This window comes from Coturnix japonica, chromosome 11, assembly GCF_054131305.1.
Source record: "Coturnix japonica strain WE chromosome 11, WE-NBRP24, whole genome shotgun sequence".
NCBI lineage: Eukaryota > Metazoa > Chordata > Aves > Galliformes > Phasianidae > Coturnix > Coturnix japonica.
In genome coordinates this window covers 26806543-26947199 of record NC_140673.1, presented here as the reverse complement: position 1 = coordinate 26947199, position 140657 = coordinate 26806543, and the positions used below count along the sequence as shown (strand labels likewise).

The 140657-nt window shown below is 45.0% G+C and overlaps 5 protein-coding genes across 35 annotated transcripts in view; 2 read left to right on the top strand and 3 right to left on the bottom strand.

The window, feature by feature from the left end:
* ATG4C (autophagy related 4C cysteine peptidase) overlaps nucleotides 1-14729 on the bottom strand; it is a 20451-nt gene extending 5722 nt beyond the window's left edge. For 2 of the 6 annotated variants that reach the window (XM_085511681.1, XM_085511682.1), the window contains exons 1-10: nucleotides 14621-14729; nucleotides 14217-14319; nucleotides 12877-13007; nucleotides 12300-12383; nucleotides 11417-11650; nucleotides 8385-8715; nucleotides 6735-6805; nucleotides 5804-5940; nucleotides 2984-3062; nucleotides 2246-2322 (exon numbers count right to left, since the gene is read on the bottom strand). In XM_085511681.1, the coding sequence (XP_085367807.1) occupies nucleotides 2246-2322; nucleotides 2984-3062; nucleotides 5804-5940; nucleotides 6735-6805; nucleotides 8385-8715; nucleotides 11417-11650; nucleotides 12300-12383; nucleotides 12877-12952 (1089 nt within the window). In that variant the 5' untranslated portion in view covers nucleotides 12953-13007; nucleotides 14217-14319; nucleotides 14621-14729. The remainder of the gene's footprint in view (nucleotides 1-2245; nucleotides 2323-2983; nucleotides 3063-5803; nucleotides 5941-6734; nucleotides 6806-8384; nucleotides 8716-11416; nucleotides 11651-12299; nucleotides 12384-12876; nucleotides 13008-14216; nucleotides 14320-14620) is intronic. The other 4 variants (XM_085511679.1, XM_015870699.3, XM_085511680.1 and 1 more) reach the window with 2 other exon arrangements.
* Nucleotides 14730-20953: 6224 nt separating this feature from the next.
* DOCK7 (dedicator of cytokinesis 7) lies at nucleotides 20954-102695 on the top strand. Of its 18 annotated transcripts, XR_014933055.1 has the most exons (52): nucleotides 20955-21117; nucleotides 26270-26375; nucleotides 37551-37726; nucleotides 37880-37948; nucleotides 40408-40537; nucleotides 40644-40856; nucleotides 41263-41348; nucleotides 42978-43044; nucleotides 44224-44373; nucleotides 46295-46375; nucleotides 47356-47521; nucleotides 48182-48324; nucleotides 50198-50291; nucleotides 51482-51644; nucleotides 64112-64229; nucleotides 64749-64819; nucleotides 65640-65778; nucleotides 65974-66075; nucleotides 66537-66623; nucleotides 67379-67610; nucleotides 68746-68910; nucleotides 69285-69454; nucleotides 73555-73647; nucleotides 74844-74933; nucleotides 75934-76029; nucleotides 76157-76297; nucleotides 76464-76577; nucleotides 76934-77104; nucleotides 78149-78288; nucleotides 81417-81586; nucleotides 82604-82758; nucleotides 83328-83510; nucleotides 83979-84114; nucleotides 84824-84920; nucleotides 85346-85363; nucleotides 87009-87105; nucleotides 87750-87884; nucleotides 88575-88727; nucleotides 89154-89312; nucleotides 89549-89649; nucleotides 90160-90352; nucleotides 90862-91005; nucleotides 91663-91794; nucleotides 92797-92811; nucleotides 94318-94337; nucleotides 96976-97110; nucleotides 98035-98124; nucleotides 98828-99064; nucleotides 99473-99616; nucleotides 100472-100578; nucleotides 101531-101698; nucleotides 102173-102695. XR_014933055.1 is itself a non-coding variant. In XM_015870682.3 (51 exons), the coding sequence occupies exons 1-51, from the start codon at nucleotides 21080-21082 to the stop codon at nucleotides 102213-102215; spliced, it is 6423 nt and encodes a 2140-aa protein (XP_015726168.1). In that variant the 5' UTR covers nucleotides 20954-21079; the 3' UTR covers nucleotides 102216-102695. The 18 variants fall into 18 exon arrangements, 16 of the variants coding, with proteins under 16 accessions (XP_015726168.1, XP_015726169.1, XP_085368498.1 ...); XM_015870682.3 differs by lacking the exon at nucleotides 94318-94337 and having other exon boundaries at nucleotides 20954-21117; XR_014933056.1 differs by lacking the exon at nucleotides 94318-94337 and having other exon boundaries at nucleotides 92797-94312.
* ANGPTL3 (angiopoietin like 3) lies at nucleotides 52171-59532 on the bottom strand. The gene is made up of 7 exons (XM_015870698.3): nucleotides 58967-59532; nucleotides 57900-58010; nucleotides 57012-57132; nucleotides 56583-56696; nucleotides 55654-55749; nucleotides 54653-54925; nucleotides 52171-53913 (listed from the first exon to the last, which is right to left on the bottom strand). The coding sequence occupies exons 1-7, from the start codon at nucleotides 59462-59464 to the stop codon at nucleotides 53732-53734; spliced, it is 1395 nt and encodes a 464-aa protein (XP_015726184.1). The 5' UTR covers nucleotides 59465-59532; the 3' UTR covers nucleotides 52171-53731.
* Nucleotides 102696-104584: 1889 nt separating the features above from the next.
* On the bottom strand, nucleotides 104585-115560 carry USP1 (ubiquitin specific peptidase 1). 2 transcript variants are annotated; one of them, XM_015870697.3, is made up of 9 exons: nucleotides 115456-115560; nucleotides 114983-115180; nucleotides 114010-114133; nucleotides 113558-113665; nucleotides 112939-113099; nucleotides 111700-112418; nucleotides 110823-110993; nucleotides 109536-109737; nucleotides 104585-106191 (listed from the first exon to the last, which is right to left on the bottom strand). In XM_015870697.3, the coding sequence occupies exons 2-9, from the start codon at nucleotides 115150-115152 to the stop codon at nucleotides 105459-105461; spliced, it is 2388 nt and encodes a 795-aa protein (XP_015726183.1). In that variant the 5' UTR covers nucleotides 115153-115180; nucleotides 115456-115560; the 3' UTR covers nucleotides 104585-105458. The 2 variants fall into 2 exon arrangements, with proteins under 2 accessions (XP_015726183.1, XP_085368501.1); XM_085512375.1 differs by lacking the exons at nucleotides 104585-106191; nucleotides 109536-109737 and adding an exon at nucleotides 110246-110546.
* Nucleotides 115561-121560: 6000 nt separating this feature from the next.
* On the top strand, nucleotides 121561-139396 carry KANK4 (KN motif and ankyrin repeat domains 4). Of its 8 annotated transcripts, none has more exons than XM_015870727.2 (10): nucleotides 121561-121614; nucleotides 129084-129166; nucleotides 129859-131763; nucleotides 132776-132887; nucleotides 134104-134334; nucleotides 134903-134990; nucleotides 135753-135972; nucleotides 137431-137573; nucleotides 138178-138378; nucleotides 138535-139396. In XM_015870727.2, the coding sequence occupies exons 2-10, from the start codon at nucleotides 129151-129153 to the stop codon at nucleotides 138625-138627; spliced, it is 3009 nt and encodes a 1002-aa protein (XP_015726213.1). In that variant the 5' UTR covers nucleotides 121561-121614; nucleotides 129084-129150; the 3' UTR covers nucleotides 138628-139396. The 8 variants fall into 8 exon arrangements, with proteins under 8 accessions (XP_015726213.1, XP_015726210.1, XP_015726211.1 ...); XM_015870724.2 differs by having other exon boundaries at nucleotides 129856-131763; XM_015870725.3 differs by lacking the exon at nucleotides 121561-121614 and adding an exon at nucleotides 124925-124945 and having other exon boundaries at nucleotides 129856-131763.
* Nucleotides 139397-140657: the final 1261 nt, after the last annotated feature.

The window sequence follows — 140657 nt, the reverse complement described above, 5'->3', positions numbered from 1 at the left end:
CAATTTTGAAAATACTCCCCACAGATAAATCTAACAAGCAACTATCCACGCTAAGAAAGCAATTTCTGTTTACTTTTGACATTTCTGGACAAAGATATAATACTATTAAATGCACTAAGCATTAAATTGCAATATATTTTCCGTCTGCAGAAAGGCATTACAGCGCGATCAAGCCAAGCTGGCAGCCTGCGTGCCTTCCAAATGCACTTTAAAACCTTATTCTTATTTGGGAGTTCAGATTAATGCCAGCCTGCAGCATAACGTGCAGAATTAGTCACGGCAACGGCAGACAAAAAGAGCTGTATTTTTTGTAGCTTGGCCACCGAGCTGCGGTGCGACCTTAAGGAAGTCCCTTCAGCTCCACATTCCTGTGCTCTCCCCACCTTTTGTCTGCCTCACCCAATTAAACTGTAAAATCTTCAGAGAAGGCGCTGTATTTTACGGCAGTTATTAGCATTAAGGGGCAAAGATCTTGGTTATAATCGCTGGCTGCTGCCACAAAGCAGCAGCAAAATAGGTGGAGAGGCAGGACTCAGCAACTCTCCTTTCAAATATCTCAGCAGGGAAAAGCCAAAGATATCGTAGGCAGAAACTTCCATTATTCTTAGAGAGATTTTCTGATACATTTGGCCAAAACTAAAATAGCAGCTCCGCTCCCTTCCTGCATTCAGAACCTTCCTAGAGGCCTTACAGTTCCACGTGGTGAGTGGTGACAGTTACAGCATCTCGCTAAGCACCGATAATGAAAAATATGCTTGCTTGAAGTCAGCCCAAGGATTTAACATTAGCCCTGTGTAAGACCTTTGATACACGTAATCTCTTTCCCTAAATCCTTTTTCATGGTGTTTTGATTAAGGTATTGTGATCAACTCCTGCATATTACCTCCTTGGAACCGGTATGTTAACAGGTATTTCTTTTCATGATAGTAATTGAACACTGACACTCACCCCATTGTTCAGTTGAAGTTAACTCTTAGCTGCTATACAAACCAGAAGCCGTGAATATACATAACTTCATTACACACCATTTGACTTGCATTCTCAGCGTAACACACCAATTTAAGACACCTATCCTGGTATTGAGCTGTGAGTTCAAGAGCCGCTTAAGACACACTTCCACTTTTTACAGGACCTTACTGCAAACCTTCAAGAATCCAATGTGAAGTGACGGCATTTCGGGGGCTGGCAGGAATTCATATGTACCCTTTTTCCCTACTTAAATGCACTTTGTTTTTGTTTAAAGCTGCATTTCCACTTTAGGAGCACTTCAGTGCAGATCACAGCGGTGTGAGGAATTAGCACTGATAACCAACTCTGTTCCAGAAACCCGGATGCTGCTCTATGCAGTGTGTGCACCCAGCGTGCATGTCCAACTTGATAAGAGCTGCTTTGAGGAGCCTGGGAGTTCATGAGGAAGTTGGACAGACCAGGATCAAGGAGAGGTTGTACAGATGGCACTGACTGCTTTCACTGTGAGTACTGTGGCTATTGAACTTCTGCAGCTGATAATGTTTTCCCATGGCGCTTGTAAATGGAGTCCTTTAATAACCTCCTTGAAGCTCTATCTATTTTCAATGCAAGTTATTTGGAAAGAAGTTAAAGAAAAGGGAAAACAGTACTATCAAATAAAGAGCGTGCTTTGTAACACCTAGGCACAGACACACTGCACCTTGATGCACCAAGAAAATCATGGCCTAAAAGGGGCTGGGAGGGAAAGAAAGAACAACCCCAGTACCAACACCTTCAACAGCTTGATTAAAAATAACAGCTCATTAAGAAGACACTCTGGTTCCAAACTGACTATGGGCACCTACTACTGAGAACTCCGGCCGTTCTCTCAATGATGTGCATTGCAGCTTGAATTTAAAACACGATAAAATTATGAAAACACAACCGAAAATGAACGAGCCCAATTTATATCCAAGTTAATTGGGTTTAAGATTTCCAAATACCGTTCCTTTTCTCTGATGGAAAAATACATAAGTAAAGCAGCCATCGAGTTTTGAGGTTTTCCAATCATTACTAATAAAAAGATGTAAGTTAACGATGCAAAAATTAAACCCTCATATGGCATTTTTAACCTCTGGTCATTTTTGTTGATTACAGGCCTATAAAGAAGGGCAGAACTTTGACAAATAACTGATAACTGTAAAACCATAAAGATGCAGCAAGCCAGAACATCTCTAAATAATTAGTGTTTGATTCATATGGGAAGAAAACAGTGCCAGGTCTATATCCATAGTACCTCAAGAGGGAAATCCTTTATGCTGACATCTACAAAAGATTGGCAGTAATGAGGATCCATGTAAATCAAACTGTCATCTACAAGGACAAAACAGAAGACAAGTAATTCAAAAAACACCTTATTATTACACTGCTTACAATCCAATTTCTATGCAGAACAGCTGAAAAAAACACCAGCAAGTAACTGCTTGCCAGGCTGATATTCATTGACTGAAGCATAGGTTTTTGCAGGACAGATTAACTTTTGCATAATCAAACATGCTTGTATAAGCAGAATTTTTATAAAGTGATGAGACTGTCATTTAATTTTTGGTGATAAAATTACTTTTACAAACATACAATTATATTCTGGAGTTTGCATATGAAAAATGTATTGCGCTGCTTCATCCTGACAGGAAGAATATATTGCTTGTCATCTGAGCATCAACTACCACCACTTAAAGGAGCCAAAAGTAAATACGTAAATAAGAACTGCCAGATGGGAAAGCAAAGGCTCCTGAAGTTTGGTGAAACAGATAAATTATGCCTTGTTTATGCAACAAGGGAAATTAAATGTACATTTTACAGAATCCAATTACTATATGAGGTAAAAGACAAATGAATGGACTACGGTAGATATGATGAATTAATAAGGCACTCATTTTGCTATTTTAATCATGCTATTTCCCACCGGCCCTATATTAACTTCCTAACTCTTAAAGAAAAATATTGAAGAGACAGAACATATTAAAATACTAACCTTGAAATCCAGCAAAGTAATACGACTGCTTGGGTTTGCCACCAATGATACCAACACAGTACTCAAGGCTCAAAATACCCTACAAGCAGAACATTTAATAATTAGGACAGCGCTAAACAGAAAAAGGATCAAACAGAATCCAAATCTTTTCCTTTACTGCTTTTAGGCACATCACTTCTTTTCCTCTTCTTTACCCACAAGCTGCCCCCACTGGAGGCAGAACTGAAACCTCCCAGGCACTTGCCATTAGGAATTACTAACACCTGGCAGCTCCCAGTCCAATGTGGTTTATTAAGATAAGTACCTATAAAGGAAAATAAGTCAGCATGGAGGTCGTTTCTGCTTCTCTCCAATATATTTCCACTTTCCTCACTTACACAAGGTTCTGTTTCTTTGTGGGGCTCATTAGGATATTGTGTGCATCCTGCCTTGGCTGAACACAGCTCTCCATCCGCTCCCCATCAGCTCCAGTAGGAGCCGCGTTCTGCCAACACTGCACGCTCAGGAAATGGAGCCCAACTGTTCTAATACAGTCGAAGCCCAAGACCAGTAAATACTCTGAGAAGTGAGTGGCCTTTAAACATCAGTAAATCATGATGGTTTTCTGGTGGCACTGCACAAACCTTGGGTTCACCACTTGGACGCTGGCCCAAAGTGGGACAGCAATCCAGAAGACAATCATCTGAGCTAAAAGGAAATCTCCATTAGCTGGCAATCATACCCATATCCTCTCCTCTAGCACATCACCCATTAAAATTATAACCATTACATTATCAATGTCCAAGCAGGGAGAATTTCCCTTAACAAAGTGATTGATATTTCCTGTTCTATTAAGGCCAAGGCTTCTTGTTGAGATAAATTCTTCCTTACTCCGACAATGATAAAGTAATGGAACATGACAAAAATTGTTGTGTGCCTGACTTGAGACACTAACAAAGTCAGCTTCAATGTGGTTTATCCAGGCTAAGAGAAAACACTCATTTAAAATATAAGCCAGAGGGCTATTTAAGAAACTGCTCCTGATACCTTAATGTTACAGTAGGTTTAGGCAGAGGGGAGGCAAAGGCTGCAACAGCCAACGAGGACACATCCTCTGCCAGTGAAACAGGAGGAGAGCAAAGCTATTTAGAGTAATGAATAACTGTTTAATCTATGGACATTTTCTTGTGAAACTGAATTATAAAATATTTATCAATTTTCATCCATAAATATAAAATCCTTTGTAAAAATTACCTCTTGTACTACATTCTAAAATCTGCATTTTTAACTGTAATCCAGACCCCAAGAAATTCAGTCACTGTTCAGCGAGCAGTCAAGACACAGACTGGGGTGACTGATATGTGCAATTGAAAGCCCTCTTATCACCGTCCCCATTATCAGCAACTGCGAAAGGCAGCGCCGCTCCTGGTAAGTGAGCAGCAGAACTCTCCTCTTTAAGGCTGGTGCTGCTAAGAAAACCTCAATGTGCCTGTGCTTGGAAAGTCAGTGCCAAGCAAACATATTTCATTCTGGCAAAAAAGCGCTTTTGATAGCTAAACTGAGACAGCCTCTGCAGGGTAGGACTGGCTACAGACACCCATCAATCATACAAGCCAACATAAAAGAACTGGAGACACTTTCCTTTAGCTGAAGAAACCTTAAGGAAGTCGCAAAAGCAACTGTTTGTTAGCTGACAAAGGAAAACCGTGTGCATTTCCCTGGACATGACTGATCCAAAGGCTCTTTTGCAGTTAATGCTGGAAGTTAAGTAGGGCTGTTGTACATCATCACTTGTACAGCTTAAATGTGTCAGAACTAAGCACAAATGAACTGAAACTTTTCCCAAACCACTTGGAAAGAAAAGGAATTGGGAAAGAAAGGCTATTTAGTAAAAACCATCACTGAAATGAAAGGCTGCACCTCTTTGCCTCTGTGCCACATTGTCCTGTTGTAGGAATGTGGGTCAGAACACACGGATGATGCAGCAGCAAAGACCTCTCAGATTTTGTAAATAAACTGAGAGCGTGCAACTTAAATTCCTCTTCTAATACTTAGAAGGCAGTACTTCCTACAGACAGCTACATCATGCAGAAAGATAAAGCAGAAGGGCAAAGAGAAGAATCTCTTCACTAAAGATGAGTGTGCTTGAGCTCAGTGGGGACCATCCATTGCATTACCATCCATCTTCAAGTGTTAACACTGTAAGTGGAGCCTCCACTAAAAAAACAGGCTGGCAGAGACTTTCTTCTCCTCCCTGCTTTCTCCTTTAGTTTTCCTTCTCTTCCAGTTCATTTTAATTTGTGGTATCTGACTTCTACGTCTGTATCACTGTGCTTAGAAGCATTCATCCCACTGGGCAGACAGTGAAGCAGTAGTTGAAGTAATGTCTAAAGTTGTCAAAAAATTCTGTCCCCTCTCTTAAGGTGGAGAAAGTGAAAAAGGAAAGGACAGGAAACAACCTTAAGGCATTTGGCAATTAAGGAGATAAGAAACAGGATAAGGTATTTGCTATATTTATATTTTAAAATGCTGGCTGATACTTATTATAGCACAACTTTGGCAGCATATGTAACTAAATTACCATTTATAATTTGAGCCACTGCGTTAATGTCCTTTCAGATGGCTGCTGCAGGAGCAGAGCAGTTTTCACTGCTTCACAAGGGACATCATGTGCTCTGCAATTACGTCTCATCTTGTAATAGGGAAATTTAAAATCTGTAAAGTCAAACTTTACAACCTTCAACTGTAAAATCACCACCACACATTTAATAGGTAGAAGATTGCCATCGTGAAGTCTCCTAGTGCTCCGATTTGAAAAATGATTGAACTCTCATTTCATACCTTTACAAACTCTAAGTAGTCCATGTTTGTTCTTTCTCCACCGAGTCTCACCGGAACCAATATAATTACAGCTTTTGTGTCTGCTTCTCCAGAATCCATAAAAGAACACTGTCTGTCAATAACATCTGAGCTGTAGACTGAAAGGAGACACAAAAATGTTGGTGTGTAAGACACAGCTTTCCGAACAACTGCATTCATTAATGTAACACTGCACCATGTTCAGGTTTTTTTGGTCATCATTTTCTGCTCCTGAACATGCAGAGCCATGAGCTCCCCTGCCCGCTGTTGGTGATTCCAAGTGCTGCAGCACAAGGAAGGTTACCACGGGCTGTACCACTGACTGGCTCTCTATCCTCCTCGCATCTCTGAACCCAAAGCTAAAAGATCTCATCCTGTTCTAAGAGGCTGGTTCAGCATTTTTTTTCCACTAGGAAAACGGATAAAAAAGAAACCCTTGATGCAAAAGAAAAGAGAACGCAAATAGCAAATAGCAAAGCTACTCTAATTGAAATGAAATATTTTTATCTTGCTTGCTTGGTTTAGGAGAGTAGATGTCAGTAAGATATGGAAACTGTTACTGGCCTACTATTCAAATGACACTGAAGCAGAATACAAAAAAGATTAACTAAGATAAGTGCTCAGGCTCCACAAATATAAGGGTGTTGGAGGCAGACAGACTGTGCCTGGGTTCTGAATTTCACTGTCTTAGTAAGAAACCAAACAAGCAACGTTTGAGGCTTTCAAGTTGTGATGTCTGAATCTCAAGAGAGCAAACATCTGCCCGTATCAAGAACTTCTTTGTCTACATAATCTCAGTTGTACGCATCTATGGTTGTTTTTTTTTTTCCTTTAGGGCTTCATTGTTGAGAGCTTATGAAAGGCACAAAGAGCATCTACAATGTTAGCAGGGATCTACAGTCACAGCATTTACCTGTACAGTCCTGAGCAACATAGACTGTCACTCCCTGCAGCTCAGGGTCTCTCGCTTCTTCAACAGCTTTTCTAAGTACAAACACAAAACTATCAGCTCAGGTGAGAAAAAAAATAACATTAAATAAACACAGACCGTTTGATTTTTAGAAACGCGTTGGGGGTTTTCAAAAGCCACGGGTGCTTTTTTCTTTTTATTCTTAAATTCAAGATCCTTCTGTTTCTGGTCAGTACGGATGCCCCTCCCCTCATGAAATAAAGGCCAGCTCATAGAAAGCTATAGGGTTTTGCTAAAACTTTCTAAAAGACCATTGCAGCATTAGGCTGCTCTTGGAGGGATGAGAGTAATGCAGCTAAAAACTAAACAGCAAATATATGTCAGTGGTCTGAAGCATGTTTATTTGTCAAGGACAACATTTGTAAAGGAATTAAACTCTTCAAAACACAAGATTAGCCCTTGGCTTCCAATACATGCTTGCATTAAATGGTCACCGTCCCTTTATTCCACAATTTATTCTGAAGAATTGTTTAATACGGTCGTTCCCAAGTAATGGGAGCGCTGCACATTGTAAGCACTGCTGGGGGAGCAGCGAGATCTGGGAAAGGAATCCTGGGCAGTGTTTCAGATCACACTGAGTTTATGTTAAATGGATGCTGGAACAGATGGTTTTTTTTCCCCATGTATAAGGAAAGAGGTCGCTGCAGTTTAAAGCAAGCAAAAAGAATTCTGACAGTTTCTATTGCCAAGAAAAAAAATTTGAGAAAACACATAAATAACAGGAACCTTTCACAGCACTGTATGTATGTGCATGAATGCACACACACAGCAGAGCAGTTCTGGGTAGGTTTCACCTGAGATGAGTCTGCTTCTACACTAAAGAGCAAAACTGTTCCATCGACATATAGAGAAACATACAGACTTGGACATCTGCTGGAATGGCTTATAAGGGATTTGGTTTATCGATGAACAGATATCTAATAACATAAATTATTAAAAAACAATCTGTGATATTCAAAGAAATGGTACGGAAAGGCACCGTAGCATGGAGAAATTTGACTTTCCACTTTTCTTTTAAGCCACACTGAATGTCACAGACCCTTTACTTTTACTGTGATATAATTATAATATTAATAGTCCCATACATTTACAGTTTCACAAGAATTTGATATGTGCAAAGAAATGCTGAAAACATCAATTTCAGCTCTGACATTTCATTACACTATCAGTACATTACAGCCCCCAGGTTACAGTATAAAAAAAAAATCTATAATGTTATGCATGTTCCAAGGTTGAAAGAGTGGTTAGTTTTTAGAACATTTCAGTCAATGAAGCTCTGCTTAAAATGAAGCTCTACTTAAAAGCAGGTTTGGGAGAGACCTCAGGACTGCTGCCCAATGGACAGGAAAACAGGAATGCTGGTTTGTTGTGAAATAAGACCAAACAGCGGCGCTGACTTTACCTCCTGCACCTGCTGCTATTTCCACTCCTGCCTCTGAATAAAGCTCCAATTGCTGCTAATGTGGGCATTTTATAAAGCCAATAATGATCAGCGAGATGTTCAATTAAGCTGAAGTAATCTCATGATGCTCGGAAATGCTTCTCCCATAATGTGTTCAGCACTGTAACAACAAAGAATAACCATACTTTTACCTTAAAATGTGTGCGACAACAGCAGGCCCGTACCAATCTCCAGCGATTTTCCCAGACTTCTTTCCATATTCTATCAGCTGATGTAAGCCAAAAGCTGCCAGCGGGGAGTCGCCAAACCAAGAAATTATTTTTCTGTGATAAACTTCATTTCTCATTTCACTGTCGCCACAGTTCCTCCTCAGTGTTCTCTCCTGATGGCTTGACAGGATCCTGGGCTCTCTTTCTGCTGTAAGCGATGCTTCCAACGATGCTGTCAGCTTTTTAACTGTGTGGGCTGTCCAGGATTCAGAATCTGAATTTTCAATGTCCAAAGCATCTGGCCAGACCCAGGCTGCAGGGGGAATTTAAGATGCACGTTAGGCTTATTGCTAACGTCCTGGCACAACCAGCAAAGCACCCTCCTTTCTCCCCACAGGTTCTCCAGGCCAACAATGATGCAATGACATACAACATACAACAAGATGCACACGACAGTGCTGAAATGTAATCAACGAACTGAAATACAACAAGATTTGCTTTTATCCACTGTACTTCTTTAGTTAATAAATTTGTCAATCCTTAGTTTTACTTAGATTGCATTCAAATGTCCAGCACAGTATCTGCAGTGTCCATTTCTAGTAAGAGGTTTCTCTAACAATGCATCCTCCCTGTCTCGTTCCTATTAATAACATAATGGTGGTTCAGCACATCTAGAGAGCAGCAATGTTTCCCTTGTCAGATGACTGAAGTCTCTCCCACAAGTCTGAACAACTATTTGTAACACAGAGGATGTGAGGAAATCTCTACAACGGGGCAGGCTGCTGTGCCAGGAGGGAACAAACCCTACAGGTGAGGCTGTCCAGAGAGGTTGCCCTGTCCATCCCTGGAGGTGATCAAGGCCAGGCCGGATGGGGCCCTGGGCAGCCTGGGCTGGTATTAAATGTGGAGGCTGATGGCCCTGCCTGTGGTGGGGGTGGCTGGAGATTCATGATCCTTGAGGTCCCTTCCAACCCAGAGCATTCTGTGATCCTATGATTCATTCCGTGAGGTGCTTTTGCCCAACAAGACACATTTCAGCAAGCTGCCATTACAGCAGCAAGAGGAATCTCTTCAAGTTCAGAGAGCAAGAACTGCAGCCCTCCCTGTAATTCTTGCTGATGTATCCACGTAAAAGTCTAAGAAACAAAGAGGAAGCACACAGACAATTGTGTTTTAATTCCAAAGTCTAACTTAGGGCTCCATACAGTCACAAATACTGTAAGACCATACACAGCCTTTTAGACCACTTCCCCTTTCCTAAACATTCGGATTGCCCCAGAAATACTGGCACTCTGGAATCACCGCATCACTTTCCAAATGGGGACTCTTTGGGGACAGTGCAAGGAATTCTTTGTAACCATTGACTTGGAAGGCGTAAACCTGGGGCTTTTTTATCTCAAGCTACTTCAGAGTGAGCTGTCACACACTCACAGTCACAGGTTGCCCCAGTCAGGTTCTGGTTTGCAGTTTTAAAAACGCATGTACAGAAATAAGTTACATTTAAGGGATTTGTTTTTCTCAGTACAACATTTTCAAATATTTTCACATTTGCAATCAGTTGAAAGGAATAACGTCAATGTATGCTTTATGACTTAAAGTACCTTCAGCAAAAGGAGCACTCAGTAAGCCAAGCTGACAGTTTGGTGATGACATTGCCAAGAAAGACAACTTTGTGATGCAGCTGGCTTGGGGCCGTGCTCACAGTAAGTACATAGCATGATCAAAACAGGCTTTCAGAGCTATCTGCTACTAAAATATTCCTGAGGACTACTGGATAGCCTTGTCAGCAATAAGTTGTGCTCTAACTAATGTGCCTGGATGACTTCAGGCTCTTCTCTTGGATCATTTTGACAACAAACAGTGGTGAGAGGGGATAGGAATGGTTCTTTGAAAGGAGCAGTCTGGTAGATTATGAAAGGGATGGAGGAGAAGAGGATGAAAAGACAAAGTGGGTAACCAGGAGATCCAGAAATAGCTCTGGGCAGGACAAGGCTCAGCTTAGAAGAATGGGGCTGGCATGGATGCTTAGCCTTTGGAAGCAGAAGTGTTCCACATCTCCTAGAGCTACATCTTTCAAACAGCTGTGATTGAAAGAGTATTCTGAGATAGACGAGGAGGGGGGAAAAAAAAAGAGAAGTACATGGGGAAAGGGAGGAAATGAGCTAGTGAAAATTTCAACACAAAGAATGATGTATGGAAGTTAGATTAAAATCCTTCTATTAACTCAATATATTAATACTAGAAGAAATTGAATAATGTACAACTTAAAAACTGATAAAAGAACATCACTTTTGCTATAGCCCACAGCTATGGGCTGTGGAACTCATTTCCACATCTTCAGTTCAAGAAACAAGGAAGATTCAAGAGAATTGGGCATTTACGTGGCTAATAGGGATGGGATCAGGCATGGGATCACAATTTTCACTTGTACTTCACTTCTAGTTTCCAGTGTCTTTCTTTGACAAAGCCTGTGTATGGAACTGCTGAGTCATGGCCTGAACCACTGACTGAGCATCTGTGGAAAGGACCTGGTCAGCACTGGGAGCACAGGCGAAGGCAATTCAGCTGTGATTGGAAGGGGTGGAACCTCCATCTCTCTTAGACCCCATTTAAGGGCTGACTGCGAGTGAGGAAGGTTCTCTGGTTGGAGATCCCTTCTTAGTGAAGCTTCTTCCTGCAAACCTAGACTCCTCTGATACAGGTGAGTGATCTTCTTCCTTTTCCTTATAGCACCTTTCTATTGTGCCATTATTGTGCCTTTGTTGTAATACCTTTCCCATTGTATTGATCTGTTCATATTGCTACACCCTGCTACTCTCCTTTGCCGAAATGGAAGAGCAGATCGGCTAGAGTGATGCTCTGCTACAACATAGCAATTCTAGTATCAAGGAAAAGAAGTCCAGAACCAAAACTAACTGGAAGTTCAAATTCTGACTATATGGAGACTTCTATGCTCCCACCAAAATACCTGTGCTTAATCGCACCAAATACAGATCTCCTTGCTTGTAACTTACCTCTACCAAGGAAATGAAGCATAAGGCCTTGAGCCAGCAACATCTGACCAGTTCTGAGCGTGCAGCCCCAGCCACAGTCTGTTGTTAGTGCAGACCCCCTGATCTGAGGAAACTCCTCTCGGTAAGTCAGCCATATCCTAGAAATGAAATCTTTACGAAACTCCTCAACGTTTCCTGAAATCTCTGTGTTGATTTTATCAAAGTTGGATCCCTCTGTTGAGAGTTCACCAGATTCTGTAAGGCAAAGCACAATTTAAGGTATAAGTTGGTATAGAACTTCTATTACTGTAGTGAAAATACAGTGTATAACTCTGTAATAAGAAAGATGGGGCAAAATTGTAACATTTTTTTAAACAAATTGTGACAAGTAACAATTGCTTCAAATACAGGGAGGAAATACATCAGGAATGTGGCAGCTGAAAAAAGAGTAAGAACCAGCAAGTGTCCAAGACATTGCTCACCTGCAAGGAAACAACTGCTTGATTCACTTAAACATAAATAGTCTAATAGAGACATTCGGGGAAAAGAAAATACTTTGGAAACTGTATCCTGGAAAATGATAACAAGGGTTTTGGTGTTACTCTTCATGTCAGAATTGTAGCTATTTACACTTTCTTTTTAGAAAATCTCAGTTTGAGAGGTAAATTAAATGTAATTTAGAGAGCTACTATTTACAGAAAGAACCAGACTTCACAGCAGAATGCAGATAAAGCAGGTTAGGATGGTGTGGTAGGCATTAGTGGTGGCGTTCAACTTATCTAACTACAAATTTTCAAAGCTTTTCTCATCCACATTTTGATTTCAGTAATCCTTTGGGAGATTAAAAACATGCACAGAGTCCTTGCCAAGTCGGACTGGGATGTGTTATGTGATGTCTACATACCATCAGATTTGAAGTGGTAACATTTTCCCAGCAGAAAGACTGGAGAGTTTCTACTGAAGTAAGTTTTTGTTTTCAATACCCAACCTGAAAGAAATGCAGAACAAATAGAAATTTGGGAGTGAATGATTCCAAAAAGACATTTCTAGTAGAGTTTGGTTAAGCCAAAGATAAACCCTGGAAGAGGAGTACAGAGTAAATGCACTGAAATTGGATTTCATTTCCACAAATAACTAAAATGGGTAATTCTACGAAACACAAACAAACATTCTGTCTTAACAGTTATGGTATCCATGTATGAACACCTGAATTTTAATGCTATTGAGCAGAAATTGTTGGCATACAGAGGTGTCAAGCTGAACTCAAGTTGCTTTGTCTTGACTGGAAATACATTACTGTGTGGTTTGGTTTGGTGAGGTTTCCATCCCCTACAATAATATCCAATAGCTCTGTATATGACCACTGAAAATGGGAGACTATTAATTCTCCTGCAGATGCTTCATCACAAAATTACACTGCTTGGGGAAATATTCCTTCTATACAATGGAGATGGGATTTCACCATATCCCATTTCACTTACTGTATTTCATGTTGTTCCATGCTGACATAAACTTTGATTTTATCTTTTCCACTTCATCTGTCCCTGTGGCCTCCATATTCAAATCCTGGAGAACAAGCCATCGCTGTCTTGCAAGACATTAAATTGTGCTGCTGTAAAAACAAACATATAAACGTCTCCATGGCACAGGGGACACAGGGCATAGTATCACTGTCTGCACGTGACCAGAAACAGTAATAAAGTTGCTGAGAAGCAATCACGTGTTCCATGAATAAATAATAACAACATTTAATTCCGAACATACACTAATAAAATTACCATGCAGAGCTAAATAAAATCTAATGGTCTCCAACCACTCTCTATTGCACAACAATCTGATCTAGGGTGTACAAACTGTACTAGTGTGTGTGCACTCGTTCCAGTTTGCAGTGTGATGAAGAGCTGGATTTTACTGAACAGAGTAGATGCTTTTCTTCTGAAGAGAATACAGTGAGAGTCTTCTATTAGAGATTCAGGGCACCAACAAGCACACCTTGCCATGAGAAGCTGCATTAGCTTTAGATCTAATCAGGGCTTCCTAAGCCACAGTGTATGTATGCTGGAGGAACTGACAGACACAGAACATGTTCTGCTGTGTATGTACATGGCAGAAAACAGTTACCAACAGTGTGTGCAATGACATAATTCTGAATGGAATTAACTTGTCAGAAGACGAGCAGGGTACTGCCATCACATCCAGGTTCCTTCTAAATACCACCTGCGGTGCAAAAAGGCTCTTCTTATCAGATCGTGTTTTCTTGCAGCAGTTTAACTATTATGAAAGTGAGAGAGGTGAAATGGTGGTGAAAGGCACCGCTGTGCAGATCATTTCTGTAGGGAAAGTGCTTAGAAACTGTGTAAAAGGGTGTGTATATTTAATGACTCTGAACTGCTGTTGAACATTTATTGATGCTATGTGTACACTCCTCCATTTCAACAGAGAATATTGAGCTGTATCTACCTTTCCCTGTGCTGCTCTCCATTGAACTGGGATCAGAAGCAGATGAAGACACAGGCATTAGTACTTCTTTCCACTGTGAGCACGTTGTCAGTAAGTGAAACTCAACTGCTGGTGGCATAATACCTACGGTGAAGCTGTTGGGGAGTCAGAGCCTGAAGGTACCCACATGAATGCAGTGTTCTGAACTGCAGGTAGGGCATGGAACACAACAACCTATTGCACAGCCCTTCACTAACGTGTTATTCTATTACTTTATAAGAAATTCATCAACATTTGCTGATGTTTTATACTGGGGATGGTTTATACCGGGGCTGTCTCACATAGCAGTTCCATGGGCCACAGCTGATGGCAGTGATGGTACCTCGGGGTGACTCCGGTCCCGTTGTGCTGCAGCTCCCCGCTGTGTGCTGGGCTGTGCAGCACAGCGGCTGTTGTTGGGGTTTTTCTGTCCCTCCTGCCAGCAGCTGCAATGGAGGGTGAGCGGTGTCTACATGGCACTACATCGTTTATGAAGCAAAGAACTACGGCCGCCATCGCTTTTTTTTTTCCAGTCTGCACAGAAACGGGATTCGTGCAAGGACAGCGAGTGCGCTTCATGCGGCGCTGGGCGCAGTGCAGGCCGCCCGGCCGCCCGGCTCCTTCCCAGCCTTGAGCCGTTCCAGCCGGGCCGAGTCCCAGCGCCGGCCCCGCGCAGCCCCCGCCGCCCCCGGGCCCCGCCTGAGGGAACGCGCAGCCGCCGCCATGACGCTTCGTTTGGCCCCTCACCTCCTGTCCCTGCCGTCTCCCTTCTCCCCGCTCTGGTCCCTCACGGAGCGATGGACGCTTCCCAGCTCACACAGCCGCACCGCCGCGGCCCTTCCCGGCCGCCGTATCTGGGGGCGGAGCGGCAGCTCGGCCCCGTGCTCAGCCCCGGCTGCCGGGCGGGACGTGAGCTCCGAGGAGCGGCCTGTGTGTGCTCAGCCCAACAAGGATGTGGGTCAACAGCAGCAAAATGGCCCCAAAATCGTCCCGGTATCTGACGGCTGGTGGGATTGAAATCCCCAGCTGGAACTTCAGTGCGTGACAATGCTGTTAGAGCTTCTAACTGCTCTTTAAAATCCGTGTTCTAAAGGTACATACTGAGAGGAGCAGCTGCTGAAGGGCGGATGTAGTGTTTCAAGTTGGTTCTCCATCATAGAATCATAGATCAGTCCACCCGCAGCTCACAGACCATCACTGTGTGTGTGTGAACCGATGGCTCCCAGCCCAAAAAACACAAACACCCACAGAAACACCAACAGGGACCTGCAGGATGCGGCTGAAATTCCATATCCCACACCCCCCTCCAGTAAGGCCGGCCCTGCACTTGGTACTGCACCAGCACCCTTGGGTTGGTGAGGAAAACACGCTATTTTCCATGCAGTGATTTGAGTGCCTTCTGCTGGCCAGAGGACATCGGCTGTGCTTACATATGTGTTATAACCGGCATGTTATGGTGCCTGACCTAAAGGTAACCTTCAGAAGAAGTGCCAACAATTGGCACTTGCTTACAACAACTGGCTGCTCTTTTGCTTTATCTACTGCCACATGGATGGGGTCCATAAGCACACAAGGTATTAACGCACAAAGCAGAAGACAGACCTTGCTTCAAGGATGTTGGGTTGGAGCTGGGATGTAGGAGCTCAGCGCTCTGCTCCGTCCTGCCCTTCATCTCACCGCTGCACATCCATCCATCAGCCATCCCGGCCCTTTGGGGGAATCCTTCAAGCTCCAGCAGTGAGCATCTCCACACAGCAGCTGTTGTGCTCCATCTCAAAACCAGAGAGGAGCGGTGATGCAGGGCAAGTTGCACTCACACCCTGTATGCATTCCAAGGCGAGATAAAGATTTTAAAGTAAAACACGCTTGCTGTTTGTATTAAAGTCATGAAAGACTGTCCCTGCAGTCTGGGTAATCTGTCAGTGCAGAAGGAGACAGGCCTCCCGCCTTCCCAATGTTATGGCCCGTTTTAGAAATAATAGTTCTTTAAAGTTTCATCCTTGCTTATATTTTCAAAGACAAAGATGAATGTGCTTGTCTGTTTGTGTGTGGTCTCGAATATTGAGAGCTCAGTAGCTCACATGGCTTGGATTTGGGTAAATATTGAACAAAGAATTATTCAGTTGATCAAATGAAATGACTATTCCCTTGCCTGAAATTAGTTGCCTGCACCTTCCTGCTCTGAAATTTAATAAGCATGCCCTGATTTGATAGGCCACACAATGTGCCATCTGGATATACACTGTAAATCCCTCAGGCAATCAGGTTATGAGAATGAAGATATTTATTTTCTGCTTTTTGCATCAGTCGGATCGTGCAAAACAAAGCTTTGATTGCAAAATAATTCCACAGGCAACCATAAATAACTACCTGTAAAGAGAGTTTCCTTCACCTTGACTAATTCCTTCTCCGTAGGAAAGATTTGCAGAAGGAATGGGAGAGAACATACTGCGTTCAATAGAATTCTATCAAACATCACATAGTTTACACTTGCAATGTTTTAATACCATAAAGGCCACGCAAACCATCTATCTGTGCTAAATTAGTACAGTGTGAGCAATGAAATATTTTAAAGCTGTGATGGAAGATGTAATTTGTCTTTCTTTTTTTAGTAGGTAAGTGAAACAGGTAACACAAAGAGGCAGCATCGAAAAGACGAAGAAATAGAAGATGCTCTCAGCTTTATAGATATCTGAGATATCATGGTAACACCACTTCTGTGCGCTGCAGAATGGTAAGGTAGCACCAAAGTGCTGGGCAGTCAGGGGCGTGAAGATGCTCCTGTATCTGCATCTAGTCTGCCAGTTCACCTCTGGGATCTGAGCACCCATCAATAACACACAATATGTTTAGAAACGGCCGTTTGTGTGTTTTGTAAGCAGTGCAGACCTTAGGTCAAGCAGCTGGAAAGAAGAGAATTCCTCATCGTTTATTTTTACTTTAATTTCCTAGGGAAGTAAGCCAGTTCTGATCCATTTCCCTTTGGAAAGTTTTAAGGCAACTCTGCAGTTTAATCAGGCTTGTAGAGCCTCAAAGATACCACATACCTCCAGTTTTTGTGGAGTATCTGCTTAAGTAGAAAGAGACACTGTGAGAGGATAAAGGGAGAACACTGCAATCCACGCCGTGTTAATTCTGCTGCTCTCAGAACTGCCTGTTAGAATATTGTACTTTAAGGTTACTCCCACCCATTCAAGAGCAGCAAACCTCAGACACGCTTGTAACAGGGTTGTTTGTGCTTAGCAACACTGCTGGCAATAGAATGGTTAGATAAAGAATGCGGTGCTTTGTAAAGACTATTAGTGTTTTTAATTAAAATATGACAGCTGTGATGAATACTTCGTTTCTGAAGCAGATCTGGCATGATTTGAATTCAGTCCCTCGAACTGCATCATATCTCTCTTGCTGTGAGTAGCTCTTGTGATCTTCCTATGGCAGCAAGGAAGGCCACTGTTCCCTTTAAAACTGATCTTTGAAACACTGCACATAGGGCACCTCGGCTCCATTAACTTTTGCTTTGCCTGACTTGAGCTGTCTATAATAGAAATAGCATAGATGTGAGGAATGTGAGGAAGGCTGCAGGCACTCCAACACTGCTCACTCCTATACTCTTGTCCTTAGTTTCCCATTCACCCAGTAGAATCTGGGCACTGGGCAAATGAAGCTGCTCTTTCTTGCACCGAGAACACCAACATCTTCACTCTTGCCACACGCCTTGAAATGATCATCACGTGCGTACAGTTTGTTCATGTGTAGTTCCTTAACTTCAAAGAAATGACTTACAAGAGAGAGGCAGAGATTTGGCCCTTAATTAATTTAATCATTTCACGTAGCTGCCGGTAGATGGCTCTCTGAATTTACAGACCCGTGTTTACTTCTTTGTTTATTGACTTCTGCTGGACACGTTTGTGGTGGAAAATGTTTCCAATGTTTTTGCTTTGAGGAAGTTTACGTCAGAAGAACAAGGAAGCGATGGCTGAGTCAATGGGCTGCTCACAGACAAGGCACGGGATCGGTTCTCCTTTTGCAAAATGTTTTGCAGCTACAGCACAAAACTTTTCTTGCGCAGAACTTAGTTTAGGGGTTATCAGACTCAGTGAGTTACACCAACATGCATTTACCAAATTTCCTTATAACCAAGTACAACTTGTTCTCAATTAACAGACAAAAACAATTCAGTCACTTATTTTAAAGGATACGTGGAATACTCAGGAATGCTCCTGAATTTAGAGCAATGCTTCTTCATTCATTCTTCACTCACAGCTCTTCAGCGTGAGGCAGAGAAGGGAGATGTTTCATAGGCACATGTGTCTTGTGGAGCACCTTGTCTGTGCTCTGAGCTCTAGACAGGTGGTTGCTCAGCCCCAGCACAGCTCACAGATGTAAACTCAGCTGTTTGTTCTTGCATTTTTTTTTACAAGGTTTATTAGAGAAGAGTAAATGGTGCCTTTCAACATGGCAGTCCGTATTATGATAACTTACTGGGGTCCTCCTGAGCCTCCTTCTGCTCCAGGTAAACTGCCACACAACAGTTGCTTTTGAATCAGAAGCTGCTTGTTTCCAAAGAGAAAAGTGTTTTTCAGACTGAAAATTGCACATCACAGGTTGGTCACACTCCTCTCTTTATGAAGCATGAGTTTGTTTCTTCAGACAAAACGTTTCCTCCTATCAATTATCTTCACTTGCAGATGAGCAAACAGAGGCAGAAAGGTTACGTGACTCAGCGCCTGTCAGCGGCAGCACTGGCAATAATGCAGACATGCCTTGTGTGACAACGTCACTCACACTGATTTGTCACTGATTTAGAGTCAGGATTTGTTGTCACCATGAATTTTGGTGTCTGGCATTGTTGAAGGATTGTGAAATACTCCCATTTTTTTCCCTTCATATTTCTTTTCCCTTGCTTTCTCTCGGTTAGTACTCCATACACTGCCACCTTTGGATTCAATCTGTAGGAGCTCTTGGGTGTCTTTACAAGGGCCGATCTCTGATCACTTAGTATTTATCCACACCAACTTTGTAGGCTGTTGCTGGGCTGTTAGAAGGTGATTAACAAATCTTCACCATGAGGGTGAAGTGAAGAAAGGTGAACTAGCCAGGGGAAGTTCTTTACTGTGAGAGTGGTGAGGTGCTCCAACAGCTGCCCAGGGAGGCTGTGGATGCTCCATCCCTGGAGGCGTGGATGGGCCCTGAGCAGCCTGGCCCTGTATTGGATATGGAGGCTGGTGGCCCTGCCAGCAGTGGGGGATCTGGATCTTGGTGATCCTTGAGGTCCCTTCCAACCCAAGGCATTCTGTGATTCTCTGACTGTAGGTGGAATCCCATCTCTCGCCCTATTTTAGCACATAGCAAATTGTACAAGGGCCCTTTGCTGAGCAGGAGAGACTGTTGCCATAACTCAAAGCTTGATTGCTCTCAGTTATTATCCTGCTCTTCCAGCAAGGCTGCTGCCTCTCTGCCAAGGGTGGCAGGGCAGGACGCGTGTCCCCACCTCAGCCAGCAGTTCAGAGCTCTGCTATTTGTGCCGAGTTGACTTCCCTTCCTTGCAGTTTCAGATGTCAGAGCACATCTGTGTCTCATCCCCTGCCCTTCTGCTGGTCGCTCCCAGCACTGAGGTGGCTGTGCTGCTGTCTGCTCGTCTGGCCAAGCTTCAGCTCAGAACAGGCGGTGCAGAGCAGGGCACTGACTGACAAGAGATGGTGACCTCCAACAGCCCACACTGACAGCCAGCTGTAGAAAGCTTTAAATAAGGGATATGTAGCTCTGGGGGATGATCCTGAGCCAACTCTGCGTGCACTGCCAACAAAACAAGTTCTTCTATCAGGGAGTAACTGATGAGAGAACGAAACCTGCAATCCAGGAGGTCTCTTCATCAAGCAGACACTGTGTCTGCATGGCAGGGTTTGGGGCTGGGCTGCTCGCTGGCACCTCCTGGCAGCGACAAGAATGTTCATCTCCAGAAGTGAAGGATTCTCAGTTGCAGCATCGTTCTCCCTTCAAGCAGAACAAAACGAGTCCTCCTCACATTGACTGGTGGCTCTTTGGAAAGGAAATATTTCTGGTGGTTTTCATGTAAAGGATGGACAAAAGCTCAGATGTAAGAAGGTGAATGAAGGGCTGACCTGCTTATCCTGCCCGCCCTGTGTGATGGATTCATCCCACATGCAATTCCACACAGCAGCAGAACTCTTTGTGCTGGCAGAGCCTGGGGATGTTTCCTCCCCTCCCGGTGGTGAGGAGCAGCCCTTTCTCCATTGCATACAATGGGGCTTTGCTTTGCAGCATCCCCATCTGCGTGCACGTGTGTGTGTGTGCATCTGTGCAACGCATGCCAGCACAGCAGGCCACCATCTCATCCCCACCAGATTCACTTCATGTACAGAGTCTGATCAGCTCCCATGTGTGTATATTGGCAGATTTCAGGGCCTGACATTGTAAACACATACAAACAGAGAAGCAGCGCAGTGCCACGCAGCTGGGAATCAATGGCTTCTGCTGCAGCGTGCTGGAGGCGAGCACACAGCGCACACACAGTGCACACACAGTGCACACACAGTGCACACACAGTGCACACACAGTGCACACAGATGGCACCAGGCCCATTAACACTTGCTACTTTTGGACACTTCCGTGATTGCTATTAATAGTCCCCTGCTTTAGATTAATGCACGGCACATGTGGGCTCAGCACTGATTTGGTTCAGCTGCGAGGAGCGGCCTGGATTCAATCTTTGCTATTGAAGCGCTTCAATAGCGTTGTACGAGCAGCACAGCCTCGGGACGGAGCGATGGAGTCACATCGTGCCGCTGTTCGAGGCACAGCTGCGGGATTGCGGGGCTTTGGGGCCGAGCTTGGTGCTGTCCGACGGTCTCTCTTTGTTCCCTACAACCAAAGCCTTCGTTCTGAAGGAGAGCGAAGCAACACCGCGCTCAGCTTCCAAACGGCAACGCCACAGCACGGCACGGCTCGGCACGGCCCTGGGGCTGCGGGACCCGGGCACTGAGCTGCACTGGGCTGCACCGAGCGGCGGCCGCGCCCGCCCGGGGACAATGCGCCCTGCGAGCGCCGTGTTGTGTCTTGTCCAGCAGGGGGAGCAGCGGGCGGCAGCGCCAGCGCCGGGGGGAGCTGGGCCGGCAGCGCCGCGCGGGTGCGCGCCTCCGCCGAGCATTACGGCGGCCGATCCCGGCTCCCAGCGCCCCGCGAGCCATGGCCGAGCGCCGCGCCTTCGCGCAGAAGATCAGCAGGTAGCGGAGCGACGCGGGGGGTACCGGGGGGCACCAGGGGAACCGCCGTGCTGCGCCGCGACACTCGGGGTCGGCCCGGCGTCACGGCCCCGGTGCTGCCGGCGGGGCGGGCAGGGCTGAGCTGGGCTGGGCCGGCTGCGGGGCCGCGCTGGGGGCCGCGGTTCCCCCGACAAAGGCGTGGGGGGGGGCGGGGTGCGCGGCGGCGGCGCTTCCTCGGGGGATGAAGCGGCCGATGTGAGAAGGGCCGCGGGGCCGGCCGAGCTGCTGCCGGCCGCACAATGGGCCCGGCCCGGCGCTACGGCCCTTTGTGTGCGCGGGGCGGGGGGGCTCGGGCTCCGCATCGCGGCGGTGTTTGTTTATCTGTTAACAAAGGGAGATTTATAGGAAACATCCCCGCTGCTTCCCGGCCCCCCTCGGGCTCTGATGGGGTTCGCGGCTCCGTTCCCGGCGGGCACCTCCCCAGCCCCGGCCGGTGCGGCTGAAGGCAGGAGCGAAGGCTGCGTGGTAAATCTGTGTGTGTATCTATGGGAGCTGCGGCTGAACCAGGGCCGCCAGGAAGGGCAGCGATGGCACAGGCTGTGTACGAGCTGGGGGCGGCGGGCACACCCCGCTCCGGAGCCCAGGGCGGATGGAAACGTCGCCCCTCTCGTTGGTCTCCCAGGGCGCAGTGTGTCTGCAATGGGGAGCACTGGCTGTGCTGCCACGCTGTGTTCCCAGCTTCCTGATTGTAGTCATAGAAATCGTCACATGGGGGATGGATAGTAGAAGTGGGACCGAAGGAGCTCAGCAGCACGGCAGGAAGTTCCATAGAATGGCCCTGGGATGGGGCAGTGCTGCTGCTGCACCTTCGGCCTCTGCCAGCCACCAGCCTGGCACTGTCAGCACAACAGGGAGAGTCACTAACGTGGTTTTAGGATTCATTTCACAGGGCGCAGCTGTGCCATCTTCGAGTTCCTTTTGATCTAATGCACGCAGTGTGTTTTCATACCAACCCAACGGTGGCATTGTATGCAGAGGAGGACTTCTAAGTGCACCAGGTTCATTTGTGGGGTTGGATGTTGTTGCAAACTGTGCTTGCTGAAGGGCTGGGTAGTGTGCAGTGACATCAGCTCCTCAGACAGAGCTGTTGTGTGTTAGGTTGGATGGTATGAAAGATTCCGCTCTGAAAGAGCAGTCGGGCAGCAGGATGGGGCTCTGTCAGAACCATGGCGATGTGGCACTGTGATCCTAGATGTCTTTTTGAACCTTAATGATTCAGTGATCTCCAGCTCCTCACCCTGACGTGCTTATTTACATGACTGCTGTGTTTCTGTTTGGGATTTCCTATGTTGGAGCTTCGCCTTCAGGTTTATGGGCAGCACATCCAGCATGTGTGAACCAAAAACCCGTGGGCAGAGATATGTACCCAGAGATGCTCACACTGAGCTGTAGCCCATGTACACCAACACAGAACATGCTACTCTGCAACTCAGGTTGAGAGGCTGAGAGATTTGCTCACAACAAACAGCATCCGGAAGTCCCACGAGCTGTCTTGGAGGCTGCTGGAAGCCTTCCCCAGCTCCATTGTTTAAAGAAGAATAGATCCATCCCATATTCACACTCTGCCCTCCGGTTTGGTTTGGCCTGCTCTGCTGGTGGAGATACACGTACCATTTGTCTTATTCACACACAGGAAGTGGCCGTACTGCTCTTGGTTTGGCCCATAGTGTGTAAGTCAATTGGGATGTAATTCCAATCTGTGAATGTGGATTTCTTTAAGGCTTACCTAGCAAAGAGACTATAGAAGATTCTAAGCTGCTTATTGCAGTAGTGGGAGGAAGAAAAAAAAACACAAACAAATGTGAAATTGTCTGTTCTTTTTCTTAGAAAACCCACGGATGTGGTCTTCACAGCGCTGATTTACTGTGCTTTGTGCAACCAGTGTGGTGCACCTCAAGGATCAGCACAGCACCCCTGTGCCACGTGGGGTCTGTTTATTACTGCTGGGGTATTTCAGAAGAGCCTTGTCTGCTCGAGGATGTCTTTCTGACCAGCTTATACTGCTCTTCTATTGGAAGGCTTCAAGCTGAAACAGATTTTAGCTTGAACTTTGGCCATCACATGCATTTACTAATTCTTCTTGACCTTAGCAGAAGAAACTTAAGTTAAACTTACTGTAGTAAGTGGTAAATGATACCCAAAATTGTTAATTTTTAATTGAAAATACGTTGTTAAATTTTCTGTTTAACTTTGGAACGTGCTTCTGTATGATCATAATACTTAACACAGTCGGTTGTACACTGTTCATAGAATCAGAGAGTAGTTTGAGCTGGAAAAGAGCTTTAAAAGCCACCTGGTTCCACTCCCCTGCAGCAAACAGGTTCACCCACAGCTCCATAGGTGCTCAGAGCCCCATCCCTGACCTCAGGTGTCTGCAGGGTTGGGGCACCCATCATGTCTCTGGGCACCTTGTGCCAGTGCTTCACTGTTGCTTCCATCACTGTATAAAAGAACAGTTGTGTTCCTGTTCAGTGCCTCTGTTCAGCCCACATGGTGCTTGGGGGACTAGGAAGGAGTTGGTAAAGGTGAGATCCACACTGGAAGAGATAAACGCGGGTGTTTAGACCTCTCAATAAGAGCCAAACAAGTGTCAATGGTACATTACTGTTGGGGAACTCTGAACAGCCTGTTCACTCCCAGCAGGGGCTGAGCCTACAGTCCCAGTGCTGCATCTGGCTCCTTTGGGGCTCCTGCCATATGCTCACCCCTTCACCTCTGGGCACTGCAGGTTTCCAGTTGAAGAATCCCCGTATTTTTCAGGATATGATGATGTTTAGCAGAGAAATGGGGTGTGGGGGCCCCTCAGAGCTGCTGCTTTGGTGGGACCGTCACTGTTTGGAAGGTGCTTGGATGAGTTCTGTCCTGAGTTCTGCAGGATTCTTCTGACCTGGAGCAATGCCCCTGCCTTTCCCTCTGCTTTCCTGTGTGTTTCAGCCTCACGCTCCCTGAGTTACTGGTGGTAACACTAAATTTGTGTTGGTGTTGGTTTGAAGCCCCTTTGCGTTGCCTGAACAACGTTCCAGGGAGGCTGACAAATGCCTTTACTCTGCCTGGGGGTAAACAGAGCTGGTGTGAAGCCTGCACCCACTGAAAGCGATAGCAAAGCTGTCATGGGCTCCCACCAGCACAAGAAATGTGGACACAGGATGGTGTTCGGGGAGTTTCTTCTCATGTTCTGATGCCTTTTGCATCGTCAAAATGCCCTCACAGGGAAATGAAAGTATTTTGAACAGAAGCTTTGGTGCAGCTTTTTCCTCTATTCCTAAAGTGGTGCTGCCTGCCCCGTGGATGTCCTGTGCCTCGGGAAGCTGATGGGAATCCCTGACTGCTCTGTGCAAACAAGAAGAGAACAGCTCGCCCCTACAGCTCAGCTTACTTTGTCCAGGGCTTCCTTGTTTGTCCTCAGTGTGAGACCTGCCTTTGTTCTCTCCTTAGAGGTCCGGCCCTGTGCTGATTTTCACAGGCAGGTATCTTGGCAGCTCAGCCCAGGAGTGACCCTTTCCACCTCAGCACTCAGGAGCTGTCAGAAGAGCACCCCAGGTGGCATTCCATGGCGTTTGCTGATTTAATTGATGGTGAAGAAGAAGGGAACATGTTGTTCATCTCTCATGTTAAGAACCTGCACTTATCCTGCAGCGGTTGGGATCAGGCCGAGTATTTCCTCAGCGGGGGGTTGTAAATCAAACCCATTTCACTCAAAGGGAGGAAGTGGGGCCTGAGGTTTTGCAGGAAGGCAATGTGCAGGGCGTGCCTGCGCTGCTATCTTCCTTGGGCTCCTCGTCTGCTGTACCACGTACCCACTGACTCATGCCATGGAGCAAGTGTGGATGGAGCTGCCTGTTGGACGGGAGGAGCACACGTGGACAGCTGCCCCAAGACAGAAAACTAGCTGCTGCCATTTGGCTTTGGGAATTGCAGCCCAAGCCTTTGCTGTTGATGGTGCAGATGCTTTGCTGTAGCAGGCTGCCTTTCTCAAGATATGCTGAACACAGAGACCTGCATGTGACACACAACGAGCAGTCAGGAGTAACAGTTCTGTAATGAGTGTGAGGGCTGAATCAAACGTTTTGTGGTTTCTCTCTCAAAACGGGGCAGGCTGTGGAAAAGGGACTTCCTCAAACTGTGTGGAAGAAATCGGATATCTCCTATGAAATGCATGCGAGAAAAACTGAGTATTTGTATGGAGGAACAAAACACGGCAGCTCTCATTGTGTGGTGCTGAGTAGCTCGGTGCTAAATTGGATTGTACTAAAGAAATAGGGGTAGAAACCCATTGTTAAGCTCCATTCTGGGCAAAGGCTGTCAGTTCCATTTCTGTTTTTTGTTACACCCCTAAGTGTTAATGCAGCATTTGGTGTAGATGGGCCGGGCTGTGTCCTGAGCCAGCTGTTCTGAGAGGGAGGAGAGAGTTCGTAGCCTTGATTGACATAACCCAGCTTAAAAAGGATACGAAGGTCCTTCCGAGCTCTTTCCTTGGGAAGAATTAGTATTTCCAGCGTGCTCCTTAAGTTAAAACCATAAAGGAATGGTTTTTCATTTTGGTAGCATCAGCCCCGTCAAAGCAGAAATGTTTTTTTGTGTGTAATAAAGAAAGATGGAAGTGCAAACAAATGGTTTCATTCCGTTTGCAGCTCTGAGCACTTAGAAAATGACCAGCTGTGTTTTGCTTTAGAATCCAGTTCCAAGGGGATTTTTTTTTCCCCTCTCCTTTGTCTTTTTCTTTCTGTGTAAACCACACGCACACAACAATGGTTAAACCAGGGAAGGAGGTCAGAAGGGAAGCGACTGGGAAAGATGCACTTTAAACACAGAGATCATGAGGCTTCATGAGGCTGTGAGCTGCAATTAACTGGAAGGTTTGTCTAAGGATCCCAGGTGACGTGGTGAATATAAGGTAGCTGTTAGAGGGGCAGGTTTTTATTTGTCCTTTTAATTTTCAAGAGCTTTGATGGCTCCGCTGCCAAATGGTTTATTTTTTTTCATTTGGATTCCATTTTGAGATTTATTTCTTCTGTAGCACATTGAGTGTAGCACATGTGAGTGTAGCACATGTGATTTGTTGTCTTCACTGTAATTCTTTTGCAGAGATAACGTTTTCTGTGTCTTATTTCAGAACCGTGGCGGCTGAAGTCAGGAAGCAGATCTCAGGGCAGTATGGAGGGTCACCCCAGCTTCTCAAAAACCTCAATATTGGAGGCAGCGTCTCTCATCACACGACTGTAAGTAGAGCTTGGAACGTGGAAGAGGGAAGGAGGTGTGCGTGGTTATTCTGACTGTTGGTTGGGAAGAAATTGTGGTGCTTGTTCACTTAAGTGTCGGACTCCTGTATTGGTTGTTATGGGTCCTTTGAACTTGAGGTACTGTGTGATTCTGCAGTACTGACACGTTGTTGACATCACACTGAGGGAAATAATTCTGTGCTAAAAGTGCTGATTTTGGAGGTGTCTGTCCTGCACATCAGTTGGTGGCTGGGAGGTTGTGCTCCTGCAGAAGCTTTGTGGGACACAGCTTCTTGACCAGCTCTTATTTACTTTATCCCAGAGCAGGCTGGATGGGGCATTGAATTCCACATGCATGTCTGGGTCTCTCTGCAGAGAGCTCTTTGCATGCTCCTGTTCTCTAGGTACAGTATTTCTGTCTTCTTTGACATTCTACGGAGTAGAACCACAGTCACAAAGCTCATCTGGTCTTCAGATGTGTGTTAAATATTACAGTGAAAGTTTGAATGTAATTATCCCTCAGGAATGTGTATTCATTTATGTGTTTACGGTCCACTTCTAAGAGCAGTTGAAATGTAGGCCAGATTTTCAGGAACACCCTCTCTGAAATCAGACTTTCTTGCATGGACTCTCAGTAACCTTCAAATGTAATTCAGCCTGGTAGTATAAATTCCATGAGTCCAACAGACTGGAGCTGTGTTTGGGAAGTGTTCCTTTGATCTGAGTTATTGCTCCAGGTCGTAGCGGTTTCTTTTGCAACTTAGAAAAGGAATACAGTAGAATCTTGCTTTCTTCAAATAGGGTTAGATTAGTTCTGGCAGTGCTGGAAATATGCCCTAGATTCAATAATCTGTACACACATTCTGAGTTTTCAGGAATCCTCCTCTTGTTTTGCAGTGGCATCCTATGTGGTTTCATTGGTACATACGCTTCTTTATCACACTGCATGTGACATAGAGCCTTTTTATGCCGAGCACAGATGCATCCTTAGGGCTGGTTCCATCTCAGATGGGATCTCGAAGACTATGTTGACCCCTGGCTTAAAAGAGCGATTAGCCTTAGGTTGAAAGTTCATCTTTAAGGAGATACGGCTGTGCTAGAATTGCTGGGAGCAGGCATTTGTGTTGTCTCCCTGTACATCAGCTGTGTAAGAACTGGGAGAGCAGAAGGCTGGTTTGGTCGGCTGTGTGCATGGCCTTACTGCTGAGTGAGCACAAAGGAGGGAGGGGTTGTGAGAACAGCGTCTCCAGGGATGGTGCCTTGTTGTAGCAATCTCTGTAGAGGTGTGGGATGATAATGCAAAACCTGGATGTGGCGGTTCTGCACCATCTTTAGCATCACCAGTAGTTAGGTAGAGGGGAGGCACCTCTGTTATCAGTGGCACAAACTGGATGGAGCACTTAGGGTCATGCCCCCACTTCCCTGCAGCAATGGATAGCTGAGGCTTGATGTCTGCTTTTGAAGGACTCATTGAATGTCCATCCGTCAGCTTTCTGTGCCTCGCTTGTCTCACTTGAGGAACAAGTTGGGTGCACTGCCATTGTATTCCCCATTGCTTTCACAAAGTAAGAGCTTGAAGAGAATGGACTTAGGTTATGAATAAGGAAAAGGTCTTCTGCAGTGATGGTAGTGAGGCACTGCAACAGGCTGCCCAACGGTGTCGTGGATGCCCTTCCTCTGGAGACTTTCATGGTGAGGCTGGATCAGGTCCTGGGCAGCCTGACCTACCTGTGCCGACCCTGTGCATTGCAGGGCAGTTGGACTAGGTGACTTTCAGAGGTCCCTTCCAGCTCTAAGGATTCTATGATACGAAGCGTACGTTGTCAAAGCTTCAGTCCTGTCAATCTGCATGTGCAGTTCGTACTGCAGGCTCAGATTTGTTGGGCACAGTATTGTCAGCTCTGTCTTTACTTCCTGTGTCTCTCATTATCTTGTTGCTTCTATAGGTTTTTTTTTGTAGATCTCTGTGAGCATCTCTAAAGTCCTGGATAAGGTCATGGTAACTGGAAGCGAGCTCTGAGCCTTTCCCATCCAAAGGCATTGCGTGATGCTTGATGTGATTAGCTGCTAGTTTGTCATCCTCAATTCTGTGCTGAGCAGAGATGCTTGTAGAAGAGTGATTAACGTGGAGTGATGTTTTATAGGAGATAGTCTGTGTGTTTAGGCAAGTCATGAGTCTGTCCTGAGGCTGCATCATATGGCAGAGGTTTGCATGTAAGGAATTTTGGGTTAGTTTTTCTCCCTTAAGCATCCCTCAGAATCTGCTGTTCCTGTCTGTTCTGTTTGGTAACAGAGGGGAAACACGACTTCTTTCTGTTGGAGTAGCTGTTTGCTGTGGGGAAGTTCAAAAGTTTACCTGTCATAATAAGATTATGGTGCAGAAATAGAAGGCCCTGACTCTGCCTGGCACTGCAGTGTAGCTGTGCTGGTGTGAAGGCCTGGTGTGGGTTCCTGGTAGGAGTTTACATATTTTCCTAATTTTATGATTAAGTTTCATCTCTCCACAACAGCAGCAAGTTGTACTGCTGGGAGTGCAGCATGGACCTGGGGGGCTTCTGATAAAGCACTCTCCTATGCAGTGCTCCTCACACTGTGTATATACACAACTAGTTGGGATCCAGAAGAAGTCACAGCACTGATCTACTCTCTATTCTAACTCTATGAATCTCATGATATCTGCTCTGATGTAAGCATCTTTTAGCAGAAATGTGTGCTTTGGTGAAAGAGCAGCCTCAGTGCTGAGCCTTTGCTTCCCAGTGGCTGAAGCTGTGGCAGGAACCTCTTGCACTTGACACATCTGCATGTGGTTGAACCCAAGAGAAGTGCAAAAGCTGTCAGCTGAAGTTTAGCAAGTCTCTTCCCTTCTGCTTCGTGAACAACAGCCAAAATGCTGCCAGAGCTGCTTCTAATTTTGTATCTGGTGGTGCTGGGGAGGGAGAAGGCGCTGCTTTCAACTGGCTGAACGAGTGTTTGTGGTTTATTATTGTCAACTTCCGCCCTCCTGCCACTTCAGGAGCAGCTGATTTTAATGCTGTGTTCCTCAAACCACAAATGCAGGCCCAAAGCCATCAGAGGCCTTTCCTGTGTACCCTGTTGTGCCGGATGGCTCTCCTCACACGGTGTGGCCTTTGCAACACAGAGCTTTTATTTATGAAATCCAGAACAGAAGGCACTGATGGTTTGTTGCTGAGAAAAAGGAGCCTGTAAGGTCCTCATGAGATGAAGGAGCTACATTTGCAAGTCTCTCTAAATCCAATGGTAAATAGAGTGTATGTTTACACCTTGCCATTGTGTTTGGGACTGGACACCACGGGCTGTGCCCTCATCTTTGTGCATCAAGAGGTTTGGTGCTCCCTGGTGGGAACCTGCACTTCTGCTCCCATTGAACAGCTGCTTCAGAGCGACCAGTGTGTTTGAGTTCATGCAGGGGGTGGTGACGCACTGTTCACAGGTTGCCCAAGGAGGCTGTGGATGCCCCATCCCTGCAGGCATTCAAGGCCAGGCTGGATGTGGCTCTGGGCAGCCTGGGCTGCTGGTTGGTGACCCTGCACACAGCAGGGGGTTGGAAGGATGTGATCATTGCGGTCCTTTTCAACCCAGGCCATCTTGTGATCCTATGAAAACAGAGAGCTCTCACTTCCTTTCAGAGAATACCCAGCAGCATGGGGCATTTACTTTGCTTATTTGATGATCTGGACTGTTTACTATACTCCATTATAATGCCTTGTGACTAACCACTTTCTTTTCTATTCGAGTTTGTTTTTTTTCCTGTTGAGTATCTCCTCGTGCTATGCTGCTCATTAACTGTCTGCTGACCCTGTAATTGCTGCCAACCACTGTGGTGTGGCAGAGCACTGCAGTAGTTGTACCTGGGCGAAGCCAGGTTGTTGGGCAGCACAGGGATTGCCATTAGTGCTGCTGAAGTGACTCAGAAGTTTCTCTGCAGCCTGATGGGCACAACAGGCAGCCAGCAAAGCCAGCCATGCACATTAGGCTTCAGAAGACCAGAGTTCAGGTTTGGATTGGTTTTTTTCCCCATGTTTGTGGGCCTTATTGAGAGCAGACAATGCTACTGATGGACAGTACTCCATAGCTGAGCACTGCTATGAGGAGGAGCTCTGTTATCAGAGGTGAGAATTAGTTTGGAAATGAAAGGGTGTGGATTCTTGGACATGATGTGATCTGACCACATCTGCTTTCAGTGCTCCATTTTCTTCGTGTAAAATAAAGGTGCTGACATTTACGTATCTGTAAAGCACTACCAGCTTTATGGGCATTATAAGGGCTAATTGAAGCTTTGTCTTGGATTTATTGGATGTCACGCTTTGGTTCTTTGTGTTCGGAGATAGGATCTAATTATTAAATAAGAGAATATAGGTTCCTTTATGTATTTCCACTGTTTATTTTAGCATCACTTAAAAGAAGAAGAAGAAAAGATAATTTATGCAAATGAATGGAAAACACTGCAAGGGAGAACCTGACAATAAAAATGTAGGATAGAAAAGGGCGTTTTGAAGTGTTCGGAGCCAAGTAATTTTATCACCAAAATTACTAAAATGAAAAGGAAAACGAGCCAAGTCTTAATGCTCTCTCAAAGCTGATTAAGGCTTAATAGTGAGTCCCATTATATGTATTTCCTGGAGGTTGTGCCCTGCCTGCCTGGATGGCCTGTCCTCATCAGCCAGGGGAGGATGGGAGAGGCATCCACATCCTCTTCCCCTCCTCCTCCCATCGGGGGCTGCTCACGGTTGACTTTGCTCTAGTGAGCTCAGAGTGTTATGTACCAGTTATAAAATCAGTAGAGCCCTGCTGCAGAGATGAAGCTTTTTATACGTGAACTTGGTGGGTCTGGGAGTCACTGAATGGTCAATGAGTCTCATTTGTCTGCAATAATTTAAAGTTTATATGTTGGCAGAGATAACTGATCTTAACAAAACGTGGTTGTACTGAGTAAATTCCCTTCCTTAACAGAAGCATTCCCAACAGGCCTGCTTATAGATCTAAAAATGCGGTTAAATCCAGGAATAAAATGCAGAAGCAAACTGATGTTCCGTGGGAATGCTGATAGTACCCTCCATCTCACAAGCATTCTTAATATCTGATTCAAATGACAAGGGAATTTTTTCCTGTTCCTGTTGGTCTGCTTGCAGAGCCCTTCCCACAGGAGCTGCCGGGGCCCCAGCAGGCATCACCGGGCTGAAGGCTGCTGCTCTGTGATGCTGAGTTATGTACTTAATGAATGTCGTGGGTGAGTGGCCCGCTGGTAATTGAGATGTGACGGAGCCAGGTGCTCTCCATGCAGAAGCACATGCACTCTCATAGCTTCTGCAGCTCAGTTTGTGTAGCATCTTTGCAAACCCCGAGGGTCAGGAGGGATCCATCTCTGCTGCTCTGATGTATTGTTTCTGCCCAAAGGGGGAAGCTGTGATTTTTCCGATTGGACTGATTTTTTGATCTGTGTATCAGTGGAGAGCTTTGATGTTTCCTTTGTCTCGGTTTCAGCACTCTCGGTTTCAGTGTGGTTAACCAGAGGGTCTCCATCTCTTCAGATCACTCTAAGCTCAGCACTTGCATTTCCTATATCAAAGTCTTTCTGGTTTTGAAGTTTCTTGTGGTGTAATTACGTGACTGTGAGTCATCAAAGAGGATTCTTCTTACTCATCCTTGGAGGCACAACTTGTATCTTCCTACATCTAAGAAATTGCTTTAATATTCTCAGATAACAAATTAGTTTCTGATTAATAATTCCATACCCAAGTGGCTCCTTGCATTAACAGCCAGTTATAACAGCAAATAACCTAGTTCTGTTTGAACACAAAATCTCTCATGGCTTTGTGAATGGGTGCTATGTGCTGTATGTGTGTATGGAGCTTGAAATGCAATGACAGCTTCTTAGATTATGTCAGCCTTAGAATTTGGATCCTGTGATGCCCGTTCTTGGAGTGGGCACTAAGGTGAAATAAAACAGCTGAACGCCGAGTCCTTTCTGTGGCCCACCAGATGTGCTGACTCCTGCAGCTCTCTGCAATCCATCCCTATGAGGGTATCTGCCATGAGGACAAACCATCTGCCTTCCTGTTGCCTGGAGGGACGTGTCAGGGTGCCCTGCAGACCCAGCGATAGCTGAGAGAAGGCTGGGGCTCAGCTTTGAAATGCTAATCGGTTTCTTCTGTCCTTCCAAGATGTAGCCCAGGGAGGCAGTGGGTGGGAAGTTGGTATTAATTTAGAATGTGAAGCTTTAGCGCAATCTGTTACAGTTTTAGCACATTAGGAGCTGTTTAATATTTAAGGGCGTATTGAAGTTAAGATGGAACTTTGTCCTACTTTCAAAATTGGCGAGAAATACCACCTTGATTTTGAGCAAGCGCCTTGCTGCCAATTAACAATAACAATCAGGATCCTCCCTAATCCTGCTGATGAGGAGCTCGGCAAGGTTAATTTTTCAAGGTCCCTATGATGGCTGCACAGAGGGGTTTACTCCCACACAGCAGACACGACCCTGTGGTCTTTGTCACTATGATTTTCACAAGGCCCCGAGTTGTTCTGTGATCCTCAACAACCAACGCAAAGAGCGAGTCTCTGCCTTTGGGAATTAAGCATCTCATTTTAGAGAACATAAACATTTAAAAAGCTGCTGTGATCCCTCATGGGAATCGGCATCTTGAGAGGGGAAGGGGGAGGAAATGAGAAGGAAATGGTGATTTTCATGGCTGTGCTGGTGTATGCTAGCAGGAAGCCTGCAGAATCCTAGCTTGGATCTGTGTTGCTAAGGGCGCGTGTCCCTCCAGATTACTTGTGGTGCTCTGTCCTGTATGTGAGTTAGGCAACAGACGTCCAGATAGATCTAGAAATATCGCCTCTGTACAGCTGCTTGTGAAGGGACAGGGTAGATTAAAGCCCCTCAGGCAAAAGTGGGAATGCCTGTGGATGTCAGGGCATGCAGCAGTGACGTACACTGGGTGTTCTCTGTGTTTAAAGCTGGTGTCTGTGAGATGGAGATAATCGTTGTCCCTTTTCCTGCCCTCTTTGCTGCTGTGATCCATTCTTGGGCTTCTGTACGCTGCCCAGAACAACAGACCTTTATATTTTAGATGCTAGTTTAGATTAATGAATCACTTCATTAAGGAAGCAAACTGGAGCAGGAGGTTGTTCAGACAAGGGCGCGTAATGATGGGTAATGAAATTGTATCCTAATTAAATCCCTCTTTGGTCAATTCTTAAGCCTGACGGAAAAGTGGATCTATGGAGAGCATCCCTGCTGCCTGTTCATGGCTGTGGTAGTGAGGCATCCCTGCTGTCCCTAGAATTGCCCTGTCCTGCACATTTCTGATTGCTCTGCTCCCTCCATAAGCAGCAGCTGCTGCTGATCCCATCCCTGCTGGTTGTACAAAGCCAACACCACGGTGTGTCTCTGCCCTTTGCTTTCTAGTTTTGCTTCCCTGATGGGATAGAACAGGCTGTGGGCGTTGCAGCGTGGTGCCCTGTGTGCAGCATTCCTCCCACATCAGCCCTTTGCCCCTGTAGCTCATGGGTGAGCTGCTTGGCTGAAGTAAGTGAGAGTCTGTGCTGTATCCACGAGGCTGTTCCTTGTCCTTTAGCTGAGGTTCATGCCCAGATTTGTGCAGATGCTTCTTCTGTAACTGATGATGATGATACAGGTGCTCAAAAAAGGGTATAAATGGGAGGGAGAGACGTTTTGGCTAGTGGTGCACTAAAACTACAGCAAAATACTGTGTTTACTGTCTAGAAAAGGACAAAGTCGATAAGAAACGAAATTTTATTTTCAGGCTTTTAAGAGGATATAACAGTGAAGAATAACACAGCCTTAAAGAAGAAAGCTTGACTGTCCCTGCTTCAGGAGAGTTATAAACCTGTGAAATGGGGTTTTGTAATGCAGCGTCTGAGAGCTGTAACTGCAGCAGCACAGAGGCACCTATGGAATACAAGTGTTAAACAGTTTGTATAAGCCAAATCAATGAGGATGGCATCTTGGTTAAGCTGAAGAGCCCTTGCTTAGTGGGGAGGCAGTGTCTGTCCCTAGGATCAAGACAGAGCAGAAACTGTGGTGAGAAATTAACCTGAAAGACCATCCAAAAATTGATCTTCAATTACAGGTTGTACAAAATTGACAGGTGTTTTCTCTAAGTGCCGTAATCACGATGCTGAGAGTGGGCTTTCCTTCTTGTGCATTCACTGCTGGTTTAAACCATCCCCTGGTCTGAACTGGGGAGATGGTCAGAGCCTCTGCACACCTTCACTTTCTGGAGGGCCTTACTAACGACTGTGAAGATACCTCATCAGCAATTCCTTAAGGGCAGAATTTGAGTGTTCCCCTCCTGGGTTTCATTAGTGGGTTGGTAGGCAGACTGCATATTTGCAGATACTTGACTCAGATTGTCCCCATGCAACTGGAGGCCCAAAGATAAAAAAACAACCTCCATAGTGGTGGAGGAAGCTGCCAGCATGAGTGGAAAAGGCATTTCCTGGCAGCAGTGGGAAGGCTGTGTGCCTCTAGCAGGATGCTGCTCTCTCTGCCCCGTCAGCACACAGTGCTGTGGAAGAGGACAGCGTTACAACTCTTCAGATGTTCCCCATGTTCTGCAGCAGAGATTTCTCAACCTCCCCACGTGCAGCTGACGGTGGGATGCGCTGTTGTTGGAGATCAGCTGTGAGTCAGGATGATGCACGAGGTTAAGGACCAAAGTCCTATGAGCTAAGAAGTACCACAGTCCTCATAGGCTGTGGCAGTTGGCTGCTTGTTGTTGTTCTGGATGCTGTGTAGAGGCAGGCAGGGGCTGGGGATGGGATAAAACAGGTTCTGCTCCTCTGTCAGTGACAAGACCAGGGTGATAAGATTGGATAACCTGCTCTTCATCTGAACCTATTCAGTTCCTTCAGCGCGTGCTGGATCTGATGGAGTTGTTCAGCCTTCAGGTGGCTGAGGCTTTGGCCAGGCTACAGATCCAAAAGTAGCCCCTTGTGTGCTGGGTTTGTTCTTGGTCTCATCTGGGGCTCCAGGTGGATGCGGGAGTGTGAAACTGGAGGGGAGAGGTGGCTCAGCTCAAAGGCTGCGATGCCATTTGGGTTCACTTGCCTTTTGGTGCACCTCTTTGTCCCTATTTCCTTCTCTTTCATCACTTCTGCCCCCACAAATATCTAAGGCTTAAAATAATGTGCTTGCCTTTTAGCTGCCAATAGTCTGATGCGAAGTAGTTCCTCTTCATAGCCATGAATTTATGTTTGGCCTGTTTACTCAGGTGCTAGACAGTATTTCTGGCTGCACAGATGGCGAGTCTAATACAGGCTTCTAGGTTTGACTTTTATGTTTGTTTACATCTTCATGGTACGGTAGTTACCCGAAGAGACAAAGTGGAAAATTGGGAAGGTTTAACCTTGGGCCAAATGCTGAGGTGTGCAAAGGGCTCAGAGATGCCCAGATGGGGCCTGGGCTGCACAGCCCCACTGCTCTGCTGTCCTGGGGTGTGTTGGCTGCCCGGGTGTTCTTTTATCAAACACTTCATCATGCTTCATCATGCAATGGTCACGTCCTTTCAGCCCCCTGCTGTGTGCAGGGTCACCAACCAGCAGCCCAGGCTGCCCAGAGCCACATCCAGCCTGGCCTTGAATGCCTGCAGGGATGGGGAATCCATAAAAATGTTGGAGTTAAATACATGAAATTAATCTGTGCATTTTATATAAGTTGCAGAGCTTAATACCGAGTTTCTGGACATGTGTTGTTCTATTTCTTTGTGTGGGTCAGATTCTCGGCTGGCATGAAGTCATCTGGGCTAACTCACCTGGCTTTACTGGCTCTGTGTCGTGTTCCTGCTGAAGGTTTGGCCTCCTGCTTTTGAAGAAAACTGCAGTATTCATTGAGGTTGGCTGTGGCAAGAGTGATTCTTTTGGTACTGCTGTGCCAGCCAAGTTTTGCCTTGAATAAAAAGTCTGTTAATTTCAGAACTTTTTGACAGCCTAAGTTTAAAAAGCAGACCTTTTGGGTTGGGATAACAGGGCTTTAGAGAAACATGCTTAACATTTGAGTACTGAGTGTTCCGATAAAAGATAACTTCCTGGTCCCACAGAAGTCATCTGGGTGACTGGAAAGAGCAGCAGGAGCAAAACTGCTGAATTTTAATGTTCTTTTGTGACTCATGTGAAGCCTCACTGGGATGTGCTGGGGAGCTCTAGGAAACGTGTCAGATGCTGCAGCATTGGGTTCCTCAAATTGTGTTTTTGGTGTTTCATTTTCTTAATGCCTGTTTATATGCAGCCTCATAATATGGTGATCTCATAGCAGAATATATAGGTACTTATGTAATATGCATATGTTAAAATATACGGTTATGCAGTGTCTAGCTTATACCTGTAAAAGGGCCTTTTTAGCTCGCTTCTTTGCGTTATGGTGAGAGCAGTGCTTCCAGTGAAACCTACTGCTCCTCTGCAGAGCTGGCTGTTCAGCTGTTCCTTGTGCTTTATGGAAAGTTTTGTGCACTCAAAAGATGCTTTTTAAGGATCCGTATTGCTTGGAGCAGAGTCGCTTTGGGTGTGGGCTATTTAATGTAGGCCCCAAAGGTCCCCAGTGTCAGAAGAGATGGTTCAGTGTGCAGAGAAACGTTGTGTTTTGTGTTCCCTGGAATAGTCACTTAATGTGAAATAGCTTTAGTCTTCAGGGCTCTGTGACTTCATGAGCTGCTGGGAAGTCGGGCCATGCTTTAAATTCCTGTCCTCAGGCTGTGCTGAAGCATGAGACTGGTTTGGATTTTTTGCATCTTGAATCAGGGTGAAGGTCCCTTTTGTGGTCAGACCAGCAGCTGAAAAAAAAGTAAATCTAAATAAAATCATGTATGCAGCAAGTAAAGGGTAAAATGATTTAGAGGCAAACTGATCAATTTCTTGAAAACAGAGGGAAATCCATTGTGGTTTCTGTTTGTATTTTTGTGATGATGATGTTAGGCACAATAGAAATATCTGAAGAACTATTAGATAAAAGATATGACATAAAATATAGCCTTATGATATCTGTTTGCATGGGCTAATACCACTAGGGTTAATTGTAGGCTGACTTTAGATCAAATATCCACAACAAGGCAGAAGAGCTGGTATAGAAAACAAAGTAGTACACACGGTTTTCTTCGTCCTTGTTTTAAGACCCTTCCATTACTTGCCTTTCCACAGGTGCCACTCACAGAAGCAGTGGACCCCATTGATTTGGAGGACTACCTTAACACACACCCCATTACAGTCGAGTCTGGCCCCTTGAGGGACTTGCTGGAGTTTCCTCCCGATGACATCGAGGTTGTGTACACCCCCCGAGAATGTCGAACGCTTGTGTCAGCTGTTCCTGAAGAGAGGTAGGAGGAGACAGGGGAGCACCTTGCCCAAGGGAATCAGTTGTTCTGCATTTGAATATCTGCAAGGGTGAAGCCTGGAATTCATGTCGCGTGTTCAAAAAACCACTGTCATGTCAATCACTTTAAAGATGTTGTTCTTTGTTCTTTTAACAGTGAGATGGACCCTCATGTGAGGGACTGTGTGAGAAGTTACACGGAAGACTGGGCAATTGTGAACAGAAAGTGAGTTCCCCGTGACATTTGTCAGCTTGATTTCATATTGCAGTTTTATTTCAGGACGACTGGCTGGTACAAGGAAACTCAAAGATGGTTTTCCTGGCTACCGCTTTCATGTGCCTTGGCTTTTAGTTGCCTCGCTGAGCTGAACTGCTGCTTTGTGTTTAGCTGAAATGATGCTTTTTGTTTTGAAAATCAGATCTCATAGACATCAAAACCCCTTGGGGCATTTTGGAAAATCTAGGCCATTTGCACCAACTGCAGCTCCTTTGAAATATTGAGAAAGCAGGGAATGTAAAATTACTTCAGGGAATTAAACTTACTGTCAGCATTTGCTTTTTTTTCATAGGTTTTTGGTCCGTCCTGAAAGTTGCAATTGTTCTGTAAAGATGTAAGGTTTACATGTGCAGAGACAAGCACCTTAAGGTGCAGCATGCTGCGGCATTCATTGGTTCACAAAGAGACTTGGGGAAGAGCACAGTTTAAACAAGCGCCTGTCAGCGTATAAACTGTCACAGTCTGTACCTAATGAGCTAACTGTTTAGAGAATATGCACTAATTCATACAGATTAGCTGGAAAGTTTCTGAGCAGCTTTACTTTGAACATACGCCTTCAGATGATTGAAGGTCTGATGACTTCAGAAGCTATTGTCGAGGAGTAAGTGATCCATGTGATGTGCACCACCTAAAAATGACTTGACTACAACTACAGCTCTGCCCTTGTGGCAGTTGCTACAATTCACTGGTTTAATGTTGTCCAGAGCACCGCTCCAGAGGATGCTGGAGATCTGCTTTGCAGAGCTGAGATGACCTAATAAAAATGTGGTTTGTAACCTCATAGCAAAAAAAAAAGGACACTTGAGAGAGGATGTTTTATTAACTGCCAGCCATTGTGGGCAGAGCCAGGACTGCACAATGGGCTTGGGCAGTGTGACCCACTCAGCAAGCACACCTCGCAGCTTCTGAGTGACTTTTAGTGCAATCTCTAACACCTGGCTGCATTTCCTACACTGCTTTAGTTGGAAACAGTAAAGCTTTCTGCCCTGTGCAGATGTGGTCAGTGCCAAGGAAGGCATGCAGCTAAAGGCATTAGAACTGCCTGAGTGGGATGAGGGTGTGCAGAGTGATTGCTGAGCTGCAGCCCAAGCCTTGCTCCTTTGGAAGAGGAGAAGCAGTTCCATAAGCATCCCCAGCAGTTTTTGCTGCGATAAAATCATAGCAGTGCACTGCATAGCAATGAGAAGGTTGCTGTTGTTGCAGAGAAGAAGCCCAAAAGCTCAACTGAAAATAAATAAATGGTTTTTCACATAAAGTCTTCTTGTCCACCAGATCAGGAGTCTGTTACTTGATGATAGTAGCTGGTTTCTCTTGGTCTTTCTTACTGGATGGTTACAAGTGCTTGGCCAGATTTGGGGGCACGACATCCTGATCATTGAGCTTCAGAAGAGCTTGACTTCTGCTGTGCTATTCTTCTTTCTCCTCCACTCCAAGTTAAATAGTTTTTATTTCAATCTTTCTCTATGGTTCTTCATAACCAAAATATATTTGGGGACAGTGAAATCTTTCCATTAAGTGAATATTTTAATGGTACTTAAAAGGAGTATATTCCTTTGTTTTCCTCTTCTTTCACCTTCCATTCATTATACTCTGCTAGCACATCTCTGTGCCTGCCGTGTCTGTTTATCACTCTGTGGTAATTGTAGAAACAGGGCAGGATATGAACAATAGATTGTAGGTGCAGCCCCAGCATTACTTTGGAAACTGACTTAGGTTGACTTAAGTCAAACTGACTGAATTTGTGTTGTAAGGAAGCTGTGGCTCTGGCCATATGTGTGTGTGAATACAGTCACAAGTGCCATTTGGTATCCTAAAATTCGTTAGTCAAAGTGATGTGATCTTGTGAGCAACAGCACACAGATTGTGTACTAGCAAGTGCTTTTGAGCTCTGGAATGCTCTGGAGGACCCAGTTCTGTTTATAAGGATGCTCTGGGAAGATGCTCGTTTTAGTTGGAGTCAGAAACTCAAGTGTTTTCCAACATACTCAGAATCTTGGTGCTTTATGAAGCTGGTGCTTTGGTCTGCATGGTGTTAATATTGTCTGCTCCCAGCCAATTCCTGCTCCTGCAGAACCACTGGCCTCACATCTCCTCGTTATTGTCCTGTCTTGAGCTTGTCACCACAATTGCTCATTTTATGATGCCCTTAATTGGGCATTGATAATAATTCCTTGGACATCATCCAGCATTGCTTTAGAGTTGAACAAAGTCACACTGTAGTACAAGAATACTGGTTGTTGGATTATTGCACAGCTACAGTGGAGAGTGACTGGGAACACTGTTTGCAGAGAGCAATTCATGCTTTGAGATGACCCACACTGCTAATACTGGGTTTGTTCTGTAACTCTGCTTGTGGGTTTGGGATCTAAAATAGTACTAAAAATGCTTTTGAAATGCTTTGTTTTCAGGTATCACAAACTGGGGACTGGATTTAATCCCAACACTTTAGACAAACAGAAGGAGAGGCAAAAGGGGCTCCCCAAACAGGTCTTTGAGTCTGATGAAGCTCCAGATGGCAACAGTTACCACGATGAACAAGTAACGTACCTTTCAAACCCCGCTACCTAAAACCTGATTTATAGTTGCATTTTAAACGTGCAGTCCCTTTGCCATTGTAAGTTGCTTTTAATTTGTTGAATCTCAGGATGACCTTAAACGGCGCTCAATGTCGATTGACGATACTCCCCGGGGCAGCTGGGCTTGTAGTATTTTTGATCTGAAGAACTCCCTTCCAGATGCCCTTCTCCCAAACCTACTGGACCGAACCCCGAATGAAGAGATTGACCACCACAATGAAGATCAGAGAAAGTCCAATAGGCATAAGGAGCTTTTTGCACTACACCCGGCACCGGATGAGGTATTTTTATATGTATGTAGGTGAGATTAAAAAAGTGGAGGATATAGTGAATGTGAAATCTGTCAGTCTGCCAATGATTCAAAGAAGTCAAGATCATCTGTTAAGTTTCCATGAGAACCTCAGCTGTTCTGCAGGAGTTGAGAGTTTTTCAGTATGTTACCATACATGCTGCTTTCTGAAGGTTTATTTTCCTTTATGGATATCTGATCCCATAATGTAGAAACATTAGAGGGATTTAATTTAGTGTATTAGTGGCTGCTGCTGAATACAACACAATAATAAACCTTAGATTAGATTGATGCTAATATCTTAGAAGGAAAAAGCGCCATGTGTACTTGCATCAGAATGGTATTAGTGCTTTGTACAAGTGTTGTCTCTAAACTGCTGTTCCTGTGACAATTTTCAGGAGGAGCCTATAGAACGACTTAGCATTCCTGAAGTACCCAAAGAGCACTTTGGCCAAAGACTGCTGGTGAAGTGTTTGTCTCTTAAGTAAGTATCACTCCAACAAACAGCTACATTATAGGAATTGAGAATTTAAGTCTGTCACATCCACTTGCTTCTGGGATAATTCTGCCATCTTGTTTAATATCCTTAAAGCATTGTAACTTTGATTTGGTCATAGGCTTAAAGGTTAATTCTGTAAAGTGTAACATACACAGTAATGTGCATCAGGTGATTTTATCTTTGAGGCTTCCTTTATATTGGTCTGACATGGAAGGTTTTCACTCTACTTGACCTTTTTTTGCATTCTTTTTCAGCCAATCTGTAGCTACACCTGTCCCATATCACTAACACACATCTTGGCTGTGCTCTTGTAGGGCTCAGCAATTGGCCAGCCATTGGTATTCAGCTCTGTAACAAGGATATGTAAGTGGGCAAGAAAAATAAATTAAAAGTGCTTGAGCCTTAAAACATAAGATTAACACTTTGCAGTGTTAGAAAACCAAAGATTTGTCAAAGTTTAGGCTCAACAACCTTGACTGTGTCCCTTTAAGAGCGAAGACTTTATATACTTAGCAAGCATTAACTGAAGGAATAGAAACCTGTTAAACAAGTTTAATGAAGTGGAGCTCCTGAATGTAGGGTTACCTGCAGCTGGTTCATTGCCTATAACTCTTCTCTGATAACACAAGGTAAAATTTTACTGTTATTCCCTTGGAGAAATAAAGTACAAAACTGATTTTCCACACTGCTGTATTCATCTTCTGTGTCCTCAGTTAGGTCAACCCTTCTTATTAGAGAGCTCCAGTTAGACTACATTGCGGCTCATAACTGAGATATATGTGTGGGACATATCTCCTGCTTGTAGAGTAATCCAGGACCTAATATAGCCATAGAGATGAACTGATTTTGCAGCCTTTTATGAACTGGAACAACATAATATGCAGTAGCAGTGGAGTTTCCTCTCTAAAGAATGGAGTCTGTAGCACAAATAAGTTAAATTCTGAAAATCTGTGATTTCTGCTATTTGAGCTGACTCTTAAATTTATATCTAATCTGCCAAAATACATGCTTGTTCATGTACCACAGTAATCTGTGAAGCTTTATTTATCACTTTAATGGTGAGCATCCAAGGTTGTGCTGCCTTAATGACACAAGAAGTGTGTGGCCTCTTCCCCAGGGAATTTTTCAGTCTAACGAGAAATATGGGTTAAAGAAAAAGATTGATTTCAATGTAAGATTACCTAAGCAGTCTCCTTTTCAAGCTAATCTCCCTTTTGTTTGTAGAACTAGAGAAAATACCTGTTTGATGATGTAGTCCTGTATATTGTTCTGCCTGATGGCAGAAAGAGTTGCAGCCTAAAATGAACACAAGGTGCTGGGGGATGCTGCTGTGGATTCAGCATTAGTTGCATGGGTAGACTGTGCAGGCAGAACTGCATTTCAGTCCATACTCAGTTTTATGTAGGAATGAGGACAGGTGAGGGGTGGGGGGGAAAAGGGGAGTGAGACCTCCCTTTTCAACACAGGAAGCCCTGTGGAAGTTTGGCTGTGTTGCTCCTGATATCTTAACTGACTGTGCTTGGTGTTTGCTTTACCCAGGCAGGATATGGGAAGCGTGTAGATGCTTGTTACAAAATGCAAGTCATTTGATTCTATGTGTTTCTTTCTTTCAAGATTTGAGATAGAAATTGAGCCCATTTTTGCAAGTTTGGCTTTGTATGATGTTAAAGAGAAGAAAAAGGTAGGTTTTTTTTTATTACTTAACATTTTAGTCAAGGCATTACAGATTTGTGTTATAAAATAGAGGGGTTTCGTTCTGAAAACAGGCTCTTCAGGAGGACAGTGGGATACAAGTGGTTGGAAGAGCGATGAAGGCATTTCATCATGAGCTTCCTTACATCTTCTTCTGCTCAGTAAAGCAGTTGAAGTATAACTACTTTTCTAAAAATATTATCTAATATGTGAGTGCCTGAAATCAGTATATATATTTTTTCCAATCTTGGCTTTCAAAAGTCTTTTCCCTGGAGTGAATTTAATCTCAATAAAAGGTTTCAGTTATTTAAGTTTTTATGACTTTCTTTTTCTCTTCTTTGTGATTCAGCACGTTGTGTGGCCAAGTAACGTTCTAATAATGCACAGGAAAGTTGTACGTGCTAAAATTGAAACAAAACTCAGCGGTCTCTTCAATATTTGAGCTTCAGGAAATACAAAATTCATTTATTCCCTATTTATGTTCTATCTTTAATATTTAAAGAGTCTCTTAGTTTTCCTAATTCAAGATATTAGCAATTGCAGAGAGAAAAATGTTAAAAATATGCATTTTGACATTTATCTCTTTGAGACTTGAACTTAATGCATTGAGTTTTAAGTTGTGTAGATGAGAGCATGCGGAATATTATGTGAACTTTGTTTAATATTTAAATCACATTTCATAAGCCAATTCAATCATTTCATTACTCCATTTTTTTTCCCCCTCTCTTAGTCAGTTCTTTACTGACCTCTGGTGTTGATAACCAGCTCACATTCCTTTTGGCCTTGATTGAAGCCTTGGTGCTATGGAGGATTTGGTGATTCAGTGTGAGAATCTCACTGTCTCCTCCAGGATGATCTCCAAAAGATCACTTTCTGTTTTAATATTTGGATATTTCAGTTCAGATAGCAGTTGTATTCCAGTCCTGTGGTTGGAACTGCGTATCTTACTGGAGGACGACAAAACTTTGTATTAATTTGCTCCTCTTCTTTTTGCTTTTCCTACCATCCTGCTCTTATGTTATACTTTTCTTTTTATGCATGGATTAGAAACGAGGTGCTGTTAGTGGTTTTTTTCCCCCCTCATATCTTGAAATGACCCGTGATGTTGGTGAGGATTGCACAGAACACAGAAAGAACCGATGCTGACTCTACCCAACTTCTTCCTCAGATTTCAGAAAATTTCTACTTTGATTTAAACTCCGAACAAATGAAGGGAATGCTCCGTCCACACGTCCCCCCTGCTGCTATCTCCACGCTGGCCAGGTCTGCCATCTTTTCAATCACCTACCCCTCTCAAGATGTGTTTCTGGTAATAAAGGTAAGAAATGCTAGAGAAATTTAAATTACTATAGTCACTTGTATTTATATTAAAGTAAAGCCAAGTGTGGATGACTCCCCTGCTTGTTACTTACACTTGCAGAACAATATTTTATTGTCAGAAGCAAAAACATTGAAACCAGAAATTTTTGTTTTCTTTCAAATCCTCTCACTTGGTACATTGAGTTTTTTTATGAGAGTAGCAGTTCAGTGGAGGTATACATTATTATTATTATTATTATTATTGAAAAAGTGCAGAAAGTGTATAGCTTTGTTTGATACACTGCAGCCATCTGGAATCTGACCTTGGTTTTCAGGTGAAGTGACATGCAGGCTTCTTAAAATGATGGAGAAATGAATCATTTAAAGATACCTTTTTCAAAGGAGATTCTGACTTAGATGTATATGCCCTTAAGTCAGATGTTGAACTGTCTTTACAGACTCTGAATTGAATTGTGATCTATAACTGAAATTAAATACCACATTGGTCACTCCTGGAATAAAGTACACAAAGATGGAAGTTTTCTCTTTATTTCATTTGTTTGAAAGAGCACAGAAATGTTACGAGGTCAGACAGGTGTTTGAATTTGTCTCTGCATAAATATTATCCTACTCTAAGGAGGATTTTGTTGCATACTTTCAGTTCACAGACAGTGAACTGAACTTTGCTTTCTAGCAGCGTTTTTTGGTGATGCTGTTGACTGTAGTTTGTACAAGTTCTTCTTGAAGTGCATCTTACATGAAGTGTAAGCTTTTGAAAATGAATTAAGGCTTTGTAGTGTGGCAGAAAATTCCCATATGAGGAAAGAAGCTTTCAGTTTTTCAGGGAATAATGTATTTCCATTTTTTTTGGTCTCAAAATTTCTTCTGAAAATCATGTCTTACACACATTCAGTCTTCTGATTTTCACAAGATAGGAGGATGAGATAACCCTGTGTTTCTGAAATGGAGATCTATTCAAAATAGCTTTTGACTGCACGTTAGTGCTTGTAAAACCAGTGATCCAGGAGGAGCTGGTGGTGATTTACCTAAGTGATTTTTTGATTTGATGATGAAAAGGATAAAGTCAAGGATAAAGAAGACAGATGCGTGGTGTGCTTTACCAGGTGAATTTTTGCATGGGACTTCTTGTTATTCACTGTGAATCCTCTTTTTATACAGCTTCTGTTGCTGGCATAAACTCATTAGGGAGTGAAGATGCGATGGGAAGTAGTCTTGTTCTTTATATTGTGTGGCCTCTTGTACTTGTACTGATTGATGAGTGCAAATGACACTTCTTAAGTGTGGGAGAAGATTAAGGATGCTGTAGTCATCACACATGCACAGTAGCAAGCATGGAATGCAGGGTCAGGATGCTTCTGAAAAGGAACGGTCTGCATGCTTGTACTGGGGAAGGTATTTCTATCAAAAGCAGGGTTTCTTGCTAAGTGGGCATTGACTTATTCAGAGGCTTCAGAAGAAAATGTGTACTCTTTGGCTAGTATAATTCATTATTTGATTTGAATACACGTTGATTTAGAAGTGTGTCTTAACACAATGGAAGTCACCTTTTTGTGATGCTGCAGTAGTTCCTTAATAAGGAAACCTGAAATAAGAACAGTCTTCTGAAAATGGTGATGACAATGCAGGCTGTCGGTAAGACCTTAAAAATGAGCTGAAAGTGGTTCCATAGAACATAGTAAACCGAAGTGAATTGGTATATGTTCCCTCTGAACCTGTATTTTACTCTACTGATTTAATTATAGCTGGAAATCTGGGAACTTAATGGCTCTAACAGATTGAGTGCAGTGGTTGTTCCTGACACACAAAGGGAGATCAAGCTTCAACTCTTCTGAAAGAATGTTTGTGTTTCCTCGTGTTTGTTTAATTTAACAGTCCTTGCTGGATACGTGTCCTTATAATGGTTCATTTTCCCTTCTCAGCTTGAAAAAGTATTACAGCAGGGAGATATTGGGGAATGTGCTGAGCCTTACATGATTTTTAAAGAATCTGATGCAGCAAAGGTAAGATTTTCTTACATGTTTTGATTAAATTTGGCTATAAGCATTTGAAGGTGTTTTGTTATTAACACACTGCACACTGTCACATTGTTTTCTTCTTTCACCTTAATTTCAGCGGTCATTGATATTGCTCCGATTATTAAAAAGACCCATTTTTAATTAATCTTGTCAAATTCTGAAAGGCAGGTAAGGGTTTAGGACCCTTGAATCTCGATTCCACACAGGGTAGTTAAAAGAGTAGTTAAAGGTCATCAGTTTTTGTAGGTAACAGAGGCGATATGTGGTTACCATCAAGCTCAGTCTCCTGTAATTCTGTGTCCCAAAGGATCAGCTCTGTGCTTTTAGCTTGGTGAAGTGGAGACAAGTTTGGATGTGAATGCAAAGTAAGATGTCAATTTGTCTGCTGCTGATATCCATCATAGTACCTCTCCCTTGCTCTAGAAGGGTTATAAGCTGATTCCTTTAATTCTTGTCTTCAGCAGTTTGGGCATTGTCTTCTAAAGTGCCCTGGATAGCCTGGACTAGTCCTGAAACACTAAGAAAGCTGTGCCTTATAAGATTTCTGATGTGTCTTTAGCTGAAGAAGCTGAAGACACATTTTTTGCTGATTCCTATATGTCACTGTACCACATTGTGGAAAACAACTATCTTTCACCTGAGGTATTCAGCAAACAGAAGTAAAAACCTCTCAGTTTCCTGTGTTTGACAAGTTGGAATGCGCCTACGTGAAATTTAGGCTTTGGATTTGCAGGGAATGTAGGTGATAAGGTGATGTTGCAAGGAGGAAGCTGAAGAGCACACAGCCAGCTGCTCTGGCTGTCAGGTTGTCCTGTACCTGGTGCTGTTGGTTGGGTTGCAGTTCTGTGAAGCAGAAATCTGCATAATGCATAGTGATGCCATTGTTACATAGTGATTTTGTGAAATGAACCTCTGTTTCTGCACCTCTCTTTGTAATCTGATTGGGTTTAATCTTTTATTCGCAGAATAAGGAAAAGTTGGAAAAACTGAAATGCCAGGCAGAACAGTTTTGCCAAAGACTAGGCAAATACCGAATGCCTTTTGCATGGACAGCCATTCATTTAATGAACATTGTGAGCAGCGCTGGAAGTTTGGAAAGAGATTCCACAGAAGTAGAAGTTGGCACAGGAGGTAAAGTGTATGGAATCTGTATAAGTGAGAGTGTGCAAATCCAGGGTGTCAGGAAGTCTTGATTGGGCACCCTCTTTCTGCCATTGCTCCTTTAATCCCATTCCTCCCCCTACCCTAAGTCTTCTGATAGTCTCAGGTCATGGTTGAACTGAAACAGAAAAGTCCATGATAACAAATGGGTTTATCTTTCAAGGATTTTACAAGCAAACCATCTGTTATATTATTTAAAACCAGACTTCTAAGTGAGAGAGTGTTACAGGCTGATGAACATTTTCCAAAGGAGTGGATTAATCTTTGCGAACCACACAGCTCATCTGAAACTGCTCTTCAGCATCCCCAAAACTGCCAACTTCATCATCTTTCAGAGCAAGGGAAACACATAAATCTCCACACGATAAAGACTTTTATAATAGCAGTAAGGCACTGGGGTGAGGTTGCTGTGAGAGGAGCAGAAGTAGTCGGCTGTGCTTCATAGCCTCCCGATGCCTCTGGAGTGTGATTGTCTTAGCATAACCACCTCTTCTATCACGCTCATTGCATAATTTCCATAGGCAGCAGCTATCTTCTCGTGTAGAAAATCCTGCTTGGAACAAAAGTAGGCTCTTGGACAGTTGTTTTTCTTTTTTAAATTACTCTCCCTTTCTGTTTTAATTTTTGAAGAACGCAAAGGATCATGGTCAGAGAGAAGGAATTCCAGTATTGTCGGGAGGCGTTCCTTGGAGAGAACCACAAGCGGCGATGAGGCCTGCAATTTGACCAGTTTCAGACCAGCTACTCTGACAGTGACAAACTTCTTTAAGCAGGTATTGTGTGAAATTATCTAAGTGAGAAGCTGCTTCATGGACAGAGTGATCGAATGATGAGAAATCAGTTTAGATCTGAATAAATTCTTTGTGATACTTTCAGTTTGTAATGTCTGTTCATGGGGTATCTTTGATATACTGTGAGTTTATTAGATTGTGTGCTTGTCCTGCCACCAGCAGGTCTGCAACTGAAAGGTGGATTCTTTCAGGACGTGTACTGTGAGTAATTACATTGCAGAACTTGAAACTATTTGCTCTTTTTGCATGAAGGATGAACCATCATTATGGATGGCACAGTGACTTAACCACTCTAATAGAAATGGTCCAGAAGAATGACCAGAAGAATGTCAGTTTGTTTTGTTCCAGGTTGTTCTACTCTGTGCTGCAAAAATCACTGGTTTGGCCTTTTGGTAAACATATTTAGCAAAATGTTCTCAGAAACAAGTGTACAAAAGATGAGGATGACTTTTCAGTATGTCACAAAAATTATTCCAGGTTGTCTTAGTCCAAGGGTTGCACAGCCTCTGTCCTGATGCTTGCTGGACACTGTTGGTTTCATTAGATGACAAAGAATCCTGTTGGAACAGCAGAGGGCTCAGAAACAGGTTCATGAGTGTAATTTGCTGCTGGCACACCCAGTGATGCCCAAAACACTGGAACATTTCTCGTGCTTCTTTGCTCATTGGCAGTTCTTCTTAACCAGAGCTTGGGATTTTCCTGAAAAGCAGTAGAAAATATGATTAAACAGAATAAAATCTGTAGTGAAGCTTAGAAAATGGTTTCAGTTCATTAATTTTCTCTAAGGTTTGCTTAATGCCACATCTGGTTAAGGAAAATTATTATTTGAATGTCACCTTCGTGTATAAAATGGATTTAATAGTGTACAACCAGATATTTTTTGGACTGATTCCTCAATCGTTGGGATTACAAAGATGTGGGTTCTATATATTGAAAGCTGATTAAGCTCTTTTTTTTTCTGACTGTTTTGGTTGTATGCCAGTTTCACTGTGGGTAGCCAGTCACATTCTGCTCTTAAATTCAGTAATGTAAAGGAGGATAAATGTCATCCAGGGCATGGTGTTATACAGGCAGAAAGCATGTAAATGAACGGCCTCATTGCTCAGTGCTTTCATGAAACTGGGCTCTGCAAACGTCATCTTTGGAGCCTCAGTGACACAGAACAGCACAGGAAATACCTTTTAGAAGGATACCAAGGTCTAGTTCTGTCTTGTATCCGTTAATCCCTTCAAGTACAATTAACCAAATACCACTGAGCATTTTCTCTTTCCATTTGTTTTTCTCTTCTTAATGTGTTTTATTACCTTTATTATCAGGTATCTTCTACTTTTGGAGAGTTGGAAGGTAGTAAAGTGGCATCTTCTGTAATGTTATAGCAAAATGTTGAACTGCTAGAATGTGATGCAGGGAAGACTGACAACAAAGTCCTTTCACTTTCCATCCTTTCTTAACAGTGCTTTTGTCAAGTATGACTCTTGGATTCATACTGAAGGAAGGGCAGAGGAAAGGGAAGGAGGATCACTATCTGAATGATGGATATTTTTTCAAGCTATTATACTTGCTAAAAATGGATATTTTGGGGAAATCTAACAACCATTCTCAGTTTTAAAAAAGATAATATTGATGAGGAGACAAAAGGTTTTCAATGAAAAGTTCCTGCAGCTGTCCTGATGATTAATAGGATGAAAAGAAAGGAAAAGGGACGGAGAAATTAGCAGTAATTCAGCATGTTAATGTTAACACCTGGTTCTGGGAAAGCACACTTTGATGCCAGATGTAAGAGGCTGGCGTGCATTTGATGGTTTATTCATACTTCCATAGTCCTTAAGAGTTGTGTACATAATCTCTTTGGCAGGAGGGTGATCGCCTGAGTGATGAAGATTTGTACAAGTTCCTGGCTGATATGAGACGGCCGTCATCAGTGTTACGGAGATTGAGACCTATCACAGGTATTGAATGAGACCTTTCTTGCTTGTGCACAGGAAGCATGTTGGTTAGTCCTTCCCAATTCCTACCCAGTTCTTAAAAGCAAGCATGTGAGAGAAACAATAGGAAAATGTCAGCAATTTTTATCTGACAGTTTTCACTGATGTATGAGCATGTGCAGCGTTTACCACACTGAGACTAGCATCTGTGAGCCTAAGTCCTGTAAGGGCTGAAGAGCTGCTTTTTCTGAGTAAAATGCCACTGTATAACTGAGAGGTGTGTGCTGGCTTCCAGCTGGTCAGTAGGGACAGGCTCCACCTCTGTTTGAGAAAGGAAAATAGAAATGCTAGCACACCAGCATTGAAACATCACCAGTCCTTGACCTGTGCTATTCCTGACAATATTTACTTAACCTGTTCTTAAAAATCTCCTGTGACAGCAATTCTGCTGCTTCCTTAGGTCTTATCTCCCAGCACTCACCGGTCCCTGTGGTGAGGTTGGGTATTAAGAAAACTTTCCAGAATTATCCTTCTGAAATGTAGTCTGACTGTGGTATGTCATGTCCTCAGGGCAGTTATCACAACCTTTCATATACTTTTGAATGCAGTTATTAGTTCACTCTTACCTCAATTTTACAGCCACTGGGGCTTTTTTCAGCCTTTTCTCAAGGACTGTGTTTTTAAAAGCGCTTGTTGTTTTCTTGGTCCCTACTGGACTTCCTTGATTCTATCCATTGTTTTCTTCTATCTTCCAAATGTTCAAAATCATTCTGACCTCAGTGACATCTGCACATAATGTGTATTGTCAGTACTGCCTGCTGACTTAGTAAGAGAATATTCAATAATCTTGTTGCAGATTAGCTTTCAGCAACTCCTGGTACATCCATCCTGTTTGATAGGCAGGCAGGATTCTCAAGATTTAGTGCTAGTTGGGCTTCCTAGTAGAATTATTTAGTCTTTCCTCAAATTAGGTATGAGAACATCTGGGATTTGCTAAGATATCTCTTTTCTGTTGGTTCTTACCAGGCAGTACTTTGATTGTCTTAGATATCAGTTAGATTCACTATTACGTGTTGGGTTTTTTTTTTTAAATCCACGTAAGCTGTAATTTGTTTATGTGTGTTATCTGGGTATTGACCTAGAGAAGGAAATCGTGAATATGCTTTTTGATATATATTTAACTTCTATTTATTATAATCATTTTCTTCTTACAGCTCAATTAAAGATAGACATATCTCCAGCTCCAGAGAATCCCCATTACTGTCTAACTCCAGAGCTGCTGCAAGTCAAACTTTACCCAGACAGCAGAGTTCGACCTACAAGAGAAATCCTGGAGTTTCCTGCCAGGGATGTCTACGTTCCGAATACCACATACAGGTTAGTTTTGAAATACGTCTCACATTTCAAGGCCTGAGATTGGCAGGTTCAGAGATTCTTGCTTTATCAGCCGGTTTGTTGCAGAACTTGCTGCATCAGTTGGAGTGCGGTGCCAGAGACACAGAAAGGGTCCAGACTGACGCAGCAGAAAATACACAGATGTGCAAGGATTAACGTGGTTGCGTAAAGCTTGGCCGTGGGCAGGAGGGTGGCACAGCTTTCTTAGTTTCTCATAATACAAAGTAAAACTTGGTGGAGTTTTCACATCTGTGCAGGTTTATTTTTCATTTTGTCTGTGTGCTAAAGGCAACGTTCTCTAATTGGTTTTACTGCTTTATTTTGTTTTCAGGGGCTTGGTTTTTTTTATTTACAGTGGAGGTTAAAAATGAGGAAAATGCATAATCCATTCATATCTCCATTTTGATTTAAAAGCAGTTTCTTTGTTTACAATGCTTTAAAGGAATAAAGATCTGTGAGAATATTTTTGAGCATTTTCAGAAAACAATAACCTTCCTAGAGCCATGAGCAGATTTCATTATTTTCCTCTATTTATTTAAAGCTTTTACACGGTTTTACTGAAGATGATACAATTTTGAGGGGCGCTGCCTTCTGCGGTTGAGTAATTCCACCAGCTTGACTTGCAGAATCAGTTCTTGTTGAAATGGGATAAATACAGGCAAGGCTTTTAGAAAACAAAGCTTACGAGAAAGAATTTAAGTTCCACAACTCGTGTCCTTTCAGAAATTTAATTTATTGTGGTTCTTGTTGGATTTCTTTTGGTGGAAGTTAGATAATTATTCACTATAATACTCCAGTACAAATACACAGCACTGTGTGTTTTCTGCTCTGCAATAAATCCATAGGAAGTTGTAGCATCCTTGCTGTTTCTGTGCGATTAGCACGTTCTGTTCACAGTTTCTTTACTCTGACAAATCACGTGTTAAGACCATTTTTTGTATGGTTGCAAATGTTGAAATAGAAAATCCATACTGTACAAGATAAAATAGACAAGTCAATATGACTCAGTGTAAGTGCAGAATTGAGGTCTTTTGTCAATAAACAGTTCCACATCGAGCCATCCGTAAGCATGTTGACAGTCCTACTGCATTGGAGGATTCTGCAGCTGAAGTTAAACAAATATGAATGTGTTCTCAGGAGCAGCAGCACACAGGTTGGCCTATAGGGTTTGTTGGATAGCACCACTGACTGCATGTTTGATGGTACCATTGACTCCACAGGCACAGGTTTCTCAGCTGTTCTCTGAAAGTTGTTTTGTCCTGTGCTCTCTTGGTCTTGTTAAGTTCTCAGTGAGGTGTATTGAAAGGTCACAAAGGGATGGGTCTGAAGCTGTTTTGAATGAGAAAATCCCTCACTCCTTCCAGTAAGCTTTGAAGCTTAGCCCTTCAGTTTCAGTTTGAAGGGATGGTTCAGTTATTTTTTGAAGTGTGATATCTAAGACATTAGGTCTGCACTGTAGCTTACTTGATGTGTGTGTACATCTCTGCAGCTGCATGAGTACAGTACTTCAGCAAAAACTGGCCTGACATACACTGCCAGAAGTTGGTCTGGAAATACACAGAACCCTAAAAGAGGGAGTTGCTCATCTTTCAATTCCTCATAGGAGCCTTCAACAGCAGTGAATTGAGCCAAGTATCCAATTAGTTGCGGCATGAAACAAAATTTCTTTCTTTTCCCACGGTGTTAATACCTACAGGTCTTCTGTGGTACTTTGCCAGCGCTTTATGTTTGCTTGAACACTTCCTGTACCCTCCTGCACTACCCAGAAATTAATGCAGCAGCCTTAAAACCCTTTCCCTCAAGCAATGTTATCTAATAAATAAATAGGCATCTGCTTCCTAGGCAGTGGGGTTTGATCCTAGGGAGATGAAAGCCCTTCTGAACTTTTAGCGCACTGACATTTGGGCTAGGATGAATGAGAATACTCACCAAACAGTAAGACCATCGTATGTGCCTCAGGGTTTATGCACCATACAATGTATGGATTTGGACGCACATCTGATATTAAACATGATAGGAATTTCTTTGATGTTCAGTGTATTAGTTCTGAAATACATCTGGTTGAGCATTCAGTCAAAAATTTTCAAGTCTGTTGGGTGTATCATTATTTTGGTTGACTTGAGCAGGTAGTATCTTCCATTCCTAGGTTTCCAGTATAGGCCTTTTCTTCTGTCTAGTCTTCCTTTTGACCTTGGTTCGACATACTTCCCATTAAGATTGGTTTCCTCGCATTCACTGTGCCACCAGCCTCCTAAGGAAAAAATATTGTAATATCACTTACTGTCAGTTGTTCCTTAACCTATCGTGCTCAGCTTGAGTACGCAGTTCCCAATAGAAACATCAATCTTAACAGACTTAGTGATATACTGGTATTTTTCTTAAGTACAAAGTGGTAAATCTCTGCATCTACAAGAGTCAACAAATATTGGCCAAGTTCTTCAACCACCATCTTAATCTGGAAATCCAGCTTGAAGAGAGGTATATCTTGAGCCTCACACCTCTCTTCATCTTTTGAGAGCGATTTTAGCATACGCTTTTGACAAACAGCTTAAGTCTTCCTTTCAGTGGAAGCTTGCTTCTATTCTTAACTATTGGCTGGTAGTCAAAATGAAGCCAAGGGTCAATCTGACCTCTTTTCTTTTGCAAGGAGTGAAGAAACAATCTGCCACAGCAGAGCAGGCTTCAGAGGAGGAGCTGTACTCCATAGCTCACAGTCTCAGCCTTAGGTTTTATTTCAGCCAGTTCTGCTGCTTCTAACTCTAGCTATTTACTCGGCCTCACTCTGCTTTACATTCCCTTTCCATAAAACAGAAAAGTGGTACCTCGTTGTTGCAGAGCCCAACAAAAAACATCTCCCACTCTTTCCTGCAGCTACTCTCTCTTTTCTGCTTCTAAAGCCAGACAAATATCAGTAAGTACTCACTAAAGCATACTGCCATCTTTCATTTAGCAAGGGAACAACCACATTCGTGCACCCAGCATACTGATACCTAGGTAGTTTTGTGGGCAGTCGAGGTCATTTATTATGGCCATGTCACGGTCCGCAGTTGAGAAGCGCAGCTCTGTCTGCTCTGGCAGTGCATTGGGGATGCTCCCGGAGATCCGTGAGAGCTGCAGCACATAGTCTGTCTCAGGGCCTCCCAGGGTGAATGCATATTCGATGTAACGTTTGTTATCTTTCCAGTCCTGCAGCTCAATCCGTAAGATGTAGTCCCCTTGTTTAGTGATGGAGTAGGTCTTGTTCAGGCCTAGCCAGAATTCCTCTGTGAAATCGTAGTAAATAGCAGTTGTGATTATGGAGCCAAACCTGAATGCATCTACCATGTTTTTGAGATATCTAAACCATACCTCAGGTAACTCATTCATCTTTAAAATACATTTGACACTATTTGTTTGAGTAAACAGCACAGCGTCAGAATCAAGGTATGCCAGAGGTGAGGATTTGAGATTGGAGGTTACTGGAGAAGAGTTTTTAGGGTTATGGGCTCTGAAAACCCACAGCACTCTCACTGCTATTGAACATTACAGGTAACCTGTATTTGGTGTATGTGAAAATACAGTATTTAAAAGAATCTGTTCATTGCCTTAATTAAATCAGTAATATGAGCCTTGGGAACTGTTGATCTTTTCAGAGGTCTCCTGCTGCATTCTTAGTTTACCTCTTCCTACTGTTGGTTTAGTATATGAGAATTGGAGACCAATAAAGAGGCAACCATAGCTTTCAATAGCATCAGACAAACTGCATAGGCCAAAGTCTACCTCAGTTGTGAGCTGCTATCCCAACCTGGGATGATGTTGAGATACTGCAGCTCCTTATTGTAAAAGAAGTGGAACTGTGTCAATTATGGTGTTTTAATCAATGCCTAGAAAATAAAGCATATTTTCTAAACCAAAGTAGATTCTTAATTTGTAAGAACACCTTTCATTGAGAAGATTTGCCTACTAAAATCAATTTATACAAAGAAATGAAGCAGAAGAGTGTTTTTTTTACCATTGAGATCACCAAAACCATTTGTATAGGCATCCCAGGTTCGGTTGAAATCTAGTGATCCATCCACTCTGTTCTGGATTACTGTCCAGGAAGTGCCTGTGAATGCAGAGTGAAATAAATCATAAACCTGCCTTAAGTGCTTAAAGCACAGGAGAGAAGATGGAGTTTAACGGAGCCCATAGGCTGCTGCTGGCTAGCACTGCTCTGAGATCTTTCTCCTGCCCAGGTCATGACAACCTCATTGCAGACAGTTCAGCAAAAGTAAGCAAAGCAGTTTTTTGCACAGGGCAACCGCATGTCACTGTTTACACACACAAACATATTGTGTTGTCCTGCTGTTTGCATCAGCCTCTTCCCCATCTGGCTTTGACAAGAGCAGGGAGGTGGAGAGGACATGCACAGGGCGGCACTGCAGGGTGCAAGAGCTACCTCTAAGCTCTGGGCAGTGCCAAAGGGAACAGGCAGATGAGTGAATTTCTTACAGAGGCAGAGGGTTGGGTGGGTGCAACCACAGTTCTGGGCACAAATGTGTCTCTCCCTACATGATACAGGAATCCTGCCTCCTGGGCTCACCCCATTGGGTTAGCTTGGTATGGCTGAGTCTCAAGCACCAGTCTGTGCTATCAAACCCAAGTTTTATTTACTTTTTGCTTTCCTTTTGGAAAACTTAATTCATGGTTGCAATGTAGTGGCATTTATAGTTGCCATTTTCATCTTTATAACAAAAAGTGCTTGACTTTTTAATATTAATGTGCTCATATTAACTGCATAGATACTATTAAGAATTTTAATAGTATATTTGAGACACATGACATATAAGAAAAAAGGATGCATAAGACGGTAAGTTTTCATGTACTTTGGGGCGATATGCAGTATTTGGCTCGTAAGGAGATTAGAAAATGAGACTGTTGATAGCACAGCTGTCTTACCAAATTTCATTTCACAGTAGACATCAAAAGCTTCTGAGCTGTTGGGCTTAATAGTGTAAATACCACTGGAGCGTGTGCCGCTGTTGTAGAGAGCAGTGCAGTCAGGAGTGGCACCTAAGGAAGCAAACACTGGGCAATTATAAATCCTGTTTTGGATGTGGTAAGTTTTAATTCAGCTTTGTAATGTGAATTTCTCATAGGGTAGGGCTGGTACAGAAACTCGAACAGTCTTTTCGGTCATTATTACAATAAATGTCACAAAACTGCTTTGGCAATACAGCTGATGTATGTTTTCTAAGTTTGGCCCAGTTTCAGTTTAGATAATTTGGGAAAATTTGTGAGGCTTAAGTGCTGCATGTAACACAAAAGTCCTTGATTACTAAAACCCAGCAATGTGTTTTGTAGCGCATGTAACGTATGTGCTCTCACCTTCCAGTTTGTGCATCATGGCTGTGGCGTTGTGCAAAAGGAAGGGGCTGCTCTCATTTGATTCTGCTTGTTCCTCATTGAAGGAGTTCTCTGCGAGTTCCTGGAGCTCAATGTGGTTTAGCTGGCAAGATCCGTAATTAGAGACTGTTAATTTCCCAAGGCTCTCAAATTATTTGATTCATGTATCAAACACAGTACAGATAGTCGTTTTTTATATGAGCATAACCATTTGAAATACCCAACTTAGTACAGAAAAAGAACCTTAAAAGCACACTGGTGGATTTCAGTTATGTGTGTCAGCTATTTCACTGCCCAAACAACACTGGATTCATGAGGTGAGTACGTGACCAGTTCTCATGAGGTGCATGTTAATGAGTAAACATAATTAGCTCACTTTCTCAGGTTAAATTACTTAGACAAATAACAGCAACACCTGAAGAACACAGAACATGGTTAATTTTGTAAAAGGCATTTCCCTTTTACAGCCTCCTTTTAGGAATAAACTAGATATGAGCATGCCATTTATGCCCATCTTTTTGGTTACACGTGTGGGGCTGCAGAAACTGGTTCCCTATTGGAGTTACAATTGGAAAAGGAGAAAGAGATGGAGAGTGATGATGCTTGGAAGAACAATAATAGAATAGATAATAAGAGGGGAAAAAAACGGCAGTCAGGAGATAGAGCAACCTATTACTGATGGGCAGTGGTTTGAAGCTGTGATCTCCATTGCTGTGTGCAATGGCCATGGCCCCCAGCCTGGCAGCACAGCAGACTCTCAGCTGAAGAGGTACCCACCTGTGATCAGAATCATGTCTAGCATCCTCCTCACTCCCAAAACGTCATAAGAGATGTAAAATTCAGAAGTGAGAAATGTGATGTTTCACGTACCTTGTCCTCCAGCTCCATTATTTGGTTGTGCTGTTTGTCCAGCTGCACATGCTGGTCCTCCACGATTTTGTGGAGTTGTTTGATGTGGTTGTCCTGCTGCTCCACGAAGGCCTGAGGGCAGGAAGGGAGGGAGGCTGCAGTTAGAGAGACGCAGTGTAAGGCTGTCACAGTGGCAGTGCCAACCTAACACACTGTGGGGTTAGTTGTGAGAGGCACAAAGCATTTCACGTTGCATTTTCCATAGGATTGTCTGCTTTTGCTCTAAAGGCACAAATGTCTTTGCCACTGAAATGAGCACCCAGGTTATTTTAATGTTGGAAGTGCTGGCAGCTTCATAGAATTCTATTGTTGCTGTTACTTTCCTTCCATGTCCACATGCAAAATGATTACATTCTGTGAAGTTGGTCCTTGATTCAAACTAAATATATGGCAGTGACCATAAAGAGAAATGATGCCAGGTGTTCAAGGTAAGAGCTGGGGATTTGGAAGGTCTGGATTCAGCTTTCTGCTCTCACATGAGTATCTGAGTATCTAATGTTTTCTCACACAAGTTATTTGACCATTTTATGCTTTTGCAGAATCCATTTCATACTTCCTTTTCCAGTGGAAATTTTATACCCACCCTCATATTTGCATGTATTGACATTAAAACTATTAGCACATACAAATTTCTTTGTTCCAGGCGCCGTGCAGGAACTATAAATATCCCTCTCAAAAGGTTAAAACTTCCTGATTTTATGCTGAACAGACAGATCCAAGTGCATTGACTCATAATGAGCCAACGACATGTGAAGCTTTGGACTTCACAAGCAAATCACTTTCTCAATTAGTTGTATCCCCCCGTTGTTATTACAGAGTTTCTTAAAAATCATTTGCAAAATGTACTGAAATGATGCAGAGCTCAGTCATTTCACCATTTCTTCTGATTCTTTAAGGTTACTCTGGTGATCTCAATACACAGTAGTACTGCAGTGAAAGTTGCATCAGTTTCTAATGTATATCAACCTATAATAGCGTTACCATTTACTTTGGCTTTACATGTAAATGACGTTCACAAATCTACTTACTTTAAGCGAAGAAATTTCATTTGTCTCCTGCACTGTAGGCTGGATAATGGCCAACTTAGTGACCTTGTCCTCCAGTCCCCATACTTTTTCTTGCAGCTGGATTTTGTTTTGTATGAGGTCTTCAATCTTCAGGTTCATCTCCTGTGAGAGATTCTTTATCTCTTCATTGTTGATTTGCAGTCTGGCAGTAGTTTGTCGGAGTTGTTCTTCTTCTTCTTTGATTTCACTGGTTTGCAGTGAGAGCTCATAGAAAGACCTATCAAAAATGTAAAGTTTTTGAAAGATATCATTCATCTGCCCCTTTGTCTTATGGACAAAGTCTTTAAGGCCGTGCCCGAGCTGGAGGAGTCCATTGGCTAAGATTCGGACATCATCTAGCATGGCAAATCTTGATTTTGTCTCAGGAGATGAAGCAGAATCAAGGAAAGAGAAGTCCTTCTCAGCCCTTACTGAAAGAGGAAGTGGGGCAATGAATAGAAGGAGCAGAATGATTTTCATGTTTTCTATTCCTGATATGCTTTGATTGTTCAGCAGAGACTTTTCCGAATAGTTTTTGCCGTGTGAATGCTCCTTTGAAGAATTTAATCTATATATACTCCCCTTCATTTTAGAAGAGGCAGACCAAGAAGTTGATCATTAAACTGAACAAATTTGAACAATTGTAACCCCACTCAAATCTAGGTTGATGCCTGGGAAGGTAAACCTGAGAGTCAGGCACGTTGCTGATAAAACTGGCTCTGAACTTTTCCATCTGCCAGGCATTCTGTTTTAAAATGTTATTGATGATGTAGGATGTGTTTCTGACACAATACTCATTAATAGATTAATTGTGAGTCATCATCTCACTGAAGAGCCCAAATTGCTGCTTGTGTTGTATGATTCCTCTTATTCCTTTAGGAATGTGGAAGGGTTTTACCCTTCTTAGGAGCACTGGACGCTGCACTTCAGGTTATGCAGCTTTAAGATGAGCTGGGGAAGGGCAAAGTACTCTCCAGTGATTTCACACAATCTGATTCTCATCTTGTACCATTTTCTGATGTAACTCATCGTGCTGCGGTGGATTTGCTTGTCAGCTAGTTCAGATTAAGTGAGAAAGTGGGAATTAGGTCCAGAGATTGCCTGGATGTGATTCTACTATCGTAAGGTTTGTGCAGTAATTTACACCATGTAAAGCTTATTTTTTAAGAGCTGCTTTCCAGAGGCAGGTGAGATAAATAATGTCCTGCTTTCATTTCTCACCTTTACAATCCCCCTCACTTTTTAAGTTTCTTAGTGAATAAAGCAAGTCTGCAGGTGCTTGGAAATAAATGTCCGTCTCTGCACTGGGTCTCTGCATGGAAGTGTTTGTTTTTCAGGGAGTATTGCAGTATGAATGAAAGGTATTTTTCTTTCTAATAGCAATCCAAGAAATCAGTCCATGCATAATATAGTCCCTCCCTTGAAGGGTTTTTAGGTCATTGCTCAGCTTGGCTTGGACTTCGTGATGAAGGGCTGATAACACGCAGTTAACCTGCTCCTTCCTCCCACATAATTAAATAACATGAAAGTATCTCTGATTAATTGATGGATCATTTGCACCAGTATGATTTGAATCAGGCTTACTGGAGCATCTGCACAACGCATATAATAACAGCAATCTTGAAGTGGAGAGAATGAGGGTTTATTCAGAGGGATTTGTAGGAATGGATTGGAGGCAAACGTGGGAATTGTCCCTTAAATACAATCAGTAATTTTGTAATGGGAAGCAGCACTGCATTTTCACCACCCAAATGTGCAGTGCTGTCTTGTGAAGTACAGTCCAGTAATTTGCAGGTGTCCTCCTACTGCAGCAGACCATCTTGAAGGTTGCAGATCTGGCTGTGCTGTGCAAAGAGTTGGGAACAGGAGTGCAAGGACAGCCCTGAGCTCTGCTATGTGTGCTGCCAAGGATTCAGACAGCCTTTGCTTTGTTTGAATTGCAGTGTATTGGTAGCAGGTACTTCTGGCCCTTCAAATATTGCAGCTATACAATTCTTCTGCCCTTTGAGACAGGCTGACAAACTAGAAAGAGGTATGAGATAGGTGCAGGCCAATATAGAGATACCCCATAGCACTCCTGGTTCTGCTCAATTCTATACAGCTTGTATAAGTCAGGTTAGACTTGAATGGTATAGAAAGAGGAGTTCTTAGCAATTAAATGCTCATAGATGACCCATGCAAAGCAAGAACTGAGCCCAGCTGGGTGAGACTGGGCTGCAATCTGCGCACAGCTGGCAGATGTAAGACATGGTGGAGGGCAGTTACTTATTTAATTGCTCGTTGAAGTCTGGAAGGCTGCGAGCAACAGGGAGTTTGGTTATGGGCTGTCATTAAAGAAACGTATCAAATTAGTATTTACCCAGCCCTAATGAAAATCTGTTAGGAGAATTGTCAGAACAATTAGGGTAATTCATTGGAAGTTGATAAGCCTGTAAGGGTTGCATTGAGTCATCATTTCTGCAACATTTTCTCATCGGTTAAAATATCAATGGAAATGTATAAAGAGCTATTAAAAAACCGGAGGATGTGCAGGATCTGAATTGCCCTTATTTTGTGACTGTGTGGGAAATTCTTGGGCATCTTAGCAGGTTAAACTCTGAAAGGTTTGATACTTTTTGCTGTGAATGATAGACTGAGATTCACTGTGCGTGGTAACCCTACTTAGACACTTCAGATCTGAAAAAATAAGATAAAACGTGGGCTTTCAACGTGTTGATGTTTTCAGCAGGAAAAACCATCAGATTACCTAAACTTCCTCTACGCAAGTGGCAAAGTCTTTATCTGGGCCTGACGCTGCTGTGTGATAGGGAGCAAAGTCCAGTCTGTGGCATCTGGCACAGGGATCTGGGGCTGCAAAACTTGAATGGGTTGTAAAATTTTTCTTAAAAATAAATACTTTCTCCAGTTCCACGTCAGGATACTTGGGATGGTTTTGGTATTACAGGATTTCAAAGGAAATATTTTCTGTCTTACCTATTTCTTACTGTCACAAGAAGGTTTTCCTCAGTTCTCATTTATGTTGCTCCCATCATTCCTAAAGTCTTTATTCTTGGCTTAATCTTCAGAAAAATTACACAAGTAACCAAATGGTTGAGGATCAGGAATGTAACCCAGCTCCCTTCATGTCCTGCTGCACAGTAGCTGAGCATGAAATGGGAGCTTGTTTGTTCCTGAGTGCTGCTCAGATGTGACACTGCCCTGCGGAAAGGTTTGCTTTGAGAATGGGAAAGGCAGTCAAAATGCTCTGATGTCAAATGTTACAACATCACGAGTGGCTGCCAAGCACACGCAGCTGTAGAACTTTCCCTGTTAATGCCACTGCCAATAAAATCAGGCAGTAATAAGTGCGCTTGGAAATGCCACCCTCCAGTTCTTAGATGTCTTGACAGTCACAGAGTCCATAAGCAAAGAAGGGCATAGGAAGATACAGAGAAGAAAACCTTCTGGCATGATGAAACTATAAGATTTAGGAGCTCTAGAAACTCTAAGGGTGAATCTTGTCTCTGTTGGCCTAATCAAGAAAAGATGGATTTGATAGTTATGGTCCCAAGGATCTTTGGTGCATCTGGGTGACCCTCTTTAAGTAGGCTTTGCATGATTTTGATAGTAGGAATAAAGCAGAAAAAAGAGCCTCTGGGATCTACCATAAAGGGGAATTTTAATAATGTTTAGACATCTCTTCTAAGAGTTAAGATCAGCTCCTTCTGTTTTTATACATTCAAGAAGAATTTTGGAAAATGAATGTCATGACACTATATAAATATATCAGGGTGTGCCTGGTGCCATTGTTTCCAAGGCCTTTTCCACTTCAGCCATTCATTTTACAGAGCTAAAAGTACTTTTGAGATCTTTTGGAGAAAATAATGTAAGCTTTGCATCTATTTGCATTATAATAAGTGCTCCAGACACAAATCCTTGAGTTTAAAGCTTTTGGCCAAAACTTTTATTGGTAGAAACCTGCAAATAATATCAGGAAGTAGCTGTTACTTGAAAGCATGAGGATTAATGCTGCTTGTATTTTATTAGTGTTTCTTGGCACTGCGGTGTTATTTCCAGATCCCCTTCCATCACAGAGGATGGTGGTTGCACCCCCACTGTCCTGCAGAGTCTACTGAGCTTTGATATTTATGCATACAAATAGTAGGGTGAGATTTACAGTGTAATGAAGAGGGTAACACAGGTGAAACCAAGAAGTCAGCTGAAGCTCTGGCTGGGATGCAGTGTCAGGTCTGATGTCTGCTTACAGCTTTCCACCACCTTCTTTCTAGAGTGACATCAGTTTGCTGTAATGTTTTCTATGCTCCCAAGCCAAAGCATAAGAGGTGATAGGAGAACTGCAGGCTTGATTCAGGCTCAGTTCTGCTATTCGTAAATCAGTCTCAAGCTTAAGAAGCGCCTTTAATATAGGGATCCTGCAGCCAGGCTTCCCAAATACATTAAATCCTTCTCTTAGAGCACTAATAATACTTAATAAAAGTTTTATGAGCAATGTACATTTTAGAGTAAATTTTCATATCCATTTTCATTTGAAAAAGAACGGTAAGGAGCAAATGTATTCATGCCCGAACAAAGTAATTTAGTAGAGTCACAAAAATGGCAAAGGCCCTCTCTGAAATAGTAGGAGAGCATTGATTAGGCAAAGCAGCAACGGCAATGGGATTCAAAAGATTAATTCAGCATGAAGGACTTGAAAAGGAAGACATTTCCCATGTGCCAGCTAAGCGTATTTCTCTGCCTGGAAGGGTGGAAAGGAGTCTGTCTCCATAATGCAGCCCCTCAGAGCCTTCTGGAGCTGTGCATCCAGCCTGCTCTGTACAGATGCTGACCTCAGAGAGGTACCTTCTGAGGCTCTTAGAGCACTCCTTAGGACCAGTGTTAGCTGGTGTCAGTGCAGATGTGAATACTCATGAGTATCAGAGAGCAAATGGAATTAGAAACATTAGAATAAAATTGGATGGGACCCTCTGCAGCCTGCTAGATTGTGTTTAAGGTCCAACTTGTGCTATTCTATGGTGATTAATCTGATCACCCCCACTTTGAGTGTTTTCTTTGGGGTTTTGAAGTAATAGCATTAATAACAGTGTGGACCCCATCATTCTCACACAGAAATGCTTTTGTGTTTTGCAGGAATCTTCTTTATGTCTATCCTCAGAGCCTTAACTTTGCCAACCGCCAAGGATCTGCCAGGAACATCACTGTGAAAGTCCAGTTCATGTATGGAGAGGACCCAAGCAATGCTATGCCGGTGAGGGGAGTGCTTGGTGCTCAGCGTGAATGCTTCATGCCAACAAGGCAGGATACACATTGCAACCACAAAATCCCTGTGTTAAAGCAAACTCAATGGAATACACTTCCAATAAATTGCAGAAAGTGTAGAGTCGTAGTGTAGAACCAAGGGGATGTTTATGTTGGGTATGCAAAGCAGCAATATAGCACTTGGTTTTTTGACCTTGTGTGTTTGTAGTGGGACTTCTGAATTCCCGATCTTCCTGATCTTTATTGGCTCTGGGATCTTTATATGGGATGGTTACGTGCATCATCAATTCCTTAGCTCTGTCTGTGTGCATGTGTGATCAGGACTATTAAAATTATAAATCTTCAGTGACTGGCTGGAATGTTGCATCAAAGCAAACAAGTGTGTAACAAGTTGGTGTAGCTGTACGCAGCTGCATGGGATAGAGCTGTGAATGGGATTATGGAACAGGCTCTTGGCACATTTCTGTAGGGAATTTCTGCTGATTTTTTTTTTTTTTCTTTTTTACAGGTCATCTTTGGCAAATCTAGCTGTCCTGAGTTTTCCAAAGAAGCATACACAGCTGTAGTATATCACAACAGGTAAAATACAGGGCATTTTGTAAATGGAGATGGGTTCCTAAGGATAGTATGGTTCTATCCAAAAGAATGTTTACCAGTGAAACAGCAGTGAGGCTCACCAGTGAATCTGTCTCATTGATATTTTTTTTATCAAAGACTGTCTGCATAGCACTTACATCACCTGACACTGTAGGTAATGTGGTAATTAGCGTGATACAGTGACTAGGAGCTTCAGTCTTTCTTTGCTCTGATACCTGTCAGGAGCATTGTGTCAGGCTGTCCTGAGCATTTAACCCTGCTTAGCAGATGCTCTAAGTATAAGCTTCAAGTTAGACATGAAAATGTATGTTATAAGACTCGTTAGTAAATACTTTGTTATTGTGTTGAATAATTAGGTACTTAGAGCTTTCTAGGATGTAGTTTCAGATTAGAAATACTTGGTCTTGAAAATAATGTCAGAGCAGCTCAGGTGAGGAGCACTGAATCTGACCTTAACATCCTGCCTGCCTTTGTGGCAGTTCTGTGGAGGGTCTTGTCCTTCAGGTTGAGTATTGTGGCATCGGGGAAGAGTTGGTTTTCTCATGGGGAGAGATGCAATTCAGAATGCCTGTGTGAGGAGGGGGCTGCACTGCAGCCCACCAGGATGCTGCCTATATTTTTTTGTAGACTGGAAATACACAATGGAAGTTTTTCCATTCCCTGATGATTAGAAGGCAAATCTTTAAATTCCTCAGAGTATTCTTATAACTCCAGATAGTTTAACTCAAAAGATCTGCAGCACGAGATAGTAAACCACACTGCTTGTATTGATGACTAAGCAGAAGGTCTGGTTTCTGCACAGGTCACCTGATTTTCATGAGGAAATCAAAATTAAGCTTCCAGCCACTTTAACCGATCACCACCATCTGCTTTTTACTTTCTACCACGTCAGCTGCCAACAAAAACAAAACACTCCCCTGGAGACTCCAGTTGGATACACCGTGAGTGTCTTTCAGTCTGTTTTTCAGCACAGGATAATATTCATGTTCATTGATGCTGCATTTATTTGCAGTTTTTATAGCCATCACTGTCAGTGTATACCACTGTAGAGTTTGAGACACTCAAGCTTGTAGATTTCAGTAAAGCCTTAAGAAGTTTTGTGTTTTCGTTTTTTCTTCTTGTTCAATTACTTAAAGTGGATTCCGATGCTTCAAAATGGACGGTTAAAGACTGGTCAGTTCTGTCTCCCTGTTTCATTGGAAAAACCACCACAGGCGTATTCAGTGCTTTCTCCAGAGGTGAGTAGTTTCTCACACTGAAAATCAGCAGTGAGGGAGTGTATGTGCACTTACATGCTTGTGTGTGCATGCATGTTTATTTCCTAAATGCTAAGTATAGTAGTGTGTGTGTTTGTGCATAGAATGGCCTGGGTTGAAAAAAACCACATTGCTCATCCAGTTTCAACCCCCTGCTGTGTGCAGGGTCACCAACCAGCAGCCCAGGCTGCCCAGAGCCACATCCAGCCTGGCCTTGAATGCCTGCAGGGATGGGGCATCCACAGCCTCCTTGGGCAACCTGTTCTAGTGCGTCACCACCCTCTGGGTGGAAAAATTCCTCCTAAGATCCAACCTAAACCTCCCCTGGCTCAGTTTAAAACAATGTGTATGATCTGACAGTAAAATGAAATGTCAGTTGTAATGAGAAGCGCTGTGGCTTTTCTTTCTGTCACATCTCCGTTCATCCTTCTGCTCACCTGCAGGTTCCGCTTCCTGGAATGAAGTGGGTGGATAATCACAAAGGAGTTTTCAATGTAGAAGTTGTTGCTGTATCATCCCTCCACACTCAGGTGAACGTTAAGATCTGTCGTTTTAACAAAAAGATCTTGATAATCATTTGGCAGTTGAAACACTGTTAAAGTTGATACAGTGAAGAGCACAATAATTACTTGTAGTGAAATTACAATCTCGTTTTCAGTTCTGAGCCAGCAGACCTGTTATTCCACGCTCTGCTGTGAGTATATTTGAGAAGTTCTGCTTAAAAACATGAATAGTTTGGCCTTTATTCACAGGGGTTGAATGGCCAACAATGTTTTCTGACCTTTGACTGTTGTTTTCAATACAACAGATCTAACATGCTATCCAGGTGTATGATGTTTTCTTGTTTATCCTTTTCCTCTCTGTCGCTTTTGTATCCCTCTGTCTCTTTTGTCTTCGATCCACCATGAGAGATGGCAACCGTTTTGACTCATCATTTCAACTTCTAGTTTATTAATTCCTCATGTGTCTTCTTTGATGGCTTTTTGCTGTATTTTGTTTGTGCTGTCAGTAGTACAGTGACTTCAGTGCATTTCTGTCTGTCCTTCTAAAGAGCTCATTCTGTGGGTTCTCTAGTTTTGCCTGAGCACTTTCTAAACTGTCTGATTTAAGCTGAGTTAGACATATGTGCAGAGCTCTCACAAGCATTGAGTTTCTGCTGATTTTGTGAAATCAAATGGTCAGATAGAAGAGGAGAAAGAGAGAATCCATCCATGAGGACAAGTCCGCAGAGGGCAGTGTTCATCTGGGAGCTTCTTGCTGATTATTGTTCTGTGCTTATGTGTAGGACCCTTATCTTGACAAGTTCTTTGCACTTGTCCATGCTCTGGATGAGCACATGTTCCCTGTGCGAATAGGAGACATGAGAATTATGGAAAACAACTTGGAAAATGAACTGAAGAGCAGCATTTCAGCTTTAAATTCCTCTCAACTGGAGCCGGTAGTGCGATTTCTTCATCTCCTGCTTGACAAACTGATTCTTCTGGTAGTAAGACCTCCTGTCATTGCAGGCCAAATAGGTATTCTATTTAAGTTTTATAGAGAATTAAATGGCTGAGAATTTGACACTTCCAATGTTATCATATTTATGTAGAAATAAATAAGTCAATTTTTATCCTTTATTTTGTTGCCACTAAAATACCACGTATCTTCAAAATAAAACATTCTGGCATCCAGACCAGTGATGATATACACAGGAGCAACATTTAATACAAGGGTTTTCAAAAATGGGTGTTAGTTTTGTGTCCAAGTTGAGACACCAGAAAGGAGCCCGACTTTCTGAGTTGGATGCCCAGTGCTTTCTTAGCATCAGAGCCTGTTAAGCTTCACTAGTCACCTTGGAGAACCTTGAAGTAGGTAAATTAAGAAGACATAGATGCTGTAGTTCCTGTAGCTGTTCTAGGTCTGGTTTTGTCAGCATGAATAATCCCCTTCTTTTTCTCCCTGCTATGGGCTTTGCCTAAATGGCATAACTGAGCATTTAATTAAACTTCTCAGGAAGGAAGCCTGCAGTTCAGACACTGGTGAGGAAGTTGCTGGTCTGTTTTCTGAACACACCAGTATACAGGGAGGTGCTGATCACAGAGAGAAAAGGAAGATGTACTGGCACGGGGGACTTTGTAAACCAACTTACATTAGATTTACAGTTTCCAGCTGCAGTCTGCTTCATCCCTAATTTGTTTAAAAAATCTAACCAGGTCCATGTGTGGATTTCTATGCTCAGTTTTTAGAACAAAATGTTATTTGAGAACAGAACGGAATTGCTCTTTTCCACTTTGTATTTTGACTGATACTTAAATGGAGCCAAGAGTTAACTGAGAAGTATATGACAAATAACCAGAGGGCATCGGGTAACTCAGGATATTGTTACCCTTGATGACTGGGGGCCAGAGTTGGGCTGATTGCAGAAACCAAACCTGAATTCATCAAGTGTTATTAAAATGAATGGAAAGGTATCAGTGCGACACCTGCCTTCTGGTCAAGTTGTTCATTAGACCTACTTCAAATACCAGCTTCAGTTTTTCTTGAGAAATGCTTGCTGTACTCTGACAAGCTTCACCATTTACCCTTGAGATGGTGGATGAAATGCATATTCAGCATTTGTTTGTGGAGATTGCTGAAATCTAAAACAACTTGTTTTTTTTCCCACTTCAGTTAACCTGGGCCAAGCATCTTTTGAAGCAATGGCTTCAATCATAAACAGACTTCACAAGAACTTGGATGGAAACCAGGACCAGCACGGCAGAAACAGCCTTCTTGCTTCCTATATTTATTATGTTTTTCGCCTACCAAATACCTATCCCAACTCACCATCACCAGGTAGCTCTTTTTTCTCTTTATTTCAAGTCATAGTTTGTTAAAAGCAAGCAGGAAGCGTTTCCTGGCAGATGCTCTGAGCTCCAATTGTGTGACTGGTTCCCTGCCAAGTCCTGTTACTAACTTTCTCTACGATGCAGAGTTGCCATTTAGATGATGAGTTTAATTACAGTTAGCCATGTCAGGGATTTAACTATTCAGTGGTATTAAAGTGCCATTGCTGAAAGACCATGAGGTGAAATTATGACAAAATACTGTTATGTTTAGTTTGTTTCGTGACAAATAGATGGATGTTGTATCCTATGGCCTATCCTGCTTCCCAGACTCCTTCATTGGTATTTTAGGACTTTTAGGATGTTCTTTGTATCGCACCGTAGGTCCCGGTGGCTTAGGGGGATCAGTGCATTATGCCACCATGGCTCGATCTGCTGTCCGACCTGCAAGCCTTAACCTGAACCGCTCACGGAGCCTCAGCAACAGCAACCCAGATATATCTGGGACCCCCACCTCACCTGATGATGAAGTTCGCTCGATCATTGGCAGTAAGGTACAAATGCACAGCTGAGGGTCTCGGGGGCGTCGTTGTCTTTTATTTCATATCTAAAGTAATAATGGGGAAGTTCTTGTGTTTTATTTCCTACCAAAAGTTGTCCTCACTAGCAGCCCCATCTCAGGCTTATTCTAGTGGTTACAGATAGCATACCTGATACTCCTGAAATTGCTCCTTCTGTCTCTGACTTATTAGAGACCATCCTGCCAGTGTTACTTCCACAGGTAATGTGGCTGGGGCTAGAGTCCTTCTGGACATGCCTCCCCAAGACCAGTAAGACAAGGACAGCTTTACTACCTCGCTTCTACATGGCCAGCAGCTGTATCCTCTGACTAGCTGTTATGTCTCCCCAAACCTTGCATCCCCTACTTTGCCACCCTTTGATCCCAGTCTTACCTCCGAAATGAAAACTTTCTCTTCTCCTCTGTGTTCAGCACTAACAGCTGCTCAAATGCTCTCTGTGTTACTTATGTCCAAAGCAAGTACATTCAGCGGACATATCCTATGGCCAGAAAGATTTCATTTGGTTAGGAACTGAGCTGCAGTCTAGCTGCAGTATGAATTTATGTTGTATTCACTTGGCATGCACAGTGACTCCTCACTGTTATTGCAGGGAGACGTTATTGTGGCCTTCCAGTACTTAAGGGGAGAGTATAAACAGTAGGAGTAGCAGCTGTATATGAGGGTGGGCAGCGATAGGACAAGGGGGAATGGTTTTAAACTGAGCCGGGGAGGTTTAGGTTGGATCTTAGAAGGAAGTTTTTCACCCAGAGGGTGGTGACGCACTGTTCACAGGTTGCCCAAGGAGGCTGTGGATGCCCCATCCCTGCAGGCATTCAAGGCCAGGCTGGATGTGGCTCTGGGCAGCCTGGGCTGCTGGTTGGCGAGCCTGCACACAGCAGCGAGGTTGAAACTACATGATCATTGTGGTCCTTTTCAACCCAGGCCATTCTATGATTCTATTATGATTTGATGACCATTATTACTTGCTAAAAGAGGCTTTCTAATGAGTAGGGGCAGATTAGTGCAAAGCATCTGATGTGTTCTTACTTCAGCCCTTAGGAACTGTGGGTATATACATTTTTTTTGACTAGATTTGTCCTTCTTAACATCAGTGATGTTGTCTGTTTTGGGAGCATGGTTGTTAGGGCTTTCTGTGTAATCAATATAGAGGAAAAAAGCTTCTCAGCAGATTATGCCACACGAGGTATGAATCGCCTTCATGTCCCCCTCTTGAGAGTATGTAGAGCTGCTGCTAATACTTTGTACCTAAAATAGGTGACATGAGCCAGGACAAACCTTCTGCATTGGTAGTTGTGTTACCTGAGAGGAGTGCCTTCGTTCATTTTGGATTCTTTTTTAATGTTTAAACTGTGACAACTTCCACCAAGATGAGACACTTTCCCACCTGTGTCCCTTCCAGCACAGGTGAGCTCCTGAGCCTTCCTGAGAGCTGTTATTTTTGATCCTCCTGGCAAAATAGCAGCCATCAGCCCAACTGGGCAAGCTTGACACAGTCCTGGCCTTAATAATGAAGACATAGTTTGGGAAGGAGGTTAGCACATTTTAAATTAATAGTGACTTGCTTTTCTGTCCAAATAAGGTGCTGAAGTAACATGTGTAGGCAAATAGTTATTTGTTTCATCAGCGTCTGGACTTCAGAGTCTTAAAATCTTAGAGTCTTAAAAAGACCACCTCAGTATCTTGCTGATTAATCAACCGTGGCCTTTTGTGTAATGCCATAGGCAGTAATGTGCACATGGAATTTACACAGGGCATGAGAAGCTTAACATGTGCTGGCATAGTGAATAATGTTTCAGTACAAAATGAAGAGAAATTTTGTTCTAGAGGTACTCCAGCCTTTAAATATGCAAATATGACCATAGTAACTAATGGGAGTGTTTTTTTTTCAGGTTAGTCAGGTAGTATGAGAAATTAAGCTTGGTCTGACTAAACAGAACAGTGATTTAACATAACATAAATTCCTATTCTGCTTCTCCGAGCAAAGATTAAAGCACATACAGAATCACAGAATCACACCCAAATAAGGAGCTTACACTTCATGTTGAATCTATCTGGGAGTCTTTCTGCTTTTAAAAAGAGCAAACAATATTTGGTGGAACTCTTTAGAGCCCAATCTTGTGTTATTTCTTATTGTAACGTGTTTGATAGTTGTGGTAAAGTTGCTTTAGGCCTTAACTTACTTCAACATTGTGCTTAATTCTGAGTGTTCAAGCAGTCATCCCCTTTACAGGATTTGGAAGATTTCTGTGGTTCTGTATAATAGAGGAGGGTTTGGTCTTGTTGCTTATTTTGCCTTCATTTATGAACTGAAGCCATGTAAATTTTATTCCCTGCTAAAGAGGATTTATTAACTGTCTGAAAAGAGTGTGATGAGATTTTTACGCTTAGGGTGTTCCTGAAATGCTGGGGATGTGCTGGGAGGAAACAGAACATACCGACTGTTGTGGCTCCGATGGTGGATGTTATGTGCCCAGCTGGAGGTTGAACCCCAGAAACAGGACAGGATTTGACAAGAGTTTTGTGCACTTGGAAGTGATGTACCAGGCCAGAGAAGCTCTTTACTGTTATATTCCTGAGAAGGATGAAATGAAGGAATCTCTTCACATTTTCACAACATCTGCTTCTGTGAATGTTGGTTCTGAGGCTGGACATTTGCAGAGGGCTGTGACTAGAAAACATAGGAATGGAAAAGGGAATGAGATAAAGGCGTTTTCAGAATTAGACCTGGCTTTACAAAAGGTGAACTTAGTTCACCTAGATTGATATGAGCTCATTGTGAGCAAAGTAAAACATATTTGTGGATCTGTGCAGGATGGAGAGGTTTGATTTTTTTTTTTTTTTTTCCAAAAAGTACTTGAGATTACAACACTCATTCTGTCTCTTCAGTATATTTTTATTGGGCAACTTTAGCAAATTTACAGCATGGCTGTACTTAGCATAGAGGATAGCTCAGTGTGTTAATGATTTGAATCCCAGGCTCAGTCCTTGGGTAGATTGGTCTTCACGAGAGGAACAGACTTTTAGGCGTGATGGACTTTGCGGTTGATAATCTTTGTGTTGAAATAGTCTGCACCTTTGCCTCACATATTGGGAAAAAGCTCTAGGCTGGCACGGAAGCTGGGATAAAAGCTCTCTCGGGTGAGGGTCAGAAATGATGTGTGACATTTATAGGGAGTGACTGTGGCATTGCACAACTGCCTCCATTAGAGCTGGATCCTGAGACCCATCAATGTCCACTGCATCCCACTGAGTGTTCCTGCCTTGGGAACAGCCTGGATGACAAACATGAATTTAATTTTTTCATTTTCTTCATTCTGAGTTTCTTGAGAGAAGAAAAGAGTGGAAGGAGAGGAAGGATCCACAGTAATTCTGCATGTATGATCCACTGTGAGAGTAAAAATTGAACTACAAATGAGATAAAGCTTTTAAAAAAGCAAGATAATTCTTTATCTTAAGCTCATTATCTAAGATAATGTTTTCTTTGGCAGAGCAGGTTGGTTCCAGGAAAGGTATGTCCTCTTTCCTCTGTTTGCCACAGTGCCCAGAGCAGATGGCCAAAAGTCCACGTGAAAGCTTTTCCACAGGGCTGCTCCACCAATGGTCCATGAAAACCTGTGAGAGCTGACACTTGGATCTCTTGGACTTTCCACAGCATTCCATAGGAGCTTGTAGGCTGTGGGCTAGCAAGTAGTCTACCTTAAGAAAAAGATCTGAGAAAAAAATGAGAGCATCCTTTGTTTTTCACATCCAAGCACCCATTTTCTTCTGTCACGTAGTAAATCTGGGCTGGCTCCATCTATTGAAGTGCTGGATTTCAACTGGTGGAAGTGGGGTTTTTCAGAAGGAGGATAGTATTTGAATGTCAAGCATTACAGATAGGACAGGTTGGACTGGAGTATTAATGTGGTGTACATGTGTGATGAGTTACAAAAGTAAGCCTCTCAACAAATACAGCGTTTGTGTTTGCAGTGCAGCTGGTTTGATTGCTTTTAAGGACTAAGATTTGACTATTGTATGGCATGCAACATGTAATATTTCTTTCCTTTCCCAACTGCTTTCTATTACATGCCCAGGGTTTAGACCGCTCCAATTCCTGGGTAAACACTGGTGGTCCAAAAGCAGCCCCATGGGGATCCAACCCCAGCCCAAGTGCAGAATCAACACAGGTGGTGTCTTCGGTAGAGGTTTTTCTGGCTTTGTTTTCTCTGATGTTTCCCTGTAGAATATCTCCAGTGCATACTCTGATTTTGGTGGTTTGCTTCTTTATTTACTTATTTATTTAATTGTTCTTTGAAAACTTTTGAGTTTCGTTTTATAAATCAGCATCTTCTCCCCCACCACCTCACTGCACTGCATGAAAAACCCCAAAGCGCGTGAACGTGTCCCCTTCTTTCATTTCAGTGGTTGCTGGTCTGTGAAATGTAAATGCTGTGACTGCTTCTCCTTTCTTTTTTTTTTCTCCCTTTCTCTCTAACACTGGTTTCAGCTTCAGGTGGAGCACATTGTTAAATGGGAACATCAATCACAGCCTCATAGTTTTGTCCATGTTTGCCATTTCTTTTGATGTGAACCATTTTGCCATTTTCATCAAGCATTTAGCATTCATAGTCAAGTAATCCTCCATGACTGTTTGAGTGGAATATTATTAAACTAAAATTGATACACATGTAAAATTCTCTCTTGAAACGTGTAAATTTAAGTGCTGGAACCAGTGACTCGCTGGGTCCAATTGTATCTGTTCCATGTTGCAAAGTATGAAAACTTTATGGCAGCTTTGGTCAGAAAGACTTAAGTTCTTTAGCCCCCATTGCCTGCTGCTTTCCACTGCATGGTTGCCTTGAACATACCTCTCAACTGTACTTCCTTTCAAGTTTACCACTCTTCCAGAGTATCCAGTCACTTCTACTCCTGACAATTATTACCAGCAGAAATGACTGCAGTGATTTTCTCATTCTCTGTGCCAGTAGCAGTGTTGCTGTGGGGTACATCCCCACGTACGTGGTCTGGTAGAGTGAGAGGTATGGCACTGAAATTACAAGTATTACTTCCTTGACATATGCATGTTGATAAAACAGAATGATGAAAAAGGTTTCATGCTTTGCAGCACTAGATGTCTTTGTGCATAAGAACATGCAGTTATTTAAATAGCTTATGTGTCTTAAAACAGTAAAAAGTGCTGTCATGTTGCTTAAAGCAGATCTGTAAATGAGTAAGACTTTGAGAATGCATAAGAAGGTGTAAAGGCAGTAAAAGCCTACAGTTGGAACAGTGTTTTTGTAAACGTACGTTGTCCTTGAGCTGCAAAACCCATCCACAGCAAACTTTAATGTCCTGTCATCATTCATTCATCTCCACTCCGTAGGCTACGGATCGAAGTTGTAATCGTATGTCTTCGCACACTGAGACGTCAAGTTTCTTACAAACATTAACAGGACGGTTACCAACTAAAAAGGTAGATTTCAGTGAAGAAAATTGATGTTGTGGGGCAGGGAGGTCAAGTCATTCTGAAAACGTCTGTTTTATCTATAGCCCAATTCTTTCTGAGGTCATTAGGAACTGCTGTTGCTTAACACCTCTGAACATCCAGGCTGTGGTGAATATGAAGTATTCTGACAGAGTTGAATTGGGAGGAAGAAGATCAGGCGTAGCTTGTCTGATTTAATGTCTATATTGTTTGGAGCCAGAGTATCTATGGCTTTAAAATAAATCACGAATAGCAGTGACTAGACATGTAAATGACACAGCCTTGTGTGCAGTATTACAGTGTGTTAGATGGTCATCACTACAGATGTGTTCAGAACTCAGTTACATAGGTGTTAATCCAGAGTGACTCCAGAAAGTGGAAGGGAGTTGCTTTGGAAGCGCATTCCCTTTAAGGAGATGAGATCCTACTGAACAACAGCAGAAAGGCAAAATACCTGACTTTGGTATGATGGAAATGTGGTCACTGACAGCGTTCAGCCTGTGGATTGGTACTCCCAAGAATAGAAATCTAAAACTGATTCTTAGCCCCATGTTTCTTTCTTACTGTTTTAAGTCCTTTCTCACAGTAAATGTACATCTTTGTACAAATTGCTTTATATGTCCACTTTTTACTCCTTTTTTCCTGCAAAAATCAGACCAGGCAGAAAGGTAGACTTTTAAAATAAATTAATATGAGCACCAAATCTTTTTTTCTTTTGGGTGGGTGGAAAATCCTTTTGACACCTGAAATTCAATTGTGGAGCGAGATGCTTTGGAACGTTTCTCACTTTCCATGTCATGACATCATCCTTCATCGTTAGTTGGGGATTTCTTTAAGGGACCACCACTGCTGTCATGTTCCCAGTTCTTATTTTGCTTCATCTCATTGTTTGCCATACTTTCCATGGACCGTGCTCCCATTTCTCATGCAGACTGTTTTGTGAGCTGCTGCTGAAGCTTGGACTAACTCTGGATTTGCCTCTGTGTAGCTTTTTCACGAAGAGCTGGCCTTACAGTGGGTCGTGTGCAGTGGGAGCGTGCGGGAGGCAGCCCTGCAGCAGGCCTGGTTCTTCTTCGAGCTGATGGTGAGCAAACTGGAAGCACTTTGCTTATTGCCTTAACATTCATCATTTAAAACACAAACAGTGACAATCGAGTCCCCATCCTGCTTCATTTTCACAAGTGACTCCACTGTAATTTATATTCCTGTAGGTGAAGAGCATGGTGCATCATTTGTATTTTGCTGACAAACTGGATGCTTCGAGAAAGAATCGTTTTCCTGAGCGTTTCATGGATGATGTAAATGCTTTGGTCAGCACAATTGCTGGTGATATAGTCTCTCGGTTTCAGAAGGTAATGACAAACAAAGTGAGCTCAGGCCAGAGCTCAGGCACCAGAGCCTACTGTGTGTTGTTTGCTGGTGCCTGGACCAGGAGCTGTCATTTGAATACGTTGTATTGCTCTATCACTGCTCAGTGTGTTCTTTGTCATTTTCCATTTTTCTCTTCCTTCTCTCCAGGATACAGAAATGGTTGAAAGGCTCAACACCAGTCTTGCATTTTTCCTCAATGATCTATTGTCTGTCATGGACAGAGGATTTGTTTTTGGTCTTATTAAGACCTGCTACAAACAGGTGAATGCAGATAAATGTTACGACTTAGCTGTGATCCATGGCATAACCTGTTACTATTCTCTTAGACAGACAGTGAAGTATAACCATTTCTGAATTTGCTTGTAAAAATAGGACTGTTATATTTATCTTGTACTGCTGCGTGTGCTGTTATTGGCTGGGAGGTGTGTGTCTCCTGCACATCAGGAGTTTAATCTGTAGCTCAGAGAAATGATGTGAATGGGGTCGTGTATTGATATCGAGTTGTTTAATTCTTGCTTCGGAAGCAGTTTTGGGAGCAGTAGTGGGACAGGAGAGACAGTGCTGCATTTGTAATCTGCTTTGGTGCTAACTGCAGTCTTACGGGTTAAACTTGCCAGGTGTCTTCAAAGCTGTATTCCTTGACAAACCCAAGTAACCTGGTATCTTTGAGGCTGGACTTCCTTCGCATCATTTGCAGCCATGAACACTACGTCACCTTGAATTTACCCTGCAGCTTGCTCACACCGCCTGCATCTCCATCGCCGTCTGTGTCTTCAGCAACCTCCCAGGTAGCCTGAAACAAGGACCCTATGTGGGAATTCAAGCTGAGCTTTGTTCTGAGGTTTAAATCACAAGAGGCAGATGTATAATCCGTGTTTTCAGTCTCTGCTTGCTAGTATTTGTTGGAAGTGTTTATTAACTTCATTCAAGTAAGAGCAGATGAACAGCTGGAAAGCACACAGTGACAGCTCTCACTTGAAAGGCCCAGAGGGCCCCTTTGCCACTGATGTGCTGGAGAAAGGCTGCAGTAGATGGATGTGAGCTATAGGGACAGGCTCTGGGAACCATGCAAGGGTTGCAGGCAGTTTGGCTGATGATGTGGCTTTGGCTACAGCAGTTTTGGTTTTACTTCTTCCTGCAACATCTTGAACCTGGAAGCATCTTTCACATTCAGACTTTGACTTCAGAGGGAAGTGTAACATTTTTCCTTCTTTGTAGGTTTTCACTTGTTTTGATATCTTATTATTGAACAAAAAAAAAAAAAAAAGCCCATATCTGTATCCCTATGGTGTCCACACATCCTTTTATCCCCAGGCACCTATTCCCTGTCCATGTTATGCATGAGCGTAAATGAGCCATTACAAAAGGCTTTGTGCAGTGTTACCCTTTTCTTACAAAACAGAGGACTTCCCAGCCTGCTCAGAAGAAGTAATTTAAAGTAAAAAGTGTTTCGTTCAGGTGGATTAATTAGTGGAAAAATCAATTAAACTTAATTAAATTAAGGCTTTCTTAAGCCTGAGGAAGGGCATCCATACCTGAGAGAACAGTTTTAACCTATCCATTTTTAAGGGTTATTTAGCTTAACTTCACTAAGGCTGTATTGGGAAGGCAATGATGACAAACAGAATTAAGAGAAGAATTAGAGAGCTTGGGTATATCGTACGTAGGTGTGACTCGGTCCAAACACAGGGTGAAAAAATAGTTTGCCTGGGATTGTGTTTAATTCTGAGAACTGCTTTTGTTGTGTTTCATAGGCTTTGAGTCTCTGTGTTCCAAGGATCCTTTTGATGCAGCTGCTGAAACTTGGTTGTTTGGTTTTGCTTTTTTTTCAGAGTTCTGGGTTCTCCACAAATGTCCAAGACCAGAAGATTGCAAATATGTTTGAATTGTCTGTGCCTTTCCGACAGCAGCATTACTTGGCTGGGCTTGTGTTAACTGAACTGGCTGTCATTTTAGATCCCGATGCAGAAGGGTAAATCTTTACAGTTATTTTTTCCCACGTGAGTTTTCTGTAGTTCCCAGTAAATGGTGGATAGCAAGTTCTGGCCTGGCCAGAATTATGTTATATTTGTGAGCTGAGAGGGTAAGGGACCTGTTCTTTAATGCTGGGAATCCTCTTCTTTTTCCCTGCCCTTCTGTCTCTCAGTTCCTTAGCACTGGCACCGTGAACATGATTTCAATCGTATTTTTCCAGCTGGTGTGGGAAAGAGATTCAGTCTGGAGCCCCCAGCTCCACAGGGGCAGCACTGGAGCTCCAGCAGGAAAACTGCTTTTGTCAGCTGCAACAAAAGAAATAATTCTGTGTTTAAGAAGTCTCTGTTGCTGGTGCTTTTAAATGTTATGATGCATTTTGCCCGTGGTCCTCTGCTCTGTATCAACATAAATTATTCATCAGTGAGACCCCTGTGGGTTACATAAATAGACAAATAGAGTCAAGTGTGCAGAGTTGGTCACTGACTTGCCTGGCATTTGGAGCAAATGATTTTGTGAAGTGGGAGTGTAGCCTGTAGTCCTGACATCCAGTCTGTTACTCGTGTTATTTAGGGTTGTTTTCTGCCTTACTCCCTTCAAATGGATTTCAATAGAAATTATTGATTGCTTCTGCAGTCCTAAGTTCTCTCGCAGGCATTTTCTCAAGGTGGACCCAGAAATATCAGCAGAATCAACAAATACTGATGATTCATGGGTAATTCTGCCCCTTTACCAAGAGGTCTCAGGAGTTAAACATTAATTCTGTTTCTTGTTGGAGAAGAAAGTGATGCCATAAATGAGTGTGTTGCGTATATGTGCATAACACAACACTTTTTTGTTCTGAAGTGGAAAAAGCAGCAAATCTTTACCAATTCACACACTGCAGAAATCCTATTTGTAGCATAGGAACATCCTACTCTCTGGTTAGAAATCAGGTCCTGTCTCTGATCTCGTTTGCTCTTATTTTCACAACCTTTCTTTTCTCACATACCTGCTTTTTGAGCTCTGTCACCTTGATGTTCTCAGCCCCTTAAGCTTGGACTTGGGTGCTGATCTTTGTCCAGCTGCACAGAGGAGCTGTCAGAATGATTTTGCTTATTTCTACTAGAGAGACAGCTCCTGTCTGGGGCTCTCTGCAGACAGCAAAAGCCCACTGATACCAGTTCAGTTCTGGAAATCCCTTTTAATCGTAGGCTCCTAGATTTTGGTGAACGTGTGTATCAATAATGCATTTATTTGTTACAGTTTTTCCAGAATGACTTGTGGTTTGCAACTTACTGGCTCTTCCACTGAAAAGGAAAGACTGCAGTGCTGTGTTGCCTAGAGGCAATGGTTTGGTTACATCCCTCTGTGTTAGGTGCTGTACAATAATACATGTCACAGTCCTCCTCCAGAGCACCTGTAGTCTAAAAGAGGGGACAGCACGTGGATTAAACAAGCTAGTGAGTCAGCCCAGGCAAACAGACCTTGAACACATTTTCTTGGCTGACAGCACTGCGATGTCTTGATTATTCAGTGATTATAACAATTACTGCTCATTTCAGTGTCTGCATAGACTGTGTTGACTGATGTTACAGGACAGATATGAGAGAATCAGATTTGACCCTGGATATTCACCAGCAAAAGTCAGTTTTGCAGAGGCGTGTGCTGTTGACACAGATCCAAGGCTGAGATGTCAGAGGGGCCAGTGCAGGGCAGCAGGATCACTTTGATGCATTATCAGGCAGAAAGATAAGCAGGTCACATTTCCTCCTCCATACGGATTGATCCTGTACCCCTTTTGTTCAGGAAAAGGGAAAAAGAGACTCATGTAGCTCTAGGTTTTAATTACACTGCGTTGTTTGAATGTGCTTTCCCTGCGCTTAGTTCCATTGCCTGCAGGACAGCTTGTTTCCAGCTATTCAAGTGCTGCCCAGATGCCACTCCTTCAAAATAATACAGAGCTTTTTCTTTGAAGGTTGTGCTGACAGTTATTTAAATAAGCATTTCCTTCCCAGCTGTTGAGGATCTCATTGATAATGACAAGGCAGGTGTAGGATTTATCTTGGTGTGATGTGAAAAACACAGAGAGAAATGTAGTTTCACTTAGCTGGTGTCTTCCTAACCTGTACTGGTGTCTCTGTAACCACTCTGTAACCCACAACAATCCAGTCAGATCCTCTCATCTTTTTTTTAACCAGAACTCAACTCTACTTTTCAGGTAAAGTGGATACTGCCTGAATTTCGGCTCTTGTTTTAATACCACAGGTCTGAACACTGAAGCTTATGTTTTGCTACTGCATCATGTATGAGCTTCTTTGGCTGCTTTGTGCATGGGGTAGAGTTCTTGCGTTGGACTGGTTTGCCTCCAGAAGTAAATAGCAAATGCTATTTGCTCTGGGAGAGTTTGCCCTCTGTATGGTGGCTGAGGGGACTGAGAGGAGCAGGGTGAGTTCTCAGGAGTCAAAGGGGTTTATGTTCATAAGGCATGAGCACCAGTAGGCTTACATGTAGTGTTCTGCAAGAGGGAATGGTGCTTGGGCCCTGCCATTGTTTGCGTATTAATAATGAGGAAGGCCATTTCTTGCTGGGCTTTTCCTTCTGCCCCTCAAATTCTCTGACATTTTGCATTCAGCCGCTGAGCTGTAGTCTGTTCCAGTTGGATAATTGCATGGGGATTCAGGAAACTGAGGCAGAATCTTCCTGATCGTCCTATAAAAGCAATGTTCTGTTTTAGGAGGGCTTTTCTCTCTGTACATGGAGTTAAACAGAAACAGAAAAGTGCACTACAAGTGATTTCAGTAAACCCACTCTCAAATTTCTCTCCCCATCCTCTGTATTTCCCCGTTTCTCCAAGCATTCTTCAGTTGACCCAGTACAGCAGCACTGCAGGGCTGGGGCTTTGTATGGAAGGGTATGCACCTCAGCAGGATGTTTTTGTACCTTCTATATGGCACGGTCAGAAGCCAGCCATTAGTAAAACCCTTGGGTGATCGAAGAACGTGTGCAGTGACGGTTTATGTGAAGTTAAAAATAAAAACTAGGATTTCTTTCTTTCTTTTTCTTTTTTTTCCAAATGCACTCAGTTACAAAATACAGTTTGCTTTGAAGATATTAACTAATCTGCGTGACCCAACTCTCTTTTAACAGTTTATTTGGATTGCATAAGAAGGTCATCAATATGGTACACAACTTACTGTCCAGTCACGACTCGGACCCGCGGTACGCTGACCCGCAGGTAAAGGCCCGGGTGGCAATGCTGTATCTACCTCTGATTGGTGTGATCATGGAAACGGTGCCTCAGCTCTATGACTTTACAGGTATTCCATATTCTGTGCTATGGGCATGTGTTTAACTGCTCACAAAGTTTGAGCGTTTCTTTTCTAGAACAAATTCTGTTGGTTCTAAATCAAGTCCCCTTACTGTTTGATGAGGTTGTTTGTATTTCTGAAGCATAATAATTTTGATGTGTTTCCACATCCATTTCCTAAAATGCACTTGCAAAAGCATCAATGACTGAACACTCAAAGCTGCATTTGGCCACTTGTTTGCATAAAGCGAAAAGCTATTGGTGCATTTTAATTGCTGTCTGTGTAAGCCTGGCCTGTCTCTCTCTGACCCGATTCAAGTCATCCCATACACTGTGAAAGGCTCAGAACAATTAGAATCATAGAATGGCCTGGGTTGAAAAGGACCCCCTGCTGTGTGCAAGGTCATCAACCAGCAGCCCAGGCTGCCCAGAGCCACATCCAGCCTGGCCTTGAATGCCTGCAGGGATGGGGCATCCACAGCCTCCTTGGGCAGCCTGTGAAAAACTTCCTCCTAATATCTAACCTAAACCTCCCCTGTCTCAGTATAAAACCATTCCTCCTTGTCCTATTACTATCCACCCCTGTAAACAGCCGTTCCCCCTCCTGGTTATATGCTCTCTGCAGAGAAGCAGAAGTGGGATGTGTCAGCTCAGGGCAGGGTGTCTGGTCCGAAGTAGTTTGGGATTTGGAGTCCTTGCCATCCTTTGAGTTTAATGGCACAGCAAAGCAGAGAGTAAGGTTGTGGTGTTGGGTATTCAAAGGAGTGAAAAGTCTATTTTCAAAAGCATTCTAGATGTTGAGGTTACATAGATTGCGTTTGAAAACTGTTGTTGTCTTAGCTTTGCATAATCCCAAATAATAGTAAGCCCTGTTTACTTTCAGGACGCTATCAGTGGGTGTGATGTTTCTCAGTTTGCCTTGCTAGATGGTTCAATGAAGCAAGCACTGTGGAGGGAGGCTGGGGTTGAGTTTGGGAATTAATGCATAGAGTTTGGGGATTAACCAGGATGTGTGTGTTTCTGGCAGAGAGTCACAATCAGCGAGGGAGGCCAAGCTGCGTCACTGCTGATGATTATGAAGGCGAGAGTGGAAGCATGATAAGCCAGACAGTTGCTATGGCCATTGCAGGGACATCGGTCCCTCAGCTCACCAGGCCCAGCAGTTTTCTACTCACCTCATCGGTACAGAACTATCCCTGCCTATTCCTTGACCCTCACCCTGTGTCAATAAGTTAATATTTACATGTGCACGCCCCGTAGGGCTGATCGGTGAGCAGCAGAGACTCGTATCAGTTTGTAGCTGGTTGTTGTAGAGGGTGAAAGACAAGGGGAACAAATCACTTTTGCATGTTGTTGTGCCTGTCTCATTGGGGTTATAAGTGTCAGTTTGTTCATGAGAATGAACAAACCTCAGAAAAGGCAAGAATTTTCTGATCAAGATTCTCTGTTTCTGAAACAATTGTATAAAAACTCTGTGAATTACAATGGTTGTTATAAGTTCTAAGCAAAAATTCTTATCACATCTAAGTTTCACTTAGCTGAAGATGTAAATAGGCCATTTCCCTTGTTCTCTGCACAGGAGAAAGAATCTCTCCAGTTCTAGCAGACTCTTCCATTTCTCCCTATTCACTATATGTTCCTACCTGACAATTATTTAGGCCAGAGTGGTACCTTGTGGAAATCCTTTCAGTGGTGACTGAAGCATTTTGACATGAAATCCAGTGTTTCAGATGTCTTGTCCTGTCTTTTAGAGCGGCAGGCAGCACTCCACCTTCTCAACAGAGTCCAGCCGCAGCCTTCTGATCTGTCTCTTGTGGGTGCTCAAGAATGCAGATGAAAGTGTCTTACAGAAGTGGTTCACAGACCTGTCAGTGCTGCAGCTCAATCGCCTGCTGGATTTGCTTTATCTTTGCGTATCCTGTTTTGAATACAAGGTACTGGTATTTAAACCTCCTGAAGTTTCTTCTAAGGCTCACAGAGAAATATTACACTCCCATCCTTTGTACAATTCCAGAAAGGCATTTCCTGCTCTCTCAGTATTTCCTGTAATCTAAATCCCATGGCTAAGCACTTCTCTGTGCAGCCTCTGGCATTCTTCCATGTTTACTTTTCAGCCATGCAAGTGTTTCTGTCTCCTTTCATTTCTTACATAGCTTGTGTTGCTTGCCACTCATCTGGAAACTGCAGCAAGGTAAAGGAGATATCTCTTGGTCATTTTGCTTGCTCCCAGCCATAAAAGAGCTTTTTGAAGTGTTGCTGGGTCTGAGTAGATTATTTAGTTAGCAGCTAGACCTGTGTTTCTTTCTATCTCTCTTTATACAGGAATGATATTTTGAGTTGTTACACTTAGTAAATAATCCAAATTGAAAGCTTCTTCCCTCACTGTCATTTGAAACTTGCAGGGCAAGAAAGTGTTTGAAAGAATGAACAGTCTGACGTTCAAGAAGTCAAAAGACATGAGAGCCAAGCTTGAAGAGGCTATTTTGGGAAGCATAGGAGCAAGGCAGGAAATGGTCCGAAGAAGCAGAGGACAATTAGGTAAGAAAAGATGTCTTCTGCACTCTACCCATTTATCAAAAACTGCTGCTCCCTTCCCTAAATGGCCCAGGGATTAGGACAAGGATCAACTGGGTTTGGTCTCCTACTCTGCCGGAGGCTTCTTGATACCTGTGAACCACTCATATTTATTATAAATCAATATATCAATAAATATTTTAGAGACGTAATCAGTGAGTCATTTCAGAGAGTTGAAGACCTTTGTACATTTTTTTTTCCCCCTTAAATCTGACCTGATTGCCATAATCCCTTATCTGGGATGTTGCGTGGTGAAATTTCCCTGCCCTCCCAGAAGAGACAGTAAAGACAGAAAGTCTGTGAAGCAGGACATGGGATCTCAGCACCATCCTGAAGACATCACTGTCTTCAGCTGACAAACAGTAATATCAGATTGCTGAACCTAGGCCTCTGAGTAGTCCAAAGAAGTTGCTTCTCAGCAACCCTGATAGTTACCTCTCAGCAGTCTGTCTCAGCTGAGGCTTGGGTGAAAATGACTGCAATTGAAGTTACCTCTTGTGCTTAGCACTGACAGTTAGAGGCCATATAAACATCTGGGGTCTGAGTGCCACAGCTTTGGATCTAAGGAATAAGTTATAGCTTTCTGTCAACCTGTTGCTTGTGAATGACGTAGAGCTGCTACTTAAAAATATATATATTAAATTACTATTATTGTTTTAATATTATCCTACAGAGAGAAGCCCTTCTGGGAGTGCTTTTGGAAGTCAAGAGAATTTGAGATGGAGAAAGGATATGACTCACTGGCGTCAAAACACAGAGAAGCTTGACAAGTAACTCTGCCTTATCCTTCTGTTTTAACCATATCACTGTGCCTGTGGGAGTGCAGGGTCTCTCAGTCCACTTAGCTCTTGTGTGAGCCTGTCTGAGCCCTCCACTGGAGCAGGTCTGGCACTGTACAAATAGATTTTTGCCTAAGACTGCCCTGTCTTAACTCTTATTTTCCATCATTCCTTACTTTCTCAATATTTTTAAATGAGATTTAACAAGACTAGTGCCATCCATGGCCTTCTAAAAGTCCTGCAGTAAGTTGTAATTTAGAGAGAAGATTCTTGAACAGTATTCACAGATACCATATATATATCCCATGTCAATTTTCTTTATTACTTAAGAGCATTCTGGAGTTGTCAAAGCTCACTTTCCTTTCCTGCCCTAATCCATCACTTTGATTGTTTTTCCACATGTGCTGTGCTTTTAGAAGCCACAAACCAGCCAGGTACTGTAGTGTTGGTGTGCAGTTCTTATAAATTGCCATTTATACATCTGCAGACTCAATCATCACAGTCTTGTTTGTGATGCTTGGCAGAAGTTTTCAGTGTGTGTGTGTGTGTGCAACTGGTTGGAATGAGCTCTTCTTGCTTATTACACCCATTTCCTTTATAATTCCCTCTTCTAATGTTGTTTAATCTGGAAGGCTCAGGAGTTGTGTTTGAGCTTTGCAGTGCACGTTTTCTGTTTCCTCGAATTGCAACCTGCAGTCTCCATCCTCCCAGCAATGGAATTGTTCCTAATCCCAGGAAAGTAGTCTCAGCCCAAGTAAAGCCCTGATGAAACTGAGGAGCCGGGTCCTCAGCCTGGTTGGAAGTCAGGCCAAATTTTACCCACAGAGACATAGTGATGCTTCTTAGATTTGAAAGTACATCTTTATAGCTTCTCATTATTTGGTCCAACACAGAAGTGTGGATCTCCTGTTATGTCAAGTAGTGGCTGCAATCTGGCTGAGGCATCAGGAAAGTCAGATCAGCAGTGTGTTTTAACATCCTGACAAAGTGATGTAGGTATAAATCTCACCACGTTCAGCTCCAGAGCCGTGGGCACTTATACTGTATTAATGCTTGGCCTGCAGAATTTATCATTTCACTACCAATACAGGGTCTGGGCCCCTCTCTTTAGCCCAGAAGTGTCAGGTACCAAACCTTTGTGTTCTGGAGACTGAGGAGCAGATAATAAGTATATGAACCAGCTCCCATGTGAGGCAGTGTGGCACAAGAGTGTTGCTGTAATACAGGTTCCAGGAACACATCCAGGCGAGACAGCTCCATTCTCCTTGGTGTGTGCTCAGTACTCTGCATCACACCCCCAGTGCCATTTGGCCTGGCTCGAGTCTGTCGGAGATGGCAGACTACCTGTGTAGGGCAAGCTGTAGCTGGGCCCTTTAAATATTGCACTGGGGCTTTGCCAAGTGCAGCTCATGTCTCTGAAATGAAGTGGTTTCTGTTGAATTCCTGAGACCTTTGGTGTGAGTGGGGATATGAACCTTGTCAGCCTTTTGAGGGAATTGAGTGGCTGGTATTTAATGGGAAGGTTGTGTGCGTTTTTTACTCATGGCATGGAAGATATTCTTCAGAAGCTGTAATGTAATGTAGCGTAAGAGGGCAGAGATCACACCTCCACAGTGTGCACTCTGCACTGCAACCAGTCTGGCTGCTGGGAACAAAGTGCATCAATACCAGCTCGCGTAGCACCACCGTGTGTCCATAGCCTACAACATGAAACCATTCGTTCTGTTCCTGGTTTCGCTGTTGCATGCCTTACAATGCTACTAAACCAGTTTGAGTTGGACTTTGATTCTAAACGCTTGTTGTCTTACTGGGAGAGTAATGAAGTGTCAGAAAGTAGCGTGATCTCTCCTGAGCATGATGAACGTAAATCACCTGTAAGTTTGTATATGTGAACAAAGCTAGTCCTTCTTCCTGTCCTCTTAACGGATACATTAAAGTATCTTTGTAGTGTTGTCCAGCAATAAGTATGTCATTGTAATCTTGAGGTTCCTGCCAATGAGAAAGTATTTTCAAGTGGAGAATGCATGGGTTTATTTCTTTAACAGGAGGTAATTTTATTGCTTTCTTTTCTCTGAATAGATCACGAGCAGAGATAGAACATGAAGCACTTATTGATGGAAATCTTGCAACAGAAGCAAATCTAATTATTTTGGATACACTAGAGATAGTTGTACAGGTAAGTTTCCATTAGGATCCCCTGGCCATACAGCAGTTCGTTAAATAGAACCTTCCTGCCATTCTGACTGCCTGAACACTGTCAGAACTGTTCAGATCTGCTGCTGCAGCAGGAAGGATTGTGATGCCTCTCCTCATTCTCAGCCCTTTACAATATGGATTTTCTTTACTGTAGCTTCCTTTAGATGTTTTGAGAATTGTTCCTTTTTTGTAGTATAAGAAGTATTTGTTTTTGAAACTCTGTTAACAAACAGTAAAAATTGGCTACTATTGCCCTATTGCAACAAATCCTTCTGGTTCCTTCCCAAATCTGCCTCAAGTCATTCAGTTCCAGGTCTGTCTCCTGTGTCTGTACACATTGGCACAGTTCAGGAAAGCCTTCAGGCTCCTTGCTCTGGGTACAAAATCTGTTTCCTCTTTACCCACTGGTGAGCAAGGGCACACAGCAATTTTGTGTCATTCCATCTCCTTCAGCTCATGGGTCAGATTTCCATCACCTGGAGCTGATTCAGAAATGTGACTGTTACACAGGCTCAGCAAAGCGGGCAATTTTTCCATGCTGAAGGGGTTTTTAGCAGGGCTATTACAGCTCCCCCAGGAGGTTTGCTTGTGCTCGAATGACCCTTGGTTTGCTTTTGCCTGCAGACTGTTTCTGTGACAGAGTCCAAAGAGAGTATCCTCGGCGGGGTGCTGAAGGTGCTTCTGCACAGCATGGCCTGCAACCAAAGTGCACTTTATCTCCAACACTGCTTCGCAACACAGAGAGCTTTGGTCTCAAAGGTGAATTCTCTGCAGATGCTATAATATATATTGAGCAGCGCTGATGGAGGATGGGGCTGTTTTTTCCCTTTATGTTATTGTCACTTTACCAAACATTTATTGTTTTGTGCAGGACTAATTTTCAGGAAATGGGATCTCAGGATAGATAAAACCTGAATGGTTTTTGCTGTTGGGGTCCTCTATTTATGCACTTCAGGTTTGATAGCTGTGCACAGAGGTGCAGTTCACAAGGAGGGAGTGTGGTGTGGGTTCCTGCTGGCAAGCAGATGAACTTAGCTAGCAGACAGGACAAAGAACAGCTGAAATTAAGGATGAATCTAATTTAAAATTAATTATTTCTTTTTACTTGAACCATAATTTGAACTTTGATTCTGTATTTGTACTGGGAATAACCCAAAGGTTTAAGCCTGAGTTTTTGGAATTGATGTGAATCAGTTTAAACATGTAGATGCAGGAGCAAGGAGTGGTGGGGTAGGTACAATGAATTGTCTTCCAGTGTTGCCAGTGACTGTTCTACTCTAACCGTGTAAGTGAAGTGGTTCAAACCAGCATAATTCCCCTCAAAGCAGAGGGGATTGATCTTCCTCTACTGCTGGTGCATGCTTGCTGCTAGGATCACCTTGGCCTTTATGTCTCAGTGCTTGTTTCTGTCTGTCCAGGCAGTAGTTTCCTCATGTGCTGTTTTTCCAGTTCCCCGAGCTGCTGTTTGAAGAGGAGACTGAGCAGTGTGCAGATCTGTGCCTGAGGCTCCTGAGACACTGTAGCAGCAGCATCAGCACAATACGGTCACACGCGAGTGCCTCGCTCTACCTACTGATGAGGCAAAACTTTGAGATTGGGAACGTGAGTATCCTGCTGCACTTCATTAGGTTATTATATGGGAACTGGTTGGGGACCTCTGGGTGGGACACTGTGTATCCATTCATGTGAAAGAAAGGCTGTTAGAGGGCTTATCAGCTAGACAAGCGTGAAAATGAGTTAGAAATACTGGGATTTTGTTTCCCTCCAGATGTTAATAATTTCTAATCAGATGTTAGGTTTACTAACTCACATGTGCTTCAAAGTGTTAAGGAAGTTCTCAGCCTCATCTCTTCCAGTTGTTATTTTGTAAGTAGCTGCGTGCCTGTCTGTCACAAAGTGCTCACCAAGGCATGCCATGAACACACTGAGCAGCAGAACTGGAGCGATCCACTGACTGTGGGCCCAGGGGCTGATAGCAGTGAGTGCACAGTATTGGCAGGTTGTTGAAACACAATTTCTCTGTTGCAGAACTTTGCCAGGGTGAAAATGCAGGTGACGATGTCTCTCTCATCCCTGGTGGGGACATCCCAGAATTTTAATGAGGAATTTTTACGACGTTCCTTGAAGACTATTTTAACATATGCTGAAGAAGATCTGGAACTTAGAGAGACAACATTTCCTGATCAGGTAAAAGAACCACGGGATAAGTGGCATTTTTAAGTTCATTTGCAGCCTGGAATTTGCATGCATTCCTCGAAGGAGTTACGTACTTTTTTGTGACCTGAGTACATCAAACCCTGATCCTTGATTCATTCTGACATTGAGGTAACCACGCAAAGGCTCAGAGCAGCTGTGGCCCTGCCATAGCAGTAAGTAGCTTGATTCCTGTTGCCACTTCATTACAGCGGTGTGTTTTTTTACAGGTCCAAGATCTAGTGTTCAACCTCCACATGATCCTCTCTGACACAGTTAAAATGAAGGAGCACCAGGAGGATCCAGAAATGCTAATTGACCTGATGTACAGGTAGAGTCCGTACTCATTGCACAGCAGGGACAGTAGATGTCAGTGTCCAGCTGCTGTTTGAAGCAAAGTTTAGTACTTACGGCACTTCTGTATTTAGAGCACTGAGTGTTGTGCTGCTGTTGATCGTGCATTTGGCAATCATTTTACTTCTAACTTAAGCTTGTTTTGAACTGCTTGCCATGATTCACGTCACCTAATATAAACACAGCTAATTGCTCTTTGGTTTTGGACTCAGATGTTCATTTGAGCCCTTACGGAGCATAGCTTTGGAGCAGTGATGCTGCAGTTCCAGTCTGCAGGTGAAATATGAAATTTAGACATGAGCTTCAGCAGTCACCCTTGGAAGCAGTGTGCCATCACTAGGTAAATCCAGCTGCTTGCCCACCAGTAGCTAGTTAAGAAATCTGAAGTGATTGTTACTTAAACAGCAATAACTATATACTAATTGCAGAGTTTTTGTGTGTGGTTATTTTTTTCCCCTTCTCTTTTTGTTTTCCTATTTTTAACTAGGATTGCAAAGGGCTATCAGAATTCCCCTGACCTGCGCTTGACCTGGTTACAGAACATGGCTGGAAAGCACTCGGAGAGGAGCAATCATGCAGAGTCAGCACAGTGCTTGGTCCACTCTGCAGCCTTGGTGGCTGAATATCTGAGCATGCTCGAGGACCGAAAGTACCTCCCTGTAGGATGTGTTACATTTCAGGTAGAGGTTGTCTTCTATAGCGTATTTAGGGGTTTTGTCAGTGCTGCTAAGATGCAAAGCATCTCCCATATGCCAGATATTCGCCCTGCATTCACTCAGTTTATTTTGAGGAGAATCCATCATAGCAAGTTCTGAAAACAACCAAGCTTGAACACAGCTCCTCCCCTGAGCCTCACATCTGTAGGCTGAATGAATCCAATTGCGTTTATTTCTTCATAGAAGTTATATTTCTTTACCTACTGTTTAGTTCAGTCACTGTGATGTGAGTGCAGTTGTTCTGAAGTAACTTATGGAAGGGGTAACTTATGGAGTGGCCACACGTGGGCCACTCCAGTCAGCTTAAGTGTGTGCTGAAGTACCCTGTTGTTTTAGAAGGAGATGAAACAAAGAGCACATGATGGCTGCTGCTTTAAACATTGTTGGATTTCATTGAAAACCATTGACCTTTAAAAGTGTTGAATGTCATTTAAATTGAGTACAATTTTTTTACCTGTGTTATGTCTCCTTAGAACATATCTTCTAATGTTTTGGAAGAGTCAGCAGTTTCTGATGATGTTGTGTCACCAGATGAAGAAGGAATCTGTTCTGGAAAGTACTTCACAGAAGCAGGTCTGGTGGGACTGCTGGAGCAGGCGGCAGCATCTTTCTCCATGGTAGAAGACTTTAATTTCTTTACCTGTCTCCTTCTCCTGGGCAGCGTAATGGGAAATGTTTTCTCTGTGAGGCTGTATAGCTCCGTTATAACCACTCAGTTCACGTTGGAGCATTGGGAGTTTGAGCTGCTCAAGACAGCTCAGTTTGCCCTTTCAAGTGAACTGCAGTGAGTGGGACCTTTTTGGTTTCCTAACATCTTTCACTTCAACACTGCACGTTTTGGAGCTCACAGTGGCAGATAAAGGCCGTACTGGTTTTTCTCCTATTCATAGTGGGTAGGCCGAGAGCTCTGTGTGAGCAGTGTTAGTGTGCTGGTGGTAGTGTATCCATCAGAAACAAATGGAAGCAGGTGAATTGTATCCTACAGCGCAGTATGAAATATTCAGTGGGTTTAAGTACAAGCAGCAGTAACTCTGTAGCAGAGTTAGACATGCTGTAGCAGGATGGCTAAGTTGGATGGTGCGTTGTCTCTTTACATGGATCATCTCCATCAGAGAAATGGGTTTATTGTAAGGAAGAGGTGCTGATTACCTCACAGTGCCTTTTGGTGTGTGGGCCACTTTGTTTATTTTGCAGTCTTAAAATGTGAATGCTGGTGGTGTGTATCATTCTTGCTGCTGAACTGATGGAGCGATCTGATGGCCCTTGTTTTTCAGGCTGGCATGTACGAAGCAGTTAATGAGGTTTACAAAGTCCTTATTCCTATTCATGAAGCTAACAGAGATGCCAAGAAGCTATCTACTATTCATGGTAAACTCCAGGAAGCGTTTAGCAAGATCGTCCACCAGGTAATGATTTGGATTTTCAGCTGCAGTGTGAATTATGATCAAACAAAAACTGCCCACCAAGGAAAAAAATGTTTTAATAGATTACATGAGAGCTGCCAAATGGTGATCTGCAGCAAATGCAAGGATCACTAACTGGAGTTTTCTCTCTGTGTGTGTTTGACTTGAGAAACATGGGGGAACATCACCTACCAGGTTTTATTGTAGCTTCAGAATTATCCGAGAGTTAAGAAGTTCCAATCACATGCCAGTTAATTCTTTCAGATGCTGTTTTAAAATGTATTTTGCATGCTCTGTTTCTGGGAGAATCACTGTTTCTCGCTGTTAGCCTGGTAGGTAATGCTGAGAAATGTTGGGAGTTTTATTTGCCTATTAATGTGGTGGTTAAGTTGTTGAAAGAATCTTTGTGAACTTGGTGCAAAACCCAGCAGGACAGGTGCTGAGCATTTGATGGGAGAGGTCAGACTTTACCAGCCTTCACAAAGCCCAACAGACCTCAGCTAAGCAGGGGATGAGAGCACTTGGCAACGTTCTAGAAGCTTCTAGGAGATATTTGATGGGTGCCTGCCTTCATTGCAGGCAGACATGGGCTTGGCAGACCCTCCTGCACTATGTGCCAGTGCTACTCTGAGCCCCCACCCCAGCCAGCTTTCTGGCTGTGGGCTGCTTAGTACACTGTTGTCTGTTGGTGTAGTTACCCCTATGCTAACAGTAGATGTCAGTCAGTGCATCAGCTCCATGGGATCCAGCTGGTCTTCAGCAGCTGAGGGCCTGATTGTTTTCTGTGTGTTCTGGCACTGCCAGATTTGTGAGGTTAAATGAACCAATAAGGGGCAATCACTGGGTGTCGTTCTGGGTCAGAGAGCTCTATTTTGGTTGCACGATGTCTTAAAATCATTGAAACCATTTCAAGTTTATGCTGCCTTACATTGATGGTCATGTTTTGGCCTTTGGACTTTTTTTTTTTGTTTCTGTGACATGCGCTTTTTACTTTTTATTACACAGAGTACTGGCTGGGAGGTAGGTAACTCCATTTAGTTAGTAAAGAACACTAATAGATTTATCAGATGACTCACGCCAATGCTTGCCCACATGTGCTAGTTGTGGGTATTTCTGTTGCTGTCTGCTGTTAAAACTGAATTCATTAACCAAAGAAATACCAATAAACCGATTGTGGTTGTAGTAGGAAATTCTTCATAAGAAGCTGTAGGTAGTGCATGGATGCTGATGTATTCCACTAATGAGGTTCTTTGGTGAATGAGCCACTGTATCATCACTAGTTTGTTTTTATAATTCGTTTATATTTCTTTCCATCAGCATCAACATCCCTTCATACCATATTTTCACCCCACCCACAGGGGTCGATTTAAGCAATAATGCTCAGAGGTACTGGAAAAAAAAATGGTTTATTGCATGTGCAAGATATGCCTCAGACAATAGGCTCCTTTATTCTGTTTAAGAACAATCAATTCATTAAGTAGCTTTATCTGGCAGTAAAACAGCTCAGTTGTGTTAACTGGAGTCAGTTTTGCTGCTTCCATTTTTGTAGAGGCTGGTTGTTCCCATTTCTGCAGCGTACACCATGAGAGCCACATGTTGGCTCAGAAATAAGAGGAGCAGTCAGCTTCATCTGATGCTGCACCCGGCACAGGGGGTTGGATCAGTGGGGGCCCAGCCCAGCTGACACAGTTGGTACATGAGAGTCAAGAAGTCACAGAAGAAACTTTGAATGTTTCCTGAGTGTGATACCGCATTATTCTCATAGCCTTCAGCTGTCCAGTTAGTCACTGCTTTTCTGTCAATCAGGGGACTTAGAGTGAGCCATCTCACCCCGAGTTTCCAACACAGGAGAGCATTTTTAAGCCCACACTGCCTGAACTGGGGCCAAGATCCTTTGCCTCGTGTGACAAATAATGTGGGCTGATGTTGTCTCAAAGACTGCTTTTAATTGTGGCCTACCAAGAAATGAAATTCAGTAGCTTCAAAATAGCCCCTGCCATTGGAGGACTGGCCCTGTAAATCATCTGCTTGCTCCTGTGAGAAGTCCCAGCAGGTGAGACTTGGAGTACGTCATAGGAATGTAAACCATCCACATCCAACAGCCAGTGCACGTGAAGGCCTGTGAGCATCTATCTTGATTAGTCTGCCCCTAAATCGACCCCTGAAGAAAATTCTGTCATTGGTTATGGTTCTAACATCACTCAGTCATGTTTTATTGCATGGTAAAAGACACCCATGGTTTATGTTCTCGTCTGTCATCGTGCTCTTTCATTGCCACACTTTTCTGATCTTTGTGCTTCGTAGCTTTCAGATTTGTTGCATGGGTTTGGTTTTTTTTTTTGCTTTTTTCCTTATTTTTAAATGCCTTGATTGATGCTCACCCTTTTTATTTTAAAGTTTATTTGCTGCCAATTTGCTGCTTGTTTGTTTTTTGGAATTTCCCTAATTAAATACTTTCTGTTTTCTCCTCTATCGCCCTGGTTGCTGACCCTCCTCCCCACTCTTACTATTGTCTGTTGTGGTAAGTTCCTACTTGTGGAATTGTGGTTTGTTTGGTTTTTTTTTTGCTTTCTCCTCCCCCTTCCCCCTCCCCATTCCCTTTTTATTTCTTGTTTTTTTTTTTTCCTCTGTGGAAATCCCAGTTTCATTTTAGCAACAAGCTATGCCAACAGCGGGGTACAGCCCATGTGTCCCAGGAAAGGCAGCACTGCCAGCTGCAAGCCTGAGTGTCCTGAGTGACACCAATGCCTTTGGAGTGGTGGGTTCTTCTGCTGCTCAGTTGGTTTAATAAATGTTGAATCTTTTTGGTTTTGCCTGTTTTTTGAAGCGCACAACAAGGGGATGTTGCCTCGAATAGCAACACTCCAGGAGCTGAAAAATATTGAGAAATGTATATTGAAAGCTTTGCGATAGTTGGCAATGCTGCAAAGGACCTTGGGTGAAATTGAGCAAGAAAAGAGCATGCTCTCTTTGGTAGAGACGGTTGGATTTTGCATCCTGCGCTGTGTGTACGAAGGAGCCGCTTTCCCTCATGCATATCTGGGGCTGGCTCTGCCTGCAGGCAGCTGCAGCTCTGCTGGTGGAGAAAGCAGAGCAGAACTCCCATGTTGGATTCTTTCAGGCCTTGTTGGCAAAGCTTTTTGTGTGTTTGCGAGAGATAACTCAGACTTGATTCCCAGCAATTTTGAAAGGTATTTACCATGCATAATAACAAATCATGAACCTTCATGTGTCATGGTGGCTGTTACCTGCTCTGCCAGTTCTGTGATGGCTATTCAGTGTTCACCTTCATTCTCTTCTCCTCCCCAAGACCTATTATTTTTCAAAAAATAATAGGAGATAAAATGCTTTTAATATTTTCTCCCTTGTATCTGCATTTTTAGCTCTTTTCAGAAACAAGACCATGGAGTATTTTTAAGTGACACATTCCCATTTCAGTACTGTAATTCCAGAGACTTTGCTATAGGCTAAATTTCAACCTAGTGAGGTTTGCAGAGCCATCTCGTGTTAACTCCGGGCAAGAAACTGAACTCTCCTCATCCCATGGGGCTCATGGCTATTGAATGTCCCCCATGGGCAGGTCCTCATGATAACTGAATATCAGCAACTGGATTGATAAGGGAACATCTGCAGCTGGACTTCACGGTGATGGAGCGTGCACTGGGAGCTGGATCTCACCTGGCTTTCCAGCTGCTGGACTTCCCCATCCCACATGGCTTGACTCTTATTTTATGCATTTAGTAAATGCTACCAGAACTACTTATTAATTTATGCTGTTAATAGACAGCGTTTTCTTCCCCTCTCAGTATATTTATGGTAACATAAACATACATGAGCTGTAGGAAGTGATGCGTGCAGATGGCTGTGTGCTCCTACCTTGTAGGAAGCAGGTTCTGCAAATGCTTTGTACCCCAAACCTCACATGCCCCATAGACAGGGCCAAATCCTGGTCAGTTCTGGCTAAATCTGGGCACAGCTGAGCTCTGCCCTCTGCAGCATGGGGCAGGCAGCAGCCCTCACCCCAAAAACAATCACTGCCCACCGTGTCCTTCAGGCCAGCACTTCACTATGGCAGTGCTTCAAAGCTCTCCTGAGATATCCTTATTTTACACTCCTTGCCTTCCATAGATTGTGTTCACCATCACAAGACATCAGTTTTAGCGTAGCAAAAATACAAACTAAATACCAAATAAAACTCATGCGCAGCAGCCAGGACACCCACGGGTGCTCTCTGAACCCAAACCTGGCCCTGCCTCAGGCACAGAGCGCTGTGCACACGCGTTCTCACGAGAGTAAAGGTGAACATCTCACAGTCTCTTGCTGAAAAGCATTTCTGGTTTGTGCATGCGGAGTGAATTGTTTTAACAAGATTAGAGGTGTGGTTTATTTTTAAAGCGTTTTTCCTCTTTCTGTTAATCAGATTTTCTTCGTTACTTTCCAGCAAAAATCTTTCTGTTTCTCTTCTTTTTTTGTTGCATTTCTGGGCCAAATTCACCACTGGCTCAAAAGGAAGCAGGTACATGACACAGTGAATTGCATCTGCTTTCAGCAGGAGTGACTTTGGCCCTCCCTTCGTGCTGGCAGTCAGTCCCTTGGAGGCTGTGACACCCCCGGGGCTGTGTGCTGTTCCAGCAGTGCCCTTGTGTGTGTGTATGTGTGAGTGTGAGTGTGTGAGTGTGAGTGCTCCGGCATCGACATCAGCCCAACCCTGCAGGTAGCTCAGGATGGATTGTGGGGCCCTGCAGGGCATCTCCAGGGGTGTTTTTGTGCTGTGTCCTCCCTGCGTACTGCAGGCTGTTGGTAGCTGTGGGGCCAGGCCAAGGGGTGGCTGCAGAGTGCTCAGAGAGCCTGAAGCAATACCCAAGCATAGGAACTCACCTTTGTTCCCCAGCATCCAGTGCCCTCAGGCTCCTCCTGGGGTAGCAGAAGGCATTGCAGGGTTGGGCTGATGGTCATCCTTGATCCATGTAACCTCACATATTAGTTTGTAATTTCATTGCGGTGTCTGCTGCTAAACGTGTTCATGCCGAGTTCCAGGTGTGTTTTTCTTTCTTTCTTTCTCTTTCTTCTTTGTTCATTTTTAATTTCTTTTTGAGTTTGCATAACGTCAGGAACCCTCCTGCAGCCACGCTTGGATTGTGCTTGTCCCCACACTGGAATAACCTTTTGTTTCTCCAAACCTAGGATGGAAAGAGGATGTTTGGCACCTACTTCAGGGTCGGTTTCTATGGAACCAAGTTTGGAGACCTGGATGAACAAGAGTTTGTTTACAAGGAGCCTGCGATAACAAAGTTAGCTGAGATCTCCCATAGGCTTGAGGTGAGATGATTGCGGCTCACCTCCAGTTCTCTCTGTGAACTGCAGTTTGTCTCTTTTCCATCTGTCATTCCCAAATCACGAGGGCTGCAGACCTGCTGTGATCACTTGAGAATCTGTGGCTTTTCACAGCATTCGCATTTCTCATCAGCTGCCTGGTGTAAATGGGATGACTTGGACCTGAAAAAAGGCTGAGATGCCTTACAGAATCCAGCTGTTGGAAAGCATTGGTTTTTATTCTCATTTTCTCACCTTTGCATCAAGATCGTCTTCTACTAGAGACAGTACCCTTAACAGAGGCTGAATTTCAGAGCCCCAAAGTGGGTATCTCAGATCTTTGAAGTTTGTTTCAGCCGTTGAGCGAGCAAAGGCAACTCTGATGAATCTACCTTGTCTTTGGGTGCCAACGTAAGCACCAGTTTGTTCCTCAGACCTGGCCCTGTTTAACTGCTGGGATAGATCTGACCTGCTGTTGTTGCTCACGGTTCAGTTGCTGTCACGTGGCTGAAAGCAGCAGCGTTATCTGAGGTCTGGGCGCATGAAGCTGAATTCAGACCCATTCATCCAGCCCAGCAGAGCTGCGCTCTGATGCGGCACCTGATGTCCAAGCAGATCCTGCATTGACCCCAGCTTTCAGTTGAGCTCACAGACACACAGCGAGCTCAGAGGTCTGTTCAAAGCCCTGCAGCGCGTGTGTGCAGTTGGAAGGCTCCCGAGTTCTCTTGGCTTTCCGGGTGTTAGGCTCGTTTATTTCCTGTTGTCCCTGGAATGCGATTGATTGAATTCCCCTAGGTTCAGCAGATCACATTCAGCCCTGGTGCGGCTGCTGTTGAAGGCATTTGGAGCTTCACCTCCCCTGAATGTGCCTTTGTCTGTCCAGCCCCCACCTTTGATGCTGTATCTCAGTGCATTTGCTCTTGGTTGTAGGGATTTTATGGAGAACGGTTTGGTGAAGATGTGCTTGAAGTGATCAAGGACTCAAACCCTGTGGACAAGTGTAAACTGGATCCCAACAAGGTGAGAACACGAGTGCGGGGTTAGCAGTAGAACTGGTCCTGCGTGTGCATGAACACAGCAGGCCAGATCCTTGCCCTGGATTTCACCAAGTAGGTGATGTTTCCACAGAGAAAGCTAGAGAGCATCTCAGAGGAGAGAGGTGGGGAAAATGTTCCCAGCAAAGGAGTGCAGAATTAGCCATTTCCTTCCTGCCCTGTGAGATGTGCCCTGTGGGCTTGGCAGAAGGGAAGGTCAAGAGACAAAGAGACGCTGCAGACTCGGACTGTAACCTCTATGAAATGCACGGAAGGAAGGGAGTTTTCCATTCATTGGCCTCTGTGTAGTGTTTTGGTGTTGGGGTTTTTTTTTTTGCAGCTGTAGCATTTTATCATTCTCATCCTGTGTCTCTGAAACTCCTTTAAGCGTAACAGGAATAACTGGAATGTGGCTAGGAAATTAAGACTCCAGTTTAGAACAAGGCATTATCTGCAGAGAAAGGGAGGAAACACTTCATGTGAAGAGCTTCAGAGGAGAGGGGCTGAGTGCTGTCTGTAGTCCAGAAAGTGCTGAGCAGTCACCAGGCACCCAACACATCACTGTGATGTTCCTGAGGAAAGGCAAGGAGCAGCCCTAGTTCTGCAGGGGAAGGAGTTAGACCAGGCTATGGTGGTACAGGGAGTAGAGGTCATTTAATCTCTGTGCATATCCGGGATCCTTCCTGCAGGCCTACATCCAGATCACCTACGTGGAGCCTTACTTCGACACGTATGAGATGAAGGACAGAATAACTTATTTCGACAAAAACTACAACCTGCGGCGCTTCATGTACTGCACGCCCTTCACGCTGGACGGCCGAGCTCATGGGGAGCTGCACGAGCAGTTCAAGCGTAAAACCATCCTGACGACGTCCCACGCTTTCCCTTACATCAAAACCAGGATAAACGTCATTCACAAAGAGGAGGTGAGGCCTGCGCTCTGCCCAGTAGACATCCCCACGGCTCTCCTTTGAGATATTACACAAACTAAGGGAAGTGGCTGTTGCTGAAACTCTGGTGTGACGTACCTTTGTACATCTAGTTAAACACCAGGGCCATATGGAGTCATAGAATAGAACTGTAGAACCATTTGAGATAGAAAAGATCTGTGGGATCATCCAGCCCACCCCACCGTGCCCACTGACCATGTCCCCCAGTGCCACAACCCTATGGAGGTATGAAGCACCTCAAGGGACAGTGACCACCTCACACCCTGGGCAGCAAGTTCCAATGCTCATCACCCCTTCATACTGTCACATATATCTGTCCTGCTGGTGTCCTCTGCCACTTGTCTCCACCATAACAAGCATCCTGTGTTCTGTCTGCTTGCTTAGATCATTTTGACGCCCATTGAAGTTGCCATAGAAGACATGCAGAAGAAAACACAAGAATTAGCTTTTGCAACTCACCAAGACCCTGCAGACCCAAAGATGCTGCAGATGGTGCTACAGGGATCAGTAGGTACCACAGTGAATCAGGTGAGAGCTACTTCCTGAATTGGAGACGCTGGGGTTGTGTATTGCTCCATTCAGTGAATGGAGAACATTGGGCCATATTTCAAATTACTGTTTGGTTTTTTTTACCATTCATTGTGTCTAGAATGGAGGGTCTAAACCAGCTGCTCTGGGTAACTTTGCAATTTGAGTAAGAATCCTTAAGACATGGTTAGGTCTGGGAAGTGGCTGAGTGGACAGAGATAGCCCTTCTCCTTCATTACCTGTCCCTTCCTGGCATCTGCAGTCACTTCTGACTGCTTCTCCTTGCCTTGTTTAAAGGAAAAGATTATGAGATTATATTGCTTCACCTTCGGTTAGCCACACTGGTGTTTGGGACTAAGATTGTGTCCTGCTGTGATTTTTGGACAAAGTGGAAAGCAAAGCTAATGAGTAGAGAAACGTGGAGGAAAAATTGAGGGAGTGTGAGTAAAGCTTCACTGAGGAACAAGCTGGGGAAAACACAGCTGGAGTTTCAAGTCCTGGGCTGAGTTAACAGTGCTGGCAAAGGGCTGCCTTGGTTCCATCTGCACTGTTTAATCTCACTTGTCAGGTCTGCAAACTTTGTCAGGATTCGTTGTAAAGGAAAACAACTGTAGAATCTGCACACGTTCTCACACTGTTCTCCAAAAGCAGGGTTTTGTTTTTACAATGCCTACAAGCTGTGCAGCAGTCCTGATGTGTGCTGATTTATACCACATCTACCAGCTGCAGTTTTTTAAGCAGCGTGCTGTGAGGAAATGTTGCATTTTACAAATGTTTCTATGGTGTGCAAGAAGTTTCTCCAGTGAGTGGACGTGACAGTGCTGAGAAACTTACTTTTTCTCTCTGCTCCTAAAGGGACCATTAGAAGTTGCACAAGTTTTCTTATCTGAAATACCCAACGACCCAAAGCTCTTCAGGCATCATAACAAACTGCGGCTCTGTTTCAAAGACTTCACAAAAAGGTACGGAGCGTGTTGTCTTCCAGCTGCCAGGTGCCCTTATTACTGCTGCACCAGGCAGGAGCACTGACACAGGGGCTGTCTGGGACAGCAGTGCTCATGCTGGGACTTCATCTGTCTGGTTTCCATACGCAGCTGTATTTCTCAGCTTCCCACTTGGTTCCCTGTTTCTCTTGTGCTGCTGGTCCATGACTTCCATCAGGTCAAATGCTGGAGTCATTTGGCTTTGCTGTATATTGGGAAGGAATTATTAGTGATCACAGCTCAGTCATGACCAAGTGTTCCCATTTCAGAGCACGGCTCATGGCACTGGCACAAATGAACTCACAGGTTGGCAAGGCCAGGAGGTGAATTTGTCCAAGCTGCTTGGAATTACACTGGCAGAATTCTCTCAAGGAGTTGTACTGGCTGCTGTACGTTCCTCTTGAGTAATGCAAACTGCAGCCTTAAGCCAGTATCTTTTGTAAGCATCGAGGAATTAAAGAAAAAAAAGTATTGAAATGAGAATGTTCCAGGCAAAAAAGTTCCAGTGGCAACGTAGTTTTTCCCATATGCAATAGGTGGTGTTGATGTAAGAGTTCTTCTCATGACCTTTGTTTAAATTACGTAGAAGAGCTCCCAATGAACATCTCATAGGTCTGTTTTCAGCAGCAGGACTTTAAACCTTGGACTGGAAGTGCTGTGTGGAGATGACGAGCTTTTATTTCTCTCCAGCAAAGAGAAATGTAATTGGAGAGTGAAACTGAAATAAAAACTGAGTTTCCCTCTGGAAACATGACACCCCCTCCTTTCCCCATGGAGGCCAGCTGCTTTAGCTGAGTCTTGAGTACCCAAAACACAAGATAGAAAAGGATACTGTGTGTCATCCCAGTAGAGAATAGAAGCTGTTGTCTTACTAAATTAACAGGTCTGTCCTTTTTTACATGCCCAAGTTTCACAGGCTTTTGTTTTCCAGATGTGAGGATGCTCTGCGCAAGAACAAGAGCTTGATAGGCCCGGACCAAAAGGAATATCAGCGAGAGCTCGAAAGGAATTACCACCGGTTAAAGGAAGCTCTGCAGCCTTTGATAAACAGGAAGATCCCACAGCTGTACAAGGCCGTGCTGCCAGTCACCTGCCACAGGTGGATATTTGATTTTACTTTTTCTGCAGAGATAAGGAGGGTGTAAAAGGGGGTGTTTGACTGTCTTGTGAAACCTGTCCTTAATGTGGGGCTTCTGGCTGAGCCCGTCCCTTCTCCCCTTCTTTCCTGAGCTCAGAGCACAGCCCCTTCCCAGCTGTTCTGGTAGGTGTTGTTTGCTGCGGTTCCTTTTGTTCTTCAGTTGGCTTAAGAGAACACAACCCTGGTTCTGAGCTTCTCATGGGAGTGTTGGTCAGAGAATAAGAGCAATGGGGAAGATAGAGAAGTGTTGTGAAAAGGGAGATTTGGGAACAGTGCGACAGGGACATCCCGAGCTAATCTTGCAGTAGAGCAGGGGGTTTGTGCTGCTTCTCCTGTAGGAAACACTGGAAATGATGTACAGAATCTCTGATCTGAAGAGGCTTCTTATCTCACCCTGAAAAACACGAGCTCATCGTTGTGTTTTCTCTCCCTCAGAGACTCCTTCAGCAGGATGAGCCTCCGCAAAATGGATATCTAAACGAGTTAAAAACCAAAATAAAAAAGCACTTAAAAGTAAGGTTTTGAAAAGAAAGAGCCTTGTTATCAGCGCTGGGAATCAAAGAAGTTTTATTGTGAAATAAAACTTGGACTTCATCCTGGACTTCCCACACACCTCCTCCTCCATCAGAGTGTTCAGTGGCCAAAAAAAAACCAACCCATTTTGAATTGTCAAATGTAGACTTACTTATCCATGTTTGAGAGAATAATCAAAGTGGTATCCAGAGTATTGGTGATAAGCTGTAAAGTTACCTGTTTTTTAAGGCATTTTTATGACTCAAAGGTACACTAAACGCATTTACCTTTATTTATAGCATTCTCTAATGTTAAATTTATTTACTTTTAGTTCATATATTTAATTTATATTAGGACCATACGCAGATGCATTTTTGAAGTTTTTAATGTAGTGATGATGGTTATTTTGATGGTACTATTAAATATGTGAATGTTTACGCTTTAATCCCCTGTGCTGAATTGGACTTCAGAGCTCGCCGCCCTTGGGGAAGCGTTTCAGAGCAAGGTAAGTCTTTCCTAACACTTCTTATCCGAGCAGTGATTGTGTTCCTGTTCCTGCCCTTTCTTCTTTGTAACTCTGACTACAAATTGCTGCTAAGGGGAATAATTCCAGCTGTCAGCACGAGCAGAATCAAGGCACATTTGTTGGCACTGCACCTCTCTTTGTAGCGGTGAAGGAGAATCCCAGCACCATCTGCATACACCAACTAAAAGCCCAGCTACAGTGTAGTGTCCACGTGCAGTTCAACTTATCAACTTGCAGATAAGCTGCTGCTTCTGGCCCTTTTTCAATTCAATAACTGATGTCATGGGTGTGGGGGGGGAAGACCAAAATGATAAAGTAGATGAACTGAGTCACAAGCAGTGAGACAGCAGGTGTCACGTTAAGGATGTGGTGAAAAGATCTGTTTTAAGGTAGTGATTTTGGTGGCTAATACAGAACTTCAAAGAAACTGATCTCAAAGTTGGAGCCAACCTCACAACCACTCAGTCTGGGTCTTCCTCTCTGCATCGAACCAGGTTCTTGGGAGGCAGGGCTGGTGGGTAACTCCAGCTCTGCATCAACACCTGAACAGACATATAGAAACATACACGTGTAGGTGAAAAAAAACACTGCTATATCGATAAGAATAACAGGAGAAAAATGTGTAGCTTTCAGACAGGAGCCTTTAAAGCTGCAAATGCAATTATCCAGTCACCAGTTTGATGTTTGAAGCCTGACATTGGTTTTCTGTTGGCTTCAGCCATACACATCCCTAAGGTGCTGGTAGGGTTTCTTTAGGGCCACGTTCAATATACAGGACAGCAGCCACTGGGGCAAATTAACGCTTCAGGAAGGGTAGAAAGTAAGTGCTTTCTTTGAATAAATCCCAGCCACAGCAACAGACCATTGTATGTATGTATGTCTTTATGCCAGGGGAATGGTTGAACTGTACTTTGTTTCCAGGGGACAATTCCTGTTCCTACAGTTGGATGAGGAAAAACATAATGTTTATTTTCAGGCTGAAATTCAGCAAACCCTACATTGCAGTCAGAAACAATATATAGAGCGGGCAAGGTAAGCTTTCGGTTCTACTTTGGTGTTCTTTTTATTGTGGGTGCTCATTTTAGACAATGAAATTATTTGGTACAGTTACAGTGTCTCATGGCATTGGTAATTCATCTCTGCAGTAAAGACCAGGCAGCTGTTCTACAGGAGGTGAGAGGCTGCCAGTTGAGTCCAGCCCTCACTGCAGTTTCCTATTGGAAGCACAAGCTTCCTTGCTGCATAATGCTAAATCAAGGCCTGTACATAAAGCAGAGGTCTATCAGAACAGTGTGACTTACTTTCATGAGTTATCTCAGTGTTTATTTTGCATTATAATAACAGATAGTCAAAGAACGAGGTACTGGAAAATAAGCTAAGTGCAGGGTTCTGGGGCTTTCCTTGCATGCTTGTTAGTGAAGTTAACTTATATTAGAAAAAGCTTAAACATGCTCTAAAAACCAGGCTATACTCACATGGTGAGCATCTGCCCTTGTCTGTGGGCAGCAGCACTTCATGTCATCCCATACGTGCTGACAGCAGGAGTGGCACCAACCCATCTCATGCCATGTAGTTTTCAGTTCTCTGCAACTTAGAGGATACTGCTTAACCTTATATATACTTCTGGTCCTCAAGTCCTTTCCCAGCAGGGTGTGCTGCCCAGGAATCAGAACAGCAGGGAATGCTCTTATAAAGCTCTCACTCATCACCCATTTCATTCAGACAGATCATTTCCCAGCTTTTCTGGCAATGCTGCCCAACCACTTCCCCTCTTTCCTGTCCCAACACACAAGTCTGATCTAATCATCTCCAGTGCATACCACGTTGTTCTTTTTTTATTTCATATGTACATTCTCAACAAAGCATCAAGCCAAACGTGCTCATTTTCCCACCTTCTGGTGAGCTCTAAGTACAAATTAACTGTTAAATGTTCACCACTAAACTCCAAATCCACCCCAACAGATATGCAGATTAAAGGGCTTTCCTCTGAAGAAGTACAAAAGTCTTTTAATTACACCACACACTCTCTGCTTTGAAGTATTATTAATCACACCTATTTACACGCTTTGCCCGTTTAACATCAATGGAACAAGATGTAAATTAGACCATTCCAACGTTTTTGTTCAGTTCTCTTTTTCCAAGTGAAAACTCTTCCCTTGTGCTTGGCAGTGCACAAAGCAGCATAGAACTGGGTAAGGAGCAATTTGTCAGTAAGCCACATAGATTACTCAAAGACTATATATGAAGTATTACTTCCCAAGTTACAAAAATACACAACTTCCGCCGAAACCTGCTAGTTAATATACATTTAGTCCAGAATATGAATACAAATAACTTTTATTTAAAAAAAACCAAACAGCTAATAATACAAGAGGCATGTCTGAGAACTAGAGCTGTGTTAAAACCACTACCGTGTATTGGAGGCATCGTTTAGGAGCTATACAAATTGGTAATCCTAAAAGGTAATATCGCTATTCTCCAGCATAGAAGTTATTAGGTGAGTTAAGGAAGGTCTGTCATGGGTTTATGGATTCAAGTTGAGCCACTTCCACAGAATGCAAAGAGCAGAAATGTAGGATCCAGGAGCTTCAAAAACAAACATCTGTTTATTCCAGCCAGTCCTGATGCAAATCAGATGACAGGTGTATGCGAGTCCCTAATATTTACAGTTGAAATACAGTATCATTCTACAATCTTCTTATAAAACAGTAGATAAGGAGTTGATGTAGATGACGATGTGGGAGAAAGAGAATTCAGGAAGTCCTTTTCCTCTGTAACTTTCACTTCAGAATCATCGAAAAGCAGCCACTTCCCTTCATACTCCTTCAGGCTCTGCAGGACGTACAGAGCTTTGTTTTCCAGTCCACTGAAAGCGACCCCGTTCTGATCGCCGCATTCAGTGCTGCACTCCACACTTCCATTAGCAGGGGCAGACTCGGGGTTTCTGCTCTCAGTAACTATATTGAGAACCTTCTCGCTGTTTGCTGGTTTGCTGTTGTACAGGTCACAGTCAGACTTGCTCTTCTGTCCCCCAAGAAGTCCGACAGCTTCCATGTTCTTTTTGTTCAGGACTTTACCTGGCTGTGCGTTGCCATTGACTCTAAAAGAGACTTCGCCGTCGTCGTAGTCTTCAGAAACAGTTCTTGCTTCCTCCTCATTCAGTGGTTCTGGTTTAATGGTTTCGCACATTTGGGCAGTGATGAAGTTCCCCTTGTCTAACTCCAGGCTGTTGAGATCTGTGACTTTGACAGAAGCCGTGTAGTGTCCGCTGCTAATTGTGATGCCGCTGTGCATCACCACTGCAAATAACCCGTAGGTGTCATTGGTTGGCTTCGTGCTCCATTCTTCCAGAGACAGTCTGAGTGGTGTCAGTAAGGGAGTGTTGATCTTCGACAGTCCTCCGTAGCAATCGAACCTTCAGAAGAAAAACAAAGTTAGACCCCTTGCTGCTTCAGCACACAGCCAGGACTGCTTTAAGTGCCCCAGGCATCGAGCCTGCATTCTAATAATAAAGCCATACAGCAGAACTGAAGGCGAGAAGCAGCTCTGCTTCTTTATCACTAGCATCTGTCCCAGCCAGCCCTGCTCACTGAAGGCATTTTCCAAGTAAGGGCGTTGTTAAACCTGGCAGCTCCATAGCTGTGTATTTTCACTACTTAAGAGACCCCTTTGTGAGAACTATCAGCTGCTTTAAGCATCCAGCAGTGAAAGAGTGAGCTCGTCACTGCTCAGTTATCATTCATGCTTCTGGGACTGTATTTCTCTGCAGACATTGACCTGCTGATCAGAGAACATTCATTTCAACATCCAAGGGACAGGGTGAGCAAGTTGCTTTTTTTCCCTTCCACGTGTTTATGGAAAAAGATAATAATAAAAGAATACATTCTGTTTCAAGTAGGTTAAAATGTCACTCAAAGACTGAGTTCTTACTATAATAAATACAAATGGCAGTTTTCTAAGGATGATGATGGTAGTAACTTACTATCTGGAATCCCTCACTAATGGCCTTACCTCGGTTTCCTTAAACTATTCTACCTGATTTAGGTGGGAAAAGCACCCTGTATTCCACAACCATTGAGCATTTGTTCCTAGTTCACAGATTTACAATGAGAAAAGCTTTAAGTCCTTTGATCGTAATAAAAAACTTCTGAAGAGTTCAAAAAGAAAGTGTCGGAACTTCATCATCTCTTTTGTGCTACTGCATATAACCTGAGCTTACCTGCCTTACATATTGCATCAGCCCAATGTAGTTAACCTCTTCATTTAATGCTGTTATTTCCTGATGTCCCAATAGATTCTGCCTTTCTCAGCTGTAAAGATTTTATAGGGACAAACAGCACAGAATGCAGACAAACTGAAACTAAGCTTCTGAAGAGCCAATTAGAATTATCCAGCTGATGCTTTAGCACAAGAAAAGATAATCACAGAATTGTAGGGGCTGAAAAGGATCTCCAGAGATCGAGTCCAACCCCTTTGCAAAGCAGGCCCCCTACAGCAGGTATAGTAACTACTTCCAATCCCAGGAAAACACAGATAGGACATAAATACTTTAGTCACAGAGCAGTACTTTTGTTTCATGGGGTTTGGCCTTGATTCTGCTGTGCTTTTAATCATTCTGCTGATATTCACCACCATAAACCCTCGTGCACACAAATGCACGCACACATTCACAGATGTGCTCAGTCACTCGAGTCTGACCAATTCCAGTCCCTCCTCATTTTAGAGGATGGCTCACCACATCAAAAGAAACAGAGAAGGGTCTATCATAAATAATGCAGTGTAAGCCTTCTGAAAGGCAGAAGAGGAGTCAAGGAACAGGAAATGCTTACATATGTTCAGGATCAGAAATCCAGATCCAGAGCATATAGGACAACCACCTTAACCTAAAGCACTAGCAAGAGGCTTTACCTTTCTTCTGGACAAGATCCAGCATCAGAAAAAATTGAATAGGAGCAAATAAGAGAGGAGATTTCCCATCAGCTTTTGATCTTAATGATACGAATCTGAAGACAAGAATGTTGTGCCAAGTGCCCTGACTCCTCCTGGCTCATACACAACAAAAGCAACTTTGCAGCTCCACCTTTTGGAGCCAGAAATTAGTGGAATTCCTCTCACTGCTGAATTAATGCCTCACATTACCCCAGACCTAGAGCCCTCTTACTGCAGCTATCCTAATCCACAGAACACTGGATAACCCAAATTTGGATTAAAAATGGTATCAGCATTGCTGTGGCTAATTAGCAAGCACAACTATTAGAAAACCTTAGGGTAAGACTTTATTAAAAGAAACGGATCAGTGAAGCACCTGATACAACCTGCTACCTCTCACTTCATGGCCTGTGAGCACAGATCTGTTTGCAGCCAGTCCCAATGTTTCCCTCCCCACCCTCCCCAAACAATTACTCAGCCCCAGGCTGGCACATTTTCACAGTGGCTGCTTTATTGTTCAAGAACCACTTTGCAAACCACCCTCTAGAAAAGGGAGCGAAGCCCTACCAACAGCAAACATTGACATTATCAGTGCTTTCTGCTTCATTTCTTATTTAATCTTATTGAAAACTCAGTTGTCGTGAAGCACAAACTGAGAAGCAAAGGAGGTTTTCAACAGTTTTATCGAGGCTAAGAGAACAGTTATGTGAACACTCTCAGTTTAAGAATGTTAGTTGAAGGCAAGGAGAGTCTGTCCCTACTTGTAGGACAGACAACTGCAGTTTCATCCCTGGGGAAACCAGTATTGTTACAATAAACATTACCAAGTTTACCTAAGCGAACTTGGGAAAGCTCCATCAAAGCTTACAGCTCCAAATACACTGTAACAGCAGTGCTATAGAGGAAGCCGGTGCTTTTATTTACTACCCTTAGCTCTTCCTCACCCGATTTGCAGCTGTGCTTCATTACTCCAAATCAAGATGTTCACAAACACCACTGCTTTGTCCAGAGTAAAATGTCCAAGCCAAAAACTGCAAAGCAATCTTTACACAGTTTCAGCTTCATCACTGTCTCCAGGACTGTGTCTGATTTTCTCACTCTGACCTCCTTAACCTCTGGCTGCCAGCACTCGGCAGGAAATGCAGGGCATGAGTCAAAGGACACGGGGAAGACCACAAGAGACTGCATATAGGTCTTGGACTTCTGAAGCAAGGACCTGAAAGCTGCCAGGACAGGAGAGGTAAGCAACTCATCATGCTGCTGGGGAACCTGCAGGCTCCAGGTACTGCTCATAGAAACACAGCAGCAGATGTAGGAACAAAGCAAAGAGAACAGCCAGGTTCTCTCTCAGATGGGCACCACCCCATCTGGCACCAAAGGCTACTCAGTAGCAACATGACACATCCTAAGGGGTGCACAACTCAGTTGTTTTGTTCTGCTCCGCTTGTTGTGACAATGTTACATCACTAAAAAAAACCTATGTTACAATCCTTAAGTCCTGGGAAGATAGAGTAGGAGCCCTTAGACAGAGGAAGTTTGCCCTCATACTTTGTCAGAAAGGTAGTCCTAACAACTGCTACTAATTCTGCTTTCAACAAATCATAATAAACTACCCATAAAAAAGTAACTATTTTCAAGGATTATATTAAGGTATTTCACAAGCCATGTTGGTGTTGACCTCAGTTACCAGCACTTGTTCTAGTGTCCTGTGGCAAATCAGTGAACTCCTGTTTGCTATGTGTCAAGTGCCAAAGGTCCTGTACACTTCCAGTATATGATTTCCCTTTCTACAGCATGGTTTTGTAACAGACTGTATTGGCATATACTCACTCTAAGCCACTAGCAGCAAAGCACTTCAAATGAATTGTTATAACTTCAGGCATTTTATCAAATAAAAGGCTGCGTTCTGCTTCTGTGTAATGATGGCAGTTCTCGCAGAAGTATTTGTCCTCTCCCACGATCCTTTCCACCGATGCAAACTGGGAAATTGCCCACTTCAGAGTCTTCATTTCTGTTTTTGGCTCTGGAGAAACTGAAAGAGAATCGTTACATTCACAGATAAGCTATTATTTACAATTCCAAGGAAGCCCACCAGAATGAAACCAGAACAGGATGGCATTGAGCTCTGATGTGTTTAAGAACTGCTAACAATACCATAAGAAATACCCAATATGTGTGAAACAAAAAGCATTCAGATTCTCCCAGTCATTTCAGGAAAGGATGCAAACACCACTTAATGGCTACTCTTACTTAAGACATAGAGGCTTCCCAAAGCTTGCCTTCAGGCTGTGTGTCCTGATCCTACCACCAGGTCTAGAAATAAGGCACGTGTGTTTGAGATCAGGTTTTTATTCCCTACAGTAAGTTTCCAAAATAACTGGGCAGCTCCCATTCGTTCCTTACAGCTCACCTCCTCAACAGCCTCCCCATTAACACGGTCACCTCTGCCATCAGTAGCATTTTCCACGTGGACACTTCCCAGTGTACCTAACCCAGCAGACCCACCGGAAAAAGGGGAAGGCAAAAAGAGTGGGAGCTGCTCTCAGTTAAGTCCACGAGGACTAGAGGTGATTTATTTTGAATTCAGAACATCAGAACATACTGCAGATGCGCTTATTGCTTGTCTGAAAACTACGCATGGATCACTACCAGTGGCAGAACATACCAAGGGACATTTCCCCACTGTGTTAAGGCAATTACAGTCCAAAAGTAATAGAAAAAAGTCAATTCCTGAAGTAAACTTCATTTATTTTAACAAAAATGCTGATATGTCTTCCTCTTATCCTTCACTTTAAAGTAATCTTTTATCAGGGAGGGCAGACCCAGATAAAAAGTAAATACCTGTTTATAAGCAGGAAAAAGCAGACGTAAGTGAAGGACTGTAAGCTGCCTGTTACCTATCGAGATCTGAGGCAACTTTAATACTGTCTGGATCCACCTACATTATCAGTGCTGTGTTTGCAAAGTCAGAAGTTAATCAGGACAAGAGATAGCAGAACAACCTCTAGTGTTAACCAGCACAAACAAGAGCAGTGCTCCTTCATAAACACAGCACTGTCCTCCCTCTACAGCTATCTGAAGCAGAAACACAAATCCCCCTTTATGATAATTACTTACTTTCAGAACTTTCTTCAGTTTTGGAAAGTTCATCTTCTTGCACTGGAACGCTGATGTCCTGGAAGTCCTCTCTTCTCTCAGTAAAGCACTCGCACTCCAAGCATCGCGTTCTCAGCACTAACTGGCCCTGGAACAATTTCTCCACTAGTTCAAAAACAGCCAACTCTGTACCTAGAGAAAGTATATGCCAGATCACTTACCAACATGTGCTTTATTCAGAAGGTACTACAAAACCTGGCTATTCTTCAAGGAAAAAAAAATCAAGTGTTACAGACACGGTGCCATAGGGATTCCAAAAAGCTGCTTATCAAGTGTGATTTTCACAGTACCAGAGAATCACAGGACAGCTGGGCTGGAAGGGACCTTAAAGCCCTACTGCACCCCTTCCCTCAAGAGCTGTATTCTCTCACTGACACTGGCAAAATCCATTCCTGTCAGCCACTTAGCAAACATCCTACAATAGGGAGCTACAGAGAGAACACTGCTTGTAAGGACACAAATTCATGGCCTGTAGGATTTCATTTTGTTTTCTCCTTTAAATAACATCCTTTTACATTTTTAATTCCCTCTCTATTTCTAGAGACGACAATAATTAGTAAGAATATTAGCGAAAATATAAGCCTGGTAATGTTTTTATGTTGAAGAGCAATTATGTGATATTGGAGAAAGACCTTTTGTAATCTAAGCTAAACTAGTCAAGGTGTGAAACAAAAGTTACAAATATGCAAAAACAAATTCAAAGAAATACTTCTCAGCTCCTGAAAATGTAGCTCTGTATTCAGAGAGCTCTGCTTGCAATGCAATCTGAAGGTTGACTTCCAGTGCACACTAATTTCCTAACCATACCAACTTTAAGCCCATTCACTTGTTCACCAACCTTCCTTTTTTGGCTCTTTTTCAGTTCCTTTTTCATTATGGCTTTCCACAGGAGATGTTGGTTTGTGACCATCTTCTTTAACATCGTTACCATTTTCACACTTGGCAGATGTCTCCTCAAGCTCACAGTCATCGTACTCTTTCACTGGGTCTTTGGATCCCAAATTTGTAGTTATCTTCCCCAGACTATAAAATTTGGACAGAATACTTGGCTGTTTATATGAGGATTTTAACCAGTTTAGTTTAAGTCGTGACTTCTTCTGTGTTGGCTTTGCGCTCTCGCTCTCAGTGGAACACTTGGCAATGGCATCAGTTTGATTCTCCAGCTTTTCTCCTGTTGCTTTCCTCTTTGACCTGGTTTGTCTTTGATTTTCTTCTGCTGCAATTTGTTCTTTCGATACTTTGGACTTTTTCTTTGCATTGCCACCTTCAGCATCGCTTTTTCTTTTCCCATTTCCTTTGGGTAGCTTATCTTCAGCTACCTCTCCCACGTGGCTACTTGGGATGTTCTCCTCCTCCTCGGCAGAGCTGCCAGTCCCATTGCTCTCGGAGTTTTGATGAATTTTTTCCTCCCCTTTAGCTTTGGGCTCTTCCAAAGGCAGTTTATTCAGTTCTTCCTTCTTCAGTAGCTGACACGTTTCTTGAATATTGCCAAGGATGCACTGCAGAACTTCCTGGGCATCGTGCTGCAAGTAGCCTTCGTACATAGGGTTGAGCTCTCTATTAAAGGTAAATGAGTAAAGTACCAGAGATGAGCTGATCTTTACTAGAACATGTGGCTAAAGACTTAAAATAGGAAAGCTTAGCTCTAAAAGCAGGGGGATGATCCTCTCTGCACCTGAAGAGAAGCCCTCTCTGTCACAGACACCCATGGGGAGGCAGTTACAGCCTTACACAGAAGGGCACTTAAAGACACATCCAGTTGTGACCCAGGAGTGGTACTTCTCAAATCAGTGAGAATGCTTAAATACTCCAGTATTTAAGTACTGCTTAAAATCTACTGCTGGATTTCAATTATATCTGTACCAAATCTAAATTTACTTCTAATCCATAGAAGCAGCAACAAACACAAACCTCCCCCTGTGAAATGCAGGAGAACCTCCTTTGTATAATCGCGTAACAATGCCCCAAAATCTACAATTATCTACTCCCTTCCCCCACAGTTCCCTCCTGCTCTACTGTACAGTTATAACTATGCCAAAACTTTAGGTGAAAATGTGGTGTTTAAGATAATTTGTACCTAAGGGTGTTGAGCAGCCTTCGTGGCTGAGTAGCGAGTTCATCGGTGTATTTCTCTGGGTTCAAAAGAAAGCTGGCTTGAAGCTGTTCAACAGAAAGAATCAACGAGTGCAAACTGCAGATCAGTTCATAACTCGCCAGTGGATCTTCTTTACAGTTTCCCTGCAATGAGAATGAAGATAGTTGCAGCTTTGTCTGTAACAAGCAGTTATGAGTAGCCCCTATGTAATTATCCAACAAATTGGAAAGATTTATTTTTTCCCCACAAGGGGAAACAGGTGAGTTTAAGTCAATTCATTGCTCATTCGACAGCAGAAAAGAAACATGAAAGCCCCAGTATGAACGTTAGAAGCCCAAACTATCTTTGCCCACAGACATAAGGTACGCTAAGTTTAACTGAAATTCAACCAGCTCAGCCTTGTGCTTACAAGTTCACAAAGGCTCTGAACACTCCTGTTTGAACACAAGTCCAAAACCACTCAAACCTGCTTTCACCCAGAATAGTACAGAAAACAACACTGCCCAACTTCTTAAGAGCAGAAGAAAACAGTTCCACTTTGAGAACCTTCCTGGCACACACCCTCACCTGCACCGTTACAAGGTGTACTGAGATGTATTACCTTTTCTGCTTTTAGCTCTCCTTCATCCTTCAACGATTCTTTCTTCTTTGAAATGATATTATATAAATGTTTGATTCCCGTTTTAAAACCAGGACAAAAATATAATACCTAAAAGCAACAGCAGAAAACAAGACAATAGTTGGTCAACCCAGTTATTCAACATTACCTCTCTATGCTTAGGACCCAGCCAGCTCTGCATCTCCCAAGGCCGCTGCTGGGATTACTCACAGCAGGGAGGTGGCCCAAGTATGTAAACTGACAGATGACTCAATCACAGCAATCTATGGTGCACACACTTCCTGTGGTATCACTTTTCTTCCCCTCACTGTAATTAGATTCCCCTGATACAACATCCGGACGTCTCCTCTATAATGGCAGACTAGGAAACCCAGCCACTTGCACTAGAACAGTACAATGTGATTTTTTTTTGAGGCCCCTGAATGTGATCTTACCTGAAGAACGCTGTTAAGGTAACAGGTGTTGCCAAGATTATTCAAGCCCACAAAGGGTAACATGTTGTCCTTCTTCTCACAGCTGACAAGTGAGGGAGGCTGTGCTGCAGGAACAACCTGGTCACTGTCAAACAGAGAAAACAAGCATAAGAAACCTGCCTGATATGCACACACAGCTCTCCAAGCCTCTACCGTATAGGTAGCGGAAGATAAGGAGACAGCTTACAGAATTAATGATTAACACACAGATGAAAACTGTGTCATGGTGTTTCCGAGTCTCCTTGGAGCTCCTCTAACAACCTGCAGGCAGCCTGACAGGCTTCCAGCACGTATTACTACTGCATGCACTTCCAATGCCTGTCCTGCAGAACAGCCCACAGGCCAGACTGAACGACTCAGCTGAGTTCTCTTTCAACTACTTTAATACGCTCTTCATTCATTCCTAAGACAGCACCAAGAAAAAGGATCCGCTGCTTATTTTCTATTGCTCCAGATCCACACGGCTTCATTACAGGATGCACAACAAGAGGATAAACAGCTGAATAACCAAACCAACGACCCTACGCCAACACAGCAGAGCCTTAAAGCCTTAAAGTCTTCACCACCACATATTGCTGTGATCGGGTCATTTCTCCTCTGCCTGGTGGGACTCAGCCCTGGCTGTGCTGCACTGAGCCCACAGGTGCTGAGGGCTGGGAACACAGTGTGGCAGCAGGAGCGGGACCGCTGCTTCCAGCCGTGATATCCTTACACTAAGAGCACGCTGAGAGCAGCCTAAAGGCCCGATATCCCTTCACTAAGAGCACGAACCGCATTGTGAACACGCTTTAACCAACTCAGCGGCGCAACCGGACCGAAACGAGACAACTCTGTCCCAGCACCACAACTTTGTGCCCCGGGACGCTCAAAACACCGCAACCTCGGCCGGGAAAGAGGGAAACGGCAGCGGGCACAGCCGGGCACCCGTACTTACATGTCATCGGCGCGGAGCTCGGCGCCCTTGTGCTCATGTTCCGTGTGCTCGGTGAAATCCAGCGCTCTTTTGGCCTCTTTCTTCTGGAAGAGTTTCAGCGACAGCCGGTTCTTCCTGCAGGGGCTGCCCCGCTGCGGCGCGCTGCCGTCACTCGGGAGCACCCCCGGCATCTCCGGGCGGGCGGCGAGGGGCGAACACCTGCCATATACACACATAATAAACACACATAACAAACACACACGGCGTCACGGCCGCCTCACACCGCCCCGCTCACGGCCTGGCCTCTCCTCAGCTCTCCCCTCCTTTCCTCTCCTCAGCTCTCCTCTCTTCAGCTCTCTCCTCCTTTCCTCTCCTCAGCTCTCCTCTCCTCTCCTCCCGCCGCCCCGCTCCCTCCCCGCCCTCTCGCGGTCCCTCAGTCCCTCATCCCCCCTCCCGTTGCCGTTCTCTCCCCGTAGCCGTGCCCGTTCTCTCACCGCTACATGGCGCCGCCGTTTCCCCGCTCCCCGCCCGCTCTGGGGCCGCTCGCTCCGACACGGGAAACTTGGCGCGTTTTCCGCGCCGCCAGGACCCGCGCCCGCAGCCCTCCTCGCGCCCAAGCGACCGCGGCTGCCTCGCTCAAACGCCGGAGCGGAAGGCGGGGACGACGCCGGCCGGGATCGAATTGCCATGGTGGCGAGCTGCAGCCCTCCTCGGGACGGCTAGAGCGAGTCGAGAGAGACCTCGGAGCGGGCTCAATCGGCGGCACCGGCACCAAGAGTCCGCCGCTTCCGTCAGGCAACGCGCCGGGGAGCCCTCAGGGTCCTCGCAGTGCGCGCGCGGGCGCCGCTAACGGCGCGACCAAGGACCCGGGGCTGGAGAGGGGGAGGGGCGGGAAGGGGCGGGACCAACCACCGCGCCGAGATCACACCGCGGCAGCGGATTGGTCCGCGCGTAGCCCCGCCTCCTTCCGCCTCCGCCAATCACAGCGGGCCGTTTGAACGGCTCAGGATAACGGCCGTTGCGGGGTGGGACGGGTCAGTCTCTCCTCAGAGCTCGGTCGCGCCGCTGGGGGTCGGTGTCAGCTCCGCTACCACACGGAGCAGCAGCAGTCCCGGGGCTTGTTTCACCCCCACAGCTCCCTGCCAACCCTCCCATATTGGCTCGCTGTCATGAGTTAATGCAGGGAAGTCCTTCCAGCGGGACGGTGCCGGAATGGATCCGTTTAAATGCCACAAAATGGCTTTTCCTTTCCGTATCAATCCAGAAATAGAGCAACAGCTCATGAAATATTGATGGCTGCTCAGCAGGCTCAATAAAGGAGCTGTTTGTCCACAGCCTGTGCGGCTCCGGCCTCTCACAGTAAAAGGAATGTTTCAAACACGGCTGCAGGTGTGAGGGGTGGCTGCAAACACAGCCCTGAGATGCTCAAATGCACCGAGTTAAACGATGTGTAATTGTACGGGCTTTGCAGCCACATGTCATAGAAACGGCTGCAGTGGGAAAGCAGAAATATCTGCAGGCTGAACCAAAAATAACCCTGTGAAATGCCTGGAAAGAGGAGATTCCCAGGAGGTGGATGTGGGGGAAGTCTCCGTTACAGAGCAGTGTCCCCTGCAGGGATGAAGCCCCACAGCTCTGCTTGTTGATGTGAGTTATGAGTTAGAGCTACTCACAAAGCACAGAGCTGTAGCAGCATCAGGCCCATCCATCTGCACAGTGCACAGCCAGAACTGCCCTGTGAATTTAGTGAACATTGGTGAGTTGTGAGCAGACAATGTGCTCTTTCAGCACTGCCCCACTCCTGGGGTCACCTCAGTGCAGTAACACCAACCTGACCCAGCCCTGAAGAGCTTGTGCTGGCCAGACTGATTTCATTCTATCAGAACACTTGGTCAAACAGCTTATGGCAGGAAGTGTAAGAAACCATTCACAAACATGAGAATACTGAATATAAAGTGTGAAGACAAGTCTGTCTGTTGGTAGGAGTGGTATAGATGAACATTTAGAGTGATCCTGCCTCCATTCACAACCAGACTGAAGCACGGAAACAAATCATCCAAGGCACTTGGCTGCCTAGGAAAGGAAATCTGGCTTCCCACAGCCACCAGCCCTCAGAGCCTGCAGATGCTCCCACTCCACAAGGTCCTTTTGATCCGAGGTTCCCAGCCCATCTCAGTGATGGGATGTGTCCACCAGCACCAACCATTAGGGCTGGCAGGAGGGGCAGCCTCCTCCATGGGAAACATGGCTGAAAAGTTGAGCCTGAGTGTGACCAGATGTTGCCGGAAAGCTTTTAGATTAGGCATCCTTACAGATACGGCCTCTAGGAAAAGCAGGAAGCAATAAATCAGAGCTTGCCACAGTCCTGTAAACTCCATGGTGAAGCCTGCAGTGAGCTCCTCTTTGTAGCAGCTTCCACACGGCAAACTTCTGCTGTCAGCCAGAGCCACAACACATGAGCACAGAGTGAGCTCTGCAGCAGTGCTCTCCACGCTGCAGTTTAGCATTTCTGAGATGGAGATCCACTGCAGGATACTCACAGCCTTCACTCTCATTTCTCCCTCTTAACCTGGGAGGAAGCACAGCTGGATGAAATCACTGAACTCCTCAAGTTACACGTGCATCTGTCATACCTAAGAAAATAACAATTACACCCACAGCATAGAGATAAAGCAGATTAGAGCATAACCATATCGATATCTGCCTTTGTGCGCTGGAAATCTGCGCAGTGAGGAGGGCTCTGCGGGTAGAGCCAGGGCAGAACATTTTTTCCATGCATCTTTCTGGAAGTTCAGTTCTGCGCTGTGGAAAGAATGATGCTCTGTAAGCAGCTGAAGGGTTTTCCCCCATCTTTTGTCTGTCTGGGCATATTTTATTTCACAACGTGCAGCTCGCTGCTCAGATTAATGTAACATATGGCTCCACAGCCTCGCTGGTAGCAGAGGAAGTGCAGCTTTCCATTCCGAGCTGGAATTCCAATGAAAAGCCAGGTGCTGTATTACAAACCGGCATTGAAATAAAAGGAAAAATCTCTCCCTGGTTGTGTGTAAGCCGGGATAGCGCCTCCCAGAGCTGCAACATTGCGGGAAGCAGAAACAGAACCTTCAGAGGAGCCCAACGCTGTGCAGCCGTGCACCATCTGCTGGCCACATCCCTGCAGACACACACACACACACACCCCTCACATTGATTCCATCAGTCCTCTCCAACATGGATGGTACCCCCACACTTACAGATGTGAGGCCCCCCTTGTACAGATCCTGCCTTGTGTTTGTTTTTAAATCAAACTTGATGGGCTTCCTGCTGGTAACAGGGAGTTGGAGCAGGGCGAGTGATGCTGTTCAGGTTCCTCACCCATCCCAGACACTTAATATGTATTCAGATTAAACACAGTGCTTTGTTACTGTCAGACATACCATGCTTGAGGGAAGCAAAGTGAATCATCCTGGCACAAGAACTTTATGAAGTTGGTAAGACTTGTAACAGTGGGACAGAACAATATGACAGGAAAGGTGTTACAACAAAGGTGTGATGACAGAAGGACCAGCACAACTGAAAGGTGCTAGAAAGGAAGATTGCCTACCGTATCAGAAGAGTCCTTGTTCACAGGGGAAAGCTTCACCAAGGAGAGATCTCCATGAAGTAGAGACCCTTCCTCACTCACAATCAGCCCTTAAATGGGGTCTAAGAGAGATGGAGGCTCCACCCCTTCCACTCACAGCTGAATTGCCTTCACCTGTGCTCCCAGGGCTGACCGGGTCCTTTCCCCAGGTGCTCAATCAGTAGCTCAGGCTGGGACTCAACAGTCCCAACAGGACTCTTCTCTCTGTCAGTTTGGGGTCTGTAAATGGATGTTTTGTAGCTAACTTCCAGCTGCACCAATGCTGGCTGTGCTCTATGGAGCACCACGTTTATGCTTGTAAAGCCATAGCAATTTTTAGGCAATGGTGACAGACAGGCTCCCGTATTGCATTAGAACATTGTGAGAGCGATCCAAGCACCATAAGGAGCTGAGGCATTTCCCATCCCTACATGGGAACCAGCACGGTGTCTGGATGAGCCCTGCGCACTGCCGTGTGTAGGGTTTGCTTGGAGACTCAAAGAGCTGCACTCATAGGGAAACATCTCAGGTGCCTGACGTACCGTGCTCACCCTTGTACGGTCTGTAATGCCTTCCCAAACTGAGCCTTTGGGTTATTGTGGGTGTCCCTGTAGCCCCACAGTGCTTTGTATGGGAGCTCCTTGCCCCTTTCCCCCATTAACTAAGAGGTAGCTGTGAAAGGCCGTAACCACAGCAAACGAGTGAGTGTGGATGGGGCAGGATTTTTGCATTTGCAAACCATAAAAGGCAGATTTGTGCACACAGAGGAGGGGGAGCAGCCTGCAGAGACGCTACAGAAATGGATGTTGGCACGAGTGCAACATACTATGGAACAGTGGTGATTTTGTTCTGTTGTTCTAGGAGGACTCTATCACATCAACCCTTGTCATTACAGATGACAGTCATAGAACCATTAAGGTTGGGAAAGACCTCCAAGACCACCCTAGTCCAACCCCAACCCATCCCCACCATTCCCACTGACCACATCCCTCAGTGCCACGTCTCCACACCCCCTGGGCTGCTGACTGCCCTGCTCCCTGACCAACCTGTGCCAACATCTCACCACTCCTTCCATTTCCTACCATCCAACCTGAACCTCCCCTGAAGTGAAGGGGAAAAGCTCTTCGTCCCAGCAGAAGGCACATGGGGCCGGAGCCTCATCCAGCTCCCATCCCATTGCACTTTGGAAAACCCATTGCAAAGTGAGGGCAGGGTCTTCTGGGGAGGAGCCCCTTCCTTAGCATCCAAACTGTTGCCCCTTTTAAGAACTCTTTTAAGGTACCTCTTTTTTGGGTACCTCTTTTAAGGGGAGCTGGCAGGCCCAGCTTTCAGATGGGGCGACGTTCTGCAGTTTGTGCATGGCACACACCACTTTGGGTTGTGCCTGTTAGCGTTGCTCGCGTGGAAAAACACAGCTGTGAGCATCCGTAAGCTATTAAGCAGCCTGGAGCTCACCCAGTGCTTCCCCACCTCTGCTCTCTGCTCCTCCTGTCCCTGCCCCGCTCTCTCCCCACCCATGGGGGTTACAGCCAACAGGGATGGGCCGGTCATAGCCTTAAAAAACACATTACTAGAGCTAAACCAGGGCTTGAAAGACTGTAGGGAGCCAACTTTTTGTTGGTGGTGTTTCTCCCCTCCCAGGTTAACCTTTGAATGTGTGACCGCAGGGTTTTGGGCAGTGGGGCCAGGCCGACCTCTGGCACTGGAATTTCACCCAGCAATTTCTGCGGTGAGAAGAAACCCTCCGAGCTTCTTGTCCGGCTTCAGAAGTAACTCGAAGTGCCTGTGGCATTGATAGATAAACATTCCAAAAGCCCTTAGTGAGTCATGACCTCTCCCAAGAACAAGAGGACCCGCCAAGCCTGAGCTGGGCAGGGGAGCGTAGGGATGTGGTGTGGGATGGGCTGGGGATGAGGGACTGGGGATGGGATGTGGGACTGGGGATGTGGTTTGGGGCCAGGAGGGGATATGGAACTGGGGTGGGATCTGGGGCTGCCTCCCACCCCAGCCGTGACTCAGAACCTCCTGATTCAGGCAGTGGATTTGTCCTCCCGATGGATCCCCGTTGGCTTGAAAGTGCTGCTGTTTCCTCGGGTTAAGAGGGATCACAGAAGTTTTATGCGTGCACATTTCTCGCTTTTGGCTGCATACATTTCATAGGATCTTTGTTGTCAAAATATCGAGCAAGTGAAACCAAAATGATCAAATGGGGGCACTGGTCTTTATCTGGTTTACTCAAAACCCTTTTGTTTGGTACGTTCTGCCGACCCTCCTGCTCAGCAGGACACGCTCACAGAGGCACATGAAGCTGTGCGCTGCTTTGCTCCTTCCCACAGCCACCCCCACGGCTTTCATTTATCACTACTTTAATTTCAGCCCCGGGGAAATCAGACCGAAGCACAAGTTCAGCTCAATGTCAGCAACCGCAAAGCGCTTCCTGTAGGTGCTCAGAGCGCTGCACTGTGCTCCCATCGCGGCTCAGTGTAGGGCTGGGGACCGCTCGGCACAGCGCACGGCTCGCAGCATCCTGAACAGCCATGTGCTGCAAGCGGGCACACGAGGAGCACGGACATCATGTGTGAGGAAGCCCAGAGCCCCAAACTCAGCGTAAATTTGCGCTGTATGTGCCGTGTTATCCCGCTGAGGTGCGGGTGCAATTGGAAGCGGGTTGGGCAGCACAAATCCTGCAGCACCACAGTGTTGTGTTCCCCTTTATCTGCATCTGTGCAAACGGGATGAGCTGCCGGGTTAGAAAAGTACGAATAAAACGGCTAGAAAAGAAAAAAAAGGAAAAAACAAAAAAACGCACAAAAGAAAAAAAATAAAAGAACGCAGCGCAATAAGAAAAGAAGCAAAACAACAACAAAAAGTGCCTTTCTCCCCTCCCGCTGCAGCCGCTCCCTCCGGCTCCCGGCCCCGACCCCCTCCCGGCGGTTCGCACTGCCCGGCCCGCCCCCGGCCCGCCCCGGCCCGCCCCGGCCCCAGCCCCGGCCCCGCCGCTTCCCCGGGCCCGGCCGCAGGAGGCAGCGGGGCCGCGGCACCGCCGTGCCAGGTAGGGCCGGGGGTGGAGATCGGGGGTGCCGGGAACGGGGAGCCCGGGGGTGCTCGGGGAGCGGCGGAGAGCGGGGGGGACTTGTGGGGCGCTGGGAGGATGCTCCGAGGGGCGCTGGGGGGATGCTGGCCGAGTGCTGGGGGACGCTGCGGGGTGCGTGGGAGAGCGCCGGGGGATGCTCCGGGAGTCTCCTCGGGGTGTCCGGCCGGGATGGCTGCTGCGGAGCGGCCGGGGGCTCCGGGCGCCGGCGGGACCCCGAGCGTCACTGCATGCAAGCAGAGCTGCGGGCAGCGCAGCCCTCTACAGCCGCCCCGCTGCGGTTTTGCGAGCCCCAACCCAGCCAGCTCGGCGGCCTCTCCCCATTCCCACAGCAACTCTCACTGCCGTCCATCGCTGTGCCCTGCCCGAGTTTGCTCTCCTACCCCCCGATCCGTGCGTGCATCCCGTAGGGCTCGTGGGTGCCGTGCCCCGTGCAGACAGAACTGCCTGAAAGGAGGGTGTAGTGAGGCGGGGTCTATCTCTGCTCCCCGGTAACAGCTGTAGGACAAGAGGTGATGGCCTCACCTTGCACCGATGGAGCTTCGTGTTGGATATTGGGAGAAATTTTTTCTCAGAAAGAGTGGTAATGAACTGGCACAGGCAGAGCAGGGAGGTGGTGGAGTTACCAGCCCTGGAGGTGTTCCAGAACTGTGGGATATGAGCAGTGAGCACCGTGGGGGTGGGCTGGGGCTGGACTTGGTGGTCTTGTGTATTTCTTCAGTGCTATGATTTGGGGCTTTCCACTTGCTCAGACTGAATGCTGCGGTGCCACAGCGCGGTCAGAGAGCTGCGGTCTGTGTCCCAAGTATGTGGGGGAGGCATTGGTTGGGTGATGGCAGAAAGTTGGTGAATGACTTCCAGTGCAATGCAGTAGGCTCAAGGTGGGAAGATGGCTGCCCTGGGTGAATGGCCCCCTTCCCTAGGACTGTCCTGAGTGGGGTTGTCTCATTCATCTCCTTTCTGGAGGTGTAACTGTGAGTTATGGGACCTCCAAGAAGTGTTTCCTTCTTTGTGGCTAAGGAGTGATGAGGTGGCAGCTTTGTCAAAATCACCCCAAAACTGGAATACGAAAGTACGAGATCCTGGTGCTGTGCTTACATGGGCCCTCTCCTTTACCAGTCTGAGAATTCCCAAATAATTTGTGAACAGAAACAGCAGTGATTGATCCCTCTGCTGGGGAGAAGCAGGGCTCTTTGGTACAGACCATATGGATCCCATAGGATCCCACTCTCCCACCCTGGTGCGTGTAGTGGGACTTACATGATGAAGACTTTGGTCATTCCAACAAGATATGGGTTTTGGGCAGTCCCAGGGAATTGGTGACCCTGCCTGGGGCGCGGGAGCGAGAAAGCTCAGCTCCAGCTTTCACACACGGCCATCTCTGTTACAAAGCCATGGGGAGAAACCAGATGCAGAGAGCTCCTTCTTAGCCTGTATTTATTTTAGGCCTCGGTGGAATTGATGATTCCGGAGGCTGCGAGTCCTACGCATCTGAGGTTTCACATGAAAACGAAGCCGGACGGAGTTATTGTGGTTATTATGATAATATACTGCCAAAATGAATGGGTTGGTGGAGTCAGTAATGTGAAACAGAGTGGCTCCAGTCCTTTGGATTAGCTTGTTTTAAATCTGTAACTTCAGCCTGTTCCTCTGCTGAATGTGAGCCTTGGAGAGTGGCAGTGTGCAGTGGGATCTTGGTCAGAAAGTGGCACATCCATGCCCCTGCCCCTCAAGGCTTATCAAGTTAGGAGGTTTTGTATATTGCTGTGAGTTTTTCCAGTCCCACAGACTCTGGGTTTCATCCCTAAATAAGCACTTTTTGCACAAGATCCCTTCATACCCTCCTCCATCCTCCATCCTTCCCCCCCCCCAGTGCTGAGTTCCGCACAGCAAGTGGTTGAGGAATGGTGAAGAAGGAATGCTTCTTCCAAAACCTGGGCTTGGTGGGTCACCTCCACACCCAGCTTCCAAAACACCCAAAGGACCCTTTGGTTTTCATTAGGAACCAAAGATTTTTCCAGCCTAGCTTGTGCCTAAGCTCAGGCTCATCCATGGAAAGTAAGCCAAGGGTGCACCAAACCCAGGCCGCGCCAAGGACAGCCCTGCTGTCCTAAACTTGCTACCAGCTTTTCAACCACATGGATGGTCTTTACTTGCCCCTAAGGTGAGAAGATGGAAAGCAGCAGCTTGAACAGGGCCAGAAGCCCCCAATCTGAAGGCACTGGGGCAAAAAGAGTAAATCATCGAATCATAGAATACCCCAAGTTGGAAAGGATCATTGCATCCATCTCCTGGGTCCACAGTAGAAGCAGAGTGATTAGAATGCCAGAAGTGAGGCGCTTCCGACCTCTGTCTGCTTTCTGACATTGGAGAGCTTTGGATTCATGGTTTCAATTGACGTTTGGATCACCTGGCTCTGGGAAAGGAGACTTCAGGGAAAACATCACAGGTTTCAAGGAGGGTGATAAAATCATGAGCATCACCCGGGGTTTGTTAGGACTGTAGCTGGAATGAGCTGAAGGTCAGCTCAACAGAGGTTATCAACGCAAGGGATGAATGTGAGCATTTTCCTGTGCCGGTGAGCCATAAAAGAGGCAGAGCTGGGACATCCGATACCTCCCTGTCTCGTCCTGAACCGTCCCTAATGGACACGCTGGCAGGGAGCTCATTGCATTTATTAAACAGCAATAAGCAGCTTTAATAAAATCGGTATCCGCCGTCTGACGGGGTGCCTGGAGAGGCTCCTGGAGTTGTGCCGGGCCCGGCACAGACCCTGGCTGTGATACTCAGCACTGCTACTTTGGGATGTGGAGGTTTCTAGGATCAGCAGCCATTCCTCAAGACCAAGAAGTTTTCAGACTTCTTTTTCTCCTCCTGGAAGGAAGCTCCTTCCCGTGCACTACATTGGTTTTCTTCCTTTGCAGTGAAAACATGTTGAAAAACCCAACAACAACTGTTCCCAAGAGGCCGTGTTCATGTGTTCCAGCGCGGGTGTTGTGCAAGCCTGCAGACCGCTGGATGGAACAGGCGCTGCCGTAACCCTTTGGGTACCGCGTGTGCTGAGGACAAGTACAGCGCTCCTGCTCTTCTGTGCTGTTTTGTGCCCATCAGCCCCACCAGCACTGAGTAGGGGATGGGGTTCTTTCTGTGAGGTGGAACTGGTGGGGATGGGGAAGGACAAGGGGGTGGCTTGGAGCTGCTTGGCGCCATCTGTTTCCCATCATCTGTGGGAGCAGCCTCTGTGTGACAGCAAGCAGCTCTCGGCTGGGACTTCTGTCCTCCATGGCACAAGGTATGAGCTGTCTGTGTCCCCAGTGTGCAGCACTCTGGCAGGACCATGCAGGGCCATCAGCTGCAGGAAATGTGTGCCCTCCTCCTGCTCAGTGGGATGCAGCACACGAAGATCCAGATCTGGGCACCCATATTGCATCTTTGCTGTCTTAGATCCATCGAGAGCAGTCAGGCATTGAACAGGGAAGGGATTGAGTCACCATCCCTGGAGGTGTTTCAGAGCTGTGCAGATGCGGCACTGAGGGATGTGGGCAGTGGGCATAGTGGGGTCCGGCTGGGGTTGGGCTTGGAGAGCTCAGAGGGCTTTTCCAACCCTGGTGACTCTGTGATTCCACGAAGTGCCAGCCCAGTTTGGTGTGTTTTGACTCCATTCATTCATTGACTCCACCGGAATGCAGAACTGAAGACCTTCAGTCCCATGGGGATTCCATCTGGCCCGAGCTGCAGGTCTGATGTGTGTAACTGCAATAAGGAAATACTCCAAGAAAAAGCTTCCTGCGAGGTCTTTCCTTTGGGAAGAAGGAAAGAATTCCTTGAGGCTCACTTTAAAATCAGTGCCGTACAAAAACGTATTGAGTTTTATATCATGGTGCTCCGTACAGAGAACAGTCATCAAACCCCAATGAATATGCTCAAAAAAGATGTGCATGAATAGCTAAAATACAAAAATCTGACCCAAAAGAGTTTAAGTGAGCAATGAACGAGCTCTGAGGAGTGGGGAGAGCAGAACTGTACTGCAGGACAGCGGGGCTCATCCCTTGCTGCTCAAGTGCACAGTGACCCCGGCCTTGGGGAGCGCTCATGGGAGCGCTGCTTCCGCTTCTGCCCGTTTCCAGGCTGCCTGCTTCCTGCAGAGGCAAAACCCTTCTGCTTTTCTTGAAGCTGCATCTGCTAAAATCCCATGTTGCAGTCGCGTAAGCAAAATGAGCCTGACGGAGTGCCTGCAGCGCTGTTTTGCAGACATTAAGTGGCTCCATGTGTTTCTTCCTGACTGACAATCATCGGGGTTGCGCTGTAGTTAAGGAGCAGTGCTGGCTCCGCTCCGTGCCCTGGGTCATTGCCCAAAGCCCATCCCCAGACATGGGCTGTGTGTGGGTGTGGGCACTTTGCCTTGGGAAGTGCCAAGTTTTGGAAAGTTCAGTGCTGATGCTGAGGGTTGTTTCCTGCTGCAAGCCTGGGGGTGTCAGCAATTCTGCACAGCCCTGCAGAGCCCCAGCAGCTGTGGGTGCAAGCCTATGGGAGCTCCCAGGCTTGACTGCCAAAGGCATTGGCCTGGGGTCACTGAGGTGCCTGGCAGCACTGAGCCGTCCCTATCCTGTCCCTGTCCCCGGCCCTGCAGGGCTGCAGCGGGATTCTTCCTTAACACTGAGACCTTCTGCGGCTGCTAATGAGGATGCTGCCTCTTAATTGAGGCAGCTGCTGGTGTGTCCCTGCCAGGCGCCAGGCGCAGTAGCTGATGGATGTGCTCAGCCCGCGAGGTGCAGCGTGCAGGGAGCCAGCCGGGGCACAGCAAGCAGCACCAGGTATAATAGGAACTGCGGTGTTAATCATTGACCGTCTCTTAAATAATCTTTCTGATAGAAAGGACAGCCCTTGAGAAGCACTTGGTGTTTTTGTGAAAAGGAGAGACGTGCTGTGAAGAGTGGCTCATTGCATGCAGCAGGCTCGGGCTGTCCTTGGGAAGGTCACAGGAGATCGATGCTTTGGTTTGCTGGAAAATGAATCCCTCTTTCGTGCTTCTTATCATAAACTTGTATTTGCTTTTCCAGCAAGGTCGCTGGGGCGCTGACCAATGTCCCAGCAGCGGGCTGGGGGCTGGGAGGGATCCTGGGCTCTGCAGGGGGTATGAGCAGTAGTGGGACAGCTGCTGTCCTGGTGTTGGTTGTCCTTCTGCAATGAGGTGCCAGCGTGTTGCTGCAGTGCAGGAGGAAAATGACAGAGCTGAAAAAGATGTGGTGCTGTAGCTAATGAGATTGCGTTACTGCGCTGCTCCGCGGAGTGAGTTATCTGCTTGGGTGCTGTCACAGGGTTAAATGCTGTTAATTCAAAGTTACCAGCAAGGTGTTTGCAGGGAAAGAAACCTGTATCTGTCTATCTCTTGGTTATTTGCTTTGAAAATCTGTTGCTCTTGGCTCTTCTGGCTGAGGGGAGTGAGGGAGGGAGCAGCAAAGGACAGGGGAAGGAAGGGAAGGGTTAAATAAACATTACCAGGCATGGCTGTAAGGCAGCACTGGGCACTGTGCGGGGCTGGCAATTAGGTGACTTCAGTCTGTGCTGCCGCCTTCCTGCTTATTTACCTGCCCACTTTCCCTTTTTGTGTATGTATATTTATGGCTGACTTGAGAACAGAAATGCTGCTCAGACCTGGACTGATCCTCCTCTAAAAGCTAAAGTTCAGTGCTGCAGCGTGTGTTAATGCTGCTGTCTTTTGGGTTATGCAACATGGGAGGGGGCAGGATGTACAAAACCCAGCCCAGCTCAGCACAGCATGGCCTGCAGGACTAACAAGAAGGTGCTGTCCTCCCTCAAGCCTTGGGCAGGAGCTCGCAGAGCTGGGAGGTGAGGACAGGCACAGTGCACGAGGACATCACCATGCTTGAGGACGCTGCTGTGCACGAGGCGATTTTGGAGTAGGTTGGTTGAAAGGGAAAAGTGACAGCATCAGTTTGGACTGCAGAGTTGGGACCCAGCCAGCTCATAAAGGAACCAATTAGGTGTAATTATCTAGATATTAAAGAACATCCTATTGCCTGGCTTTCTTTTTTCCCCTCCCTCTAAATAAATGACCTAGAAGAGTGAAATGTAACTGGTCGAACTGTAGCTGGGATTCATAATTGCTCTGTAATTGGCTGTAATTGGAAAATTAAAAAAAAAAAAAACATTTGAGGGAGAGGCTAGTGTTCATTTTGGCACATGTTGTTTGTTGGCAGGAGGAGGCAGAATTGCCTTCTATAGTGAAAGTGTGGTGAATTTGGCCGAGGTACCGCAGCTGGCTGAGCTGGAGGAGGTGCCAGCCCAGAGGTGCTGGGAGCAATGATGTTCTCTGCAGTGGTGGCCCTACAAGCTTTCCATCTGGGTATAAACTGGCAGTGCACTTGTTTGCCCTAATGAATAAACGAATTGTTTCTTTGAAAGGCTTTGATCCTTCAAAGCATTTATCCCTTGGTAACAATACAGCATGATGTGGCTGCGTTTTCCCTCTGGTGTTTGTTGTAGTTAATATGTCATTAAAAATGTTGCAGTTAAATTGTCATTTCAGTGCTTCTAGAAGGGAATAGCAGCAGCAGCTTGCTATTTCATATATCCTTATCTATACTGTGGATCCGTTTATCTTGCTGTTTCCATATGAAGAAAGCTGAGATACAAAAAGCAAAAGTAAGGGAAAGAAAGAGAATTCAGAAGATGCAGAGCAGAGGAGAGCAGGAAGCAGAGCTGCTTCTGAGCCTGAGAACGAGCGAGTGGTCTCTGGGACAGCTCTGGTGGGGGATGCTGCAGAACTGAAGACAGGGAGAGCAGTACGAGCAGTGCTAGATGAGAATGGCGTTGGGCGAAGCAAGGGGCAAAGGTGGGCTGCTGCCCTGGAAGGGGAGCAGCTCTGGAACTTCAGCCAAGAGCTAAAACCTTTATGAAGGCAAAATATTAAAAGCAGCAAATGAAGTCAGACCCTGACAGTTTGATCAATGACGTGAATGTGAGTGGGATTCTGAAATGAAGAGTCCCGGTGTCCTTCCCAGCAGCTGGACAGACCTGGTACAGACCATGCTGCATGTGCCTGCCTTGAAAACCTTTTGTAGCTGAGGGATCAGCTTGGAGGATAAGACTTTGAGCTGCTGTGAGATGTGGCCAGGAACCACATCAGATACTTGAAGGAAAATCTTAACCAGAAAACTCCACTTTTGCAGCCAAACCCAGCTGTAGTGCTGAGATGTTCCGTGAGGATGAGCTTCCTGGGAGCTGGCTGTTCCTACTGGTGAAGGAGCCACTGATTCCAGCAGCCCTGAAAGCACTGAGCAGCCCAGACAGGCTGCAGAATGCAGGAAGTGAGGGGGTCCTGTGGAGTAGTGGGAGCCTCTCAGATGGACTCAGTTCAGATCATGGAATATTTTTAAATTAAAAATATTTGTTTCTTTTTTTCCAAGAGTGATCTGGCTCATCTGCCCCGGTGTGTCAGAGGATGGGGCACTGACAGCCTGAGCAGAGCACACCATGGAGAAGACAGACGGTATGGATGGTCCTTTGCTCATTTATTTCTTGAAAAAAAAAAAAAAAAAAAAAGGAAAAAAAAAAGAGAAAAAAAAATGAAAAGAAAAGAAAACCATATAAGCCCTGAGATATTTTCCTTACCAGAAAAACAGTAAATTAACCATTTTCTATAGATGTGTTCTTCTAGAACAAGGAGACCAAATAGCATCATTTGTGCATTACCTAAACCACAGCAAAGCCCTTGTGCAGCTCTTGGAGCCCTGCACAGATTTGCTGTCCCATCACTGGCAGCTCTGCTCCTGGCTCTGCCTTCACACCTGGCAGGGTGTTTTCCTTTTATCGTTCCCATGATCTCAGGCAATTTTGGGCTTCCTTAGTGGAGTGCTTCCCCAGTTCACCTCTGGAGAACCAGGTGGGACATGGGAGGTGCAGCACCTCCATGAGCATTATGATATGGTCGCACAGCCCCCTGGTCTTGTGGTGGCTGTTGGGCCAAGGAGCCAGCCTTCATTAAATTAGCATGTCATTAGGCTGCTGTGCATAGAGTTTGTAGAGCTGTGGCCAAGGGTGGGTTGAGGTCGGAAACGAATGGGCCAGATGAAGGAAGTGGTAACATTTCCCTCCTGCTCTAAACCTCTATTTCATTTTTCTGTTTGCTTTTGATCTACCAACATTCAATCTCTTTTCCTTTCCCCATGGTTGTTCCAGCAGCCGGCCAGCCACCCCTGCCCAATGGGGATGGGGAGCAGCCCCGCAGCCTCCCCTACTCCTTGGAAACACCGTACGGCTTCCACCTGGACCTGGACTTCCTTAAGTATGTGGATGACATTGAGAAAGGGAACACCATCAGGAGGGTCCACATCCACCGCAAAGCCAAGCAGCCCAAATTCAGCACTCTGCCCCGAAACTTCAGCCTGCCCGAGAACGGCTCCCACGGCTACGCAGCCTCTGCAGGGCCTGGCTGGCCAGCTGCCACCTACCGTGCACAGCGCAAGGCGTCCCTGGGGGCAGAGGAGATCTCACGGGTCCCACTGCCCGGCGAGGAGCCCAGTTACCGCAGGAAGGCTCTCCTGGCTGAGACGCGGCGGCACGCTGAGCTGGTGCGCTGTGAGGATGAGCTGCGGGGGCGGCCGCAGCTGCTGCGGGCATCCAGCCTGCCTGCAGCACTGCCACCTGGCCAGGCCCCGGCTGGGGATGGCTGTGCGCCGTGTCCCCTCCGGCACAGTGACAATGGGAGCTGCCCAGAAAGCACGTTCCGTCCCATGCCACGTTCACCCGATGGCATCGCCTCGCTGCCATCTCCCATGTTGAGTCCTAGGGCAGAGTTGGCCTTGCAGCAGCAGGAATGGCCAGGGAAAGGTGGCCTTGTGCGGGATGTCCCCAAGGAGAGGGCACAGCCCCTGTGGCAGGGCCAGCACTCTGCCCCGCAGCTGCATGTGGTGGTGGAGAGCCGGGGCGAGGAGGGTGATGCCAGCGATGCCACCAATGGCAGCACCCTGGTCTCAGCCTCACCAGGTGCCTCCCAGCTTGCAAATGAAAGCACAAACCATGGGAAAGCAGGGGGAAGCGTAAGTGAAATTGCTCTGAACGTGCTGAAGGAAGGTGAGGACAGGTGTGCCCCTGCCCAAGAGAAGGAGCAGAGGGGAGGAGATGCAGGAGAGCCTGGTGGGATCGCTGCACTGAAGCAGCACATTGCTGCACTGGAGGAGCAGTTGGACAGGAAGAAAGAAGAGGTGGAGCAGATCAGAGCAGTGCTGAAGCAGCAGGATCATAAGATCAAGGAAAAGGAGAAGAGCATTCAGTTACTGGCCAGCTCCAAAGCCCAGCTGGAGGAGCAGCTGTGCCGGGAGAACATGCGAGAGGACGCAGTCCCTTCCATGCAGCGCGGCAGCATGCTGCAGTGCAGCGATGCAGCGGTGAACACTGAAATCTCGTATGTGAATGGCTCCAAGCAAGTCCACGATAAGGGCATCAATGTAAATATCCCACTCTCCACCCAATCCATAGGATGTGGCATCCACAGAGTGGACAATGGAAACTTGCTGGCGGTGGAGCTGAGTGCTCAGGGATGGGCTGATGTTGGCACCAGTGGTGGTGGAGATGGACACTTTGCCAAGTGCTCAGAGACTGAAGCTGGCCTGGAGCCTGGCCTTCAGGCCCCAGGTTTCGCCGTGCTGAAGATTGACGAGCAGCTCAGCAATGACAACCAAAACCAAAGGAGTAGCTGTGATGCCCAGAGCCTCGCTGCTCATGCAGCAGCTGCGGAAAGCTATCGAACAAAAAGAACTGGGTCAAGTGCAGGTGAAAACGAGGCAGGCTTTGGTGAAGACAAAACTGAAGATGAGATGGGAGAGGAAGGTCTCCCTGACCCCAAAGATTTCCCTGCTGTTGACCCCATAGGCCAATACGTAAAGAAAATCCAGGAGCTGCTGCAGGAGCAGTGGATGTGTTTGGAGCACGGATACCCTGAGCTGGCGAGCGCTATCAAACAGCCGGCCTCTAAGCTCAGCTCCATCCAGAACCAATTAGTTAATTCCTTAAACTCGTTGCTGTCTGCCTACTCTTCGCAGAGGCCAGCAGACAAGGAGAATTCGAACACGCACTATCAGCAGTTGGGTAAATAACATTGGCATAGGTTTCAACAGGTCGAATCTCTTGCCATCTGATGGAGTATCAGACAGGTGCAATGTGGTGGAGCTCAGTGGGGTACCAGTATCAGAGAGATTGGGAATAGCCCCTCCTCAAAATGTGTCTTTGAGAAAGGCAAATCTCTACACGTCATAAGCTAAACAATCTTAAATAAAATAAAACCCATATAAGAGATGATAAAGCTGTGATTCAGTTTTATACAAGAGCACATCCAAAACTGGCCATACTTGTGGCTATTCCATCAAATAACCCTGCTTGCCATTCCTCTCAATTGGATGTCTTAATTTGAAAGAACATGGGGATCAGATGTTCATCTGGGGTAAATTAGCATGAAGTTCACCAGAACCAAAACCAATTCAATCTGACCGAGCAGCTAGGCTGGGAACAGACCTGTCCCCAGTCACACAGCTGTTCAGATGGAATAATTATACGATGATGGGAGTCACAGAATGGCTTGGGCTGGAAGGCAGCAGGGCCACCAACGTCCACATCTGATACTAGAATCTAAAACCAAATCCCAGTTCACTGTCAGAAGGACCTTACAAATAGATAAGTGACCCATTACATGCAATACATAAAGAGGATATTCAAACTCTGATGGAAAGATTTATCTATGTAGTATTATAGGAGAGGTTGTAACATTAGTACTGAAAAAAAAAAAAAAGATAAAACATTATTATAACATTATTGCAAGAGTAAAGCCTGCTTATATTCACAGAGCACATCTGTAACTCCCAGCTGTATATTTTGTATTCGCAGCCACTTGGAGATGTTTGAGACCTGATTGGTAAAAGGTGGCAGGGCAGGTTCAGACTGTGGCTGGATGCATCAGCATTTTTTGCAAGGCATAAAGAATCCTGTAAGATGAACTAATAAGATGCTCACGGTTTGATTTCTAGTTTGTTGCTACAAGTCGGGAATGATCACTGATAATTATGGCACATCTGCTTAATTAATCTATTATTTTGTATTTTGCTAGAAACCTCACCAACCACAAGTCTTAAATCTATCATGAAAAAGAAAGGTTATGGCTCCCATGCAGGAGGCAATGGGACCAAAAAGAATCTTCAGTTTGTTGGGGTAAATGGTGGGTAAGCATCTGTTATGAAGATAAAACTGCCTTTAATGTGTAATGCCCTTTGTAACGCTGAAGAAATTCTTTTTCTCCTCTTTTCCTCTCAAAACCTCCTGATTAAAAGGCCATTTGAAATGGAGCCTCTTTCCTCCCTTCTTTAACCCAGCTCTGATAACCTGTGGTAATCCTGCAGACAGGCCCGGGATGATGGTGCTTTCAGGGCAGTGAGGGACATCCCTGGGGACCAATATTCTGTGCACTCCAAACTCCTGGGGCTTCCTCCAGAGCCCGGCTGGGTCTGTGGGAGGATTCCCACTAACTCTGTGGGGTCTGGAGGTCAGCACTGGCTGGGTAGGTGCGCTGCCACCAACCTGCCTCTGCAACAGCCAACAAAAGTTGGGCCAGGAACAGAGAAAAGGCCATTTCAGTAAATGAGGACTTACCCTGGTGGGAAGGAAACCCTTATGTCGGTTGTGCTCTGAAAATCATTCCCTGTGTACCTAATATCTACTTCAGTTTGGCTTTTAAGCTAACTGGCTGCAGCAACATGTGCTTTACATGAGTTTCTAAGAACAGCTCGTGCCCCTGTCCTACCAAAGAATACTTGGTACTGGAGAGGGCAGAAGGCATTTTGCTTTCCCTGCATAAAGCTCTGTATGCAACTTTGATGCTGGTCTGTGCTCATCTGTGCTTCTTCACCCAGTTTCCAGCTCTGTGGCCACTGCTTTTGGCTGTACTCGCTCTTGCTGAGTAGCACTTCTAATAGCCACTGAAATGGCACAGCGTGTAGCAAGTAGAGGAGTCCTGGCTAATGTCAGAATTGTTTTGGGTTGGTCACAGCTACATGTATGAAGATACACTTGATATGAACGCTTTCAGACAACCACAAGAGGTCTCTAGCAGGGCTGCCTGAATGGTGGACTCAAGTCCATTGGAGCTGCACGCATGTGTTTGTTGGCATACTGCCTGTACTACCTTGCCACAGAGTCCACACAGTCCCTGAAGTAACCCTGCCTGTCGCTAATTGATTGCTTCTATCACGCTCCTGCTGGTTTAGGAAGCCGAAAAAGACTAACCCTAGGTCTGGCTGTGGCTCTACCCTTGTAACTTGCATATCACTCTGGGCTTCATTCAAGGCCCATTGGAGTCAGCAGGTGTCTTCAATGAGTCTTGGTCAAGCCTTGCGTTTGTAGGTGGGGAAGGAGTGAATAACATGTGGTATCCCCAAATAGCTATGAAACTACTTCAAGCGAAGACACAAGTTGTGAAGACAGCCCATCAGATGGGGACGCAGAGAGTGACACAGAGAGAGGAGCTGGTGGTCTGGAGCCCACACAGGAGCAAGAGGGAGGTGGAAGCGAGGGAGCTTCATGTGGGACCTCTGTGCAGGAGACACGAGAAGACGATGACCTGCAGGAACCTGGGGCAGAAGCAGCACCTTGCACTGAGCACAAGGCTGACAGGTAACCAGTTGTGCTTCCCATAGTGTTTCTGAACCCACAGGACATACAGCACTGTGTTTGGTCACCCCTACAGGGCTGGGGACAGCGCTTTGTGTGCTCAGATGAAAGGCAGCCTTTGGCTTCCAAAGGCACTGGAAAAGACTTTGCAGAGCTAAATGTTTTTGGAGTTACTCCACAGTCTAGTGGGGATTGATTCAGGCCCCACAGTTGATTGTGGGAAAGGCGGCGTGAGTCATGTTTGGTGAGAATTAGATCATTTCTCTCTCCTCAAGTAAACTTTTTAAGTCAAGTCCTTTGCAGATTCAAGGATAAAAATCTCTTTTTCCAGCTTTGGGATTCTTGTAAAAGATGAAATCCTACATGGTCTCTGGGCTTGAAGACTTAGAAAGGTGCTTGGCTACGTACCTGAAATCTGTTTCAAGTCAGTGGGACAACTTGTATCCATAGTGTTAAGCGTTTAAACAAGCATTTATAATATTCTGACCTACACTGCACACCGTCCCTCCTTCTTCAATGCCACTTGCAAGTTCTGCTTCATAATAGACTTAACAAAGTATTTTCCCTTTAGATGCAAACCCTCTGAAGATTTCCTTGCTGCCTGCCAGCTGCTCAGCCAGCACCTCTCTGAAATAAGGACCACGAGTGACCAGCATCTGGTACAGATATTTTTCAATCAAATTCCAACTGCAGTTCCCACTCTGTTACCTTTGATGGATAAGATTGTCCCAGTGTTCCACTGCAGGCTGTGCCCTGCCATGCTATAGCCAGCTGGGTAAGGAGATGGGACAAGATGAAGGAAGGAGATGTAAGCTTTCTCTGCTTACTCATTCACATTACCACAGGAAATTCCCTTCCCCCTCGAGTTAGAACAGCGTTCACAAAACCACAAGCTGAATATTGGCTGGAGGATGCCAGCACGCAGGACAGGGAGCTGGGGCAGCAGCAGGTTTGCAGAATGACAACCCTCCTGCTATCCTGGAATGGGACCTTAACACTGCATTTCCAAACCCACCTGGTGCACCATTTTCTCTATTTTCCTCCATCTGAACAGGACGATGTGGTGCTCATCCCCTCTGAGAAGTGACAGCGAAAATATAGTTGCAGAGAGACTCCGAGTGACTAATCAGATCTAGTGGCTGCTCATTAAGATTTAGTGGTTTCTGGCATTTTTTAGAGGGTGATGCTCCCTTGAGGAGCTCCTGGAGGCTGCTGGGGGATAGAAATGGGAGGGTTACTGTGGATTTGAGATGGGAGAGCAGTTTGTATGTGCGTCATTGTTTTTATTTTGGTAAGAGGAATTCCTTGGAGAGCTAGGTTAGGGATAGGTACTCACTGAGTGTTCAGCATACAAAAGGAGGGCAGGCAGGGTACCAGGCTCACCCACAGCCCAGGGGTAACACTGCTGTTGGTGTTCACAGCGGCACGTCCACAGCACCATCTGCCAGGAGTGGTTCCGGGTGTCCAGTCGCAAGTCCTCCAGCCCTGAGGTGGTCACGACCTACCTGCAGGCACTGGGCAGCATCCAGCCGCAGCTGCTGGAGGCAGTGGTCAACATGGCTGACAGGAATGGCAACACGGCTCTTCACTACAGCGTCTCCCACTCCAATTTCATGATTGCAAAACTCCTGCTGGACACAGGTAGGAGCAGCAGGTCCCTGCTGAGCAATGGCTTTGTTGGGTATGGGTGTGGATGTTGTTTTGTGCCACTCCTGGTCTCCTGGGCTGTTGCAGGCAGAGCCAGGCAGTGGGGTCCATCCGTGGTCCCAGATGTAGCAAATGGTGAATGAGAGCCCAGGCCCTCCCAGTAAGTCTAATTGGGAGCAAAGCAAGGTGGGACAGAGACAGGGCTGGGAATGAGCTGCAACTGACACACAGTCGTGTAGGTTGACACCCAGCAGACTGGTGTGGAGCCAAGGTCTATGGAGGAGACACAGATGGGCTGGAAACCAGCACCCTCCTATGTAGGTCAGCTGCAAGTCCATGAGTGCATGAGGATCTCAGCTGAGGCTCATCAAGGGCATTAAGGCTCATTAACGTTCAGGGTTTTGGAAATGGCTCAGGGTAACTGTGGATGAGGGGGTCCGGTGGAATGGAGCACACGCTGCTCAGCCCAGCCAATGGCTCCCACAGCTTCTTGTAGCAGCCACATTGTAGCTCAGCACAAGAAGCTCAGACCCCTGGTAGCATAACCAACCCCACAGCACTGCAGGAAAATTGCATTTTAAACTATTGAACTTTCAGCTCACGCGGCAAAGAAAGGGACTTTCAGCTGAGATTGTACTGGGGGGAAAAATGCACGCGCTTTCAGAAAGAATAGGGACACTTTGGCCTCTTTTCATGGGCAAGACAATCTGCTAAATGTTAGGAAAATGGCATATTATCATACACATCTATGCAGCCATTGTTGCTGCTGCTCGCAGGCAGCCCCAGGAGCCTGCCCTGCCCCGGATCACGGGAGCAGCACTTCTGAAGAGCGTTTGCCAGTGGGATCTTTGTAGCTGGAAACTGGCCCACCGAGCTGAAACGAAACCAAATAGAGCACTAGAGAACAGCACGAGGAAGAACTAGAGTAAAAAAAAAAGTGCATTTTGGTGTGAAATGTGTCCATGTCTTCAGCAATTACCTGTAGAGATACTTGGTGGTGTGCTCCACCATGGGGTGATCTTCACCCTTCTGCTGCTCCCTTGTTTTAGGAGGTAAAACAAACAGCTCTAGGCCTGGGGGTTGCCCAGGGCATATGTCATACCGTATCTTTTAGAGAGATATAATTTGATTATGGTCATCATAGTTAATTGAGTTGACCTCAGGAACTATAATGAAGCAACATATAGCACCAAAGCTTGTTCAATGCTGTGCTCACAAGACCATTAACAAAAAGATATTTAATGGAGATAAGGCTCGGTCCTGTATAACTATGGGACCTCCCGCTGAGTTTCCTCATTTCTCAGTCAGATCCTTCCCCTCAGCCAGGCAGCACTTTCAGCCACAGCCACCTTCCCTTTCCCCACGCACACTAAGACTCACTCTCTGCTCTCCTTCCCTTGGCTCCCTCCTCGCTGGGCTGAATCCCGCTTGTTCCCCTGCATCCTCTGCCAGGGGTCTGCCGCCTGGACCAGCCGAACCATGCGGGCTACACGGCCGTGATGCTCACCCCGCTGGCTGCTGCCGAGACAGATGAAGACATGGCTGTGGTGATGAGGCTGCTGAAGGAGGGGGACGTCAATGTGCGAGCTGCTCAGGTGTGTTGGGTGAAGGGCAGCCTGTCTATGGGGATGTGTGTTAGGCTAAAACATTCCGAAACCCAACCTGGCCAACCTCCAGCCCATCTGTGTGCAGCCACAACAGCCAAATTCCTGTTGGTCCCACAGCTATCTGGGCTGCAAGGAGGGATGGGATCTTCATTGAGGGTTTGGTGAAATCAGCGGGTGCAGCTCCAGTTCAGACTGTGGCTGTGAAAATGAGGGAATAACCTCCCCTCATGTCTCGGGAATATCTCAGGGGATGGAACTCCAGGGCCTCCTGCTGAATGAACCACGGTGGGCAGGGGTTGGTGTTTCCCAAAGATGACAAGAGCAACCCCAGCAGAACTGCAGAGTGCCCACATTGCAGCTCCCTGCAGCTCGAGGGGAGGACGAGGTGAAAGCTGAGGGATGCAGGAAGGTTGAATGTTTTGCTAAACCCTTTTTCTGAGCAAAACAGTTCCAATCTGCAGCCCAGGGAGGGTAGATCCACACATCTGTCCCAGAGATGGCAACACCCTCATACAACCAGGCAGCAGTCAGTGCTGAAGGGCCCAGGAGGGTGATGCATGTAAAGGACTGATCTGAGCTGTGTGTTCTGCAGGGAGGGCAGACAGCCCTGATGCTGGGGGTGAGCCACGAGCGGGAGGCGATGGTGCGGGCCCTGCTGGCCTGCCAGGCCGACATCAACATGCAGGACGAGCGGGGCAGCACGGCGCTGATGGTGGCCTGCCGGCAGGGCAGCACCAACATGGTCAGGCTGCTGCTGGCCCAGCCTGGCTGCCAGCTGGCACTGACAGACAAGGTGAGGTGTGCTCAGCCCTGCACAGCCTGAAGCCGGCTGCACTACACGTGGTGTAGTTTGGCTGGGCTGACCAAGGCCAGGCTGCCTGCTTAGGGCCCGGTGAACGTTGCAAGGCTGATGTGTTGGTCACATCAATGGCACCTGTCCCTCCTGCAGGATGGAGACACAGCACTGTCCATTGCCCAGAGGAGCGGCCATGAGGACATCATTGCACTGCTGCACAGCGCCCAGCACGGCCACAGCGAATGAACCCAGCAAGGAGGATACAGGGAGAGAGAAGGACAAGTGCAGCTGGGGTCACTGCCCTCATTAACCCACTTCTGTACCCACATTGCCACAAACAGCTCACGTTCTGTTTTGCAGTTTCTGGATTGCCCTCTGTTAACACTCGCTGCACAGCCCTGGCAGGACGGCAGCTGAATGGAAGGAGCTGTTCCAGCCTTTACCAGGGGCTGCCCTGTTAATTGAGCACTTACCTGTATTGCATTTAAGTTGTAATTTGTGTCCTAATATTTATTATTAGCTCTCCCCTATGCAGCAGGAGGCAGCAACTGTTGATATAAGTAACAACAAACACAAGTCTGATGGATTACAGAAGGTATAACATCCTATTTATGTTTGCTCACATGGGCCTGATATAAGAACTAAAAATCAGTGCTGTAGGAAATTGAGTACAGCAGACCCAAACGCACAGACACTGCTTTGCCTGGACTCAAGAATTACCGTATGGCTCTTATTTTTTCTAATTAAGTTTGAGCTGATGGGGAAATGAAGCCCATTGGTGTGCATGGAGCCCAACCCACACTGTGAGAGCGGGATTTAGCACAACATCCTCGCCCCGGCTAAGAGCAGATCTCGTTTTCAGCCGATGTGTTGGTGTCTGCTTCATCTGCTTTGCTTCCACCACGTCCTTTAGGTGGAAGCACTCACCCCACAAAACACCCACCTGCCTTTTTTAACCCCATCCCCCAACACAGTTACCTCCCCCACATAGGAATAAACCCAAGTTAAACTTTCACTTGTGTTTGCTGTTGTTCCTGCTACCCTTGGAAGGCCAAAAGGATGGACAGACAGAGCTCCAAAAGCAGAAGGGCCCGTCAGAGAGCCCCTCACACACTGCACACATACACACACACTCCATGAAATCACTTTCTAACTCTTTCTGTCCCCGCAGCCTCCGGATGTTTGTTTTCATTCCTTGGCTTCAGAGTTCCTTCTTTCCCCTCAAACCATCTCCCCGGGGATTGCTCAGCCTGGGATTTACTCTCGGAGCAGCAGCAGCAGCTCAGGTACTATGGAAAACATGGCAAAACTCACACAGACAGTGCTGGGCCCCTTGGAACAGCCCCATGTGGCAAATCACCTGTGGGATTTTCAATGCCACTGAGCACCAGAGCCAGACTGAATTTCTGTATTTTGATATCGTGGTGGAAATCAAACTAAATATAGCCAAGCAAAAATACATCCCCAGCACGAACTCTGAGCAGTACAAATGGAGACAATTAACTCACAGCAAGCAAATGAATTAATCTAACAGTCGTTGCAGGGTTACCATTGGGGAGCTGATTAGCTACAGAGGGAAAGAATGGTGAGAACTCAGCTACTCGGGGTTTTTCCACTCTCCATATGGGCACTTAGAGCATGTCTCTTCCTTTGGGGAGCAGGGACCCCAACAGCCTCATCTGCAGCATCTCCGTCATGGCCAGTGGAGCTATGTTGCTCCACAGCCCTCAGGATCACAGTTGGACTGGAAAACTGGATGGCTGTCAGCTATTGGCACGTTTTATCTCATGTAGGGATAATCCTTGCAGAAATCCCTCCAGCACTGCTCTTGTTCCAATGCATGTGAGCCCAGGAGGCGTCCTGGGGACACCAGGGTCATCAGTCCCTGGTCACCGTACACAGTGGGATGGTGGCACCCAGGGGGTGATGCCACAGGAGCAACAAAGCCCCTGCAGGGCTCAGGGACAACGCACTGGGGCTGCTTGGACTGTGAGGTGGCATCCAGAAATTTGGGGAGGCAAATGGCCCCGTTCTGCTGTGATAACGATCCCAAGACATGTGAGCAATGGAAGCCACAGGCTCCATCTGCACCGTAAGGGTGCAGACAATTCCTCACTATCGGCTCAAGGCCATAAATCTCAGGAAAGGGGTGAAATCATTGCAGCACTGCTAACACTGTCCAGGCTGCTGTCAGTGTTGCAGTTGGCTGCTGTTAGAGCTGAGCTCATTCCCAGTGCTGTGGCCTCCATCTCTCCGCCTGCCTCCCAGCACAGCGG

Coding starts and splice junctions, on each gene's coding strand:
- DOCK7 (XM_015870682.3), top strand. CDS start 21,080: ATGGCCGAGCGCCGCGCCTTCGCGCAGAAGATCAGCAG. Junction 40,857..41,262: donor TACACCCGGCACCGGATGAG/GTATTTTTATAT, acceptor GACAATTTTCAG/GAGGAGCCTATAGAACGACT. Junction 81,587..82,603: donor TCAGCTCTATGACTTTACAG/GTATTCCATATT, acceptor TGTTTCTGGCAG/AGAGTCACAATCAGCGAGGG.
- ANGPTL3 (XM_015870698.3), bottom strand. CDS start 59,464: ATGAAAATCATTCTGCTCCTTCTATTCATTGCCCCACTTCCTCTTTCA. Junction 58,011..58,966: donor ATGAAATTTCTTCGCTTAAA/GTAAGTAGATTT, acceptor TCCTGCCCTCAG/GCCTTCGTGGAGCAGCAGGA. Junction 53,914..54,652: donor CTGCCCACAAAACTACCTAG/GTATCAGTATGC, acceptor TTTTTTCCTTAG/GAGGCTGGTGGCACAGTGAA.
- USP1 (XM_015870697.3), bottom strand. CDS start 115,152: ATGCCGGGGGTGCTCCCGAGTGACGGCAGCGCGCCGCAGCGGGGCAGC. Junction 114,134..114,982: donor GAGCTCCGCGCCGATGACAT/GTAAGTACGGGT, acceptor TCTGTTTGACAG/TGACCAGGTTGTTCCTGCAG. Junction 109,738..110,822: donor AACTGAAGAAAGTTCTGAAA/GTAAGTAATTAT, acceptor ATTCTCTTTCAG/TTTCTCCAGAGCCAAAAACA.
- KANK4 (XM_015870724.2), top strand. Junction 132,888..134,103: donor TTTGTTGGGGTAAATGGTGG/GTAAGCATCTGT, acceptor ATCCCCAAATAG/CTATGAAACTACTTCAAGCG. Junction 135,973..137,430: donor AAAACTCCTGCTGGACACAG/GTAGGAGCAGCA, acceptor ATCCTCTGCCAG/GGGTCTGCCGCCTGGACCAG.